The sequence below is a fragment of the Manis javanica genome, chromosome 14 (genome assembly GCF_040802235.1).
Source record: "Manis javanica isolate MJ-LG chromosome 14, MJ_LKY, whole genome shotgun sequence".
NCBI lineage: Eukaryota > Metazoa > Chordata > Mammalia > Pholidota > Manidae > Manis > Manis javanica.
In genome coordinates, this window is record NC_133169.1 from 5,082,558 (window position 1) to 5,202,070 (window position 119,513).

The 119,513-nt window shown below is 40.3% G+C and overlaps 1 protein-coding gene and 3 long non-coding RNA genes across 8 annotated transcripts in view; 2 read left to right on the top strand and 2 right to left on the bottom strand.

Annotated features, from left to right (window-relative positions):
- LOC140846223 (uncharacterized) overlaps window positions 1-4,086 on the bottom strand; it is a 23,613-nt gene extending 19,527 nt beyond the window's left edge. The window contains exons 1-2 of the long non-coding RNA XR_012125180.1: window positions 3,930-4,086; window positions 2,970-3,055 (exon numbers count right to left, since the gene is read on the bottom strand). This is a non-coding gene — a long non-coding RNA (uncharacterized lncRNA). The remainder of the gene's footprint in view (window positions 1-2,969; window positions 3,056-3,929) is intronic.
- Window positions 4,087-20,668: 16,582 nt separating this feature from the next.
- On the bottom strand, window positions 20,669-58,211 carry NUF2 (NUF2 component of NDC80 kinetochore complex). 4 transcript variants are annotated; one of them, XM_073221490.1, is made up of 15 exons: window positions 58,051-58,211; window positions 57,730-57,816; window positions 47,213-47,352; window positions 45,955-46,029; window positions 44,933-45,009; window positions 44,409-44,470; window positions 40,421-40,518; window positions 39,203-39,276; window positions 37,778-37,874; window positions 36,447-36,509; window positions 32,510-32,647; window positions 30,394-30,534; window positions 29,079-29,254; window positions 28,030-28,165; window positions 20,669-22,162 (listed from the first exon to the last, which is right to left on the bottom strand). In XM_073221490.1, the coding sequence occupies exons 3-15, from the start codon at window positions 47,333-47,335 to the stop codon at window positions 22,028-22,030; spliced, it is 1,395 nt and encodes a 464-aa protein (XP_073077591.1). In that variant the 5' UTR covers window positions 47,336-47,352; window positions 57,730-57,816; window positions 58,051-58,211; the 3' UTR covers window positions 20,669-22,027. The 4 variants fall into 4 exon arrangements, with proteins under 4 accessions (XP_073077591.1, XP_036879865.2, XP_036879864.2 ...); XM_037023970.2 differs by lacking the exons at window positions 57,730-57,816; window positions 58,051-58,211 and adding exons at window positions 50,076-50,276; window positions 50,540-50,638; XM_037023969.2 differs by having other exon boundaries at window positions 57,730-58,210.
- Window positions 50,747-55,486, top strand: LOC140846076 (uncharacterized). The gene is made up of 3 exons (XR_012124962.1): window positions 50,747-50,921; window positions 53,584-53,664; window positions 53,946-55,486. It is a non-coding gene; the product is annotated as an uncharacterized lncRNA (long non-coding RNA).
- A 9,491-nt stretch (window positions 58,212-67,702) lies between the features above and the next one.
- Window positions 67,703-109,173, top strand: LOC108396661 (uncharacterized). Of its 2 annotated transcripts, XR_012125078.1 has the most exons (9): window positions 67,703-67,949; window positions 88,759-88,856; window positions 90,748-90,833; window positions 91,716-91,871; window positions 92,807-93,017; window positions 94,345-94,381; window positions 96,315-96,508; window positions 99,072-99,133; window positions 99,546-101,191. It is a non-coding gene; the product is annotated as an uncharacterized lncRNA (long non-coding RNA). The 2 variants fall into 2 exon arrangements; XR_005062848.2 differs by lacking the exons at window positions 90,748-90,833; window positions 91,716-91,871; window positions 92,807-93,017; window positions 99,546-101,191 and adding an exon at window positions 108,653-109,173 and having other exon boundaries at window positions 67,710-67,949.
- The last annotated feature ends 10,340 nt before the right edge of the window (window positions 109,174-119,513 follow it).

Genomic DNA, 119,513 nt, shown 5'->3' on the forward strand with positions numbered 1-119,513 from the left:
TCTGAAAACAATAAAAATATGAAATAGAAATCAATGACAAAGTAAAATTACATGGTGAAACAGTCAATGTATTTCCTTAAGCCTGGAAATAAGAGAAATGCTTGTGGGCATCACCCATTACACAGTATTCTAGAATTAATAGCTAATGAAATAAAACCAACAAAAAGATATATATATATGAGAGGTTCAACCAAAATAAAAACAACTGTTAAAACAACTACAAGAATTTTGAAAGTGGCTGGATGCAAGATTAATATTAAACATCTTTCTTTGATACTAACAAATCAGATGGAAACTATTATTGAAAAGTATATCCCATTCTTACATATCAGCAGAAAAATATAAAGTACCCACAAGGAAATATGCAGGATTAATGAAGAACAGAACAGAGGATCTTGTAATATTTTTGTAATTCTGACATTGATGCTTCATTCTTTTGGCATTTGCTTTTATACAAGGTACAAGATAGGAATTTAGCTTTTGTTTCCTCAAAATAGATAAGCAGCCTCTATTATCTGTACCATCCATTGCCCATCATTTCGATCTATTACAATGATTATCTAATAAATACATATATATTTGTATATCTTTTCTAGGCTATGCTATGCCACTGAGCTGATTATTTACGTATTTTTGAGCTGATGTTCAATTCATTTTCAGGAGAAAAATACTTGCTATATGGTTCCAATCTACTGACTGATAACCCCTACTGTCAAACTTAAAAGAAAAATCCTGGCGTGTCATTAAACAGAATTTTAATGGAGTATCATTAATTCAGAATTTTGGAGCCAGGTGATCGTTCCAGTCAAGAAATCCTGTGCGCATTAATCTAAAAACACAGACTCCTTCACAGTCAGCATGCCCTCCCCACCTTGTTTTCAAAACTGTTATTAAATACAACGAGGAGTTGATCTTAACAGAAAGTTCCCACCTTCTATGCTCACTGACCTAGTTTGGAGCCCAGCAAGTTGTTGCTCAGCTTTTAAAAAACTGGTGACCCTCTCCAGGGGGTTTTAAAATACTAGTGCCAGGTGCTGCACATTCCTAGGAAGGCACCACTCAGCACTTCCAAGCTAGGCCAACTCTCCCCTAGGCTGAAGCTAGCAGTTCTGTCAGTCTGTCCCCAAGGTAGCGAGGGGTCCCGCCAGGAAAGAAAAGAGCCTTGCTTATTTAATTTTGATTTGCTTTAGAAAGCATATACACACAAATTTTGGTAAGCCTTTGAGAACTCATTTATTAACCTCATAACTATGTCTTTGTGCAAATGTATACGGGCATTATCCTTCCCATTTCCAAGGAGATTGAACTATACCCACAGACAGAGCATGTCGACTGGCAAGGATCCTTTTTATGAATCTGGTCAGAACTTTTTCTATTTTGACCAAGGATTTTAAAGACCTTCCATAGAAATAACAGGCATAATTTGGCATTCAGAAGACTCAAAGGTCAAAATTGGACCAAGTTAAGGTGAATTTAAAAGCAGTGGCATCATTCACTGTTTTCAAGTTGGTACTGTCAAAAGAATCACCAGGTCAATAAATATATCAGTATGTTAGCTTGTTCTCTTAAAAGCTCTAGATCTTACTTTCAAAGTGACCAATATATAAGAAAGATTAAAGAAACTAAAAATAGAAAGACCATTTGACCCAGTAATTCCACTTCTAGGAAATTACCTAAAGAAAACAGAAATCCCTGATTCGAAAAAATTAATGCACCCCTAAGTTTATTGCTGCATTATTTACAATAGCCAAGATACGGAGGCAACCTAAGTGTCCATCAGTAGATGAATGGATAAAGAAGATGTGGTACATATGCACAATGGAGTATCATTCAGCCATTAAAAAAAAAAAGAAATCCTGCCATTTACAACATGGATGGATCAGAGGGTATTATGCTAAATGAAATAAGCCAGGCAGAGAAAGACAAATACCATATGATATCACTTATTTGTGGAGTATAAAAACAAAGCAAAACAGAATGAACAAAACAGCAGTAGACTCATAGACTCTGAGAAGGGACTAGGGGTTACAGTGAGGGAGAAGTTGGGGTGGGTGGGTGGGTGGGCGGGGGAGGGGGATAAAGGAGCACAAAAATTCTCAATCACAATATAAGTTGGTCATGGGGACGGTAGTACAGCATGGAGAATGTAACCAATGATTCCATAACATCTTCCTATACTGACAGATGGTAACCACACTAGAGGGGATGAGGATTTAATACTACGGGTAACTACTGAAACACTGTGTTATATATTTGAGACCAATATAAAATTATATATAAATGATATTTCAATAAAAAAGTGTAATACTAAAAAAAAAAAAAAAAAAAGAACAGGCCTTGTCTTTGGTAACTCAATTCAGTTTTGTTTTGTTTTTTCAGAACTATTTTTCAAGGAATAGATTGACCACTAACAGTTTTTGAGGGGCAAGGGAAAGGGACCCCCAGGGATACTTTTGGCCAAATTCCAGTCATGTGGAAGAAGAGTGAAGAGTATTGTGAATAACTGTCTACCTCAGGGGTAGACAAGCTTTTTGGGGGATAGTGGAGCCCAGTGACACTTGTTTTCAATCATGATTATGGACCATCAGTTTGTTATTAATTGCTTCCTGATTCTGGGGAAAATACATCAACAAAGTAGAATGATCTAATGTAATTAGCCTGCTTATTTTATAATATCTGGTTGAGGAAAGGAGAAATTCTAATATATGTAACAGTCCATCAGACAAAGACTTTGGCCCTTTAGATGTTGGTGCCAATGTGGGCAAATATTTATGGAATGTATGTTATGTCCAGCGACCATGCTGGATGCAGGAGGTATAGGATATGGTTCCAACCATAAGAAGTTTACAGTCTAGTAGGAAAGACACATGAATTTGTAAAGAGATAATCTCTGTAATATGGTAACGTACAAGTTGGGACAAAAAAATCTTGCAAAATTGTGATGAGCAAAGCGAAGTAGCAGTACTTACAGGTGAAAGCCAGACTCCGAAAGCTGGGATTTCGGTGTGTTGCCGTGGGCGAGATACTGAATTTCTCCAGGCCTCAGTTTTCCCATCTGTACAAAGGAAAATACTACCATTTGTCCTGAAAAAATTTTTGTGAGGATTTAGATGAGATACTTTGTGTGAGGTGTTAGCTTCTTAGTGGTCTTTAAACAAAGAGTACCTACTGGTAATAGAGGCCAGTAATATGCAAAACATACAGATCAATGCACAACTATGAAAAAAAAGAAATAGGAAACTGAACAACGTGCATGAAGAGAACACTCACAAAACAATCAATTCAAATACGAGCTGATGAAAGAACATCAATCCAACTTCACTTAACAAAATATAAAAAAACAGAACAGATGTATTCCTTGACCACCAAATTTGCAATGTTCTTAAAAACAATATTTAACTGTGGCGAGATTGTGGTAAAATGTGCCATCCTGGGTAGCACCAGGGACTGTGTAGATACTTGTAATCTTTCTGGAAAGCAAGGAGTCAATATATATCAAAAGCCTTCAAAATGTTCAGATGGTCTCCAGTACAGTCATTCTACTTCTATGTTAAAGATGTCCATTCTACCACTTTCTATTTAACTTTTTTTAAACATTCTAGATATAGAAAGACAGAAGAATGTTAAGGTTTTATGCTGCATTCATAGAGTGGACTATCATACAGTGATACACATAACACTTGGTGAGATTTTTTTTTAATAATATGCTTATGATTAAAATGCTAAAGAGATGGGAAGGAGGGTAGGAAAAAATGCTAAGGGAAAAGCAAGATACAAATTTGTTGTAATTAGTGTAATTGCTACTATGCAAAAATATGTATGTACCAGTAAGCTACTGAAGCATGACAAACTACGCCTCAAATTTAGTGGCTTAAAATAACCATTTAGTTAGCTCCTAATCCTGCTCAGTCAGCTTAGGCTCAGCTCACCTGGGCGATTCTTCCCATCTAGGCGTATCTCAGCTGGGCTTGTCTGGACACCTTTGGGAGAAGGCTGGGGCAGGATAACCTCATCCGCAATGACACACCTATTTGCCAAATGTTCTTTTATCTTCATCAGGCTGGCCTGGGGCGGTTCTCATGTGGTACCAGGGTTCCAAGAGAGAAATTGGAAGAGTACAAAGTTCAGACTTGGCAGGCCAACACTCTGCCCAATTCCATTTGCCAACTGAGGTCACAAGGTCAGCCCAGACAAAACGGAGGGAAAATAAGACCCCACTTCTTGATGGAAGGAGCCTCAAAGACAAATTGCAAATGACAAGAACACAGGCAGAGGTGGAGAACTGGGGAATTTTTTGCAATTAACCTATCATCATGTGCATGATGGAAAAAATGCATAGGTAATACATCAAAATGTTAACATTGTTATTTCTGAATGGTAGAACTGCTGGTGATTTTCATTTCTTGTGCTTTTCCATTTTCCACTTTCTACAAGCAAACTTTGCTTTTAGAAATAGATCAAAATAAGTATTTAGAAATGTGTATCTAGTGTACACGCATCTGGTGATACAGACATATCACAGCAGCTGCGGGGTCGCAGAGGAAGAGCAATTGGCATGGTCGGGGTGAGACAGAGCAAGCTTCTAGAGGGGTTGGCATCTGAGCCGGAGGAGGAAGGAAACAAAGGGGACTAGGCCAAATGAAGGCAGACGAGGGCATTCTGGGCAGGAGAGCAGGTCAAGGGAGAGCCCTGTGCATTCTGGGGGAAAAGCACTGAAATGAGGGCAGTCAGACTGGGAAGGTGATGCCAGGAGAGGGCTGGTGTTTTATTGACTAAGAATGAGCTATGAAAATTTAAACCCAGTCCTTCCAAACGCAGCACTGGAAAATTTTGAAAAAAGGCTCTCTTTTAAGGTTTTAATAACATCACATTATGGTCCTGGTGCTAGAGAGGGCAGTTTGCTTTCAGCTGAGATCAAAACTCCCTGAAAATGATGGAGCAGAAGTAAAATAGTGACAGTCTATTTCTCTGCCGTTCTGACCACCCCTCCTTCGCCTTTGGAGGCAGAGAGAATCAGCAACTGCCTTGTGAGGAAGATTTTTAAAGCAGGATTAATCGGCACCTGCTGATTAAATTTTGGGCTATAAAATTGCAATATAGCTGTCACAGTTCTAGTGACAGTAGTCTATGTTATATGTTTTCCAATGAAGTGCTTAATTAAAATGAATGCCTAGATATTTAAATTCCTAGAAACAATCAATCAGCTAGTTGTTTATGACTTATCGGAGGGCCCCTCTTGGTCCCAGCGTAATGTAGGCTAGGGTCTCTCAAGTAAGAGTTAACCTGTATCTCTGAAAATTACATTCATAGCCTTATGAGCACCTGACTTCTATCAAAGGGGATGAACACGGAGGAACACGCCAACCTTCTGTGCTCACAGAGGTATGAACACAGATCATGTGTGAAATCCAACCCCCAGCTTCACAAATGCCATCTCAGGAGATTCTTAACTCTTTTCCCTTCTTAAGAAGTCCACATAATGTGACATTTACGTTGCATGTCACAGCAACTGGCACTTACTAAGAGCTCAAGGAATGTCCGTTGGCTTCCTTCTCCAACTCTCCATGCCTGTATGAGATTATGGGTGGAGAGACTGAGAGAAATGGTATTTTTCATTTAATGATGAATGAATTTTAATAAGGTCTGCAAGATTTGGCAAATAAAAACTACAGGATGCCCAGTGAAATTTGAATTTCAGATATACAATGAGTAGTAATTTTGTAGTATAAGTATGTGCCATATGTGTATTTATTGTGTATCTGAAATAGAAATTTCACGGGCATCCTGTATTTCATCTGCTAACCCTGACTGTAAGGTTTTGCTAGGGTGGCAAAGGCCCCTCTTTAAACAAAACATGGGACTATTAACAGGTATTGAAGAAGCCAGAGGAGAGGGGATTGTCTGAATCAGGCAGTTGAGGCAGAATGCCTGCTCCTGAGTGCTGGCTGGATTCTCTTTCATCAGAACACCCTGGTATGCTTTAGGTGGGCAAGGCATTTGATGCATTTCATTATCACCCAAATGATTTTGTTGAATTTTTATAGCTTACCAAAGAGGAATAAGCTTGTTTAAGTAAAACTACAAATTACATAATCTGCTAAATTGAAAGCCAACATTTTGCTATGCAAGTCACAGAAGCATCTACCCAATCCAAATGCACAATAATACTGGAGCTTAAAAAACAGGAGTTTATGGAAACACAAGACTCTGAACTGCAAATGAAAATACTCACTTTGAGAAATCCGCCCAACTTGGGAAAAACTCTCTGCACATCAACTGGAGTGACCATAAAACAGGATTTGGACACTTCCCTCCTCATTAAGAAATTAGAAAAAAAATTTTGGTAGCCTAGTGTGGCCAAGAGAAACTATATATATATCTGCTCTAGAGACAGCCAGCCTCCTTTCTTCCGTCTAGTTCTAACTTTGGAAATTCCTCCATGCATTTTACTCTGTTCTTGTCCCACACCGGTCTCTGGAATGATGCTTCCAAGGAGCAAGGTCTTTGCCACCCTGTGAAGATTTTCTTAGCATCTGTCTGCAGTTGGTCATTGTTTGTTCTCAGCTTTAAGTCCTGAGTGTTTTCCAAACATCTAAGGATGTTTACTCCTTCCAATACACTCTGCCAAATGCATGCTAATGACTTACCATCCTAGAAACAGCTTCTCTGTCTGCTTGGGGCTGCAGCTCACCTTTCTGATCGGAGTTGTCCACGCAGTCAGCACTCTGCCCCACTGAGCTCTCTATGTGCTACAACAGGAGACACTCATCCCCCTCACGGAAGGAAGTGCTGTTTTTATTTGGGCTCTGATCTGAAAATAAATTCCCCCCAGAGAAGAGACAATGATCTCACTCATGCACTCTCCCACAGATTATTCCCAAGCTCCTCTTATGGCTCTGCTAGGCCCTCGGAACATAACTGTGAAAAAAGAAATATGCCCCCTACAGTCGAGTGTTGAAAGGCACTTATTTATTCAAATTTCAATAGTATTGAAAGTTTTGGATAGGAAAAGTATATGAAGATGCCGTAGTGGGGCTTTACCTGGGGTAGGAAACGCTTCCTGGAGGAAAGTGTGTTCAAGCTGAATAGTTGGCAGGCTTAGAAGAAAAACGTGCGCATGTGTGTGTGTGTGTGTCCATGACAGAGGTGTGAAACAGCACATGCAAAGGCCCTTGAGAGAGAGACAGGGTATGATGTGTCGTGGAAACATCCGAAATATGAAGGAGGCTTCAGTAGAGCCACAAATATTTATAGTGTCTACTGTGCGAGGCACTGTTCTAGAACCTGGAGGTAGAGCTTTGAGCATGACAGACATTGAGGAGGGGCTTGAATCCTAGTAGAGGAGGGCAGACAACAAACAGGGAGGCACAAGATAACTGCTGGCACTGACGAACTCACTGAAAAGCAACTCAGGATGAGACGGGCTTGGCGCGAGTTAGCGGCGAGGCCGCTGTAGGCAGGCGGCGAGGGAGCTTGTCTTGGAGGAGGTGACAGCCGCACGGAGGTCTGCAGGTTGACAGGAAGCAGCTAGTTTAAGGTTTGGGGAAGGCAAGCAAGTCATGAAACAAGGAAGGTCACCGGGGCTCCGAAAGCCAGGTGAGGGGTTCAGGCTCCATCCCTTGGGCAATGGGGCAACAGCTGAGCTTTTGACATGGATGAATAATAGTTTTTTAAAATCGTGATTCTTTCAGCTTCTGCAGAGTCTAGATTGGAGAGGAGCTCGACACAATGTGGCAGGAGGGCCCTGAGGATGGGAGGAAGTGTCTGGAACCTTTAGAAATGGAGTCAGTTGGCTCGTTGATTGGAATATTGTTGGGGGGGCGGGGGGGATGAAGGAGTGAGAGAAACAAGGGCAGGCCTTTGTTTTTCCTCTTGTGCAACAGGGTGGCTGATGATATCATTGGCTAAGAAGGGGGACATGGAAACGGGTTATCTATTTTCCATGTGTCGGATAGAGGTCCCTACATATAGGATGTACAAGCAGAGGTGCCCACAAGGAAGTCGCAAACCTGGGTCTGGGCTCAGAAGAAAGGTCTGAGTGTGATATGTAGAACTGGGATTTTCCAGAACAGCAGAGAACAAAGCCTGGGGGAAGCGCAAAGCATGGGCAGACGGCCTCAGACACAGGCTGCTGCCCCTCCGGAGCACGATGGTTTTCCATGACCAATATTATGCACGCTAGACACCCTCTAAACACATCTCCTGGCAGTTGTTGAAAGGCCTGTCACAGTTCAGGATGACTCTCATTTTGCAAAAAGGTACTTAATACTTAGCATGAAAAAGTTTCTATGTTAGGTGGGGTATAACACATTAAACATGCCTCTTGATAAGAACTGTGTATAGGAGGCCAAGGGCGTGAACAGGATGCTGTGGCATCTCCCCACCCATATCGGTTAATAATGATGATAAACAGCAGTGAGTGACTCTATGCCAGGCACTGGGCTAGATGTCGGCGATCACAGCGGCTGAGCCCAAGAAGCTCCAGATGGAGGTAGAGTTATACAAAGAGAGAAATATGATACATAAAGAGAGAGGTAAAGAATATTGTGGTGTCCATGTAAGAATTTATTCACTATGTAAGAATTCGTTCACCATGTAAGAACTTGTTCGTTATGCTTCAGAAGATTGGAGACTGACGAGAATTAGGCTTGAGATGGATTAATGATTGTACATTGAGCGTTGACCCCCCTATACTGAATTTTATTGTTGTTAACAACCATTTGATCAATAAATATGAGAGATGCCCTCTCAAAAAAAAAAAAAAAAAAAAAATCAAACGAATATTCATATTTGACCTGATTGTTTATAGGTCATATTGCATGATCAAAACCGAAAGTTTCTGTGATGACTGCCCTTGTACTGTTCACCATGTAAGAATTTATTCACTATGTAAGAATTCGTTCACCATGTAAGAACTTGTTCGTTATGCTTCAGAAGATTGGAGACTGACGAGATTTGGCTTGAGATGGATTAATGATTGTACATTGAGTGTTGACCCCCCTATACTGATTTTTATTGTTGTTAACAACCATTTGATCAATAAATATGAGAGATGCCCTCTCAAAAAAAAAAAAAAATTAATTAAAAAAAAAAAAAAAAAGAATATTGTGGTGCAGAAGAGAGCTGGTAGGAATGGTCTGGGACACCATGGAGAGGGGATGATAACCTTGACCCAAGGTTGAAGGCCATATGCCCAACCCTAGGCCAGAGACAGGACAGATGAAGCAACTGTGCCAACCCTTATCAGTACTCACAAAGATAAATAAAGCCCTTAAATAAATAATAAACATAGAATAAAATAAAGCCCCTAAAACTCTTTTTCTTTCATAAAATACTTGTGGGCTGGTAGGTGTTTTAAACCAATTTTCAAGGGCTACAATAACAAAGCCTTATATGGCACCGATGCAAAATAATTTGACTAAACATCCGTGCTCACTATCACTTGGTCCAGATGAGGTAAGTGAACTGGGTCTAAGCTTTAAGAGAGGAACTCCTGCTAGCAGGCCAAAAACTGCCATCAGGAACTGATAATCGGCAGCTTGCACCTGAACTAAGCATGTGGCATTATAATCCAGGTTAATGGCGTATGACACTCTCCATGTTATGAGGATGAATGTCAGAAGTCCCAAAAGCAGATGGAGGACTCAGGACTTGGCCCAGGCTATCCTAAATATTCTTCTTACACATGGTAACACTAATAAATCCTTCTAGATCATCTTCAGGATAGGAATTACATTTGAAGCATGTAGGACTGGGTGTTGCATCCCAGGATATCCCATGACATAGCCAATCAATGAGCAGCATTATCTGTACCACCCACGAGGAAATTTGCTGAGTAGAAAGTATGACCAAAACCACATTATTAGTGGAACAAGTCAGAGTCTCCATCCGATTGCTATGGACTAAGGAAAACAACAGATCAAAGAGGATCCAGGTTGCCTAAAATTGGGATTCATTAGCAGAAACTATCCAGAAACAGGTGATAAGGTTGAAACTACTTGAGGGTAAAGAGCTGTTTCTGATCCTAACAATGCAGTAGTTTCAGAGTCCACAGCAATTCTGGCTGAAGCCATCTCTTTAACACTAAACATGCCCTCCAAGTTAGTGTTTCTGTTGACTTTCCAAATAAATTAAGATAGTTGTTGATTAACCTCATAATTAATTTTTAGTTATTTCTGTTGCATAAATAGCCTGCTCAAGTCAATGGTTTTAGGCACAAAGGAATAAGCATAGGGAAGGAGATAATGCCAGCTCTGGGCACACTGGAAGGGTGACAAGGGACCAGCAGGTCAGTCATGGCATCGGCAGTGAGCTAAGACAAGGAATGTGACTGTAATTTATGGCATTAGGTGAAAAGTCTGCAAAGCATTCTGGATCTCAGGGCTGGGCCCTGCTGCAGGACTACCTACCGAGATGACGCCCACAGCGGCGACTGCCCAGCAGAAGGAAATCCACCACTTTGTAGGCAGAGGGCACTCAGCTCCGCTTGCTCTGCCCCATCCAGGGAGTGAGGACTTGGGAAGTATCTGAAGAGTCCTCCTCACTGTCCAGCTCCTTTGGGAGAAGATCACTGGGCAGCAGAAATCGCAGGAAGGAAATCACTTCTCCCGAGTTCTGGGCTAATTTTCTCTTCCGGCTGCCTTCTCAGAAGTCATGGGAATCTGGATAAACTGTGGCGTGAACATCTTGTTCTAACAGGTCAATAACGTAAACCTCCAACAGCCAAACGTTTTACCTAGTATAAAAATGAACCTGAGCATTTTACATCTGTTTGCTTTTATGAAAGTTGTGTCTATTTTGGAAGTACACAAGGCTATTACACTGTGAACAGTAAGGCATATCCCTGTACCATTGCCTAACGTAAAAAGGAAAACAAGAGAAGCCCTTCTGAAAACTACCCCGCCCCCCCACCAGCAAGCCCCTTCACTCTTCTCTGATGACCATTTTCCTAAAATTGAAGTTTAAATATAAAGAGGGCCACCCACCAGCCCCTGTGCAGCTTGGACATGGTGTGAGAACTCTGAATGCAGTCATGATGCAGGGGCCTGGCTCTCGGAGCTCAGGCCCTCTGAAGGCTGATGGGATTCTCTCCCTACACTGTGCAAATCCCTGTTGCCAAGTAATGCCAACAAACTTCAAAAATCTGGAGCAAGCAAGTAGAGTTTAGAACATTTTTAAGAATTCAAATTCATTACCATAAAAATGAGCCTCTTCTCTGTCACAGCTTGCAATTCTCTCTGACATTCAATTGACTGATCAGCAGACCTGTGCTTTATAGTAGGAGACTTCTGGCATTCGTCTTTGATCTGATTTCCCCCTACGTAATAGACAATTATAGGCTCTTTAAACCCCAAAGGTTCAGAGACAGTAAATAATTACCAGTAGCAATTTTAGAATAAAGCCAATCTAAATGAGTTCAGTTGAATTATGCAATACCAAGTAGTGGCATTTTTTATTTTAAACGAGGACAGCAAACCAAAACCCCAAACAATCATTATAGTGCCTCAAATTCCTCCTGACAGCTGCCTGTTAAACTTCTGACCTGTTTGTAAAAATCTGCACACCATCTACCAAAGGGATACACACATGATTGCAAACTTCTGTTCTAAGGACATTAAATAAATTATTTCTTTAAGATCATATGGCAGATCTATAATTAATTAAACCCACCATGATATTATAGCAAAATTATTTAGCTTTTCTAAAAAGGTAAATGTAATTTGCCGATGAGGTATTTGGAAGACTGCTTTGCCCAAAATCAATTCCTTTAGTTTCTAGAGAATAGAAACTAGAGGCAATCTCATTTTAATTATATCTCTTTATTGCTAACAAAGGAATGATTTATGCAATTAAATTAACTGGCTAGAAAATTATTCTCAGCTGGGCTGTCCTAATTCTTTGCTTTCTGAATTGCAGGCTCTTACACTTTCCTATGTAGATTAATTTTTCTGATATGCAAACAATGCCTCTGTGTTCGTCTTTTGCTTTTTTTTTTCTTTATTCAAAAGTTCCCTTTTCTTCTTGTCAACGACATGAGTAATATTTGTTGAACTGCTGGGCTTTGACTAGCTTTTCTTCTTTTTGTAATGTTAAAAAGATGAAAAAGATCTTTTCTTTCCAATCTCATTATTACAGAACAGAGCCAGGCTTGAGGGTTTCTTATCTGTGGTACTGAAACAGCAGCAAAGACACAGAAAAATTGCTAGAATGTCAAAGTCTGCAAAATATGAAAGCAGTCTCAGCAGCCCCAGAAGTTGTAAACCAGCAAATGCTTTTAGGACCATCTTTCTCCACGGCTCCCCCGTTTCTCTGCCTCTCCCCATCCCCCACCATCTTAGCCCTCTCTAACTGCCCCAATTATTTCCTACAAGTGTCACCAAGTAAATAACGCATTATTATACCACCAGCCATAAGTCAACATTGACAGAGTAACCCCAGTGAGCAGAACACTGAATAAGGTGCTGGGCGAGAAAGAAAGGAGGGGGATGGCTTATAAAGCAATTCAAAGACACCCCCCTCTGTCCCTAAGCAGTTGGTAATCCGGGAGGCAACTTTTGTTAGAAATTCTTATGAAATAAGAATCCATCTCTGACCTAGGGATTAATGATAAATAGTGACATTGTTTGAGGATGGATGGCATTATTTGGGGCCTACATTAATTCAAGTTATTTTGAAATATTCTATAATTTTGTTACACTCTTGAGATGGGATGAGGTGAGGAGTCCAAAATACATAGGTTGGCAATGTTAAGAAAATGACAGAAGAGAGATTAGGTGCACTTTTTCTTTTCAAGGCACAAGTATTCACCTTTATCTATGAGAGCTGGGGTTGCAACCTTTCTCTATGAAGGGCCAGATAGTCAATGTGTTTGGACCTGACGGACATATGGCCTCTGTCACAACTGCTGAACTCTGTCTCTGTGACATGATGGCAGTCATAGACAATGTGTAAGCAAGTGAACATGGCTGTGTTCTGATAAAACTTTATTTACAAAAGCAGGAAGCAGACTGGTTTGTCCCCTGGGCTCTAGTTCACCAACCCTGCAACTAGTCCCCACTAGCTGGACTTCACTTTGTCTGAGGGCAGAGAGCCTTATCCATGCCAAAAATTAAAAATAAAATCAAAGGTATTTACTGGGTCTCAATAAGTACCAGGCATGGTGCTAAGCACTCAATCAAATGAGGAATAGCTTGCCTTTAAGATTGTGAGGACAATCTACTGGATTAAATTTTTTAATGGATTCAATGAATGTAATGAATTCAAAGAATTACAATTCAGTGGAACAGGTATTACAATCAAAGTTTTTAAAAAATACTGTGGGGAGAAGAACATGAAAAGACATACCACAAAGGGAGTAAGACATTTGCAAAGCATGTAACTGACAAAGGATGATATGCAGAATTTCAAAAATACATACTCTTGAAAGGAATAAGAAAAAAAATGTAAGTAACCAAATAGAAAAATAGCCAAAAAATATGAACAGGTAATTCACCAAAGCCAAAGCATGAATGGTTAATAAACATATGAAGAGATGTTTTTCCTCACTAGTAAACAGGAAAATTACAATGAAAAATTACGATGAAAAACACAGTGAAATGTCATTTGACAATTCATCACATTGGCAAACATTAAAAAGTCTGATTATATTGAGTGATGATGAAGTTATGAAATCTCTGGAACACACAAATGCCATTTGTGTTAATGTGAAATGGCAAGGTACTTTGGAGACCCCATAATTCTATGCTTTTGGTATATATCCCAGAGAAATTTCGCTATGCTCATAAAGAAGTATGTAAACAGATTCAAAAATTGGAAGCAATCTAAATGTCCTTCAACAGGGACATGTGATACAACCATGCAATGAAATACAATACAGAAGTAAAAACGAAACAGAAAGAGCTACTCATATAAATATGGGCATAGTTCTGAAATATAACACTTATTCATTCAGGGACTATTTGGGTGCCCCTATGTGTCAGGCTCTGTTCTAGGTACTCCTGGTTAGAGCAGCCAGTAAAAGAAAGTCATCACTCTTAGGCTGTTCCCATTAAGTGAAAAAAGCAAGGTGCAGAAGAAATAGAAAGTATGCCATTCAACAAAATGCCCACCTATTGTTAGGGATGCTTCCTAGAGGCAGTAGTAAAACGATAGGGAAATTCATGGAGAGAATAAACTCCAGGGTAACAAGGGGCCTTGTTGTGGTGAAGGACTATGGACAGGGCTTCGATTGTATTGCTCATGTCCCCTTCTTTAAGTTAGGTGATGGTGTGCATGAGGTTCCTTACCATCCACAACGTGGTAGCCTTGCATATGTCTGAAATAGAATGCCTTTCTTTCAGGAAAACAAAAACATCCTCAGGTTCAATCATTATGTAAAGATTTTGGTTCTTAAGTGTTACCACCAAATAGATTTTTAAAACAAACTAAAGAGTCTGCTTGAGATTCTGAATTTCCATAATAGATCCAACTAGCTCATGACCAAATAGGCACGTTAGGGTTTACCTTGCATTAAAAATAGAGCTGGTTTCTGCGACATGGTCGAGTATCCATTAAAATAGAGCCTGTTATTTCAGGGTTTCTGGGCTAGTACTCCATGTGAGATGTTGACAGTTCCTTACTAGAAATTCACTTTTAACCAGAAAAAATTTAAAAAAGTGGTGGCCTTAGAGAAAAACAAAGACTAATCTTACCTTGAAGAGGTAGGGAAAACTTTTCGGGGTACTTTCAAGGCTGACCCTGACTCCTAGACTCTCCCACTCAGGGCAGGGCTGCCCAACCATGCATGCCCATCATCTGTTTAAAAGGTCTTGAAGGGATGTTTCTCCTGAGGTTCATAGAAGCAGGATACCTTGTGGCCTGCTTTACTCTGAAACCACCTTTGGGAGGAGAGTCAACTGTTTGGGGCATGCTACTTAGCTGTGAATGACTGGGCCCAGTGTAGGGTAGGCTGTTCTTCAGTCCTCCAAGAAAAACTGCAGTAAGCAAAGACATATGTGGGGCAAGGGGAGGGTGGTAACCCCAGACTGGCACAATGGAAATAAGAGTGGTAGAAGACCCATATTTATCATAGCTCAGGCTATGGGTACTTAAATTCTGGAAATATGGGCAATCTGATTGCTTTTATTCAAAGTTAAAAGAAGGTCAGATCCTATTTGGAAGCAAAATTTTTTGAAAGAGCTGAACAAATCTTTAACATTTCTAATTGCAAATACAGAGATATTAGTCACAAGGAGTCTGAGAACACCAGCAACTTTGTAGTCAATTATTACACAGTTAAGAGTCACAGCTGGTGGGAGGAGCTCTGGCCAAATCTCCAAGGTTTTGCATTTTTTTTCTTTTTCATTTACTTAGAAAAGTGGGGGCCTGAGGTGTGGTTCCAGGGCTACAGGTGACTCTTTGTGGCTGTGTGGAAAAGAGGGGCCTTTCCCCGGTGTGTCTGGGCTCCACAGCTGGAGGGGGTGTGAGTTAGAGGGGTACCTGTGGGCAGAGGCTCTGTACGCTGGCGCAGGGGAGGTATGTGGAGCTCTGCCCTCGGTTCCCCACCTGCCTTTCTGGGCAGTTGGAAACAAATCTTCGCTTACAGGAAGTCTGGCAGTTTCTTCACCCTGGACATAAAAGTCAAGCAAGTGAACGGTCAGCCTTCTCTGTGTCGGCAGAGGATGGGACGCTCTCCAGGAGTCTGGGGCCTGGTGACCTATCTGCTGCACACTGGTGGATAGCTAATACAAGGATCAGGGCAAAGACGAAGGCTAACAACGTTTGGATGGAAGGTCTTTAGGAAGTGACCAAGTCCACGGAGACTTCTTGAAGCAGCAATTATTTTTTCCCCCTTAACTTCTTCCAATGCATGCACATTGCACCTGGAAATGGAAAGTGGGCTCAATAAATGTCTACTGAGCTACTGAGCGAGGAAGAGGGGGCCTAAGTTCTGGGAAAGTAAATACCAACCATGGGAATAAGAATATCAAAGCCTGTAGGACCTCCATAGAAGCCTAGGGCAACTAACCATTCTGGTTTGCCCAGCACTCAGGGGTGTCCTGAAATGTGGGACATTAAGTGCTAAGTCTGGGACCATGAGATAAGTAAATGATAAATTAATGACAGAACCTTCTGGGGGACAGCTCCTGTGACTACAGTAGGCTTCTTCACTCCTCTGTTCACCAAATATTATTTTGCTTCTATTACGTGCTAAATTCTGTGGGTTACGAAATCAATGATGGCCTCTGGTTTGAAAGAGCGCTGATGACTTAAAGTTGTCTTGATTTCATAAGGACGTAAATATTGCTCTCCCAGATAAAATGCATGACTTCTGACAACTTCTTAGAAGATATTAAAGCTTTTATAACATTGTTTTCTTCAAATCTAGTCTAAAGATGGCTTGAAGCCTCTATTTTCCAAGTCCTTTCCCCTTTGCCTGATGATACACCTGACAGCAGTAAACTGACATAATCAGGAGCACAGAGTCGGGGGTTTTTTTCTGGTTAGATTCGATTCCTTTCAGACTGTAAAAGCTCACCTAGCACCTGCTGCAGCCATTTTTTGTTACCTCTATTTCTTGTGTTTTTCTAGGAATAATAGCTATTTACAAACACCACTAAGTAATTCATATTTATCATCTCATGTAATCTTTACAACAACTTTGGAAACTAAAGTCCACTATGATCCCTAATTTACAATGAGGGACCAAAGGCCCAGTGCCGTTCTAACGTGCTCGGGTCACACAGCTGGTAAACTGCCAAGATGGCATTCAAGGGTTTCTCCAAAACCCACATTCTTAATCACTGCCCTAAAACCTACCACAGTAATTGCACAACAAAGTGTCCTACTGTGCTGGGTGCTGGGCCCACCATATTACATGTCATCTCAGCCTTGAAGGGGAAAGAACTAGGTGATAGGAAGGCAGAGTCCATGGTGAGAGGCAGGGAGGGCTACTGACTTGGGCACCCAGTGTGGTGTGCGGTCCAGCATCGGGAGCCCCTCAGAGCTTCGTAGAATGCAGGGTATCAGATCCACCTCGAACAAATGCACGAGAACCTTATTTAATACATTAAACAAGTCTGTAGGTGACCTGCAAGTGCACCGGTGTTTGAGAAGCATGGCTGTAGGAGGCTGTGGGTAGGTCTGTCTAAGGCAGTGGCTCTGGGTCAGATTTCCCAACAGCTGCGTCACCCTCCCCCAGGAGCCAGGTAGAAGTGCACTTCGAGAGCCCCACCCTAGACCTCCTGAATCAGAAACTTGGGGCAGTGATCGGTGTTATTAGCCCTGCAGGTGGCTCTGATCCCTGGGGTTGGAGAACCTTCTAAAGCCCTGGCCAGCCTTACACCTGTGCCCAACCCGGAAAGAAGAGTCAGCAGCGACACCCTGTGGAGCCAAGGGAGGTCTGCACCTTTCCTCTGTGTGGACCTGCCTTTTCCCTGGCAAGATAAATCCGTCGTGATCTCTGTTCTTAGCACTAAAAATACAAAGCTGATTTCTTTCCCGTTAAACTATGATAGCTTCGGGGTCTTGTGCCTATTTTGGTCAAGCAGACAAGATTCCTTCACTCAGCAAACATGCGTTCGCTCATCCCTATTGGTGTAAAGGATTGCAGTGAGGTGTGCCGAAGAGAGAAAGCATATCAGGTTGGTCCCCGGGGCACTCTCCTAACAGTTGTATTTATAACAGCACTGGCCACTGTGTGTTTGCTGTGTGGCCTGCGCTCTGCTGTTTCACAAACCTCACTCAATCCTTGTGAGTCGGAGATCTATCTATCATTCCCACTTTATAAGAAGGAAAGTACGGTGAGGACTGATTTCCAAGCTGATGCTCTCATACAGCAGCACGTCTTAGTGACCTCCAGATGACCATTGGGAGAGGTACTTAGTGTGCTGGTTTCCGATGTGGATTCGCAGAGACCCTCCACATTCAGGCATGTTTAACAAGTACCCAAACACTGCTGTACTGCACTACCCTGCCTCCATCCAAACACTGGCCTTCAAAGTTGCATGGATCTTACCCTGAGAAGGGCGAACATCCAAGATCCTTAAGGCAGTAGGACAGGGACAGTCACGTTTGCACTTTAGGGTGATCTCTGTGGGGACCGTCTGAACGGATGACGGGATGCTGGTGGTGGAGCCTGACATTATCATCATCGGGAAAAAGGAATACCACACTGAGGTATCCATGCCGGTGGTGATCCAGGTTCACTGCCGAAGGGCCTTGCTCACTGTTGTAAGAGTATCTGAAATTCTTGTCTCAGGAAAATTCAGGTTTAAGAGTTGCACAGAACCTCAACTAAGAATCCCGAACCAAGTACTAAAATGATAACTTAGATAAAATAATCTAAGACAATAGGGTCAGAATTGGAGCTTTGTGATGAGACATCTTTTAAGTAAAACTCTAAGATACTACTTAGAACCTATTTCAACTCTAAATTGTCTTCTATTAATTTGTTACTATCACTTTAAATTTTTCAGCTTTGATGTTTCAAATCTTAAAATTTCAAATCTTAAAATCGAGTCATTCTAGCAAAGGTTATGCAAGTTGTGTTATGCCCCCTGGTGGCAATATGGCTAAGATGAGAAGCATATTTCAATCAAGAGGGAGAGAGCCAGCTTAATTGAAATAGGTGGCAGGCCCTGAATTTGAAATGGAATTTCATATAAAACTTTTCTGGTCTTACTAAAAATAGGAAACATCCCGTTAAACTAAAATCAGACATATTAACTTCAGCCTGCTGGGTGCCTATTTCAATTTCCCTTGCTTTGTCATAAAATGGATTAGCTCCTTGAAATATGTCAGTTGAATTTGAAATTAAATATTTGCTCTACATATAGCTAAATAGCTAGACTCATTAAGATGAACTAAAGTCTACATGTGCACAGAATGTCCTTCAAGAGCAAGCCTCAGCATGTCACATATACACGAGGGCATTTCCTTCTTTCAGAGCATTAATTTCCCTATATTAATAAATGTCACAAGGTTATACAACCCAATTATTTTCAAGAAGGCTTTGGAAGAAAATCTTAAGTTCTATAATTTATTTTTCAAACAGAACAGTCAAATATAGGTTTTAATGTGGGTTATACTGATGGCTTCTTGAATAAGCTGAGAGTGAAGATATCAAACTACTGGAACATGTGGTGATATTTGGTATGAAAAGACTGCAAAAAGGGTTAAGTGTTTCTTGCTGGGTTAAGATAAACCCAGCCTCAACGAAAGTATTATTTGTTCACAGGAGAGAAAGCTGGTTTTTCCTTAAGCAAACATCGTTAAGATGCCTGGTACCACGCTATCCTAGAAATAACCAGGGGGGAAACCGTCAATGGCCTCAAGAACCATTCAATCTAGCAGAGTGGAAGGTGTGCAAAACATTACAAGACACCACAAATTATAGTAAACCTACAATGAAAATAAGAACAGAAAACAAGGGAAAACTTGACAGTTTAAAAAGGTGTTGCAGCTGTAGTTTAGACTGAGACCTGAAAAGTAAGTATGTTTCAGGGGAACCTGGAAAGGGAAAACATACACTAAGAGGAGAAACGTGTGGTAACACCTGGAGGTGGGAGCTGCTACGGAAACCAAAACAGTTCAGTGTTGCTTGAGGATAAAGTTTGACTGAGAAGTGACAGGAGAAAAGGCCAGGGAGTCCAGATTAAGGGTCTTGAATCTCAGGCAAATTTACCTTATCCTGTGATAGGCCCCAAGGCTTCCTCAGTACACAAACCCCTTAGCGTATCAGAGACTCTTTGACTGTGGCGCCCGGCTAAAAACAAGAAACACAACACAAAAAACAAATCCCTTAGTTCTATTACTAAGCACTTAAGTTCAAACAACTTAAATATTTTTATTCTACTCTTAAATAACCAATTAATTGGATGTGTGTTAACTGGGCACTGCACAAATTCCCAATCCTTGGAATCAGACGACATTACCAACCTCATACCTTAATTTGTGATTTTCATGTGATACTTGCCTATTACCACAGCAAATGCCAAAATCCCAGCTTCACAAAGATGTATCATTGAAAGGAATGTAGCATGAACTAACACGGGCAGAGTATAGTTAGTTAGTGATACTATTTAGCCTCTGTTTTTAAGCATTTTGATGATTGTGTTTGAATCTATTTGAATTGGTTCCCCTTACAATCCTGTTGTTTATTTCATTCCGAAAGGGTCTGGTAACTTTCCCCAGAATGCCAAAAACATCTACTGGCTATTGGATGTGCAAGTCTGAAATTCAGGAGAAATATGACAAATGTAAAAAGAGGTACATAACACAGTAGTCAAAGTTGTGTGGATGTTTAATTCACGACTGAAGCCATAGGTAGATAAAGGTTTTTCAAGAAGCACAGAGGCTGAGAAGGAGGGTCAGAGACAGAGGCCCCAAGAACACACACTTCAGAGGTGAGCAGAGAACAAGGTCCTTATGGGAAAACATTTCAAAGGAACAGACAGGGAATTATGAGGACCAAGAGACTGGTGTCACTGAGACAAGGAAAAAGTAAGTAGGAAAGCTTGAACAGTGTCTGGGAAGTTTCACTATTAGCAATGCCCTGCTGATTTAGCAAGGGCACAGAATCAGTATGGGTAGAATGGGCAGGAAATCAAGTAGATTCACGAGTATAGATTAGGTTTTCTAGAAATTTGGCTATGAAAAAAGAACAGAAGCTAACGGTAGACATACATCGAGAGGTTACATATTTTTTAATGTAAGTGTGGTCATGTTTACACCAGTTACCCAGACCTTTCCAGGGATTCAACAGATCTTTCTAGGCATTAAAATTCTGACCAAAATTCTGACCAGAAAGGAAACAGCTCCATCTCATACCCGATTTCTTGCTGGACACAAGGATTTTTCCACTCCTGCCCTTCCAGGATGTTGGTTCACAAGCTCTTTGGAAGCTTCGTAGGTATGATCTGAAACCTGCCCCTTAGGGCCAGGAGAGACTGAGGAAAGAGGCAGGCCAGCCCAGGTTGCTAAGGGCACTTTTAATAAGCAAGGGAACTTACATACAAGGCTCGCCTTGGGTGGCCACAAGATGAATAGATCTCCACAGGCACCTGCCAAATTTTAAGCTTATACGGAGGCCTTAACTGAATTTGGTCACGCACACAGTCCAGATGGCCTTGACGCCGCCACACTGTCTCCAGGCTGTGTCCTTGGGGCAGCCCCTAGGAGTGGGGAAGGCAGGCAGCACCCCCATTCCAAGGTCAGGGGAGGGGTGAGGAGCCTCCCGGGGCTGAGGCCCAGCTCACAGGTTGTCGGCAGTCACGTCCTCTCCAGATGTTCTTTCCTCTCTGAAATCCTGGTCTCTTCTTCCAGTAATGCTTTACTATCTCTGACAAACAAAACATACCTGAAACTTCCATGTATGTATTGAGTGTCTACCATGGTACTTTTCTAAGCACTTTGTGCATTTTAACTCATTTTCCTCATACAAATGCCACGGCATCAGTGAAAAACTAGACTGCCACACTCAAACTTTCTCTTTGAAATTATACAATGGAAAGTGTGGCACGGCAGGAACGTTTCACACCAGCATCACGCAGAACATGGCTCCAGTCTTGGCTCAGCTATTTGATCCTTCAGGACCTTCATCATTCCTTCACCTATAAAGTGGTGATAAACATATTGAACCTAGAGTTGCCTGAGCGAGGATCCAATGAGATCCCAAGCCAGTGCTCAGTGCACTCAGGGCTCCATAGAGCTGCGCTGTACTGTCCTGCACGCCGACAAACAAAGCAACGGTGGCCATGGAAACAGGAAAAATCATGTATTTCAAATGCTACTCTTTGTTTTAGTCCATCCACTACTTACGAGGGACAGAGCTGAAACATGAAGAGCACACAGGCTATTTTAATTATCAGCTAATAAAATTCTGTATGAAATGCATTATGTTACAAGAAATAACCTATGGGAAGTATATAAAATGGACCAATATTATTTGGTACTTCTGATATGTCCATTAACCTCAGTTTAATTATTCGCCTTCCAAGCACAAAATTAAAAGATGGCAAGCTATTTACAAGACGACGTAATTTTGTTATCAGGTTGACATTCTGAGCACCATCTTCCTCAGCTCAGCTGTTTTCTCTTCTATTTTAGCGGAACAGTCTTCTGCTGCCTTTTCGATGCCTTCATGGTATTTCTCCAAAGCAGCTTTCAAATTTAGAAATATTTCCTAAGTGGAAAATGAAACAGAGTAAGTATTCTATGCAACAACCAAAACTAAAAATGAGTTAACAAGAATTCCAACGGTCTTATCCATATTAATATTTTAAAGCATAAACTATCTTATGTGCATGCCCACACACATATGTGCTCACTCTTATTAAAAATTCATTCTGCAAACTGTAGACACAGGAAGTCTGCTACTTAGAACAAAGTAGAGGCATGTAGCAGCAGCTTGGATCCAAGACATTAAGGATGTATTTCTAATTATCAAGGAAAAACGTTTATGTTGGATCTTCTCCTATTTACCAGGGAAATACCTAGGTTACTATGAACAGCTTTAACCCCTACATCTGACCCTGATCATCATTTAAAAGACATCTAAACACATTTAAGAAGTTACCTACAGGATGGAAAACACACTAATACCTTTTAGTTTTAATAAACTGATCTGGCATTCTACTATGAGCAATAATGAGTATCCATATAAGCCTATATGAATGTGCTAAAAACAAAGAAAAAATGAAGAATAATTTTTAAATATTAAATAAAATGATAAAAGAAACCAGTTAGCCTGCATACATTTTCTTGTATCTCATACTTATCAAATGTAATTTGGATCCTCTTTGTTATTCTTTTTCTTGAACAGAACAATTCCCAAGCACTGATATAAAAAAGTGGTATTCTGAAATGCTGTTAAACGTTTTCCCACGGAAATAAAACAGCAATCTTCTTCCAACGGGAGGAAAAAAGCAGGACAAGGGTAAAATGTTCTCAATTTTAAGTGTCCCAGCTATTTGATTTTTCTTACACTTATAGTCTGGCTACTGTTTATCTCAGTTTAAATTTTGTGTACATACTGACTTTGAACAAATTATATAATTATAATTTAATACGGGACAATTCATGGTGTTCCAAAAAAGAACACCATTTCCAAAATTGTGCTACCTATGCAAGTTGGAGGATTATTGCTCTAAATTAAATGCATTTAAATAGTTGTTAAAGGCTAAACACTTTCCAAAAATCCAAACATAGATAGTTATGAAATCTTAATGCAAAAATTAAAGAGTGTATTTAGATTTCCAAGACCTAATCAGACATCAGATCACTACAACTATGATGGAATACAAATAATTAAGAAAACAAATCAAAAATTTTTGAAAGCTTTATTTCTTAATCTTTATAGGAAAAACAAGGTGAATTAATTGCTACCTGTGCAACACCACTTTTTAAAAATCACACATAATCACAATTAACTTCCTAGTTCCACAGGACTATTTATTCATAATAAAAAAAAGCTGAATAAATTTGGTAGTAAGATATGACTCATAAGAAGCCATTAAAACTAAGTACAGCTAAATACAGATATACAATCTGTATATCTGAATGGACCATTTCAATACCCTCAAAGAATTCGGTTTCTCTTGAGAACAAATACACTCTCCAGGGGGAACCAGTCCTGCAGCTGGAGTCACAATAAATGAGTGGAACATTAAAGCCCAATTCCAGTGCACATCAACAGAAGCAAACATTTGAAGTTCTGAGCCAACCATTACAGGACATTAATGACAACAGATCACAGCCCTCACAGATGCTCCCTATTTTAGTTTCCAAGTAAACTCTGTATGCAAGAGGAACTTTATACAATTAATGCACATACGATCCACATAATAAATAAGTCTTACTGTGATGTCTTCACGGAAGCTAAGTATTCTTAAATTCAATATCTAGCTCTGTGGTGTCAAACACAGAGTAACCACTAGATACATGTGGCTATTTAAATTGACATCTAAATAACTACAAGTTTCTCAGGTGCATTAGCCACCCTTCAAGTACCCAACAGCCTTATGTACCTAATGGCTACTGTACTGAATGGTACAGATGAGCATTCCCATTAATTCAAAAAGTTCTACTGGACGGCACTGGGCTAGGTAATTATCCTTTTAAATCAGAGAAATCTAAGATTACATAACATCCATGGAGTTTCATAGCCATTTATCCAACAATTGGGTATTAATTCATTAACCAAATACATTACTGAGCACCTCCCCAAGAACTACCACAGATAGCACATTAGTGCATTGGGAGATGCAACTATGCTTTTTATCCTCAAGAAACATATAATTCAGACCAGATGGGATACTGAGTACTTGAAATATGGTGAGTACATATGAGGAACTAAAATTTTTATTTCATTTCACTGTAATTAATTTAAATTTAAATGTAAATAGCTACATGTTGTTAGTGGCTTCCACACTGGAGAGCACAGATCAAAATTATATGTAATAGACTAAAAGTGCTATAGTAACTGAGAGGAGATAAATGAAAGATATATGAAAGAAGTCAGTGAAAATTATATGGAAAATATTCTAGTAAACCTTAAATGCAAATGATTAACTTAGATACCAAACCTTACAAGTCCTAGAAGTCAGGGATCACGCCCCCCCTGGTTCACAACTTATTCCCCAATCAAGTGTAATGCCTGGTACCTTGCAGGTGCATGAGCCATTTGTTGAATGACTGACTGAATGAATAAACTACAAGAAAACAGGGACCTTAAAGCAGAACAGCAGTGATATTTTTAGCACCATTAATTTGGCAGTACTTAATATTCAGGGCAGATTTTATACACAGAATCTTAAGGAAGAACTTTAACAAATTTTGCTGAAATCCATGAGTATTATAAAATTATGTTGATAGAAACATGAATGGAAAGGGTTTGTTATGAACAGTATCAGTGAGTTTTAAAAAACTGTAACATTAATATGGTGATTGCCTGGATATCAGGATGGTCTACAGTCTAAAATTTCAATTCTTTGTGACAGGAAATGATAATGCCTTTAAAGAACATAAAGAAAGAAAAAAAAAGAGAAAGAGAGACAGAGGGGGAAGGAGAGAGAAAGTGAAGAAGAGGAAATGCGGGGAGATGTTGGCTGTCGTTTCAACGCTACTCTTGTGCTAAGCCAGCCCACTGAAAATAGCCGGCAGGTAGTTAAAAAAGAGTGAGTGGACTTGAGGTGAGTGGACGGAACAGGAAACACAGATTTTTGCAAGTTATCTAAATAAAGGTGTTAACTGAAACTAGAGGAAATGAAGTATCCATGGGACAGAATATCTAATGACAAAGGGATACGATGATCACAGGACCCAAACAGTTGCACAGAGAACGTGTGTCAGCGCTAACACGTGCTGCTCCCCTTTGCACAGAGGACGACCATGAGGCATGCTGAGGAGAGAGTCCTTTGGCCAAATGTACCTTGATTTGCGGCAGGACCCAGCGACTCCTCCACGCTGTTGTGGGACACGTGGACATCACAGTGTAGACTGGGTAGAGGTCAGAACAACTGCGCAAGTTGAACAACTGTATCCAACGTTTTGATCAAAAGTTCTGTGCCTCTCCGAAGGAAGAGATGGAGCAAAGGGCCCAACTCTACTCAACATTTTTATCTTGGGGAAAAGGGCCTGCTCATCAAGTTTGCAAGTGACACTAGCCATGAGAAATAGTCAATGTGAATGATACATATTTTACACTCAACCTTGCTATTTTGAAATCTGTGTTGAAATAAGATGAAACCTAAAAGTAATAATAGTAAAATCCTGATTTAAAGGTTCAAATAATGGCTGCATTAAAGCATGATGGAAAAAAAAGTTTTTGAAGTATAATTGATGAAAAAATTTTTTAGCTTGACAAAATTGCATGTGAAAAAGATAGGGGTCTTATAATTGATCACAAGCTTAACATGAGTCAAGCACAGTATTGCTGCTCAAAGTCCAACCTAATATTATGCTTCATTAACAGAAGCATTGTCCTCTGGGGCCAGTCACACCATTATTTGAAAGACTATGTTTAGTACTGGGCTCTACACTTTGAACAGAATGATGACAAGAAAGAAACAGTACAGGATAGTAAAGACTGAAAATTGAGCTACATATACATATGGCTGGAAAACTGGGGCTAATTAACCCGGATGAGAAGGCTGTAAGAATCCATGATCATTACCCTCAGATGTCTAAAGTGTCATTAAGTACAGGAGGGTATAGATTTGCTCCAGAGAGAAGATCTTAGTTCACTAGAGTATAGAAATGAGTATTTTGAACTCAAAATAAGAAATGACATCTTAGCAACTAAAGCTGTCCTAGTAGAACAGCTGGGGTAGTTATAGCTCTATAATGTTGAAAACAATGAAACAGAATATACCAGCGGTTCTCAAAAGCTGTGTTAAAAAACCCAGGTTCATGAGCCCCACTGCTGGCGATCTGAACTCAATATATTTCGGTGGGGGTTTGTTCACTTTTCAATTCTTTGTTGAATTCTGCTATACAGCCAGTTTTAAGAAACACCATGTTAGATAACCCTGCAATTGTACAAATATTTATGAAAAGCATACCACATATATGGCACTATTCTGGGCATGGTTGATATGACATATTGAGGTAAAAAATACATGATTGTTATTATTGAGAAATTAAAATGTTACTCATGAGATATACATGCACACAAATTAGTAGCAATACATGACTGATGGACAAGGAGTGCTTACATTAGTAACTGGTTCATCAACTGTACTGGGCCATCTGATAACAAATAAGTATCTGTTCACTTGATTTGGTTAAAAAGTAGGATCACAGACCTTCCTAAGGTCTTTCTCACCCCATTCTACAGATAAACAGAGGACCAAGGACTGGGCCTTTGTGACTATCCGTTAAGGGGCAGGAAAAAGAACAGCAAGAAAAGAAAAACATCAGGACAGTGTAGTTGGTAGACCATGGAAGGGGAAGCGTAAGCCACTTTTTCTTTCTTTCCTTTTAAAGCAGCCTTGAGGTAATCCTCAGGATGTACATATACACTGACAAGCGTGTGCTAACAATCCAGGCTTCCGGGGAGATGAGGGCCCCAAGAACAGGCGAGGGGATTGTCTGCCATGGCTCCTTTAGCGTCAGGAATCCTTGCAGATGGGATGTGGATGGCGGAAGACAGTGACAGCAAGTTCCTAAGTATTTTTCAGGTATCAGGGGTTTAGGTAACCTTGATGGAAGGTGTCAGGACAGACAGGGTGAAGAAGAATGAGGGGAAAAAAGAAGAGGCCAAGGAATTTTACATACCAGAGGGCTATTTTTAGTGACTTCTAGTAGAGTAGTTTGGAACACTCCTGAGGACATAGGTCAAACTCCAAAAATTAAGGAGAGAATGAGATGTAACAAATGTACCAGGAATAGACTACTGCTTTCAGACATGAACAGAAAAGGTCAGAAATAGGTCAACAATTTATGCTTGGCACTGTACTGACAGTATGGAAGATAAAAACGTAGATGACAAGATGTCTGACCTCATTAAACTTAGAACTATTTATGAAACGATAAAATAAATACACTCAAACAAGCAAAGAATAAATAATTTCAGGTAATTAGAATAAAGATATTAAAAGTCTCCTAACACACAGGGACCAATCTAAGCTATTTGTTTCAGGTAACAACTCAAACACATTTAATACTGATGATTAAGAAATACTTTTTCAAGAACCTTTTATTAGAAAAAGAAATGCAGGAACTTTTTAGAGGAGATTACTTAAAATCACTTTCCCCGGTTCCTTTTATCAAAAAAATCAGCATCTTTATGAGCACTCACTCTCACTGCAAAGCATGATATTTTGCCACGTGTGGTCAGGGGAAAAAGGCAGGTAAGAAAAAAGGTACGAAGGAGACAAAGCTGCACAATTACAAGGGTAATGGAAACGGTGCAAAAGTGGAAATAAAAGCCAAGGAACTGAGGTCAGTCTCCACTCCAGAGAACAGACAAAATCTTCAAAATGAGGCCGACCATCTGACACCTCACCCAGGCAGGTGTATCTGCAAAGAATTTCTAATGAACAGACTCACCTGGGACTTCAGTTTCTCCCTTTCAGTGGCATCTTTTAGTTGCTGAATTCCAAACTTAATTTTTTGGATTTCTTGATTAATTGTGGTTACTCGTTCATAGACAGCACCTCTTTTTTCTTGAACTTTATTGCAGTCTCTAAAGGAACATGGAGACGGCTAAATCATAATTCCTCCCAAGCACATAAAAAGGCAAACATTTAACTCTAACTTTCATTCCAAAGTGATCCCGGGTATTTGTGTAACAAACCTAAAACTCCTCTCAAGACATAAAAGCAGACGGAGGAGAGCCCAGCGTGGTGCTGTGCTCGTGCCACGGCCCATGGCGGGCTCGCCCATCCCAAACCTGCTGTTTAAGATGAGGATTCCAAGTTACATTTCTCCAGTTGTGCGCACTCATGTACTGCCCGGTGGGAACGCGAATCAGTACAACTGCTCGGCAAGGCAGTTTGGCAGCAAATCTAAAATGCGCAGGTTCTGCCCTTTTTCTTCATCTGCATTATGAAGAGCAAAGGCAGTCCTCAGAGGATCCCTAATACTGTTAGAGACTGAGTTCCAGACATCTCATACACTGCCCGAAGTATTCATTCTAAAACCACATTCTCAGACCTGATGAGAAGACGACTACCAATGAAATGCCACAACAAAACACCTAGCAAACACTCTCACCTGAAGAAAAAGAAAGATTTTTTTCTCAAAGCATGGATGCCACAATGTTACAGAGCACTTGGACCAGAAGATGGGCCAGGTGATTCCCTCCAGTGCAACCCAGAGCACTGTCCGAGAGAGCGGGCGCTCAGGGGCAGCGCCAGAGCCCTCTTCCAGAGCCATGCAAAGGACGTGCAACTGCAGCATCTAGGAAAGAAACTAGTACCTGGGACATCCGTCTCTAAATCTAGACACAGCATTGTAAGATTCATAAATAACTTGTCTGTTTTAGACACCTAAAGGTGGAATGCCTTTTTGAAATTTCAGTTTGGAATCTTAGGGAAAAAACGGACTAGCTTCTCTGAGTTTGCGTGGGATACACTGAACGGAACACAGCTTCCTACTCGATCACTGTGCGTTTGTACTGCTTGACATCCTCATGCTTCTTATTTATTTTGAATTGCGTTGCGGCAAGTTTTTCCTTCTTCACAACCATCAGTCTTCTGAACGAACTTTCTTCAGTCTTCAGTTTCTTCAATTCTGACTCATCACTCTCAATTTGGTCCTCCAAGTTCAGGCTCTATTTTACGAGAAGTATTTAAACACAATACAACCAATTAGGAATGAACTACTTCCTAGGATAAAGTAAAATAAAATACAATTTTAAAATGCAAAACTCCTTAAACCCAAAAGCCCAATAGAAGAACACAGCAAAGGAATATAGTCAATGATACTGTAACAGCACTGCATGCTGACAGACAGAAACTATATTTATCATGGTGAATATTTCATAATGTATGTAATTGTCAAATCAGTACGTTGTACACCTGAAACCAACATAATCTCAACGACATTTCAATATAAAAGTTCTAAAAATGCACAAAAAGAATGCAGACTGAGTAAAGCAGACAGCTGGAAGGCAGTAGGGACATAGAAAGAACAAGACACCTAGAGGGGTGCTTTCATGTCATTTTATCATCAAAATTGGAACAGACGTATATACTGTAAGATTAGCCAAGAGGCTAAACTGCAGGAGCTAGGGTCTGAACTAAGGTCGGAGGAATAAGGAGAAAAGGATGGACCTAGGAACAATTAAAAGCAGTGGATCTAATCTTTCTTGCTGACTCTTGACAGCAGACCAGGGTATATGGTTGGGAAAGAATATCTCAGGCAATCTTATCTTCTAACCCCCACTTCCCTCAAAAAAGAAGTATTTTATCAAATCCAGTGTTAGTGATCCTGGGGACAGTGTGGATTAGGGTGGTGGAGTTAAGAAGTAAAGAAGGACTTTCAAGCCGCTAGCCCAGGAAACTTCAGTAACACTGCACTGGCTCTCTCCACCTTCAGGGCAGGGACAATGTCGGAGACTGCAATCCTCTGCATAGATCGCAGGTAAAGGGTCAGGCAAGTTAGGACTCTATGCTTACTGATTAGAAGATCATTTCTGTTAAAAAAAAGTTTAAAATTCCATTACTCTTTTCCAAAACACACATGGCTGTTTGTTAATTTATTATTCATTTCATCAGAAGATTAAAATGGGTCTTTCTACTGCTATGTTTAGAAAGAAAAGTGTTTTGTTCCTCGGCATACACATCTATTATAGTCTAGAATGTTCCCACTTTTCTTTAGGTTAAGTAGTAACAAAAAGTAAAAACAAATCCAAGGAACTATAGTATACTATTACACAATAAAGACTTAAAAAGTCCACAGAATACAAACCTCCTTTAAGATACTGGTTAATTTCTCCCTGTTGTCCGCAAGGTCCTGTATTTTCTTTTGGTACAGCTGTACCTCCAGCTGACATGAAGGCAGGCAGTCCACTGAGTCACGATAGATTTCATACTTTTCCATCACTTCTTGCTTTGAAAGAAAGAAACAAGTCTGATATTCCTTTATGAAACTGCAGTAATGTTAATTTGTTTGCTCTTAAATAATTCTCATGCTTAGTACTAAAAGCTTAGGAGCAGAGAACAATCACATTTCTAGGTCAGTAACAAAGTACTATTACTAATGTGTTTAAGCATATAATTATGGTTCTTAATTGCCAAATATCCTTGAACAAAGGAAAACTGCCACAATTTTACTATATCAGTTATTGAAATACCTTCCAAATGTTATTTGTGATAATTTTCAGAGTTTATTTCTAATATCCAAACTACTCTAATTACTCCTGGACAATAACAGTATTACCAACAATAATCTTCATATTCATTTGTAGAACTACTGCACTACACCTAATTCTTTTACAAGGATTAATTCCTCTTCTAAAATCAGAAAATGAACACATTTACCACAACCACTGTAACAATAGACTTCTTTCCTTTTCCAGCAGCCAGTCTGTCCTCCCATATTATTAACCAGTTGGATTTTGTCTTCAGTGAAATGCTTACTCATATAATTGCCCATTTTTCTTTTGTCTTTTTCTTATTAGCTGGTAAATACCCTTTGCATCTCTGCATATCATAGACAAAATCCCTTTACTGGTCATATACACTATAAATATGCCCCATAGCTCTTCTTTTCTATAGCTTTTGGGCTTCCAATCGTAATTTTAAAAATATATCCCAGTTCAAGATTATACAAATGTTCTCCTAAAATTTAAAAATTCACCCTGGAATTTTTAAATTTTAAATTATCCATTTTAACCCATACAAAATTTAATTTTGTAGGTAGTGCCAAGTGTAGACCCAACTCCTTTTTCTTGTAGGTGAGTGAATAGCCAACTGAACCAGGCCTGTGTATTGAATAGGCCATTCTTTCCTCATCAATACCCTGATCTATTTCCGGCTCTCACTTCTGTTCTGGTAATCTCTGTCTATTCCTGTGTGATAATTCTTAATTATCAGGAATGACTTGAATAACAAATTCAGATAAACCAAAAATGCTTTTTTAATGGATAGTTTAAAAACCTGGCATCATAAAGCGTGCCAAATTGTCTACTCACTTCCAGTGTTGTCCCACCTCACCTCCATCCATCTCCCCTAACCTACCATCTTTTCAAACACAAATCATAACATGTTCCACCATCCCCCTTTTACACTAATCAGTGGTGTGTCTTTCTCTTAAGGTAAAATCCAGCACCCTGAATAATCTGCCTGTTGCTTATTTTTCTATCGTCATCTCATGCCATTCTCCTTCTTAGGCATCATGCTTTGCTCTTTGAACATACCTTGCTCCCAACTACCTCTAAGAATTTACACATCCCGTTCCCTCTTTGTCAAATACGCTTCAACATACAAACTTACTAGGATAACCTTTATTCATCCTTCAAATACCAGCATAAATTTCTACTCCCTCCCCACCTCCAACGCAGATTTCCACAATACTAAATCGGCTACCCTCATTACATTATTACAAAGCACCTATACCTGTTTCTCTATTTGATGCTTTTTAAAATAAACTTTCTTTTTGTGAGCAGGTTTTAAGTTCAAAGCAACACTCAGTAGAAGGTACAGAGATTTCTGATATACTTCCTACCCGCCACACATGCAAAGGCTTACTTTTTCATTATACATGCTATAATTTGTAATTATATAATTGATAACAAAATTATCTAGTAACTTTTCTGCCTTGTAATAAAGTAAGTAAGTCTCAAAAAGACAGGTATTTGTTTTGATCACCAAGGGTAATCTCAAAACTCTGTGGCATAAATAACAAATGTCTTGAATTATACATCTTTTCCTTACACTGACTTTAGAGATTACAAACTAGAGACAAAGGCAAAAAGCTTCAGCGGAAATGAAATAAAAATCAACTGGCAAAGAGAAAATTAACACATGATTAAACAAGAGTTGCGAAAAAGAAAAAGAAGCATTAAAATAAAAAGAAAATTCACCCTGGAATTCTTAAGTTTCTGGACTGTGTTTTTCATTTTTTCTTTGTAATTCTTAAGCTTCTCTGGAGAATCCACAATTTTTGCTTTCAAATTCTCTTGTACTTCTTTCAAAGAAACTACTGACAATTTTAGTTCATTCTGTTGAGAAAAAAATTTTATGTATTAGATATAATAAAAGAAATCGGTCATTTACCACTACAATAATGGAAAAGAACAAAGAAACGGGGTCCAAGTTTGTTGTAGTGGGGGGTAAAATTAAACATGACATCGCTCCCCTGCTTTATGGCTCACTGTCCCCAGACCTAAGCCAGGCCCCAGGGACGCGCCCAGGCCTTGCAGTATGCGCTCTGACTCGCCCCTCCTGTGTCATATTCTGCCAGTTGCCTGCTATTACCTACATTCTGGTAATACTAGTCTTATGTTCCCACAATTATATGTGATGTCTCTTTGATTGATATGGTCCCCTGAATATCATCTCCCCACCTCTGCACGGCCTGTGCGTTTCTATTAATCCTTGAAATCTGCTCCTACTTCCTCTAGATTCCTTCTATAAACAGTATAATGGACATGCAACACTATAACTGTGTATTTTATATGTGTTTGTGAATTGACTGAGCAACTTGGGGTTGTGAAAATCTATCTTTGTTTCTCCCAGAATCCAAACAAAGTAATAGTACTGAGAAGGTGCTCAATATGTGCTTGCTGAATTAAAGCAAATTTATTTCTCCTGTATTTCAAACCATGTGGGCAATTGAGGTGAAGAGTATCTGACAATTCTCTTAAAACTTTTCTGTAAGTCTAAAATTATATAAAATGAAAATATTCATATGAATGAACTTCCTTCCCAAATATTAGTTAAATTATGTTTACATTGTTCGGGGACACTCGAACTAACATGGAAAGATTTCCAAGAAATACTAAGTGAAGGAATCAATTCACAGATCAACATATAACAAACCCATTTCTATGAAAACAGAGCAACAAAATACCAATAAATAACAATGTACTTCTATATATGTGCATGCAATGTTACAGAAAAAAGGGCTAGAAGGGTGTAACCTCTAGGTAAAATGGGCCAAAAGCTTTTCATGTTTGTCTCTTGTCTCTATTTTTATACACACACACATATATCTCATATAATATACATATATATTTGATAATATGTATGACATATAATGTGTCATTTGGGCATTTTGTAACAGGAATATATTAGTGTATGTTTAGTATAAATGGGCTAAATTTTAACTAAAAAAAAAGCATTTGACCCACTAACAGAGACCAAAACTCGATGTTTAAAATCTATTTTTTACGGTTATTTTATTCTTAAAAGTTCAGCAAGTCATCACACTATCTACTCCTTATTGCTCTACAAAAATAGAGATCATTTTCCTTACAAATAACACTGATTTTCATCACTATTTTCCCTTTATAAAAAGCATATAATTACAAAATGTTTTTAGATTTAAATTAAAATGGAATAGAAAGAAATGAATAATAAAATTGAACCTCAGTTAACAATAATCAGATGAAAGCATTTGCCAACAAAGAGTGATAGAAAAACAAAGGGCATATTTGACCGAAGCACATTTCTGATGCATCTAAAATAGAAATGTTAAAATAATACGTAAACCATAAAAGCACAGTGAGAAAATGTGGGATTAAAAGATGAGAAATGGAGCGCTCCAAAATCTTACGACTATAGACTATCTACGGTTAAAAGAACATATGGGATGTGAACAGATCCCAGAAATGGGTTGCTTTAATTTGTCTGATTTCTCAGACTGTTCAAGTACAGTTGGACAATATCCATCATATCATAGACTAATTTTCCCAAATGCCTAGGGTGCCTAAATGGTTTTCTTGGCTTCACTGGAGATGGATGGTAATTATAGATTTGCTTTGTTTATGTCACCGTATTCCTATTATGTTAATATGTGTGTGCAAGTTAGTTAGTAGTTTAAAACCTATACATGCTTAAGGTACTCTACAAGAAGATATGTCAAAGAAATAATCAATCCTCCCATGTTTTCTTCCATCTGCTACCTCTATAGCTTTTCTTCTTCCTTCCTAATTACAACCCTTAAATAGAATTCGTGCCTCATATCGAATTTACGGAGTATCATAATTCCTCCAGGTGGTAAAGATACCTCGAGACAAGTGCTGGACATAGAAGCCACAGGGCATAAATCTGCAAAGAAGTAAAAAGCTAACCTTTTCAAACAATACGGCTTCTCTCTCACTTACCAACTTTACATTTCCCTGTATGGCCCCGGAAGATGACTGGTTAGCCAGAGACGGGTAAGATTCCTCAAGGGAGGAACAACCTAAGACAGGCACAGTCGCAGGGGGGCCATCAGGTGAGAAATTGGGGATCAACAGAGGTGAGGCTTAGAACCTCACCCCCCCTGTTTTGAGAGAAATCTGCATCCGTGGATGTTTTAAGGCCCTTGTCTAGCTCAGATTAACACATAGTCTACAGGCACACACCTGATCATCTACAATTGCTCTCTTACAACACTAAACTATGTTTTCTACCTTTATCTTGCATCTACCTACCACTTCAGCAGTTTATTAAAAATAAAAATAATAATAATAATAAAGGGAGAAATGTGGGATCCACATATAAATCAAGTATAAAAATCAAACGAATATTCATAGTTGACCTGATTGTTTATAGTTCATAATGCGTGATCAAAACCGAAAGTTTCTGTGATGACTGGCCTTGTACTGCTCACCATGTAAGAATTTATTCACTATGTAAGAATTCGTTCACCGTGTAAGAACTTGTTCGTTATGCTTCAGAAGATTGGAGACTGACGAGAACTAGGCTTGAGATGGATTAATGATTGTGCATTGAGCATTCACCCCCGTACACAGAATTTTATTGTTGTTAACAACTATTTGATCAATAAATATGAGAGATGCCCTCTCAAAAAAGAAAAAAAAAGAGAAATGGGACAGGCTTTTTTATGTACAGAATTAAAGCCAAAATACATAAAGATCATTTCTGTCAATTTTATCACCTAAGAACCTGAGCTTTCTAATAGGAAAAAATTATGAATTTAAAAGACAAAGAGAGAGTTAATGTCCTTAATTTACGGAGTTTCCTAAAAAAAAATGAAATACGCAAGGAACACAGATGTTTACAAAATTTGAAATTGCAACAAATCATTGAATAAAATGGTCAATATCACTAAGAATCAAAAAAATCAAAATTCAAATGAGGGCTTTTTCTGCCGGTAAGAGTGACAAAGAAAACAATCTAAGAACATCCAATTCTGGCAAAAGTATAAAGGAATACTCCTTATTCTATTAGTAGGAATGTAAACTTACTACCTTTTTAGAAGTCAGTTTGGCAAGGTGGGTCAGTTTTAAACGTCTGCCCTTTAACCCAGAAGTCCTACATTTAGAAATTTATTCTAAGATAAAAAGCAGACTGGGGCAAAAAAAATTATGAATGTGTATAGGCGTGGAGCATACAGAAGCTACTTTTCACAGCAAAACAATGTGAATACCTACCAATAGGACAGCAAAGGAATCCCCATTACAGTACACACAGTGAATGGCCACACGCACCATTAAAATAATGAAGATCTATATTGATGTGTAACTATTTACACTACATTAAGTGAAAAGCAGATTTGAGACATGTAGAGTGCAATATCACATACACAGAAACATTTACATAAAGAAATATAATCTATGATACACATCAGATTGTGTGGTGACCTTTCAGAAGATTTTCATTTTTGTCATGTATTTCTGTGCTTCCATGTTTTTTAAAACAACAGTCAACTATTATATTAAAACAAAAGAAAGTTAAATTAGTTCAGTTTAAGAAAAGGGAGAAACATTTGACTATAGTAACACAAACAGTTAAAACACTCCTACCCACAAAACAGTCAAACCTTAAATGCTACTTAAAAAAGATGCTTACCAAACGTTTGGTTTTCTCTGAAATATCGGACTTCTTTTGAGAATTCCCCTCTTGCAGCACTACCTTAAAAAAAAAAAAACAGCAAACTGTTTTATAATTATTCAAAACAGATTTAAATTTAGTCACTTAATGCTTTCCCATAAAATAAATGGATTAGACTAGGTCCACTCAAATTTTGTTTGTGGTGCCCCTAAGCCAAAGGAAATACCTAACAGTTCCTTTATCAAATATCTAAACCAAATACCTGCACAAATATTTATGTTCTAACATCTCAGCAGCCCTCTGAAAAAAGCAATACCTACAAATTTAAAGAAAAAATAATACTTTTGTTTTATTCTTAAATAACTACAACTACTTCCAAATTGGATGTGTGTTCCTGCTGGGCACTGCACAAGTTACACACCCAGATGCCACAACAGACACAAACATTCTCATCTTCTGTTCCATCATGATTTTGACGAAATACTTGCTTTTTCAAGACCCCACATTTCACAAAGATATGAAAGGAGGGCAAATGTGAGTTATTTGAAACTACTGTAAACTACCTTGAGCTAGTACTTCAAGCATGTGTGACAGATGCTGAATACTGATGTTTCCCTTGAAAATACAAGACACCCTGCATGTCCTGTGAAGGTCTGCTGCAGTGTCTGGGGTGTCTCGGTGTGGTTTTGGAAGAGCAGGACTGGACACAGGAAAACCCTCTATGTTCCAGTCAGCAAGACAGCATATAACTTTGATAACACAAATAAACAGTCATGGTTTGACATGGGTAACATGAGTATATATCCATTAAAAATGGCACAAATGGGCACAGCAACAGATCCTATTTCTTTAGTAAGTGAACATTATGTGCTCTTACCCCTCCATATCTACACAAAAAAATGTTTTAATTTTAAGGTGTCTAGCGCTGAAATTTAATAAAGGGGAACCTCACTAAAATGGAGTCAGGAAGCCAGAAGGGGGAGCTCTCACGCCACCCCACTCAGTGTCCAATTAAGGACCCCAACACACAATCAGCAGGTAAGACTCTTCAATTACAGGCCCCGACAGGAGAAGGTGGACATGGCATCTCCTACAAAGAACTGCCACCCGTGCAACGCAGCCAAAGAGGAGCCGTCATCACTTGGAACTCCTGCTTTTCTCCAAAGGACTTTAGCTCAGAACAGCCCCTCCCACCTTCCTGCTCCATAAAATAACATTCCTCTCCTTTGTAGGCCTGGCCTATGGTTTTTGCCATAGCTTGCTTGTCCCAAACTGCAATTCTCTGCCACTCCCAAATAAACTCATTTTTGCTGGTAAAATAACTGTTTTAAGGTCAACACAACAGGTACCGTTTTTTGACGAAACTCTTGATTCAGCGATTGCTGCAGCTCCTGAATATCATCTGAAAGGTGCTTGAACTCTGCTTGCTCTTCAATGGGAACAGAACTAGGCATGGTGAAATGGACGAAAATAACACCTTTCAAGTTCTTAACTTTGTAAGGCCAAAACAAAGTCTCTACCTTCAAATAACTTAAATGGAAAATAAAAATCTGCTTTCGTATTTCTGAATTATCATCCTTCCCTGTGAGAGCAATTTAAAAACATGACTGACCTCTACTACACGGTAAAAAGACAACCTGATGAGCTCCTCCGGCTCCCCCTGGAGCCACGGATGGGCTCATCTGCACGCACAGCCCCGCCTTCTCCCATTCAGCGATTTCTCCCTCTGCTCTGACTCCTTCACCTTCTCGCATCTCTCTCCTCTGCACCGTCCCTTTCCTTTGCTCTACTAGTTCTTCTCAACGGCATTCACACACATTCAAACCTGCCGTGTAAATACTCTCAATTTTAGTTTTTAAAACATGGTAGAGAATTGTTATTTTAATTTTCATTCCCTGACTGCTAGTGAGCCTAACAATCTTTACATATTCATAAATACTTGCATTTATTCCTCTGTAAATCCTGTTTATAGTCTTTGCCCATTTTTCTAGGATCGTCTGCACTCTTGTCTGTAGGACTTTCATATATATTAAGAATATTACACAGGCTTTTTCAGTAGGTGGTAATGCTTTCCTGCATATGCTGCAAATATTCTTTTCCAGTTTGTCATTTATCTTTCTACTTGGTTTATGCTAAATTTTATATCTTAATATCCACTAATACAGATTTAATATCCATGCTGAATTTTAGTATCTGCCTCCTCCTCCCAGGCTTTGCCACCTACTGCTGTTGGCAAAGGCCAGTTATACCAGGTCACATTAGAAGATTTCTCACCTGGAATTCATGAACTCAAAGATGTCAACAAATTAGAAGGGATAAAAAAATCCTTTTGTTTAAAATCAATGCATATAAGGCCAAGAAATTATAACTCTTGAATGATTTGTTTTTCCTACTTGAGTCAAAACAAAACAAACTCTGTTGAAGGAGTAAAAGTTTTAACAGAATTAACTGATCTGAAGGAAGAGAGTCCAGTTGCTGACAGCTCACCTGCATAAGATGAATACTCCCAGATATAATTTAGGAGAGTAAGTTAAGGGCTTTACACATGTCAGGCTAATGCACTAACAAGAAAGACGTAAAAGACTTTATGATACAGTAAGTGTTACAAGAAAAACTCATTTTTCTCTTTTAGAAAAACTAAATTTAAATACTCTACTATTGAGTAAAGAGAATAAAAGAGACTTCCAAGTAGACTGTAGGATTGTAAGATACTACTTACAATTCACTTTGCATTTTGAAATTGCATTTACTTTATTTGTAAATCTCCTACTTACTCAAGTCTCTCCAATTTCATTAATGCCTCCTGGTGTGCTGTATTTAACTGCTGCATTTTTTCCACAGATGATTTCTATTAAAGCAATTTTAATAATTTCATATTATTGTTTTTCAACATAATCAGTGACATATTTACAAAAAATCATGGTACAGACTGTAAAATGCTTACTCATTCTACAACTTTCACCATCAGAAATAAGAAATTTAAGATAGTAGTAGGCATAAGTGAATCACGAATTTCTTTACTTATTCAACTCATGGATGTTGAATTCTTACCATAGTTAGGCATTGTACCAGGTGCCAGGAATAATACCCAAAAAAGACCGATTTACAGATTCTGGACTTCAGAAGCTCAATCTCCTTGAAGTGTCAGATACATGAATATAAATCTACAGAAAAACTTGTTACAGTACTGAGTATCATGATTTCCAACCCAACTCGGTAGCGGGGAGGGGATGCATAGAGGACTTCCTAAAGATGAAAGATGTTTGAGCTGTGTATTTAAAAATGAGGAGAAATTGGCCAAGCAAAATGTGTGTGTGCTTGTGTGTGTGTGTCTGTGTGTGTGTGTTGGCATATATGTGTCAGCTGTGGAGAGTGCGTGTTTAGGAGGTATAAGCTTACTATGATTTGTGTAACGAAGTATTTATCTATAGCTCAGTGTAGCTGGAGCTAAAGTTCTACCGTCAGGCGTTACTCCGGTGCTTTCCTAACAGTATGGTGCCCCACAACGAGGACAGATGGGAACAGGTGACCCATAATCTTTCTAAATTCTCCAAAGTGTTGATGAAATGAGTTTCTGTTTTCTAACAGGATCTGCTTGGATTGAATTTTATGAAGCAATGTTGGGATGATAAACAAACATCCAAAGTAAGCCATCATGCAGAAAGCAAATATAAACCTCAAATACCTCAATTATTTAAAGAACATTACATTATCTATTAAACCTTGAAGAAAAAAATGTAGATTTATCACTATTTCTCTTCCTTTACATTTCCCAATATCGAACATGGAGCCTCAGCTGTAATTAAAAACAAAAACCCAGCCTCTCACTAATGTTACCAAATATCAAAGAAAATCTCATTCTGAGATATGCTTTTCAGAAACTAAGATCTGCAACTGCAAATAAATATAAAACTAAATGTGACTCTAGCGGCCATACAACTACTAGATTACTAGTTCATAAGTGATGTTTCTGATCTATTTTTGAATCTTACATATTGCCAAAGAAATTCCATATATGTCTCACGGCAGGCTTCTCTGAAGTGAATGAAGTTGATTATGCCACTTAAAAACCGACTTGTCCGTTTTGCTTCTAAAATAGAAAGCAACAGTCTGTAAATAAATCTTTGAAACAATATAAAAATGAAAATTCATCCTCTCCTACCATATAATGTGCTCACAGGACACAGAATAAAACTGTAAGCAAACCGCTCCTGGCCATTAGAGGGTAACGGGGCCAGATTTACTCTCCCGCGATAAACTAGAAAACCAGACAGAGCACGTGAAGCAACGAATTGTGGACATAACAGAGTCTTCAGGCTGCAGCCCAGGAGGGGAGAACACACGCAGAATTCATGGGCTTCGCTGGATCATGAAGACAGAGGTTAGAATTGGGAGACACCAAAGCAACTAGAATTTTGAGAGTTTGGAGACGCCATGGCAACTGGAATATTTTTTTTTTTAAGTGAAGAAACCAATTATTAATTTATTTCATGTCAGGGCAATTTTAGGCTCCCAGAGAAACTGAGCAGAAAGTTGAGTGTGCCTCGTGTCCCAACGCACACACAGCCTCCCCACTATCAACACCTGCAGCTGAGTGGTATACTTGTCACAAAGGATGAGCCTGCAGTGACACATCGTCATCACCCCAAGTCCAGAGTTCATGTTCACAGCTGGTGGTGTGCATTCTCTGGGTTTTGACAAATGCGTGCTGGCATGTATTCCCTGTTACCATACCACACAAGACAGTCTCACTGCCCTAACTATCGTCTGTGCTCTGGCTACTCATCCTTCTCTCCCCACTAAACACTGGCATATGATCTCTGTTATTTCCACAGTTTTGCTGTTACCAGAATGTCATATAGTTGGACTCATACTTCAGTCTTTTCAGACTGGCTTCTTACACTTAGCAATATGCATTTAAAATTTCTGCATGTCTTTTCATAGCTTGATAGCTCTTTGCCTTTTAGCAGTGAAAAACATTCCACTGTCTGGATGTACTACAGTTTGTTTACCCATTCACCTACTGAAGGACATCTTGGATGCTTTCAAGAAATAATGAATAAAGCTTCAATAAACATCTATGTGCAGGTTTTTGTGTCGGTATTAAGCTTTCAACTCATTTGGGTAAACACCAAGGAGCATGGCTGTGGACCTGTACATAAGAGTGTGTTTAGCTTCGTAAGAACTGACAGACTGTCGCCTGCAGTGGCTGCATGACTGCGTCCCCACCGGCAGCAGATGAGAACGCCTGCAGCGGCCCTTCCTCGCCAGCTCTCGGTGTCATCAGTCTTTCGGATTTGTGCCATTCTAACAGGTGTGTAGTGGTTAGTCAACTGATTTTTGACAAAAAAATGCCAAGGTAATTGAATGGACAAAGGATAATCTTTTCAGTAAGTGCTGGAATAATCTGATAACCATTTACAAAAAGGAAAAAAATGAACTTGATATTTATGTCACATCATACATAAGAATTCAAGCAGTAAATGATGAAAGCTAAAACTATACTATGCTTAAAACAAAGGAGTAAGTATGAGCAACTTAAAGGCCAAGACTGCTTAAGAGGACACAAAAAATGGTTTTATGAATCATAAAAGAAAAAACTGATTAATTAGAATCTTCAAAATAGAAACACACTTTGCTCTTCAAGAGACACAGTTAAGAAATTGAAAAAGCAAGTAATAGACTGGGGGTAAATACTTGCATAGCACATATCTGCTCAATTACTTGTTTCCAAAATATCTGAAGAAGCCTTACGATTCCATTATAAGGCGAATTTTTTAAAAAAAGGCAAATGATTCAACAGACATTTCACCAAAGAAGATATATGGATAGCAAATAAATGTTATGAAAATATGCCCATGTTAGTAGTCATCAGAGAAATGCAAAATACTAGAATGAGATACAGGCATGAAGGCTCTAGAATGGTTAAAATTAAAAACTTGCAACACCGAGTCTAAGAAGGACAGAGTAATTGTATTTGAAATTATCATCATATGTTGCTGATGGTATAATACATCCACTTTGAAACAGGTTGGCAGTTTCTGAAAACGCTAAGTATATACTTAACCACATGAACAAGTATTTGTATTCCTAGGTATTTACCCAGAGACATGAAAACATTTCCATATACAGACATGTATGTGCACGTATATGTATGCTAATGTTCATAGCAGCTTTGTTCCTAATGGTCAAAAGCTGGGAACAATTCAATATTTATCAACAGGTTAATGGGTAAACAAAGTGTGGCATACACTTACACTAGAATACTCGACCAGAATAAAAAGAAACAAAGTATTAATAAATAATAACACAGATGAATCTCAAAAGCAATATGCTAAGTTAAAGAAGCCAGACACAGAACACTAGACTATTTTATTTACATCAAATATTAGAAAAGTAAAAAAGCTATAGTGATAGAAAGCAGATCAGTAGCTGCCAGGGAACAGGGAATGGCCAAGGGAAACCTGACTGCCAAGGGGCCTGAGGGTACTTTGGGGGGTCATGCAAATGTTCTATACATGATTGCAACATTGGTTATACAACTGTAACTATTTGTTAAGACTCATCCAATCATACACTTAAAACTGGTAACTTTTATTTTGTGTAACTTATACATCAATAAACAAAACAAAATGACAGGAGATGAGAAAGGATACAAAAATGTTTAAATAGCATGCAGAATCTCTTGCAACATAAAATAACTGTATAAATATCAAATGGATTAAGGGACATCTAAATAAAGGAAATTTACATTCTAATATAATGACTATTCTTATCAATGCTAAAAGATATTTTCTTCATGGTAAAAAGTCATTGTCGTATTTGATAAAACTGGTGTGATGAACATAATTCCTCCAAGTGTAAAGATACCTCAAGACAAGTGCTGGGCATAGAAGCCACAGGGCATAAATCTGCAAAGAAGTAAAAAGCTAACCTTTTCAAACAATATGGCTTCTCTCTCTTACCAACTTTACATTTCCCTGTATGGCCCTGGAAGATGACTGGTTAGCCAGAGACAGGTAAGATTCCTCAAGGGAGGAACAACCTAAGACAGGCACAGTCGCAGGGGGGCCATCAGGTGAGAAATTGGGGATCAACAGAGGTGAGGCCTAGAACCTCACCTCCCCTGTTTTGAGAGAAATCTTCTGCATCCGTGGATGTTTTATTGCCCTTGTCTAGCTCGGATTAGCACATAGTCTACAGGCACACACCTGGTCATCTACAATTGCTCTCTTACAACACTAAACTATGTTTTCTACCTTTGTCTTGCATCTATCTACCACTTCAGCAGTTTATTAAAAATAAAAATAATAATAATAATAAAGGGAAAAATGTGGGATCCACATATAAATCAAGTATAAAAATCAAACGAATATTCATATTTGACCTGATTGTTTACAGTTCATAATGCGTGATCAAAACCGAAAGTTTCTGTGATGACTGCCCTTGTACTGTTCACCATGTAAGAACTTATTCACTATGTAAGAATTCGTTCACCATGTAAGAACTTGTTCGTTATGCTTCAGAAGATTGGAGACTGACGAGAATTAGGCTTGGGGTGGATTAATGATTGTGCATTGAGCATTGACTCCCCTATACAGAATTTTATTGTTAACAACCATTTGATCAATAAATATGAGAGATGCCCTCCCAAAAAAAAACACACAAATTAAAAAAAAAAAAAAAACTGGTGTGATGAAGCCACTGTGCAACATCACAGCTTACATGTTAGTCATAGTTTAAAATATACATTTTTTAAATGCAAGGAATTAAGAAAACTAATCAGAAAAAAGCTTTGTGTGACTCCACAATGGAGAAAAATTCCAATAATGGGATAAAAAAAAAATCATCCTTAAGAATAGGATACATGCTCTAAACCCAATTTTCTTATGTTTGGTTTTTTTTTTTATATTTATTGAAGGAAAGGTAAATGGTTAGATTGAAGCCAGACATTAGAAATCGTTTTAAATTCTCACTTACTTGGATATAGAATATCAGCGATCTCAAAGTCATTCACTCGGCAGACGGGCATGAAAGAGTCCCTGGAAGAGAAGTAGAGATAAAATGTTCACAAGTGTATTGTAAATTATATACTAAGCGCAAAGATATAAACATTTTATTTTCAAAAAGAGATTTCTGAATAAATTTCTCAATGCCAAAGGACCAGGTCAGAAATCTACTACAGTGCATAGTCCTATAGCAGAATTCTGTCCACTACACAGGTAATTCATGTAATGCCAAGGTAGCATGACAAATTCTAATACACAACACACGCTCTTGGAGGCAGCAGCACCCTTTAAGAACTCGACACCCTCCAATTTTAGATTCACAACATCTTAAAAACTGGAAGTGCCACAGGTGGAGGCAGTCGTCTCTGGTGGAAGTCTACTACAATTCTGAACGTAATGATGAAGTAGAGAATCCGAAGAAAATCATGTCATTAGATCGCTTAATGTAATGTAAATATGAATGTATTCTAAGAAAATAAAACACTGTTTACTCACAGATGAATAAATAAATTGCTGACTGGTAAGAAGCCCTCCATTATATGCGGATACGTGACTTCAGAGTTCACTGGCATCTAAATGCAACAAATCATAAAATCTAAGTTACACATTGATTAGACAAAATGAGAAAATATCTTCAACCCTGACACCGGATAAAGATCAAAATAAACTTATTATCATTAAATTTTTTAAAAGTTCAGCAAATAATACACATCCTAGGACAAAACTGGAATCATATTAATAATGCTAGGTTCACAGTGTGTGTTCAATAAATTATTTTCAAACGAATGAAAAAATGGGGTAGTGGCTAGCATTTCTAAGTAAGAAGTATGATGCTAAGCATTACATATATTCATTTTTAATTTTTATAAAAACTCTAAGACAGTGTGCTATCCCTATTTTATAAACAAAGAAACTCAGTGTTAGCAAGGTTTCGTAGCAAGGAAGTGGTAAAGCCTTTCATTTTTAAACAATATGTAATTTTATTGGTGAGATTCTAAAGACACTACAGTTTTAGTACTTATTCAGATAATACCCTGATGATTTAAGAACAAAAAGTTTAAGAAAAAAGGTCTTTCCTACTAGAAATACCTAATTTGCTAAAACTTCAGTTGCTCTATTTCAATTGTTTTCAGTCTTAATGTTTCCATCTGCTCTAATTCGGTAGTTCTTCCTGAGAACAGTATCTGTGAAGACTCTGCTGTTCTTTATTAGTCTTTGAAGATGAGCCTATAAATCTGTAACTGCACAGCAACAATAATTTGTTATTTATCTGTAAATAACTGCACAGTAACAATAATTTGTGTTATTTAAGTCGTTTACTATAGTTTTTGTTTTATTAAAGCTACCAATATAAAGCATTATTTCACCTAAGATTCTTTATAAGTGACATTAATTTTATATAAGCTATTGATTTTGTTAAAAATAAAGCCAAGAAGTTCTCCTCCTACAAACCAGTATGCAGTATCAGCAGGAGAAATGCAGCATAAGAACATAATTCAGCCTCATCTTTAACCCACCATGCAAAAATGCTCCAGTCGAATTCCATATACTATTTGTAAGGCTCTCATGTAGATCATGTGCAAGACTTCAGGCTACAACAGAAAAACACCTTTTAATACTGATTCATGATGCTAAAGCTGTATCACTACCATCATTACCATGCAAAACTGTAGTCAATGGACGCAAAAAAGAAAAAAGCGACATTTCCCTACTTCCCTTGAAATATTTCTTAGTTTTTCCAAATTTCAAAACATCTGTATACTTATCAGTTGGCTTGTATTTATTAAGTGGTCAAAAAGACCGGTTGCTCAAGCTTATTACACACAGAATGAGAGCAAGGCCATCCGAATCCAACCCACAGTACGGAATGGAGAAAAAGGGTTAGTCTTTCAACACAGACTGTCAGGCATATGACAAAAATAATGGCACACCGAGGATGTATTTTTTTTTTTAAAGACCATGGGAAATCTTATTTGATGCCTCAGATGTTAAAGTTTAAGTAAACACTACAATCAGGGGAATATGAATTTAATAGGGCAGTATATGATTTCTCAGTTTTATCTTTTAAATCAGCAGTTTCCAAATGCTGGCCTGTAGAATGCATTTTGATCCACATATTAGTTTATTTATTCTGAGATGATTCTTTCCATTTTGAAGAGTTAAAGGGGCACTGAGACACAAAGTTTGAGTTCTACATAATTAAACCAGGTTTTATTATGTTATCATGTCAAGACCAACACAGGAAACTGGAAGGAGACTTTGGGATTTTCTGTGACACATAAATAGTTCATTTTTGCATTTAATAACTAAAGAAATAAAGAACAACATCTGTCAAAACAAGTCAATTTCCCCTTGGGGCATAATGCAAGAAAATTAATCTGTAAGCTTCCAAAGAGAATTGTTTCTAAGCACTTTTTGTGGTTGGAAACCACTTGGAATAGGTCCCTTTAAGCCCTACCAATAAAGGATATCCTCAAACCACCACTCCAATAATAATAAAAAATTTAATATATTTTAATATGTCTATGGTTAGAAACTTTTTTTAAAGAAAATGATCATATTAAAAAACTGAATTCCTAATGGAAATGTACAAGTCCCCTCACATATAAACTTAATATTATCTTAAAATTACATTGGTTGAAAGATTTTCTCTGGATTAAAATGACCAGTTTACAGCAAATAATAGGGTATATGCCTTTCTCCACACTCTACAAAACTGCTGTTTAATGTGTTTTCAAATGTCATCTTTCACATGCAAACACAGTCACATTTTACCTTTGGATTTGGATGAAGATCATTCTTGGAGAGATTTTTACCATCAGATCCTGTTAAGATTTTGTTGCGAACATGAATCACAATCTCAGCTACATTGTATCTTGGGAAAGACAAAGTTTCCATCTTGGGAATCTTCTAGTCTGAAGCAAGAAAAAAAAAAAACAAAGATCAGAAACATGACACAACCAGCAGTTCTCAGTATCTGGAAGCTGATAAATACAAGGGTAACATTAACAAGCCAAGGTTGAACTATACATAGAAGTGTTAACTATCACTAAGCATCTAGTAAGATGATACAAATTCATATACATATGTGTGTACATACATATATCCTAAAATAACTGTCATCCTGAAGTGACTCAATCATTTTCTAATTTTCCTAATGCTGTTTTCTTTTATACAGGAAAGAGGATTTGGGTTGAATTAACAGATGAAAAACCGTGTTTTTCCTTTTTTAACTTGGGAGGTAATGGATTTAACAAGATTGATCCTGAAATTAATCTCAAAGCAAGATACAAAGGCATTAGCAGAAGCTACATGTCAACAATGGCAACACAGGGTAGACAATAAAACTATGCTCTTGATCTGACATCCTAGTCAGTGCACACACAGTGAGAAGACTGGTAAGATTTAGATGCAAGTAGGAAGAGAGAAAAGCCATAGTTAAAAACAGACTGGGGTAATTGGCAGGAATTCTAATCACCAGCGTGAGAACTTAAAAAAAAAAAACCTTCTCCTAATGTCCTCAGATAGTGAGATATTCCCATCTGTGTCCCCCTCAAGCAGTTTTCACAGATTTGCCCTCCCACCTCACCCAGGGGCCATGCGGCAATGTCTGGAGGCATCCTTGGTTGTCAGGACTGGAGTGGGGGTGCTACCGTGATCTAGTGGGTAGAGGTCCAGCATGCCGCTCAATGAACTACAATGCTTGGGCACCCCCCCAGCACACAATCACCCAATGTCACCAGTGCTCAGGTTAGGAAACCCTGCCCTAGAGCCCTGTATTTACTCTTGTAATACTTGCCACCGTGTATTGTAATTATGTTACAGGGCTGACACTACACTGGGAGCTCCCAGGAAGGGAGCTCTTCATTCTCTTCGTATTTCCAGCTGCGCCAAGCAGAATAGCAATAGTAACAGTAAGTGTGGCAGCAATAGCAGCCAGTGCCTCCACCACTCAGTTAGCAGTACCTGTTTTATTACCTCTGGATCCCCTATTCTCTAGGGCAGCAGTGTGGTCCCAGAGTTCCAATGTGAATATATTCAATTTTGCAAACAAACTGAAAGGACCCACAAACGTGGAAATCCATTTCTTGAGGCTTCTAATGTTTCTTAGAATCTTAGCGATAAAAGAGAAGCTTTGGCAATTTGCCTAACCTCTGACAAAGGTAGGGAAGCCATTCTAAAAGGTGACCTACAACTCCCACTTCTGCTTGAACACTTGCAAACATCACAAAATTCACTAACTCTTCAGGCAATTTTTTTTCCCACTTTAGTGTGGCTCTAATAATTAGATAACTTTTCCTCATACTGTGTAGAAATCCTTTCATTGTAACTTTGACCTACTGGTTCTATTCTAGTGAATGCAACGACTAAGTATATAAATTTCTGTTTACATGAGACCACTTTAAAAAAAAGTGAAGCAAGCTATCATACCTCTGCTTAGTCTTTTCTTCTCTAAGTATAATTTAAGTATAGCGACTCCTTATATGTCTTTGTTTTAGAAACTTAACCATTATACTCACCTTCCTTGAAAATACACCATTTTGTCAATGTCTGTAATGCTCAAACTGGACACAATACTCCAGATAACGGTTTGCCAGGGCAGAGTATTTACAGAGAAGACAAAGGCCACTTCTGATCTAGTCTACAACCATAGCACTTACACACATGCACACACACAACCAACTAAAACTCCCAGAACTTCTTCAGTGCAACCCACTTTATATCAAGCCTAGACTTCTCCATGTTCTTCTTACATAACTGGTTATTTGAACCGTATGCAAGGATTTGCATTTCCCATTATTGAATTTCATAATTTCAAGCTTTCATTCTGTAAGCAGCTTTTTGACTCCAGATTCTGACACCTCACATATCAGATGTCCTTTTCAGCATAAATATGCATTCTATATTTTCATCTAAGTAACAGACTTAAAAATCACTGATAAAAAGACTTGGCCAAAGAAAGACTGCCAAAAAAGTCACTTTTCTGAAACAGCTACACCTGAATCGGAGACTATCAAAATAGACAAAGGGATGTAAAGAATCTTCATAATTACTAGCGAACATCGCTCTCCTCTAATCAGATTAATCCTCATCAAGCACCAAATGCATCATGTAACTCCTTAACAAAAACACTTCAAATACACTACCCGCCACATCAAATTCAAATTTTTCTGATTTCTAAAGTCTTCCACAATTTAGCAATCCAAAGAATTTTTTGTTTCAAATTAGTCTCCTACAAGTCGCTTCCCAAACTTTCAACACTTCCTTTTGGAATCACCTCCCATATGCAGAATCTGTCTCTGATATTACAATTTCAATACCAATTTATTGAAGGGGAGGGCGGATGGGGAGGGAAGGCCTTCCAACTACACAGTTTGAGCTTTTTGGTGGAATAAAGTATATAAATCACCTAATATGTGTAAAGTGACCCTCAGACCGCCTATTACCTAGCAGAAATTAACGAATTACCCCTCCGGTTTCTCACTTATTTGCGACGCCATAACGCTGAGCAGGGTAGGCGCTAAAAGAATACCTGTTAAGCATTACACACTTCGTTTTGGTAAAGAATAAACTAGTTCGTAGAAATCACATTCCAGGGGGTAGAGACCAAACAAAAACAAACAGAAATGACTCCAACCTTAATAAATTAAGAAGTTTCTTTAACTCATTCAAGAAAAATGCACGGTGTCAGGCGAGCAGAGGACCGTCCTATACCGCCCTCTTTCTTTGACTTTTGGATGCAGTGCGATATTTTTGCCTTTTGACTCTTGTTGGTTTTGGCTTTTGGTCTGAGCAACCGACATTTGTAGGGCTGAGCATCAGCAAACCCCGCTACCTTCTAAACACATGGGTTAGAATTGTAAATACAAGCCTAAATTAAGCAGCCTCAGCCCTCACTGGTTTCGTAGGAGCTGAACCCGGTTGTTTCTGGGGCTAAAATCAAACAGGAAGGACGGGTGAGCGCGTCCGCCCCTCCCGGGGGCGGCTTCTCCCGTCTCCCCTCCGCCCTGCGCGCCCCCAAACCGCCGCCCGCGGCCCCCGAGGGACAGGGCGCCCTCGGCGTCCCTCCTCCGCGCCCCGTGTCCGTTCACGTCCGCTCACCGCCCACTGGCGCTCCGGGAGCCGCTACACAAGGACCAACCCCGCAGCAGCGACCGTTGCCTGTTTTCAAACCTGCCGCCCCGACTGGAAGTCCCGCCCCGCTCCGCCAGGCCACTTCCGGCGCTCCGCAGCGCCGGGTGCCGGCTGGGCTCAATAGACTCGAGCGGGTGGGGCTTGAGTTGCGCAGGAAGTCGCCCGGCCCCCCGCGGAACCATGGTTCGCGGAGTTGGCGACTCGCCGGACCTGGGTTCCGCCGGAAGGGGGAGCCCGGAGCCTGGGCGTTCGACGGGAGGTGAAGAGCGAGGGCGAGTGGACGGTCACCGGAGACTTGGCTAAGCCCAGGGGGCCGAGGGAGAGGACCCGGGGCTCTCGTTGGGGCAGGGTAAGTCAGAGAACCCCAGACTCATACAAACAGTAGCGACATTTTCTGAGCATTGGTGTGAGCCGCGGTTTCCTGTGTTAGATGCGTGGAGGCGTTACCTCATTTAGGGCGATGGCACACGGTCATGGAATCAGGGCTGCAAATCAAGGTCCTCGTGCACTGGCCCGAGGATGCCCGCACTAGTTCACAAGTAGCAAGACCAGTATGAACGCAAATCTCCCGATTCTGCGTTGGTGAGCACGACTTCCAGAGGTGGAAGGAACCTAAAGGTTCATCCGGGCAAAGTGAAATACCTTGCAAATGGTCAGTGCTCAACAAAACGTCTGAACTGTTGTTAAAAGAGTCGAAACACTGCAGTGCGGTATGTGGTGGGAACTTGATAATGGGGGGACTCTAGTAACCACAATGTTGCTCATGTGATTGTATATCAATGATACCAAAATAAATAAATAAATATGTATATGTATATTTAAGCCGAAACAAGAAAAGTGACCTATGTGTAAGCCAAAAGTAGGAAGAGCCATATGGGAAGAAAAAAAATGAGGTGACAGAAGAGCAGGACAACTGTATCTACAAATAATAATTGTTTATATGGGGGATAGTTTTACTATAGATATGGCAAATTGGTAGTTCTTTTAGAATTTAAAGTATTTATGAACAAAGCTAGTGGGTATTCATATCCCAGTTGTAAGGATAAATTCTAATGTTTTCAAAATTCAGTTGCCTGTTGCTGGGCAATGTGAGATGGAAGGCAGAAGAGCAGAAATCTCAAGCTAGACTTTCTAAAGTTTTGTGATCATCCATAAAGACACTTAACTACAGCAGAAAATGAAACTCCAGTATTATTCATCACTGTAGCATCTTATTGTTCTGCACCTGTATACCCTCAGGAGCTCTGTATGCACTCTTCTATTTCATTTTCCCTGTCAGCCCTCCTGTCATTACCTCCCTTCCCAATCTAGACTGCATCATTTGTCAAGTATACAAACTTTCTGTGTCCAATGCCTTTGACCCAGGTGCCTGTCAGAACTTTAACCCTGAATGTATTCCATAAATCCCCAGCTGGGGACCCTGGAGAAAATAATACCAAAAACATACGACAGGTTCTTGGTCTCCAGCCTCAGCTCACCCCGCGGTTCTTTACAGTCCTTTCATTATTTTTGGCAGTTCCCAGTCTTGTAACTTTCAGTGATTTCTCAACACACTACCATTTTCTTCAACCCCCTTCCCAACCTCCACTCTTTATTAGAAGGTGACCAGAGTGGTCTAATAGGTATTTTTCAAGCACTTAACACACATTCACATGCATCTGCAATTTTTATACCTGTTCCTTTTCTAATTCTAATTCCATGTTCCCATTCTAGATTGCACTAAAGAGGCTGGCTGACAAACCTCTAAGGACTGAGCATACTTTTTGAGTGACAAGATAGGGATGCTCAATGAGACCGTGGCAGGCTGCAGCTGGGACTTTATCTTTAATGCAGGTGCTATTTCTGTAGTAGCTAGTACTTTTGGCTAAAATAAACAAATCTCTTCTTTAAGTGACAGTGGTTCCAAATTGTATCTGCTTTGTTTTTAGCAGATCAGTAATGATGAACACTTGATTCACTTTGTCTAGGGTGGTAGAAATAGATAAAAGTTTACAACTGGGCCCTACTTACTCCCTTCTTGCCTTCAGGCGTTCATTCATTTGAATGGAGATTCCCTGGGGGACACAGACATTTCCAGTAACCTTGTTCCCAGCTAGTTGAGAAATCCAAGCCATCATGCAATATATAGTTAACTTTCTGCTTCCCGATTTCCCTCACTGACACATTTATCCACCTCTCTCTTACTTAGTTTGGAAGATGGAATGAACCTGCTCTCCCTCTGTTATTGATGAATGCTTCTTTATTCAGACTTCTCAGCTACATCTAATAGCATTGCTCAGACCCTCCTTGAAACCTACGTCTCTCCCGCTACTCTCCTCTCAGGCTTCTTAGATGGCTATTTACCTGCCTGCCCTTTAAGTAGCGTTAAGTTGCAACCTTATTTTTTTGTCTGTATCTTGGGAGTGGCTTCCACTCTCATTGTTTCAATGTGTTTGCTCACACATCCAAAACTACTGCTATACCTGACTCCTCCCTTGAGATTCAGACTTTTATTTCTGTTGGTTTGCACCCTCCATGGGAGCTTCCTAAGCTTTCTAAAACTGGTGCCATACGGGGCGGTGGGGGGGCAGAATAAACTCAAAAAGAGGCAGGCCACTCCAGATTGGTAGGTGGCAGCTTTTATAAGCAAGGGAACTTAGGTATGAGGCTTGTCTTGGGTGGCCACAAGATGAGTAGCTCTCTGTATCCGCCCACCACATCTTAAAAGTTTATATAGAGGCCTTAAGTGGGTTCAGTCACCAACACCATCCAGATGGTCCAGACTGTCTCAACACCAGGTCGCTATCTCAAGGCTGTGTCCTTGGGCCAGCCCCTGGGAGTCAGGCAGGATGCACATTCCAAGACTGGGGGAGGGGTCAGGAGCCTCTGATCGCCTGGGACCGGCTCATGCATCAACTGGCAGTCCTGTCCTCTCGATGACCTCCTCTAACGATTTCCTTTCCCTCTAGATAGATCTACTTGGAGGGCCCATGAGCCATTCAAACTCTAATTTATCCTGCCTTTCATTTCAGCTACCAGTCTATCACTGCTGCCTCCAGCCTTACCACCCCTGCCTACACCCCAAATTAATCTTGTGACTAATAGCCAGAAAGGTCAGTCTCAAATGGAAGTCTGACAGTTTCACCTGTCTGCTTAAATTTCTATGACCCCCCCCCCACCATCACCTCCGAACTTAAGTCCAGCTCCATAGCCTGACATTCTAGGACCTCCGTGATCTTGCCACTGTTTGTGTTTCCAAGCTCATCTCTCATCACACCCACATCCCATTTATGTGGCTGTTTTATACTTTGTAGTTTTTTTTCTTTTCCTAGTTGCCTCTGTCTGGACTGTCCTGGTTTTCTCTGCCTGACTCTTATCTTCACTTATTTTTCAGATGTCTTCCAAGAAGACCTTCCCTAGTCCACAGTCTGAACTGCTTGACTTTCCTCCTGGCTTTCTGAACATTTGTTTATTCACTCAAAGAAAATATGTATTGAGCCCTTAATTTTGTGTCAGGCACTGAACTAGATACTGGAAATGTAATAGTGGACAAGCAAATGTGGTAATTACCAATTGACCTGACAGAGCTTATATTTCCATAAGGAAGGGAGACAAGTAAAAAAAAAAAATAATGCAGTTCAGTCTGATTGGCTCCATGCTTGAGAATGTTAGGCTGGAGGAAAGAAAAACAAGGACATGCAAACAGAACAGAGATGCCATAGGGGGAGAACAGACCAGACCCCAAGGTCCGTGCCTTATATGGAAAGGGGACAGCTCTCCCTGAATTCCATCCTGATGTGCCAACTAAGACCCGGATGTCATTCTCCTCCCTCTTGGAAGGAAAAAAGTTTCTAGTTGACTATTATGTCACCTTTAGCCAATCATACCTCTCCACGCCCCCCTAGGATAGCTTGCCCACTCCTCCCCCTCCTAATTCCTTATAAGCCCCCGCCTCCCTGACCGGGTGTGACTTCTCTGGCCTCTGGCAGTAAGGCCACACAACCTCACCTGGGGGTATTTAAATAAATTACCTGGCCCTTTGCTGCCTCTCTTTGCCTGCTTATTCCGGCTAGAATTTATCTTACAGAGAAGAGCTAAGGATTGGCCAGGTGAAAGGGGGAAGGGCACATGTTCCAAGTAGGGGTAACAACTCCTGCGGGGCCCAGCCACGAGAGGGAAGCACAGTCCAGGCACTGAGATTCCAGACACAGAGCTGGGGAGGTAGCCAGGGACCAGACCCCAAAGAATGTTACTAGTCGTGTTAAGGGGTTTGGAATTCTTAAAAATACTAGTAAGTTTGAACAGTTTCAGCATGATTAGTTTATATTTTAGATCATGATTCTGGCTACTGTGAGAAAATAGAATTCAAGGGTGACAAGGAAACCAGGTCAAGAGGGAAGGAAACCAGTTAGGCCATCACCATACTAATCCAGGGAAAAGAGGACGGCAGCCTGTATCAGGATATTGCCCGGGTAAATGGGAATGGATCCCCGAGGAAGTCAGGAAGTAGAAGGGGCAGACCTTGATGCCTGAATGGGGAAGGCAGTAGGGAGGAAATCAGGGACAGAGTTCCTCAGACAAGTTCTGATGAAGACAGGGGCTGCCCTATTCGCTGTCATGTATCCACAGCCTAGCACAAGCCCTTAGACATTGTGGATGCTTGATAAATAGTTGAATGACTGAGTTTTCTGGCTTGGGCACCCAGATAAATGGGGTGCCATTCTCTGATTCAGATAACTAGAGGCAGACTCTTTCTGGGAGGTGAGTGGTGATTGCATCTTAGATATGTCAGGCTGCAGGTGCCTGTGGGAGACAAACATGAATATGTCAGATACGTGCCAGTTGGAAGAGATCTGAGGTGCATTCTTTGTATGCTTAAAAAAATTAAAGTTAACATTGAATGGAAATGATCTGTTCTGTGTCTGTCTCCATTAATCCATGGGACTGTTTCTCAGTGACTCGGTTCCCGAGCATCTGCCGCTGCGCCTGGCCCAGACTGAGCCCCAGGCCATGTGTGTTGTTCGACTGAACCGCTCTGCTTCAGACGTGGCGCATCTCACAGGAGAAGTTAGTGTAAGTGGTCGCCTCTGAGGAGGGAAACAGGGTCAGAGTGAAAAGGAGATTTTTTTTTTTTTGCATACACTTTACTTCTTTATGCTTTTGTCCTCCATGTGCTTTTGTTTCCCATGAAAAATAAAAAGATGACCAAAAAGTGTTCGATTCAGTTTGTATGAGCTTTCAACAGAAAACACTTACTCACTCCACCTGTGGTCTGAATGGGACAGAACACGATATCAATGAGAACTGAAATCATGGCCCTTTGACCGCATCCCACTATTGATTGATTTACACATTCAATGGTTGTATCATTGATGTCATTATTATTTCACTTATATGATTCCTCAGTAGTATTTATGCATGTCTTTAAAATGATGACTAACCATGAATGGCAAGCAGTCCGAAGTAAAAGCGGGAGCACACATTTTAAATTAAGAGCATCAGACAGAAAATCTTTGAAGCTGTGTGTTGTGAGGTACAGATAAAACCTAAAGCAACGGAGTGTCACAGTTTTATACCTGCCCGACACTTCCCGTGACAGGAAACAGTATCTCTTTGACCCTCACGTAACATCTATTGCCTGCCAACATTACAGTGGACATCTGATGAGCAAAACTATTCACAAGGGTTGGAACATCCTTTGCACACCCTGGCTGTAGATAGTTATGAATGAGAAGGTAAAAATATATAATGCACTTAAATATTTTTGAATTAATATTTAGTGTATAATTTTCTATACAAAATTGGGGCCAGAGATACACTGGAAATGTGCTGATATTTAAAGAAAATGGCAAATTCTAGTAACATTTTTATATGCCAGCATTATTCACTGGGTGGCATAGTTGTATTAATGTTAACCTTACACACTTCAAAAGTTTTATTTCATTTTCTTTTGCATAAGTGTACAGAATTAGAGTAATAAACATCAAACACAATGTTCTAGGTGGAAAAAATTAGATTCTAAATTTATTGCCTTTAAAATACATGTTTAGAGTTCAGGCTAAAGGAGTAAAACAGCAGTGAATTCAAAGTAGCTGTCTGCTTTTATTACCTTTTAATTATTCCAGACCTATTAATCCCTTTCATTGCTCAGCTGTGCTCATCTTTATTAGTAGATTTGGGAACTGAGCTATATAATTGCAATACTTGCAATTCAAACAATATCTTTGTTATGGATTCATGCAATTGTTAGTTTGAAACCATAAAATACATTCCTTTGCTAATCTGTGACAAGCTCAAGCACAAATTCAAAGAAGCACAAATTCCACGTGTTACACTCTATTCTCTCTAGCTTTCTCTCCCCAACTTTCACCTCAACCTATGTTGTTTAACATAGCATAAAGCACCTTAGGAATTAATAGCCCAAACGAATGGAATATTGATCACAATATTTGTCCAATGTGACTTCTTTATTTTAAATACAATTTTTATACTCTGGTATTTCCATTATTGGTGTAACATCCTGTCGTGTTTGCAGTTATTTCAAGGGAGTTAATGGGAGTCACGGGAAAAAAAAAAGTATGAGTGAACACAGATGTTCATCATTCATAGCAAATTTTGGAAGAAGCAGCCAAAAAATGAAGGCGGCAATGACAGTATCACAAATCAGAAAACAGGATAACTAGCTTTCTTGTCACAGTTCTAGTGTCCCATTATCATTCCTGTGGTTTCTTTTTAGGCTACTGGTTTCTGTGATCTAGAGGAAGTCTAAGTATAGAACCTATTTAATGAGCCCTTGGAAGGAAATGACTTCTCTAAGTTCTCAACATCTTTCCGTAGCCCCAGTCCTGTTTTCTCACAAAAAAGAGATAGTATTTTCTCACAACATTACTACATAAGTACCAAGTATCCAACTTCATCCTGAGTATTTGAAAAAAAGTTACCTAATAATTTTCACCTATGATTTATTAAGCAGACAATATGATTTATAAAGAATTTATCTGGTTAGCAGATAATAGAATTTATCAGTTAAATTCTAACAGAATTTAAGCTGGTAAACAAGAGTTTAGCCATTTAAATTCAACATTGATACCTGAATATTGTTCCCAGGCTAACCCATTAAGATATTTTCCATTCATACACCTTTTGCAGAGGGTACTTGAATGGCAATAATAACTCACGTTCACAGGAGATGTACCAGATGCTAGGTCCTCTCCATGTATTGCCTCATTCATTCTCAACTGCGTGATGGGGCTTCCATTCCAATTCTTCTGATGAAAAACCAAACCTGAAAATCACTCAGGTGAAAACTTTATTTCCCCACACTCATAAATCTTGGAAATCAGGGAGCCAAAATTTTAACTCAAGAACTCTAAAAGTAAAAGCTTTGTCCTTAGCTACTGCCCCATGCTACCTAATCTTGAACCCCTACAGCATACTGGTAGGGTCAGCGTTAATTTTCATAACCTGTACAGCCGACCCCTTCTCTTTCTGTTCCAGACCTTGTATCCCTGGGTCCTTCTAGCAAGGTTTGTATCCGTCGATGCCTTCTACCCTCTGCCAGCTCCCTGCAATACACAACACACACAATGTCTATGAAAGATGCCAGTGGAGCAAGTGCTAAGCACTTCTTTGGGGGAGATTTAGTTGGTTGGCTTCTTTCCTCTAACTACTGTGTCCCTGCTGCTGTTGTAGGGATTATGTGCCTCCCTAGGCTTTTGGGTGGTGGGCGGGCAGCTCACAAGGACATTAGGCCTTGAGAGATGTCCTAAGTAGGCATTCTCTCGTTGCTAAGCTTCATCTCCCCCAACAGGCAGCTTCCAGGGGCTCTCCCAGTCCCTGCTTCGCTGGACCTACCATCACTCCAAAGAGAAGGAGGGAAACTCCAGGCCCCTTCAGTTTCTTCTTTTGTCTTAAAAGGAAATCTCACAGCTTTAGCCGTGCTGTCAGTTGCTTCTGGTTCCGCTTGTTGGCACAGGCTCCTTGAAGGGTGTTTTCCCGGAGTTAATAACTAAAAACACATTTAACACACTTATCCTACCCTGAGGATTAATTTCCTTAAGAAAACCACTATTTGCGCTACATGAGAAATTCATAATCGATGTATTAACATAATTTTGACCTAATTTATTAGGCAAGAAACTGGGCTATATTATGCTAAGAGATCGTTTCTACCTTGAATGACAATTATTTATCTCAAAATCACTTTATTTCTCCCCTACCCACAGCAGGAGTATAGTTGTGTCAGTGGGTGAGGACATTTTATTTCATTCTGGTTATGCTTCAGTTTAGGCTTAGGGGCAGAAATCAAAGCGGCACACCGCACAGGTGGGTAGCTAATGGAGAATAGAAATTCAGACAGGTTCTAATCAGACTTGACAAGATTGCAAAGATTTTGTATAGATTATAAATATAGTGGCCATTATGCTGTCAACAGGAAATCATTGGATACTTGTGTCAGACTCCGTATTTTCAGAACCAAAAATTAGGACATTCCATATCAGCACAAAATAATTTTTTAATGTTGTATTCTTCTCTGTGTGAAACAGAAAAAAAAAAACAGTTTCTCCACTCAATACTCTATTTCACTTTGTTTTTTATAAAATTGATATTAGATTATGTTGGTGTCAGATGCACAACATAGTGACTTGATAATTGTATATGTTACTAGATACTTGCCGTAAGAGGGATCATTACTCCCTGATCATACCAAGATATTACAGTATTATTGGTTAAATTCTCTGTGTTGTACTTCCATTCCTATGTCTAACCTACTTCACAATTTGCTATTTGTACCTCTTTATCCCCTCCACATATTTCATTCATCCTCCCAACCCTTTCCTGTGGTAACCAACAGTTTGTTATCTATATTTGTGAGTCTATTTATTTTTGTTTTGTTTGTCTTTTAGATTCCACATATAAGTGAAATCCTATGGTATTTGCCTTTCTCTGCCGGGCTTATTTTACTTAGCATGATACCTTCTAGGTCCATCCATGTTGTTGCAAATAGCAGTATTTCCCTCCTTTTTATGGCAGAGTAATATTCCAGTATGGATATGTACCACGTCTCCTTTATCCATTCATCTAGTGATGGGCACTTGTGTTGCTTCCATGTCTTTGCTGTTGTAAATAATGCTGCAGTGAACCTAGGTCTGCAAATATCTTTTCAAATTAGTGAGTTTGTTTTCTCTGGGTAAATTCCCACAAGTGGAATTACTGGGTTTTATGGTATTTTTGTTTTTGGTTTTTGGAGTAATCTCCATATTGTTTTCCACAGTGGCTGGACCAATTTAATATTCCCACCAGCAGTGTAGGAGGGTTCCCATTTCTCCACCTCCTTACCAACACTTGTTATTTCTTATATTTTGGATGGTGTGAGGTCACACCTCATTGTGGTTTTGACTTGCATTTCCCTGATGATTAGTGATGTTGAGCATCTTTTCATGTGTCTGTTGGCCCTGGGTATGTCTTCTTTGGAAAAATGTCTGGTCAGGTCCTCTGCCCATTTTTTAATTGGATTATTGGTTATCTTGGTGTTGAGTTATATGAGTTCTTTATATATCTTGGATATTAGCCCCTTGTCAGATATATTATTTGCAAATATATTCTCCCATACAGTAAGTTTCCTTTTGGTTTAGTTGAAGGTTTCCTTAGCTGTGCAGAAACTTTTTAGTCTGCTTGTTTAGTTTTGCTTTTGTCTCCCTTGCCCAGGGAGATATATCCACAAAGAAACCTTTGCTGATGTTCTTGCATATGTTTTCTTCTAAGAATTTTATGGTTTCCTGTCTTACATTTAGGTCTTTAATCCATTTTGAGCTTAATTTTGTGTATGGTGTGAGACAGTGATCCAGATTCATTCTCTTTCATGTAGCTGTCGGTTTTCCCAGTACCATTTATTGAAGAGACTGTCTTTTCCCCATTGTATATTCATGGCTCCCTAGTCATATATTAGTTGACCAGATATACATGGGTTTATTTCTGGGTTCTCTGTTCTGTTCCATTGATCTGTGGGTCTGTTCTTGTGCCAGTACCATACTGTTTTAATCCCTGTAGCTTTGTAGTATAGCTTGAAGTCAGGGAGCATGATACCCCCAGCTTTGTTCTTTTTCTCAAGTTTGCTTAGGCTATTTGGGGTCTTCTATGGTTCCATATAAATTTTAAGATTCTTTGGTCTAGTTCATTGACAAATGCCCTTGGTATTTTGATGGGGATTGCATTGAATCTATAAATTGCTTGGGGCCGGACAGCCATTTTGATTCTTCCTATTATATATTAATTCTTCCTATCCAGGGGCATGGGATAGATTTCCATTTGTTTGTGTCTTCAGTTTCTTTCATCAGAGTCTTATCATTTTCAGAGTTCAGGTATTTTACTTCCTTGGTTAGGTTTATTCCTGGGTATTCTTTTTGATGTAATTGTAAATGGAATTGTCTTCTTGATTTATCTTTCTTGCTAGTTCATTGTTAATATGTATAAGAACACAACAAACTTCTGTATATTGATTTTGTATCCCACAACTTTGCTGAATCCACTTCTGGTCACAAGATATGTGGGTTTTCCCCCACACCAATCAATTCTCAAACACTAGCTGGGTGTCGTACAACTCAATTCAGTTCTGACACTGTCTGCCTGGAGTTGGCTTGAGATCCCACAGGTTAAGGGCCAGCCCCCCTCAGAGCTGAAAGACCATCCCCGGATTTTTAACTTGTTTTTAAATTGAGTACTGATTACTTATTATTTTCACATTACTAATGCTCTTTGGGTGCACCATGCTGAGTACATGTGATTCCTTTTATTTTTCCTGGAAGCAACTCTTAAAAAGCACTGCCTGGATATCTTCAGAGGGAAAAAACAGAAAGTTAATTGGATTGCTGACACTTGGGTCTCTTTCACAGAAAAAAATATGGTTTGACTCAACAGAGCCCAGAGGATTATCCTTGTTTGCCCAGAACTGACGGTGAATTCTAAAGCTGTGCACTTAGCGAATACCCAGAGGCAAAAGTGAGGGAGCATTAGAGTATCAGTTTAGAAACAACTTTAAAAATGTGCCTAAGCCCCAAATTGCTGATAACATGCTAGTTTTCCAACAGTTAAAAAATTTGTTTCAAGGTGTGTAGCTAGCTTTCAGCGGCCCATGTTACGGAGTCCCCATCAGCTCCAAAGGTGATTCCATGCCAGCATCAGGAAGGGCACCCCAGTGCCAGTTTCATGGTATCCCACAGGGCTGGCCAGCTGAGGGCTAATGGCCCCACCTAAGAACAGCGGGCTGAAAGGATAGTCAGGTAGGGAGATACACTGCAGGTGATCATGGGGGGAGAGAGAGGTGCTAACGAAAGGGGAAGCCTGTCTCCATGACCTTGCGGATCTGTAGAATCTACAAGCCCAGCTTGTATTGGCACAGCTCCTGTTGGCACCCGGTGGAGTGTGGAGACAATTCTTAGGAAGGCTTGACAAGGAATTCAGAGGAAATCCATGTTTGTGGATGCAGAGGAAAGTGCCTATTACTCAGCTGTTCTGAAAAGAGAGAGTGTACTAATGTAGTCGGCACCAGAGTAATGAATACTTGGGAAGAGAACCTGTGATTTCCAAGGCTGCATGGGAAAGGGTACAGTGGTTGGGGACAGGACCTCGAGCACAGCTCAGGCAGACGCAGGGCCAAGGGTGGGAGCCCCCACCCAAGAAATACTGCAGCAGTGCTGAAGGGAGACTTTGAACCCCACCCTAAGGCACTGAGCACTCTGCTTACAGAGACCAGAACGTGAACAGAAGCGACCAGCCAAGGACAGAACCATTCCAAGCCAGGTGACTCCAGAAATGCCTTTCACCTTGGTCTGGTGTAGGGATGGCTTTGTAACATGATCTCTGGTTCTTGTGACCCTCCTCCCTGTCCCCAATCACAAAGAAGATAGGCCTAGAAAGAGGGGACGGAGAGCGTACCACGCTTCACCCACTCCCTCCCTCCCATTTTAAATCGCCAAGTCTCTTAATAATTAAACGTAACCAGAAGGTCATAAAATCTGCCCAAGATACAGTTAAAGAAACAGAGAGATCCAAGATGGCAGACTTGGAGGCAGTAATTAGAAGAAACTGAAGTTTATGGTTTATAATGCTCGGTATCATAAACACTGCTGAACCAGCAGTCATCCTATTCTTAGAAGGACTCTGCAGGCTGACATGCTAGACATAACTGTAGACCAGTCTAGACATTCTTGTTAGACTGTAAGACAAAAAAAAAAGTCTGCCTTTTTGGTTATTCTCAGTGTTTGACCCTGTAATCATTAAAGAGTCATTATATTGGCTATGATATATCTAGGAATCCTGTTTAAAACAAAAACATTTATTTAAAATCAAAAACATCTAAAAAATAGATTGATTGCCTATTAAGCAGACACCATATTAGGTGTTGGCAGTATTAGTCATAAAGAAGGTATTGTCCCTGTCCTTCAAGAGGTCATTGTATGTGGGAGGAGGGGGTATTTATAAGCAGCTGATTAGACCTCATCCAGAGAAGTACTGTACTAGAGGGTTTCTAGAAGTGTGGTACTGGCTCCCAGAAGGAGGCAGTTAGCCTCCTGGGGAAATGGATATCTTCAGAGAAACTAACCACATTTGAGCTGGTTCTCAGAGGAGGTGCACATTAAGCCTGTTAAATCCATGTCAGCCTTTAACACTTTGTTCAGATTAATTTATCAGGTTGCTTTTCCACCTGGCACTTAGATGAGAGCAGGGCAGGAGGGTTCTGATGGGAGGAAGGAGAAGTCCCAGAGAAAAGACGCCCCAGCAGGGAGAGAAGCCACGTGGAGGCTGGAATTAGGGAAGAGCAGGGCTGCTGCAAGCGCGGGAACCAGAATGCAGCCTCCATCCCCTTATTTGGGTCTCTCCTGGGCTACGGGTAAGTTTCAGGGGTCTCTATAATTTTATTCATTTAGCATGCAAGACTAATCAGGGACCAGACGGACAGGACAGCCCCTGACTGTTTACAGGCTGAAACATTTAGTGCCAATGTGTGGAGACATACAGAGCAATAAAACAAGGGCTGAAACAGCGGCAGATGCCAGCTCCCCAAATGAGCAAGTGAGCTCCCACAGAAGGGCCTTTCTAGTTCTTTTCATCCTTACTGCCTTCCGAAGCTTTGATGATCTATTTTAAATTTCTGTAAGTTTTAGTTTCAGGGACTTACAGGTGTGTAATAGAACATCAGCTAATTGTGTGACTTGGAGTAAGCCATGGAGAGAGCCCATTAAAAAAATTATCCTAAAACTAGAAGGTGGACTAAAATACCACCCAGATCCTTTTCAAAGTTTTCTATAATTTATGATTAGTTGAAGTTAGTTTAGTAAGTGTTAATGACCCCATAGACAGATGTGAGCACTTTGATGAAAATCATTTTTTAAAACCTGTTTGGTAAGTATCAGGCAAAATGCAGGACACCTAGTTAAATTTGAATTTCGGATAAGGATATATTCTGGGCATTATTTGAACATCCAAAATATTCCAGTATTGTTTTTACAAAGTATTTTTTGTTTGAAACTCAGATTTCACTAGATGTTGTCCTCAAATATATATGTTTTCTAAATCCAGCATCCTCATTACTAAAGTAGGCTCTGTGGAAAATAAAACGGTGTATCAGGTACAGATCCTGCCCTTGGGCCGAAACGGTCAAAGAAGACTCAACATATAAAGAAACGTGTGACAACATGAGAAGTGACAAGAAGTTTGAAAAGTTTGAAAAAAAAAAAACATGAAAAGCATAGGAGAAATATGCAGACAGAAATACTTCCAGCCGTGAGGAGCATGGGTAGCACCTGAGCTGGGGCGGGGGATGGAGGCGCGTGATTTTGTGGGAGGGGCAGGGAGGGGGCGCTCCTCTAGAGGTGAGGGTGTGAGTGCAAGGGTGACACCTTACACTGAGGTGACAGTGACACCTAGGACGCGTGAGTGTGAAGGATCATCCCATACCTATCACCTCCAAGAAAACATGGCCCATCAGTATTTGTTCACAAAAGAAAGCGGGGATATTAACAAGTATATTAATTGAAGATGAAACGTGGTTAAAGTGGGAAAATCATGAGCTTCGGTGTTTTGAGTTCAAATCGGCATTCTAAGTTAGTCTGCATTTTGCGTGATTTTAAGTTATTGCGTGTCTCTGAAGGGTGGCTTCCTTTTCCATAAACGAGACTAGCCAGGCTCTTGTGCTTGGAGGTTCTGAGTAAGCGCCGACGCACCCCAGGAACCCCGCAGGCACTCACTGGATACTGACGGCTAAGCAAGCTGTTAGTTGCTTCCTATACCCCTCCAGCCTCTAGAGGATCTTATTTATTGGATGCTATCAGTAAATACAAACTTCCTCTCAAAATGTTCATTTTTTTCTCTTTATAAGGAAAAAAAATCTTTTTAAATGAAGAATAGCATATCCATCTGAACTGATAAAGCAGTAAGAACCAAGAAGCCAGTGTTTGGAATATTTGTGTCACATATTTGCTTTAAATTGGTTCCCTTAATACCAAGGAAAACTAGATTTCCTTCTTAACTGAAATATCATATGGTTTGATCAGGTGTCCTGCCAGTGGTTTGAGTGTCTTTGAGTGATTATTAAGTGAAAGCAGCTGCTTCTACGTAACTTTCCATGGCCTGACCAAAGGATGGGGAGGTCAGAGCTCAGCTTGTGGACCTGGGAGCTCACGGTGCCCTGTGTTTGCTGGAGTCACAGAGCACGTGCCCTCGTGGGCTGTGAAAGCCGGAGGGAAGGGGGCGTGAGCAGTAATAGGGGAGTTTGTTCCTTGTAAAGACTCTTTCTAGATCATTCTTCCTGTTTCTGTGGGGTTTTTTCCCACTAGAATTTGTCTCCATCATTTATGTAAAATATGCGACAAAGATCTTAAACTTGTTCTCTGAGAATGGCGCCTACCACAGTCCGAGGGCCACCGTCACTGAAAGTGTGTTTGCAGACAGTGCCTCCCCATCTTGACGTTTCCTTTCACAACTGAATTATTTTTGCCTCTCTCTTCGACCTCCTGCCCATGCCCACTGCAGAGTATCTAAAATAGATTGACAGCTGATGAAAAGCAATGCATTCCCTCGTCTTCTAAGCTTATTCTTATGCACAGCCCGCCATGAACTGTATCTTAGGTTTATTCTCATGGTTTGTGTTCAGGGACCTCAAACTCAGCAAGGGCACCACTGTGACACAGGAGGATTCCTACAGGCTTTAAGCAAATGTACGTGGTTTTATCAGCCCGGAAGACTAGCCCTGGAGTGATTTGCTTGGGTAACATTTTTGGCAAAGCTTCTCTCTCTCAGTAATAATGTTCTGGGTTCGTGTTACTGAGACTCAAATTTATTTCCAATTAGGTAAAGGTGACCTTCCCCTTCTCCAAAATGAATCTCTCCTGAGACTCATGAATCCTGTTGAAGCCTGTCACACCTGTCATTAGTTAACTGTTAGGACACCTTTAGCCTTAAAATAGCTGGTGTGAAAATGAGACTGCCACATGGAGGAAGGACAGAATGGTCGGGCAATCACACCACAGGCTCATCAGATTCTTTGGGTTAGGAATTGACCACCTGGCTTGTGCTGGAGCACTGAGAGACACTTTGAATTTAAAGTAAGATGGAGAAATTGAAGGAAGCTAACACACAGAATAAAATCAGAATCAATCGTGTTCAGCATGGCTGCATCTTGGGCTCAGTGTCTGGGACACAGATCTTAGGCTGCTTTAGATCTTAGCTCTCATTTGTCTGGGTGGCCTCTGCATACAAGCCAGCACTCTATCATCCAGGTGGACAGAGGTAAGGATTCCAGGACCATTGGCCTCCTTCCCATCTCTTCTCCAGCCTTAATCCCTGTAGGACTCACCAACGTTAGTCATGCCTTGGAAATGAGACATTAGAGTGATCCCCTCCTTTCCACTTCTCTTTCTACCTCTCTAGGAAAGGGACAACTTTACTGCTTCCCTTGGGAAACAGAGTTCAATATGGTAAGTATAAATAGTGCATGAAGCCAGCATTGGATGCTGTAAAGCTGAAAATGGGACCAGATATTCTGAAGTAATATGTGCTCCTTTTTAAAAGAAAACGCATATGAGTCTTTTTAGGTTAATTACTGTTACCTCTCCAAAATAATCCCAAAATAATGACATAATTGTAATGTAAACTACTGGAGACACCAGTGATGGAAGGAAACTGTTTTCTTCTCTTCAAGTTAGGAAAGAACCACGCCTCTGAGATAAGAATCACAGATTGGTGATTCTCAAAAGCATTGCTCAAAGAGGATTCACATCTTTAGTGATTTATTCTTCCAAGGTTGTGCAACTGCATTGTCCACTTAGGTCGTATGGTTTCAAGGGTCTGTAGTATGCAGCTCCTTCTTTCATTCCTCTGTGCCTACACCAAGAAAACAGAGAAGATACTTTTGACTTAATAATTCTTGTGAAATACAGTGTTTGACTTTCAGAATACAAGCAAGGGACAAGGGAAACACAACTGGCCACTCTGAGTTGTACGAGTCTATCACGGAAATTTGAATGTTCTTGTAGAGGAAAGTACAGATTTTTTTTTTCTTACCAGCAGCTATAAGATGAATAATGATCAATTTAACCTGCATAATAACAGCCGTAAGAGCAATTTTGAATTTAACCAATTGTTATATACATACATGCACGTACATGGCCTATCCCTCTGAATGGAGTTATATACATGTATGATATCTATTTCCTATTTCTATGTCCTGTTTCCTTTCATTCTTTGCAGTGGGCCTTGCATACTGTTAGTGTTCAATAAATATTTGTCAAATCAATAAGAAATGAAATGAAAGAAATAACAAGTCCAAGCCTATCAATAGTAAACAGCAGTGGCAGCATTTTTCTTTTGGAAAAACAAACCAGCAGTTCACAAGCAAAACCAACCATCAAGATGTTCCTTAATGACTTGGCAATCATAAATTCCCAGCTCAAGAAATAAAACAAAACGCTGTTGTAGATGTCTTCAGAATAGCATGTTCATCATAAATTCAATTATGGTTGAATTGTGTTTTTATGAAACCATTGGGAATATATTTCATTTTCCTCCTTGTCCTTGATGCACTTGGAGCAGGATGGAATTCTCTCTCCCTTATTCCTTTTTCTCTGCATTGTCCATTTCTGTGAAAAGGGAGATCTGATTTTAAAAAATAAATATATGAAAGGATTGAGACTGGGCTAGCATAATAACAAGTGGCAGTGAGTATAATCAAGAGAAATAAATTTGTTTTTGTCTTGTAAATACCATGCTCTGAAGAATTTAAGAACCAAAAGGTCTCTCTCTGGATTCATAATATCAATCAAATGCCGTCCATCAGGGATGGAGCTAGGATGTTTGCATAAAACCTTAATATCTTAAATGTGCTCCACCAAAACAGATGCAGGTACCTGGGATTGGTGTGGGGATGGGCAGTAAAGAAAGAGGTAAGAGAGGAGGAAGATGAGCAGGAGAGAGAGAGAGCAACTCGCATATCCCATTTTGGGAAGCAGCGTAGTATGGCTGTTGATGCCAGATTCTCTGGAATCAGATGGCTGAAGCCGAATCTGTCACCTGATTAAACGCAGAGCGGTGATAGTCCTGACTTCAAAAGAGTGATTTTAAGAATTAAATGAGTTAGTCCATGTAAGCTGCTTAGAAAGTGGCTGACAAGTAATCATTTTATAAATGTTAGCCATTAGTACCTGAGTCAGTCCTTATTGGATTAGTTGGTGTTTTGATGGGAAAAGCATGCAAGTGTTTTGAACCCTCTTGTGGATTGTGTATGTATATCAGATCAGCTAACAAAAGTTTGGGTTACCATAGTCCTAACTGAGTGACAATCCATTTCATGTGGTTTCCAGATTCCCCACATGGTGCAGTAACACCTTTGGTTTTCCCACTGATAGGAGCCTATCACTATCTCTGCTGATTTACAATTCTTTTCGAGGAAATAGCTCAAGCTACCCATTTTCCCCAAACCTACCCAGTGTTTGTTTCTTGAACTAAGCACATTATGAAACAGGTCATTTTCCTATTTTTAATTTCCAGTCATATTTTTTACATAAAACCTGTGTTTACTTTTTAATTCAAAGTACCATTAAGCAAATGCTCACAATATGCTGTTATATTTTGTAAAAGGCAGGATATAACACTATGTGCATAGGCGAACCCCAGTTACTCATTGTACTTGCCTCCAAAGGTAAGGATATGGGCAACTTTTGCTTGCTTCTTTATCTTCTTGCATATTTCTTAAATCACCTTAGTATGGTTAGATTACGGGACAAATAATTAAGATGTTTTTTAAAAGGTTTGTGTTCCATCCAAAATATTATTTGAGACAATGGAAAGTTACCCACATTAAATTATAAACGGAGAAATGAAACAAACTTGGAACATTTTCTTCAGATACCAGTGCCAGTGATTTACTGCCAACCTAGGATTAAAGGGTAAAGATAGATGATACCAATATGTCTCACAAGTTGCTCTATCAGAAGAACCGGGCTGATGGAATCTGAACACATGGTATTTTCTCTTTAATTAATACCATTCGGTTCACATCACAAAGAATCTATCAGTCCCGCAAATAAGCAATGTGGCTTATCAACAATTTCAGATCTTTTAGAATGAGGAGGAAGTAGAAATAAATCCAGTCCTAATGTTGTGTAACATCAAAATCATCACTTGGGTTTGAAAAGTCATTGTATTGACCCATCTATGACTTTTATCCCCAGAGTTCACAACACATTAAACAAAATAATGAAACTACACTGGGAATTTGGTGTGAGGTAACAGAGGACCCTATTTTTTAAAATGGCTTGTTTTCTCTTTCTCAAAATGGACACCCCAAAGCTATCTGCAGCCCTGGGGATTCATGTATCAGAAGAAATCCTTTGAGTCAGTTGGTTAAGTTGGTAAAATCTGTGGGGCAAGAGTCAAACAATTTGACTGAATTCTTTTTATTTTAAATTATTAAATTCCTGTGGCTGCCCCTTACAAGCATGATTTTGGGCTTTTTCTCTCTATTAACCAAAGAATTTTATCAACTAATACAATAATAGGCATTTTTAGGACTGTATTTAGAACTGTCAGTAGACAATTTCAAATTGGGCTGATCTCACAGAACATCGAATGTACCGTTTATTTATTTATTTATTGGTTTTTCAAACATCTTTATTGAGTCATAATTCACATACAATAAACACATAGTGTACAATTTGATAAGTTCTGACATATCTATTCACTCGTGAAAGCATCACCACAGTTAAGATCATGAGTCTATTATCCCCCAAAGTTTCCTCAAGTGCCTTCCCTCCTGTGCCACCTTGTTCCTGTCATTTGCAAGCAATCACCTACATTTTGTTACCGTAGATTGGTTTACATGTTACAAGAGTTTTATGTAAGACTATGGGTAAATATAAGTGTACTCTTTTTCAGAGAGGGGCTAGCTTCTTTCATTCAGCATAATTATTTTGAGATCATATCACCCTGCTACCTATAATGTTAACATCTTACATAACTGTAGAATAATTACCAAAGAGAGATTAACATGGCTACAGTAATAATAGTCACTCAGTTGCAGGCTTTATTAGAATTTTTACCAATTTTCCTACCCGTGTCCTTTTGTTCTTTTCCAAGATTCTATCTGGGAGCATCCCATGTTGCCTTTAGTTTTCTTCTTACTCTCCTGCCATCTCCAGTAATTCCTCAGTCCTGTCCTTCATGACCTTCACACTCTTAAGTATTGATCAGTTATTTTGTAGAATGTCCCTCAGTTTGGGCTTATCTGATGCTTTCTCATGATTAGACTAAGGTATTAAGAAGTAAACCCTTTATTTAGTGAAGATTTGAAAGAGGAATCAAGGAAAGCACCTTTTCTGATATTTGAAAACCTGTCTTTTTTTCTTCCAACTATGGAAGCCCTAAAATCTGAGATCTTTGGGTTTTCTTTTCTCTGTATGTCTTCTGGACAAGATACTTGCATGTGGATTTATTGTCATGGGAAAGAAGAATATAATATTCACATGGTGTTCATTATGAGGGAATAAATAAACCTGCTGGCAACAGGAGCGTAATTCAATTATTCTGAAGAGATATCTCTATAAATACATTGGGATGGCTTAGTAAACAATGAAGAAATTTTATGCAATAGTTCTGGCAAGAGTTATGCAGAAGGAGATAATGGTCAGATGTTGTTTATGAAATTAAATATGAAATGGGGTATAGTTGTACTAAGCCAGAAAGTAATGGAATTATATAATCAGAGTTTTAGATCAGGAAGGGACCTAAAAAGTCAGTGAACCCAACCCTATCATTTTAAAGTATGAAAAATATGGTTCAGAAAGATGAACTTTTCTAAGGTCAGAGTGAATATCACAATGAAGTTTAATGCAACATCATTATATTAAGCACTTACTACGTATCAGGCATCCAGAAGCCCAGGAACAAAGAACTTTTAAAAGATTTAAAAAATAAGAAAAACCCTACCTTTGGTCTGGTTATCCACTATCCAGTTTGACAGCCATACAGTTCATGCATTCTCTAGATTTAAAAATTTCAGTATCATAAGTACTATGATAGAGGTATATACTATGAATTGAGTTTCTAAAAAGCCTTTCTAGAGAGGATGACACATGAGTTAGCCAAGCGAAAACGGTAGGAAGGACATGGCTGAGCAGCTGCAAGAGCAAAGACAGGGTTATTGTGTATCTGGGAACTAACAAGCAGAAAGTGGGAGCACAAGGTGGCAAGAGCTTTGCTAGGTAGGGGCAAGGTCTTGTAGGGCAACACTAGCAGATACTTGGGCTTTATCTTTTAGAACAGTGACACGAGGCATTCAAAAATTAATGAGAGAGCAGGGGGAGCTCTAACGAGGTTCATGCTTTGGAAGACATAGTGGAGGAGTTTTATTAAAGAGACCTGACGTCTCACCTATCCAGAAGGCATGTATGGAAGGAATTCAGTCCATAGATCTTCGGCCTGTAAGAAACCTGCCTGCAGCCGCTGGCTATGACATAGAATCCAGTGGCACAGACCAAACAGGTCCATTCCAGAGGCTGAGTGGACAATCATTATTTTAGGTATCTCCCAGGGTATAAATCTACTTAAAGTGTATATGACATGGTTCTGAGAGTTGGTTCTGTGCTTCCTTAATTGAACCATTGAGATCTAGGAGTGTGGATGCAGGGCGGTATGTGCAGCTTGGGGGAGGTCTCCGTGAAGGCCAGGCTCCAGAAAAAGACAATCAGGAGAACAAGGGGCAAGGGCACCCATTCCCATGTTTCCTTTCACGCAGCCCTCTGCTCAGAGACACCACCGCCTGGAGGCAGGGCAGAGCAGAGGTGAGACTACAAGCAGCAAGCAGCTTTTCAGTGGTTGACACAAATCAGTAAATCTCCCCTCAGGGAACCCACAACATGCAGCTTCACTATGAACCATGTGCATATGTCACTTACCGCAGAGGGAAAAAATAATGAAAACTGAGGGATATGTCCAAGAAAAGAGGAATAATGAAAATTTTATGGAAGAGTGTTGATGTAATACCTAAATTTAACCTTTTATATTCCCCAAATTAACCTCTCTCCACACACTTCGCTCCCACCACTAATGAATTTCCTGTTCAAAGATAAGTTATAAACAGCACCAGAAATACTATAATTACTACCAAAAAAAGAATAAAAGTAAAAAGTGGAATAAGAATCTTCCCACTTGAACAAACAGAAACTTCAAAAGAACTTCTTTTCTAAAAAATGCATATAGCTTTGCAAATATGAGCTAAAAATGAAAACAAGGGATTAAAGACAATGCAAATTGAACTGGCAGAGATTGGAGAAAAAATGGAAGATAAAAATAAAACAAAAAAGCAAGTCAAATAAGAGCATCAAAAGTATCCGAGTCATTTTTTAAAACATCATCAGTGACACTGAGGGCATGTTGATAAAATACCGTAAAACAGGAAAGAATAAAAGGAAAGTATGATTAGGGAGATAAAAATTCTAGAGGAAAACAAAAGAGCATCCTTGTGACCTTGGGTTAGCCAAAACATTCTTAGATAAGGTAATAGAGGCACAAGTCATACAAGAAAAAAATTGATAAATTTGATGGCAAAAAATTTTTAAAAAGTGTGCTTCAAAGACACCATTAAGAAAACCAAAAAACAAGCCTCAGGCTGGGAGAAAATATTTGCAAATTACATATCTAATAAATGAGTTGTTTCTAGCATATATACTTTTAAAACTCAATAGTAAAAAGGCAAATAATTCAGTTAAAAAATGGGCAAAAGGCAGGAATAGACACTTCACTAAGGAAGGCATGTGAATGAAAAGGGGTCCATTAGTCGCCAGGGAAATGAAAAAACCACTGCAAGATGCCACCACACAGCCACAAGAGTGGCTATCATCAAAAACAGACAGTAGGAAGCACAGGGAAGGAAATGAAGCGAACGGAACCCTTGTACGTTACTGGTGGACATGCAATGCGCTGCGCCGGTTTAGAGAACACTTCGTTGGCCACTTTAAACGTTGACACGTATATTTACCATGTGACCTAGCAATTCCACTCTTGGGAACCTGACCAAGAGAACTGAAAGCATATTCCCAGTCAACTGGAGAATGAAGGAAGTATGGCATGTCACAGAGTTCAATACTACTCAGCCGTGGAAAGGAAAAAGATATCAATCCACATCACAACGTGGATTAACCTTAAAATGTTATATCCGAACAAAGCCACATGCAAAAGATGACGTATTCTTTGGCTCCGTTTATGTGACATGGCTGCGAGAGGAAACCTACAGAGACAGAGAGCAGAGGCTGTCTGGGACAGGGGAATGGTGGTGAGAGGCAGACTGACTGCAAATGGCCTGGAGGGAAGAGCTGGGGGCAGGGGTGCCGTGGGGGGAGTCATGAGAAGCTCAAACACCAGTCAGCAGTGACATTACAAAGCCCTGTACGTTTACTAAAAATCATTGAATTGTCTGTGTACAGCAGGTGGATTTTATAGTAGTTAAATTACACCTCAATGAAGCTATTTTTTTTTTTTGAGAGGGCATCTCTCATATTTATTGATCAAATGGTTGTTAACAACAATAAAATTCAGTATAGGGGGGTCAACGCTCAATGTACAATCATTAATCCATCTCAAGCCTAATTCTCGTCAGTCTCCAATCTTCTGAAGCATAACGAACAAGTTCTTACATGGTGAACGAATTCTTACATAGTGAATAAGTTCTTACATGGTGAACAGTACAAGGGCATTCATCACAGAAACTTTCGGTTTTGATCATGCAATATAACCTATAAACAATCAGGTCAAATATGAATATCCGTTTGATTTTTGTACTTGATTTATATGTTGATCCCACATTTCTCCTATTATTATTATTATTTTTATTTTTAATAAAATGCTGAAGTGGTAGGTAGATGCAAGATAAAGGTAGAAAACATAGTTTAGTGCTGTAAGAGGGCAAATGTAGATGATCAGATGATCAGGTGTGTGCCTATGGACTAAGTATTAATCCAGGCTAGACAAGGGCAGCAAGACATCCACGGATGCAGAAGATTTCTCTCAAAGCAGGGGGGGTGAGGTTCTGAGCCTCACCTCTGTTGATCCCCAAATTCTCACCTGATGGCCCCCCTGCGACTGTGCCTGTCTTAGGTTGTTCCTCCCTTGAGGAATCTTACCCGTCTCTGGCTAACCAGTCATCTTCCGGGGCCATACAGGGAAATGTAAAGTTGGTAAGTGAGAGAGAAGCCATATTGTTTACAAAGGTTAGCTTTTTACTTCTTTGCAGATTTATGCCCTGTGGCTTCTATGCCCAGCACTTGTCTCGAGGTATCTTTACCACCTGGAGGAATTATGATACTCGGTAAATTCGATATGAGGCACGAATTCTATTTAAGGTTTGTAATTAGGAAGGAAGAAGAAAAGCTATAGATGTAGCATATGAAGGAACATGGGAGGATTGATTATTTCTTTGACATATCTTCTTGTATAGTACCTTAAGCATGTATAGGTTTTAAACTACTAACTAATTTGCACACACATATTAACATAATAGGAATACGGTGACATAAACAAAGCAAATCTATAAATACCATCCATCTCCAGTGAAGCCAAGAAAACCATTTAGGCACCCTAGGCATTTGTGAAAATTTATCTATGATATGATGGATATTGTCCAACTGTACTTGAACCATCAGACAAATTAAAGCAGCCCATTTCTGGGATCTGTTCACATCCCATATGTTCTTTTAACCATAGATAGTCTATAGTCATGAGATTTTGGAGTGCTACAACTTGCACCCCTCCCAACTCCTGGTTGAGTTCCAACAGTACAGATCCGGTCAAATTCGTTGTCTCACTGTATGCACATGCCAGCCTAGACATCTCCCTCCTCATTCCTATGGCAAGTCCAGGAGACGGTGGGCTGGATGCAGCCACAACCGCAGCATCGTCCGGATCCCTGTGGAGGCTTTTTGATGATCATCCCCCGGCACCAGTCCTCCAGAGAGTGCTGATGCCGGAAGCTCCTCCTCATATCGTATCTTAGTTCATTTTCTGGGTAGCCAAGCTAGGCCTTGATCTTCTGCGTAGAAACAAACAGACCCTTTGCCCACACTTTGACATGCCCTCTATACCACTGAGTAGAACTCATTGGAGGTCAGCACACAGTAACTGTCAATGAAGCTATTTTTAAAAAAAGGCTTGAACACCACAAGGAATGGCCGAGACCAAGGTGCCTGGTCAGGTCAAGCTCTGTGTGTTCAGACAGAGACTCAGTCACATAGCGACTGTGTTTCTTTCTCATCGTCTGACTTGATTAACTCTGCTTTCAGTAGTGAAAGTTTATGGGAAATTTAAGTGCTTAATTCCCTAGAGGAATTTTGACTTTTCTGTTGTCCTCAAAGAGAAACATCCAAATAACAGATGCCTGAATTTCGCTAATGATGGAAACTGTGGGATTTTTTTTTCTTAGTGTTTTTTTTCAAGACAGATGGCCAGGAGTCTGCTCATTTGCCTCGTAATCTCTCTTCTCAATAGGTCAAGCCACTTTCTGAAGCCCCCACAGAATAAATCCATTACGGGGCTATGTCTTAGCCAGATCGGGCCACTGTACAAACGCTGTACATAGACCGGGTGGCTTAAACAACAAACATTGATATTTCACAGTTCTGAGGCCTGGCAAGACTAAGATCAAGGTACGGACTGGTTCAGTTCCTGGTGAGGCCCTCTTCCTGGTTTCCAGATGGCACCCTTCTTACTATATCCCTAAATCTCATAAGGGCACTGTCGTGGGGGAAAGCGTTCCTCTGCCCTCCCGGGTTTTGGCTGGTCTCAGAACCAGTGACATAAGAGACATCAACAGGGAAAAAATACAAAGTTTAATTACATGTGCATTGCTTGGAGACCCAGTAATGAAACCGAGACCTAAAGAAATGACCCAGGCAGGCTGCTTTTATACATCTTAGACAAAGAGCCCGTGAATCTGTGAGAAATTGATAGGACAGAGGAAATTTATGTTTGGCAGCTTAAATTAGTAAGGAATCCTAAACAGCATTTGGGCTGGGATACTAAATTAGTAGGAAAGTAGCAAGATTTGCTAAGGCAGGCTTCCTGGTTCTCAGTGCCCTGTCCTTGGTGGTAAGGATCCTTATCCCCTCCACACGCAGGGAGGGCACCTTCACAGGGGAGATGTATTTCCTGCTTTCGGGGATGGACAGAGGAGGGTCAGAGTGTCCCCCTTGGACTGGCTGTTTTCTGCACTCAGTGTAATTCAAAGTAATCAATAGGCCATCGTGGCACATTTTCTGGCAACCTGCCCTTGGGCCCTGCAGCACTCATCCCCTTCACGAGCTAATACTTCCCCCAAACCCCATCTCCAAATACTACCACACTGGGATTAGGGCTTCAACATGTGAATCTGGGGGAGACACATTTAGTTCATAGCAGGCTCTGTAATTGTGACCTCTTTAGAAAAGAAAAAGAACCACATCAAGAATTCAAAGATTTCTGAGTGGTTATGGGGAAGGACCCCGAGTACCTACATGCTTTGTGTATTAACAAAATTCTGAGTTATTAGATACCAGTCAATAGTCTTTTGAGTTTAATAATATAGGTCTCCTGTCAGTGGCTGTATTTGAGTGTATGTCCCCTTTTCCAACTAGATGTGACAGAGTCTATGTAATGTCAAAATTAATGGCTCATTCATTCAATTCATTTATAGAAAAGTGATTGCAGAGAAGTAAAACAGTGAAGTCAGTTTTGTATGCATGCAGATTGGCGATTAAACATTTTTATCTTCCAAACTGTTCTTTGAAAACAACATGAAACTGAGGCCAGTGGTAGACCAGAAGTTAGAAAACTAGGCTATTTTTTGTTTTGTTATTAATAACTGTGATTCTAGGCATTTACAATCTTCACCTCTCTCTTTCTCCATGTATTAAACGGTATTAATAGTAACATAATATTTACATAGTGCTGCAGTGATGGTAAAATGAGAAAATGAATAAGTAACCTTATCAGCAGATCTCCAGGCCCTAGGATGCATACAAATGAAGTGATATTAACATAAATGATCCCAATTTCCCTGCCTTAATGTCCCAAGCTGAATCAGGACCATAAGCCTCCAAGTCTAGTTGGAAATCTTGATCTCACAAATGATCAGAACTCAGTCTATTCACCTTTTTCTGCCCTCACCTCATTCTTGTCTGTCACTTGAGAGGGACCCTCATTTGGCCTACTAGTTTCCTAAGTGGGTTTTGGAAAATAAGCCCCATTTATTTCTTTAAACTTGCTTATTAAGAACTAGGTATTTTGCAGGCACTGTAATAGGCACTGGGAATACATCAATGAATAAGATATGCCCCTGCTTTCTTTTGCCTTGCAATTTAGAGAAGATGATGAATGCTACATGTAATAAAGTGTCAAAAATGCAGAAATACAAATCCAGACAAAGAAATTAGTACTATGAATGAGAAAAAGACTGTTTCTACCGGAAGAGCAGAGAGAGACTGTGGGGTGGAGAAAGTGAAGAAAGAATTCACAGAGAAAAGGAAGTTTTGAGCTAAATCTTGAAGAATGAATAAGCTTCTGACAGGCAGACTTGAGGTGCATTATGTGGACATAACACATTGAGACAATGCATGGAGATTGGTCACTGGAAGCCCTTTATAACTTTATAAAGGGTTTGAACTTACCCTATAAAAAGGTGGGAGCCTTTAAAGAAAAGCACTATACTTGAGGAATATCATTCTGGTGGTGACTTGAGAGATGCGTGTTTAGAGTAACAGAGACAGGTTTGGAGACAATCACAAGAATGAAAAAAAAGAGATGATAAGAGCCTGAACTAAGTGGATAGCAGCTATATAGACGTGGGGATGAATACAATAAATATTACCCAGGGAGCACCTATATGATCTAATGCTGAATAAACGGGAGGGGATGTGAGAGAGAGGGAGGAGACAGAGTGACTCCAGGTTTCTGATTTAGATCAGTGGGTCTTGCCGTAAGTTCAGTTGTGAAAGGAATGAGAGAGACAGGGTTCAATTAGAGAAGCATATAAGGTTGAAGGAAGATATGTTTTTTAAATTATTATTAAAGGGCCTTGACCATGTTTACTTACAGCCTACTTGAGAGGAGATAGAAAAGGAGAGTCCATGTAGTTCAGAAGAGGATAGCAGAGCTCTCTTACAGAAATAGAGATCAGATGAGCAGAAGTTAACATTGAACCGGAGAAGAGACACCTCTTCCTTTGATACAGAAGGCAGAACTATTGAGGAAGAATATACATTTAAATTAGCAGAGACTTTGCAGGGTCAGAGGTAAGATGGTTCAAGAGTTCATGTCTGTTAGACTCATTTTTCCCCCCTATCTGTTAAAATTGCAGAAGTGGAGTAAGGGTCTGTGAAGTGTAAAGTAGGTGTGAACTATCCCTGAAAAGGACAAGAGAGCTTTTCAGGGACGGGTAGATAAAAGGTTTGTCAAACAGTACAGGGGGTACCACCGAGTTGGAGTCCACAACCTCCCAGTGGCAACAGTACACACAGGTATGTAATATCCTGTAGCCGTGCTTAGCAATCCAAATGTATGAGTGGAGATGTCTGGGTACATCAAGGGCTAGGAAGTGACAGATCTGTGAACACTGAAGTGCTGGGAAGAGCAATCTAAAAGGATCACTGTAGACTTTGAGTAGGAAAGAAGGAAAACCACCAGGAAAGTGGTGAATTGAGAGAAAAATCTAAAACAAGGTCTTGATGAGGTTGAAGAATAGGTTGACATAGGGAAATATAATGACTCTAATGACAGGAGATGATAGTCAGATCTTGAAATACTGGAATGTATCATTCTAGAGATGCGGTTATTCCAAGGTCTAGGTTCAGCCCTGTAGTTGGGTTGTTGAAGTTCAAGAAGTAGTTTGGGGTCCAGGAGCTGGAGATCAGGTTGTTGGGTGGGCATCCATATGCATGATGAGGTCATAGGTGAGGCTGTCAGGAGTTGGGGCCAAAATGGAGATTGTGAGTCACACCGGAATGCTTACTGGAGAGAGGCGTGTGGTGGAATGTAGAGCAAACAGTGAGCCTTTATTCAACTCAGAATTTACAAAATGTTATTCACAGATATCATTTTACTTAATCTTCACGTCCTATGACACAGACATGAGTATCAATCTCCTCTTACAGATAAAGAAACAGATTCAGTTTCGGACTTGTCAGACAACAGTCACCCAACCAGTAAGTGACAAAGCTGAAATTCAAGCCCATGTTTTCTGGCTGACATATCTCTTGTTTTTTCCGGGGTATTAGTGGAGATAAACTTTTACCCATTGGGGCACACATTTCACAGAGGCACTGTAGAGATATAATGCCTTAATCCAAACAAAAGTTAACTAAAATAGGAAAGTAAGACCCATTAGTCAGCAACAGGTACTTTCCCAGAAGCCACTGGTTGAAGAGAAGAAAATGTTTCTCCAATTTTGTTCCAAAGAGAAGAAAATTCTTCTTATGTACACACTTCACTCATAACCTTTCCTCAGCTGCCCCAGGGTGACAAGTGGAACTGACTAAATGCCGCACCGTAGGTGCTTCTTGGTATTCAATTTAACAAACTCCATTACACCTGGAAAAAGATGTCAGGTAAAGGGTTCAGGAAATAGGGGGTAGAGAGCATCTAGTGTGCGACTCAAAGTGTTTCTATTTAAAAACAATAAAAGAAGTCAATGGCTGGGGTCTTACTGTTCATCCCTCTCTCATGACTCTCATTTCCTCTCAGAGATAAGAATAGTGACCATTGTTTACACAAAATGTTTCTAAAACATCAGCCTTTCTGAGAGAATCACAGTCTCGGCTTTTAGAGAACATTATGAGCATTTATTTCTTCTGCTTGACTCACCATAACTCTATGACAGGAAACCGAGAAAGGGGCAAAAAAGAACTAATTCCTCTTCCCTCCTTCCTCTAATTCTTTGCACCCAGAGTTTATCCACAAAGGAATGAGGTCTTTGGGAGTCTTTGCGGCTCCCTCCCTACCCAATAGTAGTGCCTGGAATTTGGCAGGCGCTGAAGAAATGGCATCTTAAGTTTCCACTTGCCTAGTAACTGAAGGGACTATCCATCAGAAGAAAAAGCACCCTAACCGTGGAAGATACAAATACCAAAGCCATTCTAGAGAGGTCAGGAAGGGAAAAGAACTGTGGTCAAGAATCTGGAGACGCAATCTCCTTTCTGACCGCAAATAGGAGTGAATATTTGGAGGACTCGGGAGAGGGACCTTCTTTTAAGAAATGCTTAGTGGGAAGATTGCCACAAACTTGGACAAAGTAAATGGGCCTATAGATGGCAAACCAGCAGAAAACTGGAATTGCAGAAATATTAAGATGCACAAATGTTAAATAATCTAGTCCCAGTACGGTTGTTTATGAAGAAGGCTTAGTTGTCAAACCCAGGTAAGGGAGTCCCTGAGGCCCTTTGCCACATCAGGTGTGGGTTTGGGTGGGGTGGGGGGACAAGCTGAGCTGAGAGGGGAGCTCTAGACAGAAGCCGCCTAGACCAGTTAGTGGAATCCAGTTCTGGGGAATCACCACTACTCAGAGACACAGGAATCCCCAGCCACAGATATGCTGGGGTAAGAAAGAACTGAAGGCAGCAGCAGTGGTGGGAAAAAGCTCAACCATCTGTGTAACTTGGAGAAAGGGCTTCTAGGTACAGGGGAGCAATCACTGAGGGCCTGAATGAAGAGGCCAGGAACCTCTAAACAGTAGGGGGTGGAGTGGGAATACACCAACTCAGTACAAGATGCAGGGAATGATGGTGACGCCAGCATAGAGCAATGAGGTAGCCATCGGAGGACCATTCCTCACCAAACCCAGCCTCACGGGGTCAGCAGCACAGAGACGACTGCCTGACACAAAGGATCCTAGATGACTGGCCCTACGTAGAGCTGTTTGAGCAGATACCATCCTAACAGCAGTCTAAGAGCAAGACTAGACACTGATGGGCCTGGGGACCCTCAAGAGCTCATGTCCTATTGCTAAGTGACTACCGACACAGTGACGTAGCGTGCATGTGCTGAGGAAATGCCTTGTGAGAAGCCACTGGACTTGACTAAAGCCTAACCAACCACAGAGTACTCAGCTGTTACCCCAGAACATGAACTGGCTTCTCAATTCCAGTATTAATCATGTCAGCCAGTTTGGGTACGATTCATGACCCACGGATTAGTAGTACCATTCCACAGATTAGATTGTCTGGTTTTGTGTGGATTTCTTTGATCAATGGTATTATTACCCTGGAGAGCCCAATTTAGGACAGGCCCATGTTCTACCCTTTTAGAGATGGAGTAGAGATAAAAACAACTGGATAGGAAATATCTTTTGTTCATAGGAATGGGAAGGTTTACTAAGAGAAGAATATAGTAAAATAATTTTTTAAAAATACTACCTTCCCCTCCTCCACTATTTCCCCAATTTCCCTTCTTTCTATATAAGGTATTACTTATCTGTGTTCATCATTCCAGGGAAGGGCACAAAGCATGATTCAGTTTATCCTGGCTTTGTTTTCCAAAAGTGATGGAGGAGAGAATTAGAGGAGCATCAAAATGTTTGGAAAGCATGTGGATTGAGAAGAGGGAGGTGTCCTATGTCACAACGAGCCAATACTCCCCCGGGCCCAGGAGAGGATGGAGGAAGGGGCGGAACTGATGAGAACAGCATCCTGTGGTCCCCAGAGGGAGGAAGGCCTATCCCTGTCCTCTGATGCCGTCCCGGGAAGGCGGCATGAGGTCTGCCATGCTCTCCAGAGCAGACAGTGGGTCCAGTTTGCAGGCAGAGCCTAGGACATGCGGCAGGACCTCAGACAGGGCGTGGAGCCTGCAGTATCTAGCAGAGGTCCAAAGGCAGTCCTAAGAGATGGCTGAGGGGCAACACAAGCATTCCTGTGCCCTACACAGGAGAGAGGAGGGGCAGGGAGAGTGGCCAGTCCTGGGGAGCACAGAGGGAGCCAAGAAAGGGCCCCACAATGCCCAGCATGGATAGATGAGAGAAGTTCGAACAAGCCAGGGGACGTGGCCTGCATAAGCTCTCAGCAAATCTTAGACACAGACGGGGCAATGGAGAGGAAACGCATGAAGTCTCTACCACGCTGGCAGAATAGAGGCTTGGTGTCCGATTTAAGGGGACTTATGAAACAGGAAAGTTAAATTTCTCTCACATCGGAATTTGAGGCCTCAGATTTATAATAACTCGATGGCCACTTATGCTGTTGGGCAACTTCATTCATTTATGTCTTGAGTCCCCAAGTAGATACACATATGGGAACCAAAAACTATCTCATGCATCCTTATACTTCCTTCAGTATTTAAGGGTCACTCAATCCTCTAACAGACACTTGCAGAGCCCCTACATTTCCAGGACTGTGAAGTTCCTGAGGATACATCTGAACAAAACTGTTTCTGGTCTCCCAGGGCTCTCAGTCTAGGGCCAAAGACAGACAATAATCCAGTGAACAAATACGACATGTTTGGTGGCCACAGGGCTGTGAGGCTCATGAATCCGGGTTAGGGGAATCCAGTGTCCACTCCTGTGGAAGACATGACATTTGCTCAGTGGAAATACTGAGCTGAATTGACTGGAACTCATGCTCTTTGAAACCCTGGCAGTAATTTCAATAAGCGACTAACATTTTTCTCAAGAAAGCCAAAATAGGCAAATGACAGAAGTGAATATATATACATAGAATTCATAAATAAAACAAAGCAGCCAAAAGCTCATTAATAGACAGTCAAGAAAGGGAGATACAAAAAAAAAAAAGTCACCCAGAACGAGGACAACATTTATTTTTATAAACTTTATAAATTGAAATCCAGGTATATCTGCTTCCAATCTTGTGCTGTGTCGTGGCATTATAAAGAGAAAGCATAGGCTTTGGATCTGAATTCTGGTTTTAGGTATTTGCAGTTGTATTACTTTGGGCAAGTTACTTAACTTTTCTTACATTTTCTGATCTTCAGTCTTCTTCTACATAAAAGGAGATTATTAGTCATTTCAATCTACTGGGTTGTGGACAAGATGCATTTAATAAATGATCATTTTCATTTATTATGATAATGTAAGTACCCAATAAATGATAAGGATTAAAAAGTACTGGCTCCCTACCGCGTCCCCCCCCATGGGTATGTGTGGATTATCCACAGAGGTGGGCAAGGAACCTGCGGAAATCGAATCTATCACTTGCTCTGTGAGCAGAATGGACCATGGAGGCATTCTGAAGCACTGAAGGATGCCTGCAGTGTTCTCTTTGGAACTGGCGTCTGACCTCCATTCCCCAGCATGATCCACATGCTTCCCTTCCTGGAAGAGGATATAATTAGTCTGTTACTTGAGCACCCAGATCTCAGGGTCCTGCCCACCCAGGCAAGACCCTTGTGTCCCCTCTTAACCACTCTGGATTGGCCAATGCCATGTTCTCTCCCCATTTCCAGCCCCTGGGATTTGTCTTTCCGAAATGTTCCTCTTTCTAATCGTGTGTGTGTGTGTGTGTGTGTGTGTGTGTGGCTTCTCAACAGATTCCTTGGAAATACATATTTCTCTGGGTGATGAAGATCTGCAGCTCCCAGCAATCAGATAGCTCCTACCAGCTTTTAGGAGTAAGGTATCACACGCCTCTTCCTGGCCCCAGCTGTATCTATGCGCTCCCATCAAACTGTTCTCCCTTGGTTATGATTACGTGCCACATGGTATTGCAGTCATCAGATTACATACTGTCTCTCCTCAGGGGCTGTGAGCTCTTGAAGGCTGAGACTATCTTGACTCTATCTTTTCCCTACAGAGCTGGATATAAACTGGTGTCTAGGTATTTTTTTTCAGCCTGCGAAGGAATGCACCATCATTATCATGTAATAGACGCGGAAAACCTTGGCTGTGTCTGGTGATTTTATATGTAGTAAAATGGACATTTTTGTATTCTTCTGAAGAAAAGGCTGTGAGTTCTGGTTAAATAACTCAAGGTGTACACATCAAAAGGAGAAACTTACCAGGCCACACCAGACAGCGGGTGAGTGAAGGAAGGAACTTACAGCAGATGAGGGCTTTTGCCTTCTCCAGATCACCTGGAAAGGTAGTCACACTTTTCTGCCTCTAGGTGACACAGGTTGGGATTTGGGGATTCTGAATTAGTCACTGCAGAAAAGCCAAAAGACACAGAAGGGGAAAGGGCTTTGCTGCTATTAAGCCACCTCTATTTACTCCACATTTATATCTGTCTCCTGCCCACCCACAACTAAATTCTGTAAAGGGCATGAATTCAAGCTATTTTTTTGGCACGCTCTGAACTACTGTCTTCCTAAAGCTGAAAATTTCCCAGAAGGGATATCCTGAGAAACTAGTAGCATTTCTTCTCTAACAGAACATCGAAGACAACCAACTCGCTCTTCCGTGAACAGATTCAAACCGCAAAGGTTGTAAATGGCATCGAAAGAAGCCCGACTGGCTACATGCAGAAATCTTTGCCTCAGCATGAATTGCCAATTGCTTGCCTCTTAGCTCTGCTGGGAGAAGCAGGGCTGGTGGGAATGCAGTAACTGGGGACAGAGCAATCGCAGGCCATGCGTCTCCCTGGGGAGGACTGTCTTTTAAGGTGCCACAGAGATCAGTTAATGAGGCCAGCCTGAGGTCCTCGGGTCACATCTGAAAGAGGAAACAACAAAATCTTCATGGGAAAATCATGTGAAGATGAAAATAGCTGGAATATAGAAGTATTATCTAACACCCTAGGGAGCTTGTAAGTATAGCCTGAAAAAGAGAAAAAAAAAGGGGGGTGGGGTGGGGAGAGGGGGTCATGGAAAGAAAAGCTTGATTCAAGGTTCAGTCTCAGCTGGGTTGGAATATTCCAGTGTGTGTGGCTCTTCTCTCTGGACCTCAGTTTTCTCACTGGACATGGCACTTCCATAGAAAGTATCTGCATTCTGTGAAATACTTTCTAATGCTGACATTCTTGGGTGCTGTTTTCAAGTAAGTCTCCCAGCCCAAGAGCAAAAGACATACCTGTGAGAATGTAAAACAAGAGTAAATTTGCATGTGTGGAAAGTAATAGCTCTGGCATAGAAAGAGGGGAACAATTTGTCATTTGATGGCCGGCCAGGAGTCTGAGGACATCCTCACACCACCCACCCCAACACAGCTCTGCACCTCAGAGAGAACAAACCTGGTGCTCTTAGGTCCCCAAGGGCTAATGTACCTTTAAATCCAAGAAGCCTTTTCTGATCTTAGCCTCCCAAACTACAAATCCCCTTCCTGTGGGCTTCCTACTCACCTAAGCAGAAATAAGCATTGTCTCTCTATCAATATAAGTCAGTAGATTTTTATACACACACATACATGTATATAGCAAATTATTTTGTAACTGTTTCTTTGGTTGTCCAATCAAGACTGGGCTGGACTAGAATGACGGTTCCCTGATTAACAGGATTTCGTCTTTAATACCTTGATGTTCTCCACGGCAGTACTTGGCCCATAGTAAGACCTCAAAAAATATGTGCTGAGTGCATGGGAGAATAAATGAATGCTTATGTTGAAACAGAAATCTCACCACAGGAGAAAGGGGAAGGTGGCTGGCAATATCACCTTTCAAATCTGAGACTGTTACACTTTTATCCATCCCATTAACCAAGCAGTTTTCTGAAGAGCAACATGATTTTGTACAGATGATCTTCCCCATCAACCCTCATTCTCCGTCTGTTTTCTCAGACTTCCATGTGCCTGTCTCTGGCGCTTCTATTTCTGCCTGTCTCCTTATCAGCATTCTGAGGCTGAGCCCTTTCATCCTTCTTTCCCCTCTTTGTATTTTTTACATACATATATGTATTCTTTTCTCCTACCTGGTTGGGAGAAAAGTATCTTTTGAAACTGATTTCCAAATTGCCTAGGTGATGTACTTTCTTTTGGTGAAGTGCTTTTTAAGCAAGGATGCTGTTAACTGTCAACCGATCTTAATAATGCCACAGGGGCCAAGGGCAGGCTGCCCCAAATGTGCCACTTTGCGCATGTATTACTTCAAATCAAAGCGACTGGAGAAAGAGCAGAAGCAGGAAGGACACTCTGCCCCTCCTCTGTCCCCCCTGAAACCAGGGAGTATCTCTCCCATGTGGGCAGAGCCCCTCTACACCGCGAGGGCAGAGAGACGTCCTTACCGCCAGAGGCAGGAACTGAAGGGCCATAGACACAAATCTTTTTGCATGTTTACTTATCTGCTACCCCAGCCCAAACACTGCTTCGAATTCCTTCCTAATTGAAGGTCCCAAACATGCATCTTCTTTTTCCTGTCAATTCCCCGCAGATTGATTGTCTCTTTGTCTAAAATATGTAACAACTTTCTGCCTTGGCCATTTCTTGGGCTGCAGCTTCACTGCCCGGCCTCTGTGTACACAGGATCACTCTTTGTTTCTTGGCCCCTGTTAATCTGTCCTACGTCCACGTGCTTCTTAGACCACCTGGAAGGACCTGGAAGGGCAGAGGAAAACGCTCCGCCTCCCCCACCAACACTCTGCCTATCAGAGGGATGTGTGTCCCCCACTGGCGCGTCAGCCAGCCCAGGCGGGGTCACCAGCTTCCGCCCCCTCCTCCCTCCTTCCTGCTCCCTTCCGACCCCCAAGCTCTTTTTCACTTTGGGACAGAGGAAAGGTGGTCACATCCTGTCTTAATTGATTCCTGATCACTGATTTCCAATGTTGATCTCAATTAGAAATAAAGCAGTCAGAGAACCACTGTGTAAATCTCAGAATATCCTGACACAGGCAAACTAAGGGAAGTGGGGCATCTGCCTCAACATTTCGATCTTAGAAGAAACAGAGGGAAAACTCTCCCACTGTCTATTGACATTTTTTCAGAGGCTTTCTAGGGGCAAACTTATTTATTTTATGATAAAAAAGAACTTTTTTATTAGAAAGGTGCTTCAGAGAATTGGCTCACCCCAGAGGGTTGTTAGGGTTGACAAAGAAAAATTCCAAAATGTCCTAAATTAAGTACATAAAGGGCCAGAGAATGAGGGAGAGAGACAAGCAAAGATCATCACTCAGTAGCTTCAGGCCACAGCTCACCAGAATCTCCACGTTCCTGGGTGAACTCATTCCAACAGGCATCGAGAAGGTCCCCAGGACCACAGCATCCCCCAAGTGGGTGACCACTATCTGACCATCACCAGCAACCTATCCATGAGCCTTCTCTCGGACTCACCACCTATCCCAGGACTTCCCCACTTTATGTTAGTTCGACTTCCTTATCTGTAGCCAGTGTAAATTTAGAGAACTTCCTTTCCTTGAGACCCCCTCATAAATGTGCCCTGTTTCTTGGGTTGGGCAGACAAGTTGTTCTGTGAACTGGCCTTGCTGCTGGTGAAGTAGAAACTGCCTGTCCCAGGACTCAGTCCTTTTCCAGGCTGCATCTGTAAAGGCGCAACAAGCCCCTATTGTTCAGAGATCTCTCTCATCTCTAGAGCTTTAGATTTGTCAGGGATCATTTAAACACATCCAATGCTCAAATTATCCCTACTTTTAAATGCTTCCCACCAGAATCACGTAACATCTTCATCAGAGATGAGATTCGCATTTGCAAATAGCTGGTGTATTGGTGTGATTTATAGAACATTACATTGCAGAATTATAGAACATTAAATTTGCTCCAGCCCTTTCATTTCTACAGCTGAGGAAATTCAGGCCCAGAAGGAAGTGGTTTATCCAAAGTCACACAGACAATCAAGGGCAAACCTGTGACTAGAATCCATGTGCCCTGTCTCTCTCTAAACAATATAGTCTTTTTCCAGTCACCTTTCATGGAGACTAAAACTCCCCCCTTTCAAATCACTTCTTATTTTAAGTTTTTCTCTAGAAAAGTCCCTGACAAAAAAGAACAATATGCCACTGTGGAGCACGGTGCATTCTTAGAGCACTCACTGCCATAACTTTGGTTTTTAGATCAGCTTCTGATACCTAGTGGGAAGTGGGGCGCTGGAAAACTGGGTACATCAGACAGGCACACTGCAATGTTCAAAGTGGCTAAAATGTCATTTCTAAGTCTGTGTTTTGCAGAATACTTATAATATGTGAAATGCTAATTATGGGCAAAAAAGAATCTTGGTCAAGTCAATTGAGAAATACTGGAATAAACACATTTAAGTGAGATAATTTACTTTTGCTCTGCAAAGACTGTGCAGAGAATGAGAAGATAAGCTACAAACAGAGAAAATATTTGCAAACTACATATTTGACAAAAGACTTATTAAGGAGTATAAAGAAATCTCGAAAATAGTATCAATTCTTTTGGGCTGTTTTTCAAGGGTGAATTTCCCCTCCTCTAGGTGATAAGCTTCATTAGGTAAGAGATTATATCTATCTAGTCCTTTGAACAGTGCTTTTCACTTAGTAAGTGTCAAAATATTTGAAACATTTAGGTCTGTTAAAAACCCAGAAACACCTCAAACTTTACATTTAAGGAAAACTCCTTTGCTAATGAGTAGGCCATGGGCAGAATTTGTCTATAATTTCTACATGTCTGTCCAAATTTTTTTCCCTTTTATGGATGGAGTTTTATAGATCATAAATTCAAATGCTCAGAGAACCATAGAAGCTATTTATTCTTACTCTCTACCAATCCTCTTATGTTGAATTACTGACTCAACAGAGCTTAGCTGAAATTGGCACTTTTCTAACACTAATAATATTTTCTATTTTTCCAGGGCCTTTCTGCCAAGAACTTAAATGTGGAGAGGTGAACAAAGAACGGCATTTCTTCTCCAAAGACCAAGTCTTGAAATTCACCCTTGCATCAGCCACAGTAAGGCTTCCTCTGGTCCCACCACAGCTGAGTGCAGCAGATTTCTCTTTAGCAGAGGTGCAGGGAACCTATGCAACTATAGATGTGTGACCTTGGACAAGTCATTTCATCTCAAAGCTATAATGACTCAATTATGATGCTAGACCACCACTGTACCCTTAATGCCTCCTAAGTTTGCTGGGGGACAGTATTTGTGGTTGGCCTAAGACATGGTTAAGCACCACTCCCCAAGTACAGCTATTCTTTACATATTTGCCTTTGGCTTTCTTTATTCACTGAACTCATTTGAGATAATTTCATGGCTGTTGTGATTATTTCCAAAAGATTAAATCTGCAGCTGTGTCTCTAGTAATGCTCTCTCTCTCTAGTGCATCCTTTCTAAATAAGTAGCAGTTGGCTCTTCAACACCATTGCCTAAGCCATGTTTGCAGAAAGACTGGGCCTCAGCTGGAAAACCCAGTGGTCATATTTGGGGCCTTGCATCCTGGGTACTCAGCCCAGATCTACTAGGGGGTCTTAAATGAAATGAATGAGCTAAGTGCTTCCAGCCTCAAGCCCGTATTACTCTAGGAACTGTGGCAGTGTTGCTCCTATTGATGGGACTACTGAGCCAGCCATAACTGCCAGAAGGCTGAGGAGGAGAATTACAGCTTAGCTTTATGATATTAACCCATTTCGGGTGAATATAACCTTCACAACAACCTTGCACAGTAAGCACCATCATCTCCCATTTTGTAGAAGAGGAAACTGAGGCACTGAAGGGTAGGTGACTTTCCCAAGGAAATACTGAAGGTTTAGTGGGAAGTTGGCAGCATGATTTAATCTTCTAAAAGGTAGATCTCCATGTGGTGAAAAGCATAAACTAGGTGGTGGCAGATGTACTTATTAATTGCCTATTGCCCCAGTGGAGATGAGAAAGGACCGAAACTGGAAGCTTCAGAGGGAGGCGCAGGTCCTCCGCCCTCACATTTCCGTAGAAGAGACACGTTTCTACTTCCCATAAAGCAGAGGATGGTAGCAGATGCTTTCTGCCCCTTGTTTTATAGAGGGGACAGGTCCTTCTCAGCTCTTGCTGTGCTCATGAAGCAGACAGGGCAGACATTCCCCCAGTTGACACTGAGGACGATTTCCAGCTTCTTCCTCACCATTTGAATGGGAAAGTCGGACCCTGCTCTTGCCACTGATGCCAATGTCTACATTTAGGGTGAAGCGTGAAGATGGTGCCAGGTTGGCCCAAGATCCCAGCCATGACCTCAAATCCAGCTTCACCAGGAAGCTCTGTGTTTTGTGTTTCCCTAAGCAGTCATCAATAAAGCTGATTCTTCCCACCTTTTACCTCCCCATCCCTGTATGGTCCCAGAGAGAGTTGGGGTTGTTAGCACCTGAGGTTGCAAGAGGGGCACCGGTTGGGGGTGGAATCAAAAGGTTCCTTCTGCCCAAGCGGTGTTTTTCCAGGGAAGTGCTATTGCTGACAGCTTGAGGAAGCTCTGCTTCCCTGCTTGACCAGCCGGTGCCCAGGACAAGGAGTTAACTTGCCTTCTGAGTCTCAGGTTTTTTATTTGTAAAATAAGAATTAGGAATAGCTCATTTTAAAACAAAGGTAATGTTATTCCCCCTCCCCCCTTAGGTTCACAGTAGGACATTATACAGCCTGGTGAGTTTTCTATCATCTTATCTTTTCTCCTTTATGGCAATCCGAACTCCATCTGGGCCTCCAGGACACGCTGATGCAGTGTCAGAAGTCATTAAAGGAAAAGAGCAAAGATGAACCACAGATCTTCGGTGCTTGGGCCCGGTAATCAGCCCACTAAAATAGAATAGAGGGTGAGGTTCCGTAATGAACACTAACTGCATTAAAGCCCAGGCAGATCTGACTCTCCGTGTCTTTCAGGGACCTGGTGGCTTCACCCAGATCTAATAAAGAAGGTGGTTTCATCTCTCCTCTTGCCAACACTGTCACTCTGCGTCCTGAGAGAGGTAATACCGGTGAGAAGAAAGTGAAATCTGCAGAGCTAGGCACCAGGACTGTCGGGGGGATGTCTTTGCGTGCCCCTAGGGACAAAGCCATTGTAGCTAATATCTCTTGTCATTCTGTTTCTTTGTTTCCATAAACTTACAGAATTTCAGAGATTCAAATTCTTCCTTTTCCAAGGGAGAAACAGAGAGTGAAATGCAATTTAATTGGATTTTTTGCCTAATAGTTTTCCTGACAGCCAATCTGAATAGTTACTGATTACATATGAAATTAACTTGAAAAGGAAGTTCACTCACCTCGCGGATAGTATGTCTCAGAAGACATGGCCTAAGAATGGCACTGTACCATAGCCGCGAGAACAGACCTGGAAGCTTACCAGTTCTTCCCACTGAAACCAAACCCACATTCCCCCATCAAACACTTGCTTTGAATTAACCAGATGAGTATTTACTATATCTAGGAGAGACTCCCCAATATTTTGGAAGTTTATTGTTACAATCAATCCCAGAGGAATCAGCAAGTGATACTGGACTCATGGTAGTATAAACTGCTCACAAAGACAGGTGGACTGGGTAACCGTATGTCACCTTAAGAAGAGCTCTTCTTTCTGTAATTAGAGGTGTCATTAAGTGCTTAGGTACCCTCTCTCCCAAAGGGTTGTTCTGCTTTTAACTGCAAGCTGAAAATTGAAGGGCACCATCAAAATGAGTTCTCTGAAGGAGATAATTTTCACACCTCAACTGTACAGAACACAGAAGTGTAAGCTACCATTTATTGAACACATATAACAGGTCCAGTGCCATCTTAAGTGCTTTACATATTATGTCCTAGTTAGTCTTTACAACAGTGCTCTGAAACTGGCATTTTTATACTCATTGTTACAGATGAGGAACCAGAGACTTCTGGAGGTCAACCAATATCCCTACGTTTACACAGAGTTCGCTTTGCATTCTCAGCTCTGATGCCATGAACATCATGCCAGGCATTTCAGAAGATGCGACAATGTAAACATCGTGGTCCCTAATTCCTAGGATCTTACAGTATGTTTGGGGAATCAGATATTTATAAAGCAAAGTGCTGTCAGTGCTGATGGGTTAGAAGCTAAGTCTTCCAGGAGTATTTAAAGAGAAGAAGAGGCAGCCGGGGGCCTCTTTAGAGGAGACGGGAGTTTTGTGCAACTTCAGAATTATTTCTAGGAATTTTCATGGAGAAAAAGAGAGTTCTGGGCAAGGCCACTTGAATAAGTATACCGGGTATGTTTGGAAGTCAATGGGTGGGTGGGCGAATGGAGTTCATGGCATATGATGGACAGTCAGGGAGGGTAAGGCTCCAAAGGTGAGGCGAGTGGAAAGCACAAGACCTCAGATGATTGCCCAAGGGAAATACTGGAAGGGTTTTAAAACTACACGATTTCCAATGCATTTCAGTGCTTTTCAGTGGGTGAAAACATTTTTCTTCATTACTATTGTGAGGAAATATATTCAGCAGAGTACATTCAATAATATGACCTAAGGTGTATTTCTCAGATCATCTCTCTCCAGTACCCCCTCAACCCCATCTACCTAGATAATATGGGATCCTGGGAGAAGGGAGTCAGTCCAGGGTCTATGTGCCTTTACGGGGCGTGAAGAGAGACAGAACTCGAGATGTCCCTATGGAACTAGGTCTTCCCCAGGGACAGTGGAGCTTGGGACTATGCTCACTTCAGTACCCATGTCCTTGGGCTTATAGATGAGCTGTCACAACAAGAGCCTTCTGATTAATGAGACCCTCTGCATGGTCCTGTGTTATTATGCTGAGTTCTGTGATTTTCAGTCTTTCTCTCATGGATTACTGTTTTCAGCAAATATATTTGGTTGTTTATTTTCTGTTTGACACCAAACATTTAGTGCATCAACAACCAGAGTTGAGGACAAATTACCCTCAATTGTCCTTTCTGACTTCTTTAATTTGCCTCATTTTTCATTTGTTGTAGATGTTACGATTTCTGCCAAGTTTTCTTTTTAAGTTCTGTTTTTTAAAAAGTTGAAAAACATCACTTGGAATCCTCGTACTTTGTTTTTTCCACGAGTCCTATAAGTCGTCGTAGGATAAACTTCAAGCAGTTAGGAACAACGTGTTTGATAAACTTTGCTGTGTTAAGTGCTTTGAAGGTCATTCCGGAGCAAGAGCAGCAACATGAATTAGTAAGTGCGTAGTGACATTGCAAGAGAGATAGAAAGTGTTTATCAACTGAAGTAACTTCTGGGAATGAACCTTGGGACAGACGCTGCAGGATTCTGTGTTCTGTGTATGGGTCTCCTTCTGTTAAAACTGCAAAAACATGGTCACGGAGAGCTTGGGCTTTCTCTTCCTGATTCTGTAGACCTCCAGCAGCTTCTGGTAAATGCTGTTAACAAATTACTCATTGGCTCAGGGCTGGTCTCAAATTCGCAATAATAGTGAAAAAGAAGTAGTGACGTGAGCCCCCAGCTATGGTGTACTTACAAGAGATAAGTCAAAACTATATTAAATTCTTCACCTAAGTTATTATATTTATTGCTTAACAAAACTGTGAAGTCAGTATTTTTAGCTCTATATGAAAGAGTGTAAGTATCTTAAGCAAAGTTATACAATTATTGAAGAAGCCAGGTTTTCGTCTGATGGTAAAGCCCCCGACCTTAACCATCACAATATTCTGCTTCTCAGAATTGAGAATTCTCTGCCAAACCGAGGTGGGGCATGTGTGTGTGTAAATACCTCCCCTTAGGTACAGTGATCCCCTGTACGGATCTAGCTCTTCTCTTTTGAGTGTGGAATACCTGGAAGCACATAGTAGTTAGCACTATGACCACTCCTGGTGATTCGCAGCTAACTGCACAGACGCTTTTATTCTCCTTTTCCCCCAGTGCAACCATCACACCTTTACAGAGGTGACTCTGTATTACACAGGTGTGACCATGTCACTACTGCCCTCAGAAAACCTTAGTGGTTCCCTATGGATAATGTGATCACGTCGGAACTCCTCAGCCTCCCGGCAACCTTCCCTGTGCTTAGTCTTCCAGCCTCGTCTCTCAGTGCGTCTTGCCTCTAATTCCAAGTCCTTCTCATAGTGGCCACCAGCGTCCCAACAACATACATGCAAGTTTCCTGCCTGTGCATCCTTTTTCACAGTGATGCCCCGTCTGCCTGAAATCCCCTGCCTGTCCCTTCTTTAACTAATTTTTTATCTTTCAGGACTCAGACAAAACGTTTAAGACAGAACCTGCCTTTGCATTTTTCTGACTGTACACCTCATTTGATTACGGTGTGTTTCAAAGGTTGACTTCAGTATAAGATTCATTCGTGTGTGCATCTGTCTTATCTCATGACTCTGTTCCGCCTGTGTTCCTTTCAAACACAGGCACAACATCTGGTTCATTTTGCCTCCATAATGTCTTGCTTAATGCTTAACACAGGCTAAGAAAATGTTGGTTAAGTTGAATCAGATATTCACTAATGTTATCCCTAACTAAAACTACTTCATTTCAACAGGGTGCAGAATGTATTTATGCCAGGAAATGACAAAAATGTAAGTACTTCTCTGATATATTTAAATATGCTACGTTTGATCCATTATCTGTCTGTCTTCATGGAGCCACTAACTTAGATGTTTGGGGTCAAAACTTTTATAGAACACATCTAGAAATTAGGAATCAAACAGTTTAAGGGCAAGGTTTTGAGCATGGAATAATGTAAAACCATGTATAGTATAATTACTCAGGTTTTGCACTGCACAACTTTTAAGTTTTTTTGCACTGACATATTTGTAGTCATCATGTATATGTATATCTGTTAAAATAGCAGATGTCATCAAATGTCTTGAGGAAGAGAGCTTTTTTCTTTTTAACTCACTCAAAAACACCATTTGAATTAATGGTGGGCCACTGCCATGAACTTTTACAAGGATCATTTGGTCTTTTGTGTGAAGAGCTGACAGGAACAAGGTAAAGATAAGAAGTTCTCCAGACAGACTTAAAAGTATCCATTTTTCTTAAGCTGCATAAAGTATGAGAAGAGAGAGACAATCATCTAAAACAGTAACAGTTTCCATATGGAATTTAGAGTAGATATGAAGGACTAGGATGTCTTAAGTTGGGAAATGAAACCTTTTCACATTTCCAGTATCTCTGACCAGAATAAGTTTCTTAAAGTGAAAAAAAAAAAAGGCCTTAGGATATAGATAAAATCAAGAGCAAGACCATAAAACATTCTGTTAAAATTCTTTGAAAGATTTAAGGTGATACTTGCCAGACTCTCTTAGGTAGGCAAAGAGTGTCTAAGAATCTTAAGGGCATTGTCCTTACATGCTGATCAAGTAGAGAAAAGCTTGCCTGAAAAAGGACTGTGAGAATGGATTTTGTCTTTGGATTGAACAACAACTTGATACATAGAAAGCCCACAAAGTTTTAAGGAAGTGATATTAGGTTAGACTAAGAAGAGTCAGACAATGGAAAATGAAAGAGATCTCTGCCCCTAACTTTCTACAGGCTGAAGTTATACTGAAAAAACTACTCAGCTGTAAACACAGCCACTCCTTATGAAAAAGGAAAGACACCTCTGAGGGTGGGAAGAACACCCACAGAGAAAGATCAAGCAATGAAAAGAGCCATGGGTTAGAGCGCTCCTGTCAGCAGGTTGTACTGGACCCTAATCTAGGAACACTGTCTACTCCTGTGGAAGGGGGAATTAACTTGTTCATGGTTGGAAGTGGAAATCACTTCCCACTATTTCCATGGGTTTCTTGCCCTTTACCTTGATTGGCAGTGCCTATAGCCAATATCCTTCCCTTCTATTAACATTACAGCTTGCGTGTATGGGAGGAGATAACATCATTTTAGTCCAGAGGTCTCCACATTAAAAGGAGTCACATTTGAGAAACTACACCCAGGGTACATCATCAATATCTGGCCCAGATGCATATGATGAGATCATAGAGTTTAAGCCTGATGCATTAATTGGATGAGAATTTGGGGGCCTGAAAGAGGAGTGAGTTTATTTTGCTTGTGGAAGGCATACAAATTATTCTGGCCTGAATCACCCACCACAGATCATTTGTAGAGCTAGCTGCCACCGCTCCATACGACCTTCCCATTCAGAAGTAGTCTCTTCACCCTCTTCTGAATCAGGAATGGCCCTGTGACTTGCTTTGATTAATAAAATGTGGCAGAAATGGTGGTGGGTAACTCCTGAGGCCTAGCATTTGATACCTTGTAGCTTTGACCTTTAACCGTTTGCAACACTCTTCTGAGATTTCCCAGGAAGAAAGAAAACTGGAGAGAAAGGCTGGCCCATCAGCCAGCACCAACCGACCAACATGCGGAGGGGCTGACTCAGGCCTTCCAGCTCAGCCAGTCCTCCAGGCGAATGCAATGCCTATCAAATCAGCCAGTTCACAGAGATGCAAGAAATAACAGATTGTTATTGTGCTAGGCCCCTAAATTTTTGTGTGCTTTATTACATAGCAATGGATAACTGAAGCAGAAATGGACGTTGCTATAAAAATCTTCTCCCAAAGAAAACCCCTGACTCAGATGGCTTCACGAATGAATTCTATAGTATTTATGGAAGAAATCAAGCCATTCTACATAAACACTTCCTAAAATAAAGGAGGAAGACAGACTTCATATCTAGTTTTTTGAGGTCAGCAAATTGTGATGTAAGTAACGAAGTATATTACAAGGAAAAAAAGTGTTAGGTCAATATTCCTTATCAGCATAGGTGCAAATATCCCTAAGAAAATATTGGAAAATTGAATTAAGCAATATATAAAATGGAAAATATATCAGCACTGAGTGAGTTTTATCCCCAGAATGCAAGTTGGTCTAATGACAATCAACCAATAATTTGCCATCTTGTGAGAACAGAGGGGGAAATATGGTCATCTCAGTAGATGCATAGAAATTTAAAAAGTCAATGCCCATTTGTGATTAAGAAATACTCAGAAAAATAGGACTAGAAATGATATACTGACAAAGAACATCTATTAAAAGTTCTGTTCAACATTGTACTTGAGGTCCTAGAAGCATAAATAAAAGGTTTAGTAACTGGAAGTGAATAAAGATTGATGATTGATTTCAATGTTTGTTTTAAAACAACATGATTGTTCACATATAAATTTCCAAAGAATCCTGTTCCCACTGGAAATTTTTAAAGCAAAGAAAGAACTTGCCAAGAACAGCTGGTAGGGCTGTTCGGTGAGAGTTTAATGTGGAAAAAGCACACATGTAATTTCACAATATCTCCCCACATATCATTTACTAATTACAAAGAGAAAAAAAATGGTTAAATTTATTATGGAGAAACCGCACGAGAGATTTAAAAAGTCCAAGTTGAGGGACATTTTGACCTTTACCCTCCAAAAATGCCACGGTCAAAAAGGATAAAGAATTAAAGAGTTGTGAAAACTAAATGAAATAAAGATCTTGAATTTGATCCTGAATCGAGGAAAAAATTGATACAGAGGACAAAAAAATTAAATATAGACTGTAGAGTAAATGATATTATATTGGTGTTAAATTCTCTGAATTTGATCAACGTACAGTGGTTATGTAGGAGATTGTCCTTGTTTTTAAAAAAATAATGTTGAATTTTGGAAAGTAAAGGGCTATATTTTTGCAAGGTATTCTCAAATGGTTTCGAATGAACATAGATGTCTCTGTATGTGTATGTACATGTGAAGGATATGAATGAATGCTTTATTGTTCCTGCAACTATTATGTAACTTTCCAATACTAAAAGTTTTTTAAAAGTGGTAGAAACTATGATAAACAGGATAACCCATGCCCAGCCTACTGCATTCAAATCCAGTATTAAAAAATCCTGTGAACCAAAAAAAATCACAAACCAGCAGGTCAATTCCAACTCATGGTTCAGCAGTTTTGCAACCTCCTGAATTATATAATCTCAAGTCAAATTTCTCCTTAGTCTCAACCTAACTGTCTTTCCAGACATGTCTTCACAGCTTTCAGAAACTCTGATCTTGAATGCTGATTAATCTGTGCTGCCCGGTACCCCAACAGACATTCTGTTCTTTGCATCTAGACTCATGCTGTCCTTCACATTGGAAGCATTATGCTTATTTTCTCCAACTATGCATTTTCTCCTGTCCTTCAAGTTCCTTTTTAAAGTCTACCTTTTGTCTGAAATCTTTTCTGATGACCACAGTCCATGATCATGTCTCTCTCCTTAGAACTCCTGCAGTATTTATTGTGTGCAATGCACTATGGAACTGATTGATGAGTTGTTCAAATGGAAGTCCCAGCATATCAGCGGACTGAAGAGGCTGGATTCAGTGCCTGGGCTGTCTTCTGCTTAACGACATTCACTTTTCCCTGTCACTCCACTTTATTCAAGTGGACTCCCTTTTTTCCTGTTAACCCCCAGTCTCTCAAGAAGCATAGTACAGTTTTCCCTTGAAAAACACAGGGGCTAGGGGCACAGAGCCCCGTGCAGTTTGTGTATAACTTTTGACTCCCCTAAAACTTAACTAGCCTACTGTTGACCAGAAGCCTTACCAATAGCATCAACAGTCAATTAACTATAATTTGTATGTTGTCTGTCCCTAAAGAAAAGGAAATTTTTTTTTAAACTGTCACAGATCTCCAAAAACTTTTCCAATATATTTACTGAAAAAAATCTGAATATAAGTGGACCCATTCAAACCTGTGCTGTTCAAGGGTCAACTGTATATACCTATAGTACTAATTTACATGGCAAACTTCAACCTACACTCATTATTGTACCCAGACTTACATAGTATGAAACTGGGTTTCCCATAACCAGTTTGTACTGACCCTTAAGACTTTGTAGAACACAAAACCAAAAGTACATCAGACATATATTATCTACACCTGAAGGCACAGAAAGCTTTTGTTGAGTATGAACAGTGAATGAAGATATCCCAAGGCTATGAGTGTCTCTGCTCCCAACTAACAGGGAATTGCCCCAAACTCCCCATCCCATAGTTTCTCCACAAAACCACCTACCAAAGAATCATAGAGCTACATCGTAAATGAAGCCAAGCGACTTCTTAGTTCACTGCTCCCACCCTGCGCCCTTCCCATTTGACAGGAAACAAAACAGAGACCTAGTAAAAGTAAATTAATCATTCACGGGTACCCACTTAGGGGGAAAGATGGTTCTAGAATCTAGGTCTCGTAACTCTTTTTAAATTTTCTTTGTATTTCAACCTCTCTGATTTTCTCCTTAATTTCTTTTAGGTTACAGCCACTATTACAGTTGAAGTATTCAGCTTCTGTGCACGTAGCGACAGCAAGGAGAGGTGAGTCCTGGTATTCTCCAAGTGCTTTAAGGCACCAGTTTTCATAACGAAAAGAAGTTTCCCATTTAGCTGTTGATGATTGTACCACTTGTTTCTTCGTAGTGCCCCATCTGACAGAACCCTAATAAGCATAAATGGTCCTAGGGACTCCAGGGCGAGGGCGTGGATGAAAGGAAACAGTACCAAATAAGTTCAGTTTATTCTTCATGATGCAAAGCACATTCCTTGAGACTTATGTAGCCTTGAGCATACCATAGGACTAGAAATAGACCCAATGTTTATTTCTGGAACATTGTTTGCTTTGCTATTGTTGAATTCTCCAGGCAAAGCGGTTTTTCCCAGGAGATTACACTGGGGATCACAAAAGCTAGGTTGTCCTCAGGTACAATTCCAAAACATCCTTCCTCCCCAGTCCTGCATAAGATGAACACAGGCGCTGTCTTCGATCAGCGCACAAACTTCAGCAAGCCAGTTCTCATCTCCACCCCTCTATCTTCTCACCTGTAAAATGGAAAAATATTAAAAACCACTGCCGTCATCGCACACATTTTGTGCAGTTCTACTTGTGCAAGTGCACGCAAAGAAAGGCATTTTACAAACTTGCGAACATTCTGCAAAGGCACTGGAGTATTACAATTGTCAGGATCCCCAACAAGCAAATGTCTTCAGTGCTTTCTGTTATGATGTAATGTGAAAGGGAGAGAGAAAGATGCTGGAGAGATTTTTCTAAGTGCCAGCTTTCTACTTCGGCCTGCGCCCCTGGTCAGTCACAGCTCCTGACATGAATGCAGATTCTCCACCCTGCCGTCTCCTGACTTGACTTGCCAGTAAAACAAATGTCAGTAGCTTGTGCAAACTCCATATAAAGTGCAGAGTTGCTGTCTTATAATTAATAATGGGAAAAATGATTATAAGTCATTAAATTTCTTGAGATGTGTGGGTCTCCATGGACTTTTCCAGAGGACTCCTGACAGATTCTGCCAGGACTGTTTCGTGATGGAGAACCCTATCTAGAAATGATCAAATAACTAGACAGCTGTTTTAAAGGGACTCTATTCTAACTAGTCTCTGTGTTGTGCACTTCATTTTGTATAAATCTGTATACCATGAGTTCCGGAAGGTTTCCATAGGGTCTTAAAATCTTTTATCCCTTACAGGGATTATAGATCAATGGCCAAAAAATTAATAGTAACTAATGGCAAAAGCAATTTAGTGGCACTATAGTGTCATCACATGACTTGCCATCAGAACCTGAGCTATAGACTGCTTTTAAAGGAGCATAGAAAAGGCCTGGGTTTACACCAGTTTCACTGGGAGTCATGGGTGGCAGGGCATGATGGAGTCACGGCAACAGAACTGAGATAAACTAAGCCGCCAGTGTGGGACTAAAGCCATCAAAACCTTGGTATTTTAAAATTAAATAAACTGCTTAGAGACAAAATAATAATAGTGCCTACTGATATTATTAGCATTAGCATTACAACTTTGTTCTTGGCCTGACTGACATGAGAATAAAGAAAGGAAAGGAATGCTCATTGCGTATCTATTATATTCCACACTCTCCGGGCTCACAGCAATCCCATGTTGTAGGAAGGGAAGCCACGGCTGTGTCAGCCTGACGTACAAAACAGGACCCAAGATGACTCACCCTCAAACCCAGGTCTTCTGACTCGGGACCCAAGCTGTTTTCAATTTTACCTCTAAATATAAACATCGCACATTTCAAAGCTTTTTATTCAGAAAGTCAAAGGCCTTTGTAAATATGATTGACTATCAATGGTGAAATTGAAGACTTAGATGGGACCATCTGTCAGTGACCTTTATTTCACAGAGGAATGAATTCAGGTACAAAGACATGAAGAGGCTTGCTTGCATTCAGCCAATGATCAAATGTAAAGCCCAGGTTTATTACATATCATTCATTCATCTAATTATTCATTTGTTCAACATTTGTTCATGGCCTGCTATGAGGCAGGTATTTGGAAGACACTGGGAATTCAGCAATGAACAAAAGAGATGGAAATCCTGCCCTTATGGGACTCAGATACCAGAGGGAAGAATGAGACAAGAATGCAGGGAGGGAGTAAGGATGGGATGTCTGTGTGCGATGAAAATTTCATTAGAATCACAAAAAATGGCTCCCTAAGAGAGGGTAATATTTGCATAAAATGCTGAAGGAGGCTGCGAAGGAACAGCCATAAAGATACCTGGGGAGAGAATTGCAGGAATTAAATGCTTGAGGGCAAGCGTGCCTGGCTTTGTGGGCGGTTGGCCCCAGGGAGGCTCACGTGGCTGGGACAGAGTGATGGGGACAGCAGTCACCAGACCTGGGGATGGAGGGCGTGAAGACCATTACCCCAGTTTCACCTTTCATTCCGTAAAATGGGAAATCCTCAAGACGTTTTGAGCAGAGAAGTGACCATACTCTGACCTAGATCTTAATGCAATGTGATCACTGTGGTGGCTGTGATAAGAACAGATTAATAGGGACACTAAAAGTGTGCAGAAATGGAGAGCATTTAGGAGTCTAAAGCATTATTTCAAGTGAGAGATGCTGGTACTCGGGCCAAACTGTCACTGGACGAAGTGAGAGGCGCATTCCCATCATCGCTTCAGGCCATCGCTCCTGTTGTCTTGTCACTTGCATCACTTAAATAAATGCCCAATGCGTGTAACGACGGTTTTTTAAAACGCTGAAGTGGACAAGGAGAGCAGAGCAGCTTTTGGCCTTGAGGGGCAGGGATGGAGTAAGCAAGCAGTTTATTCAGTTATCTCTCTTAGGAGAATTAAGCACAGATAGCACAACAATCCTAACTGCTTGAAACCTTCTTTTCTGCTGGATGTGACAGCAATCATCTGCAAAGGCTCACACATCACATAAAACTCAGCACTGTTTGTAATCATTCTTCTGTTGCTGATTAGACGACAGTAATTCTGCAGTTTAGCTGTTCTTGGTACACATAATTGGCATTTGTTTCAAAGTCAGGTCACGGAACATTCTGTGGCCGATGTTTTGAGCCCGTGTGGTAGGCTGGGGATTCAGCTCAGAAACCAGGGTGGACTCAGGAGTCAGGCGTGCTCCTCCCATTCTGCTCTGAGCCCGAAGTGCTCACGCATGGAGCGTGGAGACACTCGCACGGTCTGAGAAGGCTGCATCCTCGGAAGTGTGCATTACGGCAACGTGGGCCTGCTCATCCAAGCTTTGAGGTTTTATTCCAACTTTACCCCTTTGTTCTCCCCCCCGAGAGGTGGTAGCTGTTTGCTGCAGATTCTACCTCAGTGATAATTTTGTGTTCCCCTTTGTGCCTTTAAATACCTAATGAACAATTTTAATGACTGACAGTCCTTCATATTGCATTCGTCCTTGTACAAGTATACTTGTGATTTTTACCTCCTACCTGGACCTGATTGCATCAGAAATGAAGATTGTCCCAGAAATTGAAACAGTCCCTCAAAGAAAGAATTTTGAGATTGGTGTCATTTCGATAGCAGCAGATAAAAAATGTCTAAAAAGGAAATGACTCCTATAAGTCAATAAGAAAAATATCCACAACCCAGTAGAAAAAATAAATAGAATAAGAGAACAATTTACAGAACAATATTTAAATAGTCAGTACAGGTATATAATGGTGCTTAACTTCAAATGTCATCAGAAAAATGCTAATTAAAGCTGTGATACACAAGGAGGAAAATTAGCGAAATGATCAACAACTCCTAGCCCTGGAGAGAATGCAGAACAACCGAAAGTCTTATAAATTGCTGGTGGGAATGTAAATTAGTACAGACATTCTGGAAAACTGTTTGAGTGATATCTACTAGAAACTAAATATACTGCATGTTCCGACAATCCCAGCTCCTAGTTATATTTATCCAATGGAAGTGAGTCCAGATGGTCACCAAGAGACATGTTCTAGAAGCAACATTTGCAATAGCCAAAAACTGTTACCCGACCCCAATGCTCGTCAACAATGGAATGGAAAAATAAACTGTAATATAGTCCTATCATCTCAGCCTTGGTTCTCAAGATTTTTGGTCTCAGGACCTCTTTACAGTCTGAAATTATTGCAGAAACCAAGGAGCTTTTGTGTCTGTGGGTTTACCTGTGAATAGTTACCATATTAGAGATATGCTGCCCCATTTCTTAATCCTCATGCTGGCTAGACAAGTGTGTTCAGTTTGTGAAAACATAGGTCTGTATCCTTGTAATACTTCTACTGTATACATATTACACTTCAGTGAAGGGTAAAACAAACAAAAATATTATAAAAATGTAGTGAGCTGCTAATCTGTTTCCTTCCACTGGGAGCCACAAATTCTGTCCTGATAGAGTCTTCGAGTCTGAGAATTCCAGGCACCCGGCCATGAGCTTTTGACTCCAGCCTGCCCCTCTGGCCCTCATCTGAGATGATCATAAAGAACAGTTTTGGGTGTGGAAGCCCCGCCATAATCCACTTCCGGGTCCCTGGCTGTTTCCCCAATGCATCTTCATAGTCAATACCTTTGTCCCTTTTGAGGGGTGGAGAACACTTATTTCGGAGTGGCCTGAGGCAGTGTTTCCTTTTGCCACAGTCCCATTCCCAAATCTCTGATCTCCCCATATTCTCTCCTGTGGGTAAACGTTCTTAACCTTTTTTTTGCCACAAAACCCTTTGGGACTTTGGTGAACCTCACACACAGGAAGTAATGTTTTAAATGCATAAAATAAAATGCATAGGGTCACAGGAAAAAAAAGACCAAAAAAATACAGTTGTGAAAATACTAAAAACACATTCCTGGTATTATAGTTGTTTATTAATTATGAAAATAAATATTTAACATAGTCAAAATCAATATCTAGCAGTGGGCCTCCTGCAACTCCTAATTAAGTATGAATTTAAATAATACTTTGAGACATCTGTGACAGCTGTAGTGTAATATGAAAATGTCTGTGAATTCTTTGGGTGACAAATCACACAGATTCAACTGGGATAGTTTCATCTGCATTTATAATGAAATTTCAGTGAGAGGGTTAGTGGAAAGGAAGATGTAACTTTTTCTTCCCATCCAAGTATACATATGCTCTAAATTTTATTAGCAGAGCCTCAAAGCACCCAGTGCATATGCAGACCGGATCAAGAACTCGTGGGTCAGATTGAGCTTTTCTAACATCGTATAGCTCAGTCCGCTTTGTCTGCAGATTATAGCTAAGCTACACTTCCCACCTCTCTTTTCAGATCGGCCATTTTTGGGGTAAGTTTGTCTTAGTCTTGTGTAAGGCCACAACTAATGGTCAACGCAAACCATTATAAGCAGTGGGTTCCTCATTGCCCGTGTCCAACTTCTTACACCCAGTTCTGCATTTTAGGATCTGTTCTTTGGAATGTCCTACTGATACCAAGGTCCTTGTTCATGGAGTCCAAGAATGAACTTGCAAACACTCAAGGTAGGAGAACAAAGGAGAGGCTTTCATTTAGAGAGAAAGTGAGAGGACAGAGCTCCTAGCACACGCCAGGAGGGGATGAGAGCCCATGGTGGTGCTTGTCTCGGGAATTTATAGGCAGTTGAGGATTTTTAGGAATGTGGTAAAGGGCTAGAGGTGCAGACTTGTTACATGGTCGCAGAATGCTTATCTCTGGTGAGACACCATGTCTCCTTTCCTCTTTTAATAGGCTTCCAGCTAATTCTGCTAAATAAACACAACAAAAGAATTTATTTATCCTCTTCTCCAAGATTGTGGTTACCCTCAAGCAGTGGGATCATATCAGTTAAGACTGCCTGCCCTGCCTTAACATAGGCGGTTGGACTACTGTCTGATGACCAGAGAATATGCTAGGAATCTTACTTTTCAAGTCTCTGCTTTTTTTAAAATGGAATCTTAGCCTTAAGATGGAGTTCCTCCTGTTCTTACTAGACTGTTTATATCTCAGCATTTTTCATCACAGGCAGGACAAGTTAATCATGATGCTTGTCCCATGTCTCTGCCCCACCTCACTGTCCTGGTACCAATTTCTGTATCTGCTGGTTTGCATTACAAACGACAGAAGCCCTGATGCAAACAGTTTCAAACAATAAGATTAATCAATTGCCTATAAGTCTCCAACAGTGGTAGAATCCAGGTTCAAGATTATTTCAATCTGTGAGCCAACAACGTCATTAAGGTCGAAGGTTCTCTGCACGTCTCTTGGTATCATTTCCCAAAATGAATTCTATGGGATGATGTTCATCCCAAGAAAGAGATGTCTGGCAAAACTAAGAAACAAAAGCCCCCATGAACAAATATGCTCAGGAAACATGTCATAGCATTTTCTCAGCTTATAAATTCACAATGCTAATATGCTTGTACAGACATTAGTCTTAAATAATGATTTTATTTAACATTGTCATTTATGGGAAAGAACATGTGAAGAGATACTAATAGTGCTCTGTTTTAGGCCCCAGATTTCTTCCCTCTAAAGTGAAATAAGTGCCGAGTGATGACGTCTTTCAAGGGTCATTCTACAGCAACCAATGTCCTTTACCCAAAGACCCATAGTGAAAATATGGGTGTTTTTGTTCTGTTCCACAAGGAAGATGGACTGATTAGTGAGTCTTGTCATTTGTAAGGGGCAGCAACTTGTCAGAATTGCAGACAAAAAAGCTGTGTATAGATATTTTTTTACAAAAAGTCTGTGTAGGGAAGATAATTGGCAAAACATTTTTTAAAATACCATCCAAAAAATAAATTCCAGATGAACTGAAGATGTAAATTTAAGAGACTAAACCATATAAGGAATTAGAATAAAATAGAGTATTTTACTAAGGCAGAAGCAGTAATTAAAAGACTAAAACTGGAATGAATGAAATTATTTGGAGAAAAAGATGCCATAAACAAAGTCAAATGATGTATGTAGAAATATAATTGAAATTCATGATGAAGTATTGAATCCTCATATATAAAGAACATCTAAAAATCATTATAAATGTAATACATATAAAAACATATATTATACATAAAAATACATATAAATAAATATAAATAGCCAAATAAAGTTTAAATTAACAACTGACAAATGTAAGCTTAGTTGAATCAATATCCTTTAGGATTCACCATGTACAACTAATAGTATATGAAGGTTAATGAAAGTGTCAATAGAATAGGACCCAGCTGTTCAACTTAGTCTTTAAATTTAAAAGTGACACGAAATATCACAATCCTGTAGACTGCTTTATGATAGCAAGTGGGACAGCAAAAATAGATCAATATCATTTTTAGGAAAGCTATGTATAATTTTTTTAATTAATAGACTTTATTTTTTAGAGAAGTTTGAGGTTCAGAGCAAAGTTGAGCAGAAACTAGGGTTCCTACATACTTTTCTCCCTAGTGTGGTACATTTCTTACAATCAATGAACCAATGTCAAAATATTATCAAACAAGCTCCATAGTTTAAATTAGGGTTTAATTTAAATAGTGTTTATTCTTCATGTTGTATATTCCACAGGTTTTGGCAAATGTATAATGAGAGGTATCACACTGAATTTAGTTTCACTGCCCCCAAATCCTGTGTGTCCTGCCTGTCCACCCCCCTCTCTCCCTAATCCTTGGTAACCACTGGTCCTTATACCATCTCTATAGCTTTGCCTTTTCCAGAATGTCATGTAGTGGGAATCACATGGTATATAGCCTTCTCACACTGGCTTTTCATTTAGTGATACGCATTTAAGTTTTTTCATGTCTTTTTTGTGGTCTGATATTCATTTCTTTTTTAGTGTTGAGTAGTATTCCATTACCTGGCCGTAACACAGTTTATGGATTTTTCCATTCACTTCCTGAAGGACATCTTTGTTGCCTCCAAGTTTTGGCAATTATGAATAAGTTATAAATATTCATATGAAGGTTTTTGTGGGGAGGGATGTTTTCATCTCAACTGGTTAAATATTTAGAAGCAGTGATTGCTATATCATGTGGTAGGAATATGTCTAGTTTTGTAAGAAACGGCCAAACTGCCTTGCAAAGTAGTTTTACCATTTCACATCCCTACCAACGACGAATTCCGATTGCGCCACATCTTCTTCAGCATTTGATGTTGTCAGTGTTTTGGGTTTTCATTATTCCAATAGCTGTGGAGTGGAAAGTCTTTGTTTTGTATGATGTGGATCATCTTTTCATGTTTATTTCCCATCTGTAAAGGGAAAGTCACGTGTTCCTGTGAAAACTTTCCTAAGACAAAATGGCATAAAGCACAGAAGCAATTACCATCATTTTATATGGAAAAGTTTCTGAGCGTTCCCAGACCCCAAAAAATAGCCTCTCTTGGGCTTTTCTGATACTTTTCTTGCACAAAATAGATGAAGATGAACCACATGCTCACAGACACAGTTCAAAGCTGTGGCTTGAAGCTGAGATGCCAAGTGTGGTTCCCAGGGCAGGAGCTTGGTGGGTGTGTTATTCAGGACGTGGGCCGCCGCTGTGCCCACTCACTGCAAAACAAACCCTGGACCCGGTTCTCGCTTTTCACTTTCTTTTGTAAAAGTGAAGATCCTCTTTGGTTTTCTTTTAGCTTGCAAAAATAAAACAGGTACTAATATAGGTCTTTTCATAGAGTGAAGTGGCCTAAAGAACTTTTCAAAAAGCAGGAGAAACCTGTATGTCTTCTTTGGTGAGGTGTCTGTCCAGATGTTCTGCTCATTTTTAAATTAGTTTGTTTTCTTACTGTTGAGTTTTCAGAGTTTTTTGTTTGCATATGGAACCAAGGGCAGGCTGTCCCAAAATGTGCCACTTTGGTATATCGATTACTCTGAATTGAAACAACAGAGAAACAGCAGAAGCAGGAGGAATTCTCTGTCCCCACCCTGTCTCCATCGCCTTCAAACCAGGGAAAGAATCTCCTGGTGAAAGGCACCTCCCTGCTCCTGGAGCATAGAAGCAGCCTTCTCACCAGAGACTGGGCACTTGGAGCTGAAAAGGCTGCATAAACAAATCTTGTTGCTTTTTTACTAATTGACTCCCCCAGCCCAAATGCTCTTCGGAATTCCTTACTGACTGAGGCGCCCAAGAATAGGCTCTCCCTGTCCCATCAAGTCCTCCCAGATTTATGTTTCTCTGTCTAAAATGCATACCAGTTGCATATCTTGGTCATTTCTTTGGATCTCAATCTCATTATTGGGCCTCCATACATATGAAATGAAACTTCTGGTTTTTTCTCCTGTTAATCTGTCTCATGTCCATTTGATTCTCAGACTAGCTAAAAGAACCTCGAGGTAAAGGACATTTCTTCCTCTCCCACACATAGTTTTGAGATCAAAAATAAAGAAGTAAAGCCGGCCATGAGGAGCCGCATTTTCTGTCTGTTCTGCTTTTACTCGGTAAAGCTGTGGAGCTCAAACACCTGCTGGTCCAGCAAACAGGGCCACCGTAGCTGCTGACGTGTGCGGTGGTCACAGCCATTACACGCAATGGCGTGCAAGTGTTGGAAGCAGACGGTGAACTTTGCCTTCAGTTAGCTGTGTGAGTCTTTTATGCCTTATGTTAAAATCTTTACCCTAACAATGACCTTTCCTCAGTAAAGTGGCAGATTCTGGAAGATCACGTCAGCAACCCAAAACCTGAGATTTAAAGTTTCATGTTCTTGTAAGGAGGCCATCGGCCCAGAAGGTGCACCATCCAAGCGACCAATCCCTGATCACCACAGAACTCACCTGTTGTCTTTGTTCCTTGTTCAGTTTCTATTTTTCTCCTACTTGTTCATATCCTATAAACTCTTGCCATTTTCTCCCCTGCCTCCCAGTTTTCTGGACCTTTGAGGACAGACAGAGGCTGCCTACTCCATGCAGTGTTCAAGTGTTAAAGAAAACATTTATATAAAGCCTGTTTGTATCACCTAAATTGTCTTTATTTTTTTAAAGCATTCGTAAAACTTGAAGCAATTTGGGGGAAGGGTAGGCATGCAGTAAGAATTCGTTAAATTATTACTGAATCTAAGAATAAAGAAATATCACCTGACCACCATATCTTGGTCTTTTCAGAAAAAGAAAAGGGGCCAGTGGCCCCTTTATTGTCAGTGTTTCCGTAAGTGCTAATTCCTTTAATCCCTCTGACAGTTCTGGCATTTATTGGATCATAAATCATTTGTGACTCTGTTTTTTCCCTAAAATACTTGACATATTAATAAACCTTTCTGAATTTTTCTCAGAAAATTGAGAGAACTCAATTCTATCAGTAGAAATCTGGAGTAAGAGAGTTGGAGGTGAAAAAAATTAAGTGGGAAAAAAATAGGTAGGGGACACGAACTGCTAAGCCTCGAAGGAAAGCAGCCTGACTTCTCTGTCTTCGCAATTCTTCCATTTTTTAAAAAATGTATTTGTCAAATGAAACAGACAGACGGAGATCCAAATGCTTGTTAGGATCCAAAATTCTGTGTAAAACTTCAAGTTATTTTGAAAATACATACCGGTATGTGTGGATGCTTCTAAAGTAGTAAAACAAAGTTTCTGTGATACGGAGGTTTTAATGGAGGCCAAGATGATTATTCGTTTTTGCACAAGGTTGTGAATAACAGTGATGGACGTTCATGCGCTGTTGTTGTGTGCCAGGCATTATACCATATTTAGCATGCGTCATAGCATGTACGCCTCACAAGGGCCCTGCGAGGTGGGAACTACTACCACCCCAATTTTACAGTTCTGGAGCCCGGAGGAGAGCGTGCTCTCCTGAACCACGCCGCGCTCTGGCCTCCCGTGAAGAACACAGCGATGCCAGGAATTATACTGGATTCCATCCAAGCTTCCTGCCCTTCTGAGAATGAAGCTTTCTTCGTGGTGTGAATTATTTGTCATTACTTCCTGGAATTCCATGTTACCATTTAAAGAGTTGATCTGCTGCATAACTAATAAGTCGCTGGACAGACCTCCCCCTGGCGTGAATTCAGGGACATCCTGATGAGAGTACACTGTTCCCAACTGACTTAAGAATGAAACCAGGTAAAACTTGATGTATAGCTTGCCTCACGCATGTATAGTTTAGACTTTGAAATGCTCCTATATTGTGATAGAATTAAGCTGTTTCTTCAAATAGTTGTATGTCTGAGCCCAGTGGACTGAGTAAGAGACAGTGGTATTATGGGTGGGATCAGGGTAAAATCCAGTGGGTCTGTTTAGAGACATATTTCCCTGTTGTTTAAGTCCAGATAGTGGCAACGAAAGGTACCTGACATCCCATCAATGATGAAATGGGAGGCCCTACCTCGTTTTCTTATAATATCATCACCAGAAATCTTCTGTTTATTGATGCATGAGCTATTTAGCAGGAAAATAAATCTTTCATAAAATAATTACAGAGTGAGTCTAAAATAAGATGCCCTCAGAGAGGAAACCTGTAGCTGCATTAATGTGTAAGTGACTGGTATTTATCCTTGTTGAAAGCTGTGTGGGGTTAGAATGGAAATTTAGGACCAGCATGCTCAGAAGACCTGGGATTGTTCAAAAAACACCCTGACAAATATTCTCACTCTGGCCAGGCTTTTAAGAATCACTGACAGAAAGGAAACCAAGGGTTTCATTTTTTTAAATAATTTTCCGACTCTGGGCTCCTCAATGAAAACTTTGTTAAAGGCCTGGGGAAGAACATCTTAGATGTTGGGGTCTTGGCATTCTTTGGCTGGCCACGTAGAGAAAGTAAGTGAAGAGGAGAGAGTTAGATTTTCAAAACTGTGGCCCTCTGTCCTGAGGTCGGATGGAGAAGGAGGGAGGAGGGGAGGGGCGGAGTGAAGGGCACAGAGGAGAAGTTTCCTCAGCCTCCTAGAGTCCTTGGCAGGGTCTGAAAATGAAACAGACGCACACAGATGAACAGGAGCAAAGCATGCACATTTCTTTAAGGCAAGTGTTATGTGACGTGGAGCCTTCATACGGAAATGGAGACGTGAAGAAGAGGTTAAGCCCGTGTTTCTATGCTAGGGTTGATGACACGTGCAAAGCCAGGGATGGACAGACGCGATAGGACAGAGTTTGAGTTCAGTGGAGTGACCTGGGGACACTCAGCAAGGCCTGCTTCTTCTGGCTCCTCTCGGTGTTCCTCCATCTCGGAGAGGAGGATGTTCCTATCTTCCATGTTCAGGGGGGGCAGCTCTCCCGTGAGAGGCTGGGCACCTGCTTCAGGGGAGAAGGGCAGAGGGACCTTCCTGCTTCCGCTGTTTCCTCGAACTCTTGAAGCTTAAAATAGTCTATCTGCTGACATACTGTATTTTTGGGTAGTGTGTCCTGAACCCCATCAAGAAAAGGGTATGAGAGGGAAGACAAGGAGAAGAGGCTAGAAGGGGAGAAGAGATGAAGAATGAGGGCCAGCTCAAGCTCCCGTCTTGCTTCAGGCAGCCATGGGCAGGCAGGCCACACACGAGGTCCCCGATCGCCAGCCCCGTGCCCATCCGCGCCTTGGGATCTAGCCCGTCAGACTGGAATCTCCTCCTCCACTGACGGGCAAGCTAAAGGAGAGGAGAGGCAGACGGTGGGCCTCAGCACAGAGAGAAGGGACCTGATGACTTTTTTAAAGATTATTTATGCTTCCTTTGGTCAAATGATGCAAACAGTAGAATCCATTGGTGGTTCCTTTCTTAAAATGTGTCTCAGAGGAGTTTATAGTTCGAATGAATAGAGAGGGTGTAGATGGCATTCCTGAGTGTTCCCTTTGAAGTATAGTATCTTCTCTCAACACAGGGTGGAAACACCCATCAGAGGTCGCGTTGCCATGGCTGGCGAGAGGGAGAGCGGGCAGCCCTCGGACTCACAGCCCAGACGCCTATTGCAGGTGGAGGTTTAACTTCACTGCCTGCAGAACTGCCACCAGCAGCATCATTTAAAATCTTACAAAGTGGCTTATTTATCACCATAACAGCCCATACGGCACTGCTGACATCCAAGGTTGCGTCGCATGACCAAGGATGTGTGGGCTAGTGGCTCAGGTTCATGGCTCATGGGAGTCTCTGGCTTCCTCTGTAGGTCACAAGCCATGGGGCGGGTTGTGCCTGAATTGCACACGATTCCCCCCAGATCCACTCTCCACTCTCTCAAGATTCGTAGGTCTGGATGTTGGCTGGAACTCCAGGTGAATACTGAGGCCACAGGGGGTGAGAAGAATCAGTTACAGAGTTCTTGAGGAAGACTGTGAGCCGGGAGATTGAGTAGGAGAACCCAGGAGGGTGAGGGTGAGGTGTCCTATTTCATTGCAAACACTGGCTTAAATAAAATAGTTTCGTTTTTCTTACACAAAAAGAGGTTTGGACGTAGGCTGTCTGGGCTGACCCGATGGCTGTAGGCCGCCAACAGCACACGGGCTCTTTTCTGCTGAACCATCTTTAGCGTGTAGCTCTGCCTACGCTTTTATCATTAATACTTTTATAAGTAAGCCCTCTTCCAATATCCTAATTGGAGTGTGCCATCTGATTTCCTACAGGCACCCTAGTATTGTGTGCTTACCATAGGCCAGGAAGGTTCTAGGTGCTTCACATAGGTTGACTCATTTAATCCTCATTTCATACAAAACAGAGCTGCATTTATTAACTACAATTTATAAATGACATGGCTGGTAGCAGAATTTAAATACCTTGCCTATGGTCACACATCTAGTAAGTGACAGGTGCTTGGATTGCAAGCTAACTCCAGAGCACCTACTTTTAATCACCATATAGTGCAACCTCTCAAAAATGATCTTGAATACAGTGGAGTACAATACAGCATTTACAATGAGTGACATAGATAGAAATAAATGCTCAGGACAGATCTCAAAAGTCTACAGTGGAGGAAAAAGGAAAGTTCCATTTTATGTATACTTTAAAAGAAATACACAAAAATAGGTTTATTTGTTTATGAATATATGAATACATACATGAATATAGAAACAAATATGTTTATGAATATATGCATATAGATATGCATTTTATATAGTAATATGAGAAATAAAAGTTTTATATATTTACATGTAGCAAAGTATAAAAATGATTTGAATGCAAAACAAAATGTTATTACAAACAAAATCATAATGATTTTCTTAGTAGTGGAAGGGAATGTGTCTAGGGAAGAGGCGATTTAAACTTTACCTGTGATGATTTATTTAAAACAACAAAACATTGAAGAATCCAAAGAAATAGGACAAAATGTTAGCAATTTTTGATTCTAGGACATGAGTATATAATTGTTCGCTATCTTACCCATCACACTAAGACAATTTTAACAGCCCAATTCCAAAAAGCAAACAGCAACAATTAAAAAAAAAAAATTTAAAGAAATACAAATGTGAATAGAAAATAGGTGGTGAAGGTACAGAGACTGGATGTGGAGATAGTTCTTCAAAAACCTTTGATGAAAAAGCGAAGGAGAGAGATAGAGGCGGCTGTGGGCCCAGGGTGAGGTCAGGGTGGCTTTTGAGGGTGAGATGTGAGGATGGAGCAGCAGCCAGTGGACAGGCAGAGACCGCAGGTGAAGACAGAGGCATTTACTTGGGAGCAAGTATCCAGTAGCCACCATGGAGATGAGTACTTGGTGATAGAAAATGAAGGAGTTGGCTTCTGAAGATTTTGAGTCCTTTTTTTTCTTCAATGAAAATAGGACACAAGCCATTGAGGAGGTGTGAGACAGTCTTCAGTTATTTCAAAAGTGAGAAAATGAGCTTCCCAGAATGCCCAGGAGGAATCCCCCTCTGTGGTCGTTGATCACAAAATTAAAATGAAACACATCCATCTGTGTGAAACCATGTGTCATTCTTTTCCAGAATGTTCAGTTGCTTTGTGAAGCTAGACTTAGGTCTTGCCATATGAATCCACTGAAGGGAGAAGGGGTCAAAGGTGTGAGAATATTTGCACAAGAGTGGTCCTCCTTGGGTTCCATGGAGTCTTCCCTGGGGAAGAACGGACGTACATAGAGGAGGGATTGGAAGGCGAGGGATAGGATAGAGAGTTCAATAGACTGGTGATCTGATGAGGTCAAAGACTGTTTTAATGGGGTCACTTCATGAACTAATCTTGTAGAATGTAGATTGTGTCAGAAAACGGAAGTTTTGGATTTGAGATTTTGGAGGTGGTGCAGTTGTGGGTTATGACAAAATTCTGAGTGAATCCTTGGTGAAATGAGACAAAGCTAATTAGAAATGAGTTTCCAGCGTGCTGACTCATGATTACTAAGATGCAATGCCAACTCAGTGCCACATACAGCATCATGTTGTCATTACAGTCTGGGAGAAGGAAGGGTGAGGGAGAAAGTGAAGAGCCAGCTGGGCCTGCCTCCTTTATAAGTGAGTTCCTGCAGCTACCCAGTCATTTCTGCATTAGATAAAACCATGTTTGTTGGCTAATCTTAACTGCAAGGGAGGCTTAATTTTGATTTTTTTTTAAAAAGCTGGGCATATAGCTGCTCCATACCAAGTCATTTTTATGTTTGGGAAAGAAAAAGAGAATGAGTAACACATAGGCAACTAAAAGTATCTGCTGTATATCCCTAAGATGCAAGTCTTAAGGGACCCAAGGAAGTGACAGTGTATGGTAAGGAAAAAAACTACATTACCTCCTAATCCTGAAATCCACAGGAAATGAGAAAACAAACAAACAAAAACAGCAAAACACAAAACAGAATTCCCCCCCAAAAAAACCAAAAATGTTTTAACGTGCAGAGCGGTTCAATTTCAGTGAAGTCCAGCAAGTGGTGGGAATGATAAGAGATGATGCTAAAGACAAGGAAAGTAAGCTAACTTATAAAGACAGAGTGACAGAAAGGCCAGTGTGAGGTGGGTGGGAGAGAAAAAGGGATTGGGTCAGAATCGCATGAGGTTAACAGTTGAACAGCGAGGCCTTATTTTGGGAGGTAACTGAGGCAAAGAGAGGGATGAGGCATGATGGTGCTGAGCCCTAATAGTATCTCAAGGGTGGGCACGGGGGTTTTTTTTTTTAGCTGTGATCCAGATGCCTAGAGGATCATGACACTTCCCAGGACAGCTGTCCCCTCAGGTTACATGCAGGCCATTGGGGGAGCTGTGAGGTTGCTGGTCCTCAGCTGCCTGGGAGGTAAGATGATGTATGGCAAGGGCAGGGCTGCCCAGGGCAGCCATTGAGGTTGTAGACTGCACAAGGGCACGTGACCAAGAAAGGGGGTAGGGGGTGAGGCTAAGCCCATGCTCCACCCATTCAGCCATGCATGCAGGTAGGTGTTTTGTCCACCTGGAATACCCGGTCTTTTCCGAATCTTATGAAAGTGGTATCCCTGGGCAGTGCTACGATATTTGGATGGATTGCCACTTATTTAATTAACTCATTTATATTTTCAGCAGCAGAGATTTACTGATAGAAGCCCTCCCTCCTATGTGCTCTGGGGGACCAGATGTGCTCCCAATGTAGCCTCAAGAAGCTGACACGATGCTATGGGCATACCACACAATAGCTGTAATCCCCCTGATTCAAACAACCCCAACGTATTAGAAATGACAGGAAACTTAGAGGTCATCTCTCCAAATCCTTCATTCAGATGCAGGAACCAAAACTAAAAAAAAAACAAAAAACAAAAACAAAAAAAGATGGAGATTAAGGATCAAAAAACTCATCTTCCTTCCAAAAGATCCTGCTTATTTTGTGGAAAGGGTGCAGAAAGAGCCAGCAAGGCTTTGTTTTTGCAATGTCCCCCAGTGCTAAGTTGGATAATATTTGCAGCAGGAACACAGGCTTACAGAATGTTCTTCCAGCAGAAATTATTTGTCCAGGGAGGATGTTGTTCTCTAGAGAAAGGGACAGCCTTTTTAACAGCCACTACTGACCTTGAGGATAAATACGGTGTTAGGGCAATTATACCAGAAAAGCAGCTCTCATACAACTATGCTGGCTGGCTGTTCCCTTCAGAGACAGAATAGAACTCCTTGTTTTCAGTATCTTGTAGAAGCAAAATGCACGGCATCCCTGGAGCCAAGTCCATCAAACTTCTGCTTTAAACATGCATGTGTGGCAAGAGACTCCTGGAACTTCCATGGGCTCCATCTTGCTCTGCGGCCGAGTGGTGTTTAGCTAGAGTGAGGCCATCCCTAAAAGAGAATTCTGTCCATCAAAATACTTACTAATTTAGCCACATATGGAGTTACCAGGTGCAATTCTTGCACAAACCACATGGAAAGAGTGAATGAGAAACTTTCCAAAGCTTCTATGCCTTTACCTCCTCCTCAAGTGAGAAGACTGGGGCTACCAAAAATGCCTCCCATTTTCTGTTCCCTTTAACCATGAATTTTCTTAGAATCATCATCCTTTCATTTCCTCCCACTTTGTCTCAGATGGATCTCCTTTCCAAACCTCAGCCTGCCCACTCTACCTGAAGACATGCTCACATCTCCTTCACCCCTCTACAAATAATTCTTAGCCTTATTGCTCAAGTTACCATATCATTTCTCTCCTTCCAATTGCCCCCAAACTTCTTGAAAGAGTAGTCTTTCCTTACTGCTTCAACTTTTTAAACTCCCGTTCACTAGCAAATTTCTTAAAGTTGGAGTTCTACACCCACAACTCCTCAAAAATTGTGCTTTCCAAGTTAGCCTCAGTCAACCAGCTGGGGTAAAACCTGAGACAAAGTGCACCTCCTTCAGCGGGCTTCCCGCTGGCACAGTTCAGGGAGCCTAGTGCTTTTAGTCTGGGTCTTGCATACACATGACTCAGATTTGCACTGTTCACTCCCCCACCCCAGCCTCCAGGCCCCACCAACACAGAACAAGCCCTGGGTTAAAACCAGAGCATCTGGCATCGTCTGTCTTTCGTGCAGTCTCTGAAACCCAGCACACTCTAGGGAGCAAACTCCCGCAGGAGGTAACTCCACACAACATAAAATCCCGGATGGGAATGAACAACCCTGAGGAAATTCAGGGTCATGGAAAACAGACTGAAAAAAAAACCCAATTTTAATAGCGAATCCCTAGTGAGCGCTCATGCTAAGACACTATTAAATACTTCATCGGCATTGTCTTCTTTACGTTTCATTTTATAGAAAACATTGAGCTGCCGAAATTTTAACTAACTTGTCCGGTGTCACAGTTAGTAAGGAGTAGAACTAAGGTTTGAAGTGACTGAGGCACTCTCTCGCCAGTCTGAGCCCCTAACCGTTCTGTTACACTGCACTCCTTGAAAGGCCATTTAAATCCTTTAAAGGAAGTGGTTTTAAAAATCACAAGGCAATAGAACAGGGTATTTTTACCCATCCAACCAGAAAAAAAAGAGTTATTGTTTTCAAATGGATTGGGTGGAAATCCTAGAAATTAAATGTATGGCCGTTACAACTTCGAGAAAGGTAACACCTCATTTTAAGAATACATAGTAGAATTGTTGCCACTGAGGTTCAGGGTTAGTGAACTGGAAGACAACATGGACAAAATCCTTCAGAATGTTGCTCAGAAATGTAAAGAGATGAAACATATCAAAATGCAGTTAAGAAATGGAGGATACATGCGATACTCAACATGGTCCACTGGGGGCGCTAAGAAGGGAGAGAATTGAGGAAAGAGGCAACGGGCAAAAAATAATGGCTGAGAATTTCTAAAGCTGAAGGGAAAGAATGGCATCTCGTATTCGAAAGTCCTTGAGGTCAAGCAGAATTAAAAACAATGCCACCCATGGGCCCTTTAAAGTGAAAAATAGAAGAAACCTCTATTTTCCTATAAATCTAAATCTCTGGCAGGTGGCCCCATAGTGACAAAGGAGGTTCAGCGGCGGCCAACAGATGCCAGAAACAGTCAGTATCTCCAAAGGGCTCCAATGTGAACTAAAATTCTACAATGGCATAACTTTTTTTTTTTTTTAGAAGTATAAGGATTTATAAAATATACTCCCAGAGATCTCTGCTGAAAAAATCTGCTAAAACAAGAAGAAAAATGAACCAAGAAAAAGTGGGAGACAGAAAACAACAGTGTGTCATAGGGATAAACCTCATAGTGAATAGAAGTAATTAGAAAAGAAACAGTGACTTACTGTTTCGTGGTTTTTTTTCTCCTTTGCCTGGAAAGTAATAACGCGGGAGAAGGAGGTATTGCGCCCAAGCTGTTTTTTGTTTTATTTGGAGAGAGGAGGGAGATACTAAGCAATGTTTGCATTGTCAAAATGAATTTAGTATTCATATTAAGAATCTATGGGGGCGCCGTTAAAATTACAGAATGTGCAATTACCAAATGAGTAAAGCGTACGAGAAAGGAATGAGTAAATTCAGTGGCTCAAACAGAAGTTGAGGAAAAAGGAAAGTGTTTACACAAAATAGGATCGTAAAAACACATCCAAATATATTATTGATTGCAATAAATGGGGAAAAAACTATACTTGCCAATTATGAAAAGCATAGACTACTGGGTTTGAAACATGTAGAGATATGTTTTTTAATTTTAAAAAATTTAAAAGACAAACAGAGGCAACTACTAACCAAAAAAGGGTGACATAAAAATGTTAACAGACAATATAGATTTTAGAGCAAAATTCACTGAAAAAGACAATGACAGATATTAAAGCTTTTTTAAAAACCCGCTCAATTAAAAGGTAGAGTGACATGTCCTTGTAGGCATTTAGCAATATAGTTCTATACACAAAGCAAATACTGTCTCAGTTAGTAGAAAAAATGAAAAAAATCCATGTTATTTGAGAAGTATTGAATTATCTCCATCAGGAACTGATGGATAAATAGACATCATGAGTAAACATGGAAAAGATCTGAATAAAATGACTAGTTACAATAGATGTGTGGAACCTTGCCTATATCCAACAAAGAGAAAATAACATTTTTCCAAGTATCTGAGGACTATTTACCAAAATTTGACTAATAAGCAAAAAAATCTCAACAGAATTTCAGGTCTACAGACCACATTATCTTGACTGCACTGCAATTAAATTTCAAGTCTACAACTAAAAAATTTTACTTTGAAAATTTTACTTTCAGAAAGCTAAATACAAAAACTAAAAACCTACATTTCTTAGAAATCATGGGCTAAAAGGATACTGTAATGAGAACTATAAAATATTTGGACCAAACTGTATATCAACACTTGTATAATGTCACTAAAATAGTATTTAAAAGACAGTTTATGGTTCTAAGTGAAAGGAAAATGGGATATAAATTCACCAAGTATTTAAATTATAAACTCATTTTAAAGTTACATGAAATGAATCAACATTAAGAAAATAGAAGACAGGAAAACATAACATAGAAGCAAAAATTAGTAAAATAAAAAAAACAAAAGTGATGTTTATCACTTACAAAAATTAGTTTTTTGAGAAAGTATAATTTTGGAATAATATTGGATAATATATAATAATAATAATAATAATAATAATAATAATAATTTTGGATATTTTGGAATAATCTTTTGAAAATATGAACCAAGATAATTTTTTAAATAAATAGTACTAGGAGTAAAGAGGCATTAAAATACAAAGTAGAG

Bases quoted from the DNA above. Each gene is read 5' to 3' on its own strand.
- NUF2 (XM_073221490.1), bottom strand. From the start codon at position 47,335: ATGGAAACTTTGTCTTTCCCAAGATACAATGTAGCTGAGATTGTGATT. The intron at 40,519-44,408 runs GTAAGTGAGAAT...TTTCTATTTTAG, and splicing joins CGCTGATATTCTATATCCAA to AAGCAAAACGGACAAGTCGG. The intron at 32,648-36,446 runs GTAAGCATCTTT...TTTTCTCAACAG, and splicing joins CAGAGAAAACCAAACGTTTG to AATGAACTAAAATTGTCAGT.